Raw genomic sequence first — 144,179 nt, forward strand, 5'->3', positions numbered from 1 at the left:
CAGAAAAGTGTTGAAAAGTAAGGAAAAGAGAGTGAGGCGAGTGAATAGTACAGTAAGTAGTAGAGAATGTGTAGTAGAGAGTGTGTAGTACAGAGTGTGTAGAAGAGCGTGTGTAGAAGAGCGTGTGTAGAAGAGAGTGTGTAGAACAGAGTGTGTAGAAGAGAGTGTGTGTAGTAAAGTAGAGGGTGTGTAGTAGAGAGTGTGTAAGAGAGTAGTGATTGTTGTATACAGTGAGTAGTAGAGAATACTAAAGTAGTGAGTATGTAGTAGAGAGTGTGTAGTAGAGAGTGTGCAGTACAGAGTGTGTAGTAGAGAGTGTACAGTAGAGTGTGTAGTAGAAAGTGAGGAGAGCAAGTAGTAGAGAGTGAGTAGTAGAGAGTGTGTAACAGAGAGTGTGTAGCAGAGAGTGTATAGCAAAGAGTGAGAAGAATAGAGTGAGAAGAATAGAGGGCCTGATTCACAGAACAAACTTAAGACAAAATCCTAAACTTAGTAGTATTTTGGTATTCAAAGAATGCACTTACTACTTCTGGTATTCACAGAATGAACTTACTACTTTTGTGATTCACAGAATAAACTTACTACTTTTGCTATTCACAGAATGGATTTACGACTACTAACTTTACGTCCGCACTCGGGCCGGAAATTCCGGCCCGGAGGCGGAGCTTCCGGCCCGGAGGCGGGGCTTCCGGGCCAGAGGCGGGGCTTCCGGGCCGGAGGCGGAGCTTCCGGCCCAGAGGTGGAGATTTTGGCCATGGTTAAATCTCCGCCACTGGCCGGAATCCCCACCTCCGGGCCGGAAGCTCCGCCTCCGGCCCGGAAGCCCCGCCTCCGGGCCGGAATTTCCGGCCCGAGTGCGGACGTAAAGTTAGTAGTCATAAATCCATTCTGTGAATAGCAAAAGTAGTAAGTTTATTCTGTGAATCGCAAAAGTAGTAAGCTTATTCTGTGAATACCAGAAGTAGTAAGTGCATTCTGTGAATACCAAAATGGTACTAAGTTTAGGATTTTGTCTTAAGTTAATTCTGTGAATCGGGCCCAGAGTGAGTAGCAAAGAGTGAGTAGCAAAGAGTGTGTAGCATAGAGTGTGTAGCATAGAGTGTGTAGCAGAGAGTGTGTAGCAGAGAGTGTGTAGCAGAGAGTGTGTAGCAGAGAGAGTGTAGCAGTGAGTATTAGAGTGTATAGAGTAAGTGTATAGTAGAGAGTGTGTAGTAGAGAGGTGTATAGTAGAGAGTGAGTAGTAGAGAGTGAGTAGTAGAGCGTGTGTAGAAGAGAGTGTGTAGAAGAGAGTGTGTAGAAGAGCGTGTGTAGAAGAGCGTGTTTAGAAGAGAGTATGTAGAAGAGAGTGCGTAGAAGAGAGTGTGTGTAGTAAAGTAGAGGGTGTGTAGTAGAGAGTGTGTAAGAGAGTAGTGATTGTTGTATACAGTGAGTAGTAGAGAATACTAAAATAGTGAGTGTGTAGTAGAGAGTGTGCAGTAGAGAGTGTGTACTAGAGAGTGTGTAGTAGAGACTGTGTAGTAGAGAGTGAGGAGAGTGAGTAGTAGAGAGTGTGTAACAGAGAGTGTATAGCAGAGAGTGTGTAGCAGAGAGTGAGTAGGAAAGAGTGAGTAGCAAAGAGTGAGTGGCAAAGAGTGATTAGCAAAGAGTGAGTAGCAAAGAGTGAGTAGGAGGGAGTATGTTGCAGAGAGTGTGTAGCAGAGAGTGTGTAGCAGTGTGTGTAGCAGAGAGTGTGTAGCAGAGAGTGTGCAGCAGAGAGTGTGTAGCAGAGAGCATGTAGCAGAGAGTGTGTAGCAGTGATTAGTAGAGTGTAACAGAGTGTGTAGTAGAGAGTGTGTAATAGAGAGTGTGTAACAGTGTGTAGCAGTGTGTGTACTAGAGAGTGTGTTGAGAGTGTGCATCATAGAGAGTATATAGCAGAGTATATAGTAGAGAGTAGTAGAGAATGTACAGTAGAGTAATAGAATGTAGTAGTGGTGTGATTCAAGACAAATAAGAAGAAAATAGTGGTGAAAAAGGGTGACAGTGCCTCACGTAAGTAACATCATGGGAGTATGCAGATAGGTTCTCACCTGCACACTCAGGTTCTCATCATCAGCAACTGCCAAAAGTGTTGAAAAGTAAGGAAAAGAGAGTGAGGCAAGTGAATAGTACAGTAAGTAGTAGAGAGTGTGTAGTAGAGAGTGTGTAGTAGAGAGTGTGTAGAAGAGCGTGTGTAGAAGAGCGTGCGTAGAAGAGAGTGTGTAGAAGAGAGTGTGTAGAAGAGAGTGTGTGTAGTAAAGTAGAGGGTGTGTAGTAGAGAGTGTGTAAGAGAGTAGTGATTGTTGTATGCAGTGAGTAGTAGAGATTACTAAAGTAGAGAGTATGTAGTAGAGAGTGTGTAGTAGAGAGTGTGCAGTATAGAGTGTGCAGTAGAGAGTGTACAGTAGAGTGTGTAGTAGAAAGTGAGGAGAGCAAGTAGTAGAGAGTGAGTAGTAGAGAGTGTGTAACAGAGAGTGTGTAGCAGAGAGTGTATAGCAAAGAGTGAGAAAAATAGAGTGTGTAGCAAAGAGTGAGTAGCAAAGAGTGTGTAGCATAGAGTGTGTAGCAGAGAGTGTGTAGCAGAGAGTATGTAGCAGTGAGTATTAGAGTGTATAGAGTAAGTAGTAGAAAGTGTATAGTAGAGAGTGTATAGTAGAGAGTGTGTAGTAGAGAGTCTGTATAGTAGAGAGTGAGTAGTAGAGAGTGTATAGTAGAGAGTGAGTAGTAGAGAGTGAGTAGTAAAGTGTGTAGCAGAGAGTGTGTAGCGGTCAGTATTAGAGTGTATAGAGTAAGTAGTAGAAATGTGTAGTAGAGAGTGTGTAGTAGAGAGTCTGTATAGTAGAGAGTGAGTAGTAGAGTGTGTGTAACAGTGTGTAGCAGTGTGTGTACTAGAGAGTGTGTTGAGAGTGTGCATCATAGAGAGTATATAGCAGAGTATATAGTAGAGAGTAGTAGAGAATGTACAGTAGAGTAATAGAATGTAGTAGTGGTGTGATTCAAGACAAATAAGAAGAAAATAGTGGTGAAAAAGGGTGACAGTGCCTCACGTAAGTAACATCATGGGAGTATGTAGATAGGTTCTCACCTGCACACTCAGGTTCTCATCATCAGCAACTGCCAAAAGTGTTGAAAAGTAAGGAAAAGAGAGTGAGGCAAGTGAATAGTACAGTAAGTAGTAGAGAGTGTGTAGTAGAGAGTGTGTAGTAGAGAGTGTGTAGAAGAGCGTGTGTAGAAGAGCATGCGTAGAAGAGAGTGTGTAGAAGAGAGTGTGTAGAAGAGAGTGTGTGTAGTAAAGTAGAGGGTGTGTAGTAGAGAGTGTGTAAGAGAGTAGTGATTGTTGTATGCAGTGAGTAGTAGAGATTACTAAAGTAGAGAGTATGTAGTAGAGAGTGTGTAGTAGAGAGTGTGCAGTATAGAGTGTGCAGTAGAGAGTGTACAGTATAGTGTGTAGTAGAAAGTGAGGAGAGCAAGTAGTAGAGAGTGAGTAGTAGAGAGTGTGTAACAGAGAGTGTGTAGCAGAGAGTGTATAGCAAAGAGTGAGAAAAATAGAGTGTGTAGCAAAGAGTGAGTAGCAAAGAGTGTGTAGCATAGAGTGTGTAGCAGAGAGTGTGTAGCAGAGAGTATGTAGCAGTGAGTATTAGAGTGTATAGAGTAAGTAGTAGAAAGTGTATAGTAGAGAGTGTATAGTAGAGAGTGTGTAGTAGAGAGTCTGTATAGTAGAGAGTGAGTAGTAGAGAGTGTATAGTAGAGAGTGAGTAGTAAAGTGTGTAGCAGAGAGTGTGTAGCGGTCAGTATTAGAGTGTATAGAGTAAGTAGTAGAAATGTGTAGTAGAGAGTGTGTAGTAGAGAGTCTGTATAGTAGAGAGTGAGTAGTAGAGTGTGTATAGTAGAGAGTGAGTAGTGGAGAGTGTGTAGTAGAGAGTGAAGAGAGTGAGTAGTAGAGAGTGTGTAGCAGAGAGTGTGTAGCAGTGAATAGTATAGTGTAACAGAGTTTGTAGTAGAGAGTGTGTTACAGTGTGTAGCAGTGTGTGTACTAGAGAGTGTGTAGCAGAGAGTGTGCAGCAGAGAGTGTGCAGCAGAGAGTGTGTAGCAGAGAGCGTGTAGCAGAGAGTGTGTAGCAGTGATTAGTAGAGTGTAACAGAGTGTGTAGTAGAGAGTGTGTTACAGTGTGTAGCAGTGTGTGTACTAGAGAGTGTGTTGAGAGTGTGCATCATAGAGAGTATATAGCAGAGTATATAGTAGAGAGTAGTAGAGAATGTACAGTAGAGTAATAGAATGTTGTAGTGGTGGGATTCAAGACAAATAAGAATAAAATAGTGGTGAAAAAGGGTGACAGTGCCTCACGTAAGTAACACTATGGGAGTATGCAGATAGGTTCTCACCTGCACACTCAGGTTCTCATCATCAGCAACTGCCAACTCGTAACAGGAAAGTGTTGAAAAGTAAGGAAAAGAGAGTGAGGCGAGTGAATAGTACAGTAAGTAGTAGAGAGTGTGTAGTAGAGAGTGTGTAGTAGAGAGTGTGTAGTAGAGAGTGTGTAGAAGAGCGTGTGTAGAAGAGCGTATGTAGAAGAGAGTGTGTAGAAGAGAGTGTGTAGAAGAGCGTGTGTAGAAGAGCGTATGTAGAAGAGAGTGTGTAGAAGAGAGTGTGTAGAAGAGAGTGTGTGTAGTAAAGTAGAGGGTGTGTAGTAGAGAGTGTGTAAGAGAGTAGTGATTGTTGTATACAGTGAGTAGAAGAGAATACTAAAGTAGTGAGTATGTAGTAGAGAGTGTGCAGTATAGAGTGTGCAGTATAGAGTGTGCAGTAGAGAGTGTACAGTAGAGTGTGTGGTAGAAAGTGAGGAGAGCAAGTAGTAGAGAGTGAGTAGTAGAGAGTGTGTAACAGAGAGTGTGTAGCAGAGAGTGTATAGGAAAGAGTGAGAAGAATAGAGTGTGTAGCAAAGAGTGAGTAGCAAAGAGTGTGTAGCATAGAGTGTGTAGCAGAGAGTGTGTAGTAGAGTGTGTAGTAGAGAGTGAATAGCAGTGAGTATTAGAGTGTATAGAGTAAGTAGTAGAAAGTGTAGAAGTGAGTAGTATAGTGTAACAGTGTGTAGTAGAGAGTGTGCAGTAGAGAGTGTGTAGTAGAGAGTGTGTAGTAGAGAGTGTGTAGTAGAGAGTGTGTAGAAGAGCGTGTGTAGAAGAGCGTGCGTAGAAGAGAGTGTGTAGAAGAGAGTGTGTAGAAGAGAGTGTGTGTAGTAAAGTAGAGGGTGTGTAGTAGAGAGTGTGTAAGAGAGTAGTGATTGTTGTATGCAGTGAGTAGTAGAGATTACTAAAGTATAGAGTATGTAGTAGAGAGTGTGTAGTAGAGAGTGTGCAGTATAGAGTGTGCAGTAGAGAGTGTACAGTAGAGTGTGTAGTAGAAAGTGAGGAGAGCAAGTAGTAGAGAGTGAGTAGTAGAGAGTGTGTAACAGAGAGTGTGTAGCAGAGAGTGTATAGCAAAGAGTGAGAAAAATAGAGTGTGTAGCAAAGAGTGAGTAGCAAAGAGTGTGTAGCATAGAGTGTGTAGCAGAGAGTGTGTAGCAGAGAGTATGTAGCAGTGAGTATTAGAGTGTATAGAGTAAGTAGTAGAAAGTGTATAGTAGAGAGTGTATAGTAGAGAGTGTGTAGTAGAGAGTCTGTATAGTAGAGAGTGAGTAGTAGAGAGTGTATAGTAGAGAGTGAGTAGTAGAGAGTGAGTAGTAAAGTGTGTAGCAGAGAGTGTGTAGCGGTCAGTATTAGAGTGTATAGAGTAAGTAGTAGAAATGTGTAGTAGAGAGTGTGTAGTAGAGAGTCTGTATAGTAGAGAGTGAGTAGTAGAGTGTGTATAGTAGAGAGTGAGTAGTGGAGAGTGTGTAGTAGAGAGTGAAGAGAGTGAGTAGTAGAGAGTGTGTAGCAGAGAGTGTGTAGCAGTGAATAGTATAGTGTAACAGAGTTTGTAGTAGAGAGTGTGTTACAGTGTGTAGCAGTGTGTGTACTAGAGAGTGTGTAGCAGAGAGTGTGCAGCAGAGAGTGTGCAGCAGAGAGTGTGCAGCAGAGAGTGTGTAGCAGAGAGCGTGTAGCAGAGAGTGTGTAGCAGTGATTAGTAGAGTGTAACAGAGTGTGTAGTAGAGAGTGTGTTACAGTGTGTAGCAGTGTGTGTACTAGAGAGTGTGTTGAGAGTGTGCATCATAGAGAGTATATAGCAGAGTATATAGTAGAGAGTAGTAGAGAATGTACAGTAGAGTAATAGAATGTAGTAGTGGTGGGATTCAAGACAAATAAGAATAAAATAGTGGTGAAAAAGGGTGACAGTGCCTCACGTAAGTAACACTATGGGAGTATGCAGATAGGTTCTCACCTGCACACTCAGGTTCTCATCATCAGCAACTGCCAATATCGTAACAGGAAAGTGTTGAAAAGTAAGGAAAAGAGAGTGAGGCGAGTGAATAGTACAGTAAGTAGTAGAGAGTGTGTAGTAGAGAGTGTGTAGTAGAGAGTGTGTAGTAGAGAGTGTGTAGAAGAGCGTGTGTAGAAGAGCGTATGTAGAAGAGAGTGTGTAGAAGAGCGTGTGTAGAAGAGCGTATGTAGAAGAGAGTGTGTAGAAGAGAGTGTGTAGAAGAGAGTGTGTGTAGTAAAGTAGAGGGTGTGTAGTAGAGAGTGTGTAAGAGAGTAGTGATTGTTGTATACAGTGAGTAGTAGAGAATACTAAAGTAGTGAGTATGTAGTAGAGAGTGTGCAGTATAGAGTGTGCAGTATAGAGTGTGCAGTAGAGAGTGTACAGTAGAGTGTGTGGTAGAAAGTGAGGAGAGCAAGTAGTAGAGAGTGAGTAGTAGAGAGTGTGTAACAGAGAGTGTGTAGCAGAGAGTGTATAGGAAAGAGTGAGAAGAATAGAGTGTGTAGCAAAGAGTGAGTAGCAAAGAGTGTGTAGCATAGAGTGTGTAGCAGAGAGTGTGTAGTAGAGTGTGTAGTAGAGAGTGAATAGCAGTGAGTATTAGAGTGTATAGAGTAAGTAGTAGAAAGTGTAGAAGTGAGTAGTATAGTGTAACAGTGTGTAGTAGAGAGTGTGCAGTAGAGAGTGTGTAGTAGAGAGTGTGTAACAGAGTGTGTAGCAGTGTGTGTACTAGAGAGTGTGTTGAGAGTGTGCATCATAGAGAGTGTATAGCAGAGTATATAGTAGAGAGTAGTAGAGAATGTGCAGTAGAGTAGTAGAGTGTGTTAAGGATAAGCAGGTGTGCAGGGCTGTGTAGTATTAAACATAACGAAAAGAAAAAAGCTTCTCTGTGACCCAAAATGCTGAATGTGGGCGTGTGCTGTTGCAAAGTGCAATGCACAAATTAAACATGGTCTTTAAGTAAAACAGCACCAGCGATGCTAAAACGCTAGATGGGTGTGTACGCCAATGAACTGTAAAGTAAAAATTGTAATTGGTGTTCGAAAAAAAGGTACATTAAAAGTAAAAGGCTAAGGCTGAGTGTGTACGGCAGTAAAGTTGCAATGCAAAAACAAACATTACGTGCAAAATATTATTTTAAAGTTTGTTAAAAGATGTGCTAATATAACATACAACTTTAGTTGAATTGTCATGTGAAAAGTAACTTACCGTGTCCCAGTAGCAGAAGCAGATGAACTTGGAGGATGTATACCGCATGGTCCGTCCGAACAAATAGCCGCAATGCTTGCTTTTCCTGTGTAATTGCATGTGAAGCTAAAAAGAAAAGGTAGTTAGTTCAAGGATTACATAAAAAAAATAAACGTGTACACTTCTTGTTTAGGTTGCACGTAAAAGAAATGCTGTTGTGTAGGTTTATGTTATTTTCTGGGTGTAAGTCTTTGTAAAGGATGCAAAGTATGCGTAGGCAACATGCGCGTGTGTGCACGTGTTCAATTAGCGATGCACAAATAAGTCGATTGGCAAAAATGCAATGGGAAATTAAAAAAAAAACAATGCCTGCACGGCTAAAAGGATAGAAGCAGTTGTGCAGGGATGGTAATTGGGATGAAAAAGGAAATAAAAAAACATGATGGTAAAAGAGAACTTGTGCAGTGGCTAAAAGGATGGAAGCTGGTGTGCAGGGATGTAATTTGAGATGAAAAAGTGAAAAAAAGCATGATGTAAAAGATAAGTTGTGCAGTGAGCCTAATATGCTATAGGCGGTTGCGTAAGTTTCTCGAATGCAATGCACTAATTAACGTGGTGGTAAAAGACGACATACAACGTTTTTGAAACAGAAAAAAGTTAAGGTCCCAAATCCACCCCCTGGTGGTGTGCTCTGGAAAGGTAGAATGAGACAGCTTCTGGGGCACAGACAACCGCAACCAAGTTCTTCACAGGTGTTTACAATACCACTTGCTATTTAGTGAGCTTTGGATGTTTCAACCCCCTTGTAAGAGTGCCTGCAGTTCTAGTTTGCGCTATTTGGATAAGGAATCACCTCCCTCCCGCCGCCTCCCCAAAAAAGCTGCGAAGTGCTCAAAAACAAAAGGCTGGTATGTACGGCTGTAAAGTAGTTTGCCAAACTTAACACAATGGGCAAACAAAAGCTTTGTAATGAGACGTAAAAGTATGTTGCAGAATGTACCGTGCTACAAAGTACATTGGAAAAATAAATGTAGTGTCAAATAAAATAAACAGCGCTGCAAAAGTGCAAGGCTAGAGGCGTGTGTCTATGCTTTGTAAAGCGTACGATGGCAAAATAAACATAGTAAACTAAAATATTCATATAGCGAGTCAGAAAGGCCGGAAGCGGTGTGTCTGTAGGGTAATTTGCTAAATACGGTAAAAGCTGAACAAGTACACAATACAAAAATATTTTTGCAAAAAAGTACTAAAGGGAAAATTAATCGCTAACGGCAAATAAAGGAATTTGGAAGCAGTGTTTCACTGTACTAAAAAACAGAAATGCTAACAGACGTAGGCTAATTGTTCCTTTAACCTGACAACAGATACAAGTTTGCAAATAATAAAGGGTACATTGTTAGTGGTATGGAAATAGTTACAAGTTTGAAAACAAAAGCTGTCAAGAAAATAAACACGCTAAGAGTTATATAGTTTCAGTAAAACAATGTGCAACAGACGCAGTATAATTGTCGGTACTACAGAAACAGTAACAAGTATTGAAAGCAAGACCTACAAAACGATAAACACGTTCATAGTTAGATTGTTTCAATATAAAATGCGCAACAGATACAGGCGAATTGTTGGTGCTATGGAAACAGTAACAAGTATTGAAAGCAAGACCAACAAAACGATAAATACTTTCATAGTTAGATTGTTTCAATATAAAATGCGCAACAGATACAGGCGAATTGTTGGTGCTATGGAAACTGTTACAAGTATTGAAAGCAAGGCATAAAAAAATATAAACGCGTTCAGAGGTATCTTTGTTCAGTGTTAAAGATGGCACAGATGCAGGCTAATAGTCATATATATACAGTCAAAAGTATTGAAAGCAAGGTCGGCAATAGAAGTGAATAACTGGCAAATTGGCATTAGTGTTGTCTATGTATGTTTGTCAAGGCTTGGAAACAGATGCAGTGCAATTGTTTGCTGTAACACAGGAATGGATACACGCTGCAGCTGATAGAGAACATGGTTAGTATAATAATTTGATCGCACATTTTAGCGTGAACACAAGACAAAGTACAATGTTATGATTAACATTGAGTAGAGGCTACTTTTAAAATACGTTAAGATAGGTGCTAAGACAGCAACACGAAAAATTATTACAATTGCAATGTTAGTGGTAGACTTACCGTTTTCTAGTAACAGAAGTGGATCAGCTCACAAGGTATACTGAATGGCGCCCTTACAAGAAATGGTTCAAATGGTTGCAAACTCCAGCTTAAGTACACTGAAATTAAAAAAAGGGCAGTTACTTGACATGAATAACAAAAGAGGCCAACACTTGTTGTTTATAAACTGCATGTAGGTAAGATGTTGTTGTCTAGCCATATGTTAATTCTTAGGTGGGAGCCTCCTTCACAGGATGAAAGGGATGTCTAGGCGGGAGGTGATTGAATTGTTAGTGGGGATGTGCGAGTCGCGTTGAAACTGAATGTGAAAGCGTGCATGTAATCGATGGTGTTGGTGTGAAAGCGATGTGGCTCCAAGTCGTCTGCCTTTGCAATCCGACGTTCCGCCTGTAAAAGAAAGAAAGAAAAAAAACAATAGCAGAAACAAACAAAGCCAACACCGCTTTCCTTACAGATGCGGGCATGGCTGAATACATACCGGCGAGAGGCACCCAGTCCAGGACCTCAGTCCTTCCGACACGACCGTTGTACGCCTGGAAAGTAAAGGGGGAGAAAAAGCATTAGCAAAAACAAACAAAGCCAACAGCGCTTACCTTACAGATGCTGGGAGGGCTGCATACATACCGGCGACAGCAGTCAGTCGTCACCACTCAGACCTTTTGACGGTCCGACTGTAAAAGAAAGAAAAGGACAAAAACATTAGCAAAAACAAACTAAGACAACATCGCTTACCTTACAGATGCTAGCAGGGCTGCATACATACCGGCGACAGCAGTCGGTCGTCGCCGCTTGGTCCTTCTGATGGTCCGCCTGTAAAAGAAAGAAAAAGGATAAAAACATTAGCAAAAACAAACGAAGACAACATCGCTTACCTTAAAGATGCTGGCAGGGCTGCATACATACTGGCGACAGCAGTCAGCCATTGCCGCTCGGTCCTTCCGACGGTCCGCCTGTAAAAGAAAGAAAAGGACAAAAACATTAGCAGAAACAAACAAAGCCAACAGCGCTTAACTTACACATGCTGCCTTGGCTACATACATACCGACGGATGCACCCAGTTGTGGCGGCTCGGTCCTTCCGACATCGGCTGCTGTCCGGCTAGGAAAAAAAAACATTAGCAAAAATAAACAAAGGCAACGTAGCTTACATAAAGGTAACATCGCTTACCTTACATCTGCTGGCATGGCTGCATACCTACCAACGGAAGCACCTAGTCCTGGTCGCTCTGCTTCCGACACGGGCTGCGCTTCGCTTTCCGGGTGCAAAAAAAAAAAAAAAGAAAAACGAATTTCCAAAACCTGCTAATATAACAAAAAAAAAAAGCGCACAAATAACAGCATAAACAAAAAAAATTCAAAGCGTACTCTAAGTGTACCTGTAAGTAAAATAAGAAATAGACTTTAGTGACAAGGGAATATGTGTAACTACAATTTAAAAAAAAAATGTGGCTTTCTTTTCTTTTACATTTTATCGTCCGGCACGTAGGATGTTGATGTCTAGCCGTATATTAATTCTTGGGTGGAGCCTCCTTCAAAGGATGAAAGGGATGTCTAGGCGGCAGTTGATTGAATTGTTAGTCGTGCATGTAAATGATAGTGTTGGTGTGAAAGGGATGTGGCTCCAAGTCATCTGGCATTACTATAAAGTATTGTTGTTTCCCGGAAAGTGAAACGCAAGTATAACATACAGAAAATGAAAGCATGCACCCTAAAAACACAAGCACATATCATAAATTAAATATAATTAAAAAAGATAGAGAGTCCTACCTTCCGGTAGCTTAGCACGACCTACTTACCTTAAAGTAGCTGTGCACCGCCATGACGTATCGTTACTTATGGAACTTTCACAAACAAACCAATGCACAAAGATTCGACAATAAAAGAAGATCAATGTACAATTCAGAAAAGCATATTCTAAACATTGATAGCAAGCGAATTAAAAAAAAAATGTAATTAATAATTCTAAAAGAAAAGTGAGCAGAATAGCAAGAAAAACACACGGTATCAATACTTTAGCTATAGCACATGTATAAGGAAAATATTTAAAAACCTCACACATACATTAGATTAACCTTTAAGTGTATGCGCCCCACCCCTGTATCGTGAATGGTGGAACTTTCCGGAACATACGAATGCACGCAGATCCAACAGTAAAAGAACGCAAATTTACAATTCTGAAAAGCATATTCAAAACATTTACTACAAGCGCATCACGGCGGGAAAATACAATAAGAAATTAGAACAAAACGTAAGCAGAATCGAGAGAAACACACGTATTAATAATTCAACAACATTACATTTATAGGCAATACATAGAAAAACTTACCTTAAAGTCGCTGTGCCTCGCCCTTGTATCGTTAATTCTGGAACTTCCATGAACATACCAGTGACCACAGATTCGAGAATAAAAGAACATAGGTTACCATTTCCGAAAAACATTTTGTAAGCCTTAAAATAAAAACAACCCAATTTCACATTGCTGACCTTACAAAAAACGTAATCACTGACTCAAATAACAAAGCGATTTTTAAGAGATAAATAACTTAGGCCGAATCAAGAAAAACATGGAAATGTAAAACAAACCTCACAGATACATTTACCCCTACCTTTACGTTGCTGTGCCCCGCCGTTGTACCGTTATTTATGGGACTTTCCCGAAAATACCAATTGCTGCAGATTCGACAATAAAAGAACGCACTTTAACAAATCTGAAAAGCATATTCTAAACATTTACAACAACCCAATTACAGACAAAAAATATATAAGAAATTACTACGAAACTTAAGCAGAAGAGAGAGATACATACATTAATAATTTATCAAAAGTACATTTATACGTAAAATATATCAAAACTTCACACATACATTAGACTTACCTTAAAGATGGGATGCGTCCAGCCAGGCCGTGACGTGAATTATGGGAATTTCCAGAAGATAGCAATGCAGCAGATTCGATAAGAAATACGTACATTAACAATAACAACAAGCATATTCGCAACATTTAAAACAACACACGTACAGCGCAAAAAAAATAAAAGAATACATCAAGAAACGTAAGCAGAGTGTAAAAAAAAAAATTCAATAGTAAGTTATAAAAATGTAATTTAAAATCTAAGTATGTACAAACGTGATACATATATTAGACTTACCTTAACATGGCTGTGCCCGCCCTGCTCTACCGCCTAGAAGTAAAAAAGAAAAATAACAAAGCGATTTTTAAGAGATAAATAACTTAGGCCGAATCAAGAAAAACATGGAAATGAAAAAAAAAACCTCACAGATACATTACACACTTACCTTTACGTTGCTGTGCCCCGCCCTTGTACCGTTATTTATGGGACTTTCCCGAAAATACCAATTGCCGCAGATTCGACAATAAAAGAACGCAGTTTAACAAATCTGAAAAGCATATTCTAAACATTTACAACAACCCAATTACACAAATAAAATATAAGAAATTACTACTAAACTTAAGCAGAAGAGAGAGAAACATACTCATTAAATAATTTATCAAAAGTACATTTATAAGTAAAATATATCAAAACTTCACACATACATTAGACTTACCTTAAAGATGGGATGCGTCCAGCCAGGCCGTAACGTGAATTATGGGAATTTCCAGAAGATTGCAATGCAGCATATTCAACAAGAAATACGTACATTAACAACAACAAGCATAGTCGCAACATTTAAAACAACACACGTACGGCGCCAAAAAAATAAAAGAATACATAAAGAAACGTAAGCAGAGTGTAAAAAAATACATTCAATAGTAAGTTATAAAAATGTAATTTAAAATCTAAATATATACAAACATATACATATATTAGACTTACCTTAACATGGCTGTGCCCTGCCCTGCTCTACCGCCTAGAAGTAAAAAAGAAGAAAACATTCCTAATATCATACCTAATATCCCAAAAATCTGAAATGCATATCAAAAGCATTTACAAAAAGCGCATAACAAAGCCCAAAATCAGAAATTCAAATGAAAAAAAATGTGAATACAGAGAAACAGACGTATTAATAATTTACTCAAAGCATATTTGTAAGCAAAAACTAAAAAAAACTCACACAAACATCACACACTTACCTTTACATGGCTGTGCCCTGCCCTTGAACTGTTAATTATGGGACTTTCCAGAAAATACCAATGGGCGCAGATTCGACAATAAACGAATGCATATTAACAAATCTAAAAAGCATATCCTAAACATTAGCACCAACCCAATTACGAACAAACAAAATCAAAGAAAAAACTAGGAAAAGTAAGCAAAAGAGAGAGAAACATAAGCATTAAAAATTTATCAAAATTACATTTACAAATCAAAATATATAAAAACATTACACATACGTTAGACTTACCTTAAAGTGGGTGCATCCCGTCCGGCCGTAACGTAAATGATGGGACTTTCGCGAGGATACCAATGCCAACAGATTCGACAATAAATACATAAATGACAACAAGCATATTCGCAACTTTTAAAACACGACTATTACGACGCAAAAGAGAAAAACAACACACAAATAAACGTTAGCTTAGTAGAAAAAAACATGCACTAATAAGTTATGGAAATGCAATCTATAAACCAAATATATAAAAAAAACAAGCGATACATACATTGCAATTACAAACGCAAAGGGCAGACAACAGAAAAGCACACAAATTAATATCTTAACCCAAAACGCAATCTTTAAACAAACTATATAAAAACATGAAACATCCATTAGGCTTACCTTAAAGTCACTGCGTCAGTCCCGGCCGTCCCGCGATTTATGGAATTTCCAGAGGATATATTAGCTGCGCACCGCCCTGCTGTATCGCCTCGAAGTGAACATTAATAAAGCATTCCAAATACCCCAAAACACGTCATTGTAATGAATAAAAAAAAAACTTGTACCAGTGTGTCCACGTGTTGCAAGTCGATCGCTTCCTGCCGGTCCTTCTGAACAGTCCTAAAAAGAAGAACACACACAAGTTAGGGACCCAAAAACATTGCAATTACAAACGCAAACAGAAGGCAACAGAAAAGTACACATTAATATTTTAACCAAAAACTCAGAGTTAAACAAACTATAGAAAAACATCTAACATCCAGTAGGCTTACCTTAGAGTGGCTGCACCCTCCCCGGCCATCCCGCGAATTATGGAACTTTCCAGAGCATACAAACGCCAGCAGATTCGACATGACATACGTAAATAAGCAACGACAACAAGCATATTCTCAACATTGATAACAAAACCATTATGACGTAAAGACCAATAATAATACAAAAAGAAACGTAAGCAGAGTAGATAAAAATGCACGCATCAATAAATTATGCAAACTAAAAAAAGAAAACAAATATATAAAAACGTGATACATACATTAAACTCACTACATTTGTAAACCAAATCTATAAATACGTGCTACATACATTACACTTACCTTGCATTAGCTGCGCACCTCCCTGCTGTACCGCCTAGAAGTTAACATTAACAAAACATTCAAAATACCCAAAAACACCTCATTGTAATGAATAGAAAAAAAAATTGTCCTGTGTGTCCACGTGTTGCAACTCGGTCGCTTCCTGGCGGTACTTCGGACCAATCCTAAAAAAACCAAACACACACAAGTTAGGGACCCAAAAACATTTCAATTACAAATGCGTAAGAGCAGACAACAGAAAACTACACATTAATATTTTAACCAAAAACTCAAAGTTTAAACAAACTATATAATAAAAAACATCAAACATACCTTAGGCTTACCTTAGAGTGGCTGCGTCCCGCACGGCCGTCCCGCGAATGATGGAACTTACCAGAGAATACCAATGCCAGCAGATGACATACGTAACTAAGTAAAGAAGACAAGCATATTTGCAACATTGATAACAACACAATTACGAAATAAAGACCAATAACAATACAAAAAGAAACGTAAGCATGCATGAATTAATTTATGAAAACTAAAAATATAAATAAAATATATAAAAACGTGATACATACATTAAACTGACTAAATTTTAAAAACAAATATATAACAGCGGCCTACATACATTATACTTACCTTACATTGGCTGCGGCCCGCCCGCCTGTATTGCCTAAAAGTAAAAAAAAAAGAAAACACTTCAAACAACCCAACACACGTCATGGTAAAACATACATTAGACTTACCTTAGAGTGGCTGCGTCCCGCCCGGCCATCCCGCGAATGATGGAACTTACCGGAGGATACCAATTGCAAGCAGATTCGACATGACATACGTAACTAAGTAACGACAACAAGCATATTCGCAACATTGATAACAACACAATTACGAACTAAAGACCAATAACAATACAAAAACAAACGTAAGCATGCATTAATTAATTTCTGAAAACTAAAAATATAAACGAAATATATAAAAACGTGATACATACATTAAACTGCCTACATTTAAAAAACAAATATATAACAACGGTCTACATACATTATACTTACCTTACATTGGCTGCAGCACGCCCGGCTGTACCACTTAGCAGTAAAAAAAAAGAAAATACTCCAAATAACCCAACACACGTCATTGTAATTAAGAAAAAAAAAAGAGAACTTGTACCTGTGTTTCCACGTGTTGCGAATCGGTCGCTTCCTGGCAGCCCTTCGGAACAGTCCTGACAAAAAGAACACACACAAGTTAGGGACCCAAAAACATCGCAATTACAAAAAGCAAAGAGCAGACAACATATAATAAAAACTATATAATAAAAAACATCAAACATACATCAGACTTACCTTACAGTGGCTGCGTCCCGCCCGGCCGTCCAGCGAATGATGGAAATTACCAGAGGATACCAATGCCAGCAGATTCGACATGACATACGTAACTAAGTAACGACAACAAGCATATTCGCAACATTGATAACAACACAATTACGAAGTAAAGACCAATAACAATACAAAAAGAAACGTAAGCAAGCATGAATACATTTTTTAAAACTACAAATATAAACAAAATATATAAAAGCGTGATACATACATTAAACTGAATACATTTAAAATACAAATATATAACAACGGCCTACATACATTATACGTACCTTACATTGGCTGCGGCCCGCCCGGCTGTACCGCCTAGAAGTAAAAAAAATAGAAAACACTCCAAAAAACCCAACATACGTTATTGTAATTAATTAAAAAAAAGAGAACTTGTACCTGTGGTTCCACGTGTTGGGAATCGGTCGCTTTGTGGCAGTCCTTTGGAACAGTCCTGAAAAAAAGAACACACACAAGTTAGGGACCCAAAAACATAGCAATTACAAAAAGCAAAGAGCAGACAACATATACTACGAACTATATAATAAAAAACATCAAACATACATTAGACTTACCATAGAGTGGCTGCGTCCCGCCCGGCCGTCCAGCGAATGATGGAAATTACCAAAGGATACCAATGCCAGCAGATTGGACATGACATACGTAACTAAGTAACGACAACAAGCATATTCGCAACATTGATAACAACACAATTACGAAGTAAAGACCAATAACAATACAAAAAGAAACGTAAGCAAGCATGAATACATTTTTTAAAACTACAAATATAAACAAAATATATAAAAGCGTGATACATACATTAAACTGAATACATTTAAAATACAAATATATAACAACGGCCTACATACATTATACGTACCTTACATTGGCTGCGGCCCGCCCGGCTGTACCGCCTAGAAGTAAAAAAAATAGAAAACACTCCAAAAAACCCAGCATACGTTATTGTAATTAATAAAAAAAAAGAGAACTTGTACCTGTGGTTCCACGTGTTGGGAATCGGTCGCTTTGTGGCAGTCCTTTGGAACAGTCCTGAAAAAAAGAACACACACAAGTTAGGGACCCAAAAACATAGCAATTACAAAAAGCAAAGAGCAGACAACATATACTACGAACTATATAATAAAAAACATCAAACATACATTAGACTTACCATACAGTGGCTGCGTCCCGCCCGGCCGTCCCGCGATAATGGAACTTACCACAAGATACCAATGCCAGCAGATTCGACATGACATACATAACTAAGTAACGACAATAAGCATATTCGCAACATTGATAACAACACAATTATGAACTAAAGACCAATAACAATACAAAAAGAAACATAAGCACGCATTAATTAACCCCTTCAGTGCTCATGACGAGATGGTCTCGTCATGGGCCGCGGTTGCGCTGTGCCCATGACGAGACCATCTCGTCATGAACTCCGCCCGCTAATAGAAAGCCCGGCACAGGGCGGGGAAAGGGCGGGGCACGCAAGAGGTTAATTTATGAAAACTAAAAATATAAACAAAATATATAAAAACGTGATACATACATTAAACTGACTACATTTAGAAAACAAATATATAACAACGGCCTACATACATTATACTTACCTTACATTGGCTGCGGCCCGCCCGGCTGCACCGCCTAGAAGTAAAAAAACAAGAAAACACTCCAAATAACCCAACACACGTCACTGTAATAAAAAAAAAAAATAGAGAACTTGTATCTGTGTTTCCACGTGTTGCGAATCGGTCGCTTCGTGGCAGTCCTTCGGAACAGTCCTGAAAAAAAAAAACACACAAGTTAGGGACCCAAACACATAGCAATTACAAACGCAAGGAGCAGACAACACATAATACAAACTATATAATAAAAAACATCCAACATACATTAGGCTTACCTTAGAGTGTCTGCGTCCCGCCCGGCTGCACCGCCTAGAAGTAAACAAAAAGAAAACACCCCAAATAACCCAAAACATATCATTGTAATTAATATTAAAAAGAACTTGTACCTGTGTGTCCACGTCTTGCAACTCGATCGCTTCCTTGCGGTCCATCGGAACAGTCCTAAAGAAAAAACACACACACAAGTTACTTATACTTATATATAAGAAAGAAAAACATTAACGAAAAGAAACAAAACCAACAACGCTTACCTTACAGATTCTACCTTGTCTGCATACATACCGGCGACAGCAGTCGGTCGTCGCCGCTCGGTCCTTCCGACGGTCCGCCTGTAAAAGAAAGAACAAAGGACAAAAACATTAGCAAAAACAAACTAAGACAACATCGCTTACCTTACAGATGCTGGCAGGGTTGCATACATACCGGCGACAGCAGTCGGTCATCGCTGCTCGGTCCTTCCGACTGCCCACCTGTAAAAGAAAGAAAAAGGACAAAAACATTAGCAAAAACAAACTAAAACAACATCGCTTACCTTACAGATGCTGGCAAGGCTGCATACATACCGGCGACAGCATTTGGTCGGTCGGTCGTCGCCGCTCGGTCCTTCCGACGGTCCGCCAGTAAAAGAAAGAAAAAAAGGACAAGAACATTAGCAAAAACAAACTAAGACAACATCGCTTACCTTACAGATGCTGGCAGGGCTGCATACATACTGGCAACAGCAGTCGGTCGTCGCCGCTCGGTCCTTCCGATGGCCCGCCTGTAAAAGAAAGAACAAAGGACAAAAACATTAGCAAAAACAAACTAAGACAACATTGCTTACCTTACAGATGCTGGCAGGGGTGCATACATACCGGCGACAGCAGTCGGTCGTCGCCGCTCGGTCCTTCCGACGGTCCACCTGTAAAAGAAAGAACAAAGGACAAAAACATTAGCAAAAACAAACTAAGACAACATCGCTTACCTTACAGATGCTGGCAGAGCTGCATACATACTGGCGACAGCAGTCGGTCGTCGCCGCTCGGTCCTTTCGACGGTCCGCCTGTAAAAGAAAGAACAAAGGACAAAAACATTAGCAAAAACAAACTAAGACAACAACGCTCTTACCTTACAGATGCTGGCAGAGCTGCATAAATACCGGCAACAGCAGTCGGTCGTCGCCGCTCGGTCCTTCAGACGGTCCGCCTGTAAAAGAAAGAACAAAGGACAAAAACATTAGCAAAAACAAACTAAGACAACATCGCTTACCTTACAGATGCTGGCAGGGCTGCATACATACCGGCGACAGCAGTCGGTCGGTCGGTCGTTGCCGCTCAGTCCTTCCGACGGTCCGCCTGTACAAGAAAGAACAAAGGACAAAAACATTAGCAAAAACAAACTAAGACAACATCGCTTACCTTAAAGATGATGGCAGGGCTGCATACATACCAACGACAGCAGTCGGTCGTCGCCGCACGGTCCTTCCGACGGTCCGCCTGTAAAAGAAAGAACAAAGGACAAAAACATTAGCAAAAACAAACTAAGACACCAACGCTTACCTTACCGGCGACAGCAGTCGGTCGGTCGGTCGTCGCCGCTCGGTCCTTCCGATGGTCCGCCTGTAAAAGAAAGAAAAAGGACAAGAACATTAGCAAAAACAAACTAAAACAACATCGCTTACCTTACAGATGCTGGCAGGGCTGCATACATACTGGCGACAGCAGTCGGTCGTCGCTGCTCGGTCCTTCCGACGGCCCGCCTGTAAAAGAAAGAAAAAGGACAAGAACATTAGCAAAAACAAACTAAAACAACATCGCTTACCTTACAGATGCTGACAGGGCTGCATACATACCGGCGACAGCAGTCGGTCGGTCGTCGCCGCTCGGTCCTTCCGACTGTCCGCCAGTAAAAGAAAGAAAAAAAGGACAAAAACATTAGCAAAAACAAACTAAGACAACATTGCTTACCTTACAGATGCTGGCAGGGCTGCATACATACCGGCAACAGCAGTCGGTCGTCGCCGCTCGGCCCTTCCGACGGCCCGCCTGTAAAAGAAAGAACAAAGGACAAAAACATTAGCAAAAACAAACTAAGACAACATCGCTTACCTTACAGATGCTGGCAGAGCTGCATACATACCGGCGACAGCAGTCGGTCGTCGCCGCTCGGTCCTTCCGACGGTCCGCCTGTAAAAGAAAGAACAAAGGACAAAAACATTAGCAAAAACAAACTAAGACAACAACGCTTACCTTATAGATGCTGGCCGGGCTGCATACATACCGGCAACAGCAGTCGGTTGTCGCCGCTCGGTCCTTCCGACGGTCCGCCTGTAAAAGAAAGAACAAAGGACAAAAACATTAGCAAAAACAAACTAAGACACCAACGCTTACCTTACCGGCGACAGCAGTCGGTCGGTCGGTCGTCGCCGCTCGGTCCTTCCGATGGTCCGCCTGTAAAAGAAAGAACAAAGGAAAAAACATTAGCAAAAACAAACTAAGACAACAACGCTTACCTTACAGATGCTGGCAGGGCTGCATACATACCGGCAACAGCAGTCGGTCGTCGCCGCTCGGTCCTTCCGACGGTCCGCCTGTAAAGGAAAGAACAAAGGACAAAAACATTAGCAAAAACACACTAAGACAACAACGCTTACCTTACAGATGCTGGCAGGGCTGCATACATACCGGCAACAGCAGTCGGTCGTCGCCGCTCGGTCCTTCCGACGGTCCGCCTGTAAAAGAAAGAACAAAGGACAAAAACATTAGCAAAAACAAACTAAGACAACATCGCTTACCTTACAGATGCTGGCAGGGCTGCATACATTCCGGCGACAGCAGTCGGTCGGTCGGTCGTCGCCGCTCGGTCCTTCCGACGGTCCGCCTGTAAAAGAAAGAACAAAGGACAAAAACATTAGCAAAAACAAACTAAGACAACATCGCTTACCTTACAGATGATGGCAGGGCTACATACATACCAACGACAGCAGTCGGTTGTCGCCGCACGGTCCTTCCGATGGTCCCACTTTAAAAGAAAGAACAAAGGACAAAAACATTAGCAAAAAAAAACGAAGGCAACATCGCTTACCTTACAGATGCTGGCAGGGCTGCATACATACTGGCGACAGCAGTCGGTCGTCGCTGCTCGGTCCTTCCGACGGCCCGCCTGTAAAAGAAACAAAAAGGAAAAGAACATTAGCAAAAACAAACTAAAACAACATCGCTTACCTTACAGATGCTGGCAGGGCTGCATACATACCGGCGACAGCAGTCGGTCAGACGGTCGTCGCCGCTCGGTCCTTCCGACGGTCCGCCTGTAAAAGAAAGAACAAAGGACAAAAACATTAGCAAAAACAAACTAAGACAACAACGCTTACCTTACAGATGCTGGCAGGGCTGCATACATACCGGCAACAGCAGTCGGTCGTCACCGCTCGGTCCTTCCGACGGTCCGCCTGTAAAAGAAAGAACAAAGGACAAAAACATTAGCAAAAACAAACTAAGACAACATCGCTTACCTTACAGATGCTGGCAGGGCTGCATACATACCGGCGATAGCAGTCGGTCGGTCGGTCGGTCGTCGCCGCTCGGTCCTTCCGACGGTCCGCCTGTAAAAGAAAGAACAAAGGACAAAAACATTAGCAAAAACAAACTAAGACAACATCGCTTACCTTACAGATTCTGGCAGGGCTGCATACATACCGGCGACAGCAGTCGGTCGGTCGGTCGTCGCCGCTCGGTCCTTCCGACGGTCCGCCTGTAAAAGAAAGAACAAAGGACAAAAACATTAGCAAAAACAAACTAAGACAACATCGCTTACCTTAAAGATGATGGCAGGGCTGCATACATACCGACGACAGCAGTCGGTCGTCGCCGCACGGTCCTTCCGATGGTCCCACTGTAAAAGAAAGAACAAAGGACAAAAACATTAGCAAAAAAAAACTAAGGCAACATCGCTTACCTTACAGATGCTGGCAGGGCTGCATACATACTGGCGACAGCAGTCGGTCGTCGCTGCTCGGTCCTTCCGACGGCCCGCCTGTAAAAGACAGAAAAAGGACAAGAACATTAGCAAAAACAAACTAAAACAACATCGATTACCTTACAGATGCTGACAGGGCTGCATACATACCGGCGACAGCAGTCGGTCGGTCGGTCGTCGCCGCTCGGTCCTTCCGACGGTCCGCCGGTAAAAGAAAGAAAAAAATGACAAAAACATTAGCAAAAACAAACTAAGACAACATTGCTTACCTTACAGATGCTGGCAGGGCTGCAATCATACCGGCAACAGCAGTCGGTCGTCGCCGCTCGGCCCTTCCGACGGCCCGCCTGTAAAAGAAAGAACAAAGGACAAAAACATTAGCAAAAACAAACTAAGACAACATCGCTTACCTTACAGATGCTGGCAGGGGTGCATACATACCGGCGACAGCAGTCGGTCGTCGCCGCTCGGTCCTTCCGACGGTCCGCCTGTAAAAGAAAGAACAAAGGACAAAAACATTAGCACAAACAAACTAAGACAACATCGCTTACCTTACAGATGCTGGCAGAGTTGCATACATACCGGCGACAGCAGTCGGTCGTCGCCGCTCGGTCCTTCCGACGGTCCGCCTGTAAAAGAAAGAACAAAGGACAAAAACATTAGCAAAAACAAACTAAGACAACAACGCTTACCTTACAGATGCTGGCAGGGCTGCATACATACCGGCAACAGCAGTCGGTTGTCGCCGCTCGGTCCTTCCGACGGTCCGCCTGTAAAAGAAAGAACAAAGGACAAAAACAGTAGCAAAAACAAACTAAGACAACATCGCTTACCTTACCGGCGACAGCAGTCGGTCGGTCGGTCGTCGCCGCTCGGTCCTTCCGATGATCCGCCTGTAAAAGAAAGAACAAAGGACAAAAACATTAGCAAACCAACAAACTAAGACAACAACGCTTACCTTACAGATGCTGGCAGGGCTGCATACATACCGGCAACAGCAGTCGGTCGTCGCCGCTCGGTCCTTCCGACGGTCCGCCTGTAAAAGAAAGAACAAAGGACAAAAACATTAGCAAAAACAAACTAAGACAACAACGCTTACCTTACAGATGCTGGCAGGGCTGCATACATACCGGCAACACCAGTCGGTCGTCGCCGCTCGGTCCTTCCGACGGTCCGCCTGTAAAAGAAAGAACAAAGGACAAAAACATTAGCAAAAACAAACTAAGACAACATCGCTTACCTTACAGATGCTGGCAGGGCTGCATAGATACCGGCGACAGCAGTCGGTCGGTTGGTCGCCGCCGCTCGGTCCTTCCGACGGTCCGCCTGTAAAAGAAAGAACAAAGGACAAAAACATTAGCAAAAACAAACTAAGACAACATCGCTTACCTTACAGATGATGGCAGGGCTACATACATACCAACGACAGCAGTCGGTCGACGCTGCACGGTCCTTCCGATGGTCCCACTGTAAAAGAAAGAACAAAGGACAAAAACATTAGCAAAAAAAAACGAAGGCAACATCGCTTACCTTACAGATGCTGGCAGGGCTGCATACATACTGGCGACAGCAGTCGGTCGTCGCTGCTCGGTCTTTCCGACGGCCCGCCTGTAAAAGAAAGAAAAAGGACAAGAACATTAGCAAAAACAAACTAAGACAACATCGCTTACCTTACAGATGCTGGCAGAGCTGCATACATACCGGCGACAGCAGTTGGTCGTCGCCGCTCGGTCCTTCCGACGGTCCGCCTGTAAAAGAAAGAACAAAGGACAAAAACATTAGCAAAAACAAACTAAGACAACAACGCTTACCTTACAGATGCTGGCAGGGCTTCATACATACCGGCAACAGCAGTCGGTTGTCGCCGCTCGGTCCTTCCGACGGTCCGCCTGTAAAAGAAAGAACAAAGGACTAAAACATTAGCAAAAACAAACTAAGACAACATCGCTTACCTTACCGGCGACAGCAGTCGGTCGGTCGGTCGTCGCCGCTCGGTCCTTCCGATGGTCCGCCTGTAAAAGAAAGAACAAAGGACAAAAACATTAGCAAAAACAAACTAATACAACAACGCTTACCTTACAGATGCTGGCAGGGCTGCATACATACCGGCAACAGCAGTCGGTCGCCGCCGCTCGGTCCTTCCGACGGTCCGCCTGTAAAAGAAAGAACAAAGGACAAAAACATTAGCAAAAACAAACTAAGACAACATCGCTTACCTTACAGATGATGGCAGGGCTACATACATACCAACGACAGCAGTTGGTCGACGCCGCACGGTCCTTCCGATGGTCCCACTGTAAAAGAAAGAACAAAGGACAAAAACATTAGCAAAAAAAAACGAAGGCAACATCGCTTACCTTACAGATGCTGGCAGGGCTGCATACATACTGGCGACAGCAGTCGGTCGTCGCTGCTCGGTCCTTCCGACGGCCCGCCTGTAAAAGAAAGAAAAAGGACAAGAACATTAGCAAAAACAAACTAAAACAACATCGCTTACCTTACAGATGCTGGCAGGGCTGCATACATACCGGCGACAGCAGTCGGTCAGTCGGTCGTCGCCGCTCGGTCCTTCCGACGGTCCGCCTGTAAAAGAAAGAACAAAGGACAAAAACATTAGCAAAAACAAACTAAGACAACATCGCTTACCTTACAGATGCTGGCAGAGCTGCATACATACCGGCGACAGCAGTCGGTCGTCGCCGCTCAGTCCTTCCGACGGTCCCCCTGTAAAAGAAAGAACAAAGGACAAAAACATTAGCAAAAACAAACTAAGACAACAACGCTTACCTTACAAATGCTGGCAGGGCTGCATACATACCTGCAACAGCAGTCGGTCGTCGCCGCTCGGTCCTTCCGACGGTCCGCCTGTAAAAGAAAGAACAAAGGACAAAAACATTAGCAAAAACAAACTAAGACAACATCGCTTACCTTACAGATGCTGGCAGGGCTGCATACATACCGGCGACAGCAGTCGGTCGGTCGGTCGGTCGTCGCCGCGCGGTCCTTCCGACGGTCCGCCTGTAAAAGAAAGAACAAAGGACAAAAACATTAGCAAAAACAAACTAAGACAACATCGCTTACCTTAAGATGATGGCAGGGCTGCATATATACCGACGACAGCAGTCGGTCGTCGCCGCACGTTCCTTCCAATGGTCCCACTGTAAAAGAAAGAACAAAGGACAAAAACATTAGCAAAAAAAAACTAAGGCAACATCGCTTACCTTACAGATGCTGGCAGGGCTGCATACATACTGGCGACAGCAGTCGGTCGTCGCCGCTCGGTCCTTCCGAAGGTCCGCCTGTAAAAGAAAGAACAAAGGACAAAAACATTAACAAAAACAAACTAAGACAACATCGCTTACCTTCAATATCCGAAAAGCACACAGTGGAAAACAGGAATACGTCCGCCTGCAAACAAACAACAAAAGAAAGTGAATAAGAACAACCCCCCCAAAAATTCCTGGGCCCAATAAAAAAAGGTAAACACACCCAGAAAGATAAGAAATAGTTTACCACAAACGTAAAGCAAATGAGCCAGTCCAACTGGGACGGCTCTAAAAGAGAAAAGTGTACGTCACTAGACGCTCTTTTCCAATGGCTGGCCACCGTTTAGCATAAACGGTGACGCCAGCCAATGTAAGCGAGGTGCGGGGCTTACAGCCCACTAGAGAAATCTACCCTAAAACGTTAAATCTCGCCTGCGCATGTCTGCGCAGCCTACGCTAGCCGAGACCTAAAAATGGATTCCTTGCTACATTTGGTGTTCTGTTGTCCCGCATTGTCACAGTGTTGTCAGAAGCTGCTAAAACCAATGTGGCTATCAAAAGGAGCTCGTACATGTAAAGAACCAGTTTCGGTTCTTTTCTCCTGCGCTGCACCAACAGATTTGGCCAAAGTTGTCAGATACATGGCCGAGCTGGGTGTCAGACTTACTGAGAAAGGAAGTCAGGGAGACACTAGAGGAACTTGAATAGCAGTAAGCCATCAAATAGAAAATAGATTCGCTGTTAACTGTTTAAAGCATAGTTTTAAATGACATATGGAACTTTGTCACTATAATTCCAGCCGCTATAGAGTTGGACATAAGATACACTTTCATATGGAATCTGATATAAATTTTCCTTTTTTAAGTAGTAATGCTGCTCATACAACAGTTTTTAACATAAATGGTGTCTTTCTTACAACCGCAATCGGACAGAATTCCACTAATGTGTTTCTTTTTAGGTCTCACTGAGCCAGCGCATGCGCTGCTCCGAGACATTTAGTATCGGGGTTTTCAAAGTGCTGCCTGGTGGCCTAGCGCTTTCATTCATGCGAGCGTGCGCGCGCGCGCGCATCACTCGCGTGTTTTTTTTACATTACTAAAGCTTTCCGCATCGTTCGGCCAATGCTTGTTCTGTCTGCAAAAGGTTTTAACGTGTACATACATCAACTCACGTTGACAAGTTTCTTATCAGCCAGACGCTTAATACTTTTTTCTCAAACAGTATTTCAGGGTCTTGCCTTGCTGCACTTTCACCGTTATATTTTCCTTCCAAACTAGACAGCAAGCAATGGCACTTTATCATTTCAAATACTTTCATGTCAGAGAAACTCTCACTTGCTTCATATTTAGAATTACATTATTTCTGCTCTGCCTAATTATATTCGAGGCAGTCTATGTTCGTGTCAGCAGTCCTAGAATTAATGTTTTACCTTACACATAACAATGTTGCTCCTGCTGACTTAAATCACTTCAGGCAGTCACTGAATAACAGGATTTTTTTTTTTTTTCATAAATCTTTTTATTAACTTTGCTCACAGTCATCAACATAATATAGCCATCATTACAATGCATAGCGACTAATACCTGTGCATGGTATCCATCCAAATCCACATAATAAACCAAGGACTTACTCATCATGTACCCCCTTCAACCCCCCTCCGAGCACCCCAAAACCTCTTCCAGGGAAATAACAGGATTTTTTTAATACATCTTAGATATATTGGCTGTGAATGTGTCCCTGTATGACAAGCTAAATATTTTCTCCTGATCAGACATACTCTGCCCCTCCTCCCTTCTATCTCATCCGTAGGCAGACTAAATATTTATGCTGGTCCAGAAAAGGTTGACCGAAGTATATATACTGCCTAACTTCATGTATGAAGTATGATTAATTGCTGCTGTTTAAGTCTTAACAGCTTACTGCCTATTTACTATGCGTTGTCTCTCACCGCTTTTCATCACTTCATGGGAGCGCGTGGGGAAAGATGCTACTACATTATTTTTTAATGCAGTTTCTACATAACTACCCAAGAAGATGACAAGCATGACAGCCGCATAAAGCACTACAAAGTCCCACATATGCACAACAACCCACATACACCACAAGGTATTTATATATCAGACACCAGGTACATGTTTTAAAGCCTTTGCTCATGTTACAGGACTTTGTGAGCTGTGCTCTCTCTAAAGTAAGTAGAATCTTCAATATTATTCCTTCATTTGCTAACTATTGCCTTCACACAAACCACAGACTGTTGACATCAGCTTCTTCTTCTGCTCCCCCACCCTTTTCTTCTGCCTGATCCCCAGTCCTCTTCCTCCTTATTCTCCATGTGTGATGTGATTCCTCTACTGTTGGTCCACCCCACACTTTTCCCGCTTCATTGCTCACCTTCACTTATCCTCCTATATCATCTGCTGCTCTCCTTGACCACCATTGCTCTCTCGTACTCTTTTTGGCACTCCCCTTCTCTGCCCACAAGTTCACTTATGTGCTCCACTGAGACCCTATGCTGTTGCACATCACCCTCCCCTGAACATTCTCTAACAAGCAGTGGGGGCCGGCAGAGGTAAGCGCCGTGGGGTGGGGCTGGGCAGGGCGCTGCAGGGGGGTAAGCCGACAGACGACAGAATAGGTATTATTTACTTAATAATACCTATTCTGTCGTCTGTCGACAATAACCCCCCACCCCGCCTCGTCTCACCGTGTTTACCTGTGCCGGCCGCTTCTGCTAACAAGCCTCTAGCAGGACGTTTTTCCTGTGTCTTACATTCCCTTACAGTCTACCTTCTACACCGATCCATCCCCCGAATTGCTCTCCTCGCCATTCTTGTTTGCTAGGGCCCCTCTCCTGCACTGTTTATCACCAGTTTCCTTGTGTGTCCACTCTGCCCTCTCCTTCGGTACCTCATGTGTTTCTTCTGTGATTTTCTCTCCTTTCTCTCCCACACAGCCACCTCATTTCTCCCTCACCAGTTCCTTTATTTCATCCTTTATACTCTACGTTTTCCCATATCAGCCTTCTCCTGTGTCATACTCTCATGACCACAAACCTGTGTTAATAAAGTGCATTCGGTGAGCACTTGGTACATGAGCAAATGAGAATTGTTCTAGAATCAACATTGGTACAGCAGGTTACTCTCGCACTATCTTATTTGTACACTCACTCACTCCGTCTCCCCTTCCTTTCTTTCCCCCTCCACAGAAAGGAATGCAGAAGCACGCAACCATTTAGCAAAACCATAATTTAGAAAAACACTGGAAGTTCTGAGTCTGTTTTCATTTTAAATAAAATCCATTTCCATGTAGGGTCTATTATAGTTCCAGTGATAGCAAAGCAAATTGCATCCTTGTTTACATTTCTCATGGCAGATGTGCATTCTCTTTGGTTAGTGTAATGATATTAGAGTGAGTTCGTGTGCTTTTAAAATGTGCTTTTTTTGTTACCAGGCACTCATTTAATTGGCGATTGCACTTTCGAGACTATACATTCCGTACTGCCTTTTCAAGATTCACTCGCATTCTAAAGGAATATCATCTGCACTCATGTGTACTGCGATGTAACATCCAGATTTCATGCACCCCATTAAAAGGATAGCGTTTGCTTAGTTTTTATCATTGGAGTGTCAGTGCGCAGTTACAGTTCATCTTATTTTATAGTAGCTAATCTCATATTTCGATTAAATGCACATAAAAGGGGAACATATTTCACCTTAGAAAGGGTCAGTGTACCACGTTTATATATACAAAAAATAAGATTATTATTAAAGAGTCATGTATAGTCATAGAGCGATTCAGCTGGTAAAGAATTCCAAAATGTACAGTAGGTATTCCTATTAACAACGAAGTACAAAACAGCGACAGAATTTCTCTTCACCATTTCCTTCATTCTTATTAACCAACTGGGATTTAGGGACACATTTTAGCTGACATTTCTGCAGTAGGCAATGGAAAAGATGAAACACTACAAATTACTAAACACAATCCCAGTGGCAGACTACCTTTCGAGAGAATACACGTGGTGAGGACACAATTATTTTTAAGTCTCTATATTCTGTCAGAGGCGTAATATCTGAGGAGCAGGGGTACCACAATGCACACATGTATCAGTGGTGGAGTTTATACATTTAGTTTCACAAAAGGTCCCCATCACTTTGTGTAGGACATGGTGCTCTTAGCTGCCAATAATAGCAGTAAAACAGTTTTTTTTAACTATAAATAATTTACAGGCTCAAACAAAACAGACATTTTTTTTAACACTTCTATTACTTTCCTCATACATAAAGTGTTAGCTTCGGACTAGACACAGAATTAGCTGTCTCTCCGGCCGTAGGTAATTAATTAATCTGCAAAAAAAAAAGCATTGGCATAGCCAATAGGTCTCGCTTTTGGGACCTTATAAGTATTTAGTTATCCAGCACAATATCCTTAGTGCAAGAACATCAACTGTTGCATGGCTAAGCACTTATAAGGTCCCAAAGGGGAGACCTATTGGCTATGCCAATGCTTGTTTTATATAGATGTAAGATGTACTGCAAATGATTTTTAAGCAATCGTGTTTTTTTTTACAAGATGTAAGATATATTGCTAAAGATTTTAAGTAATTGTGCAATAAAAAGATTTCGGCAGGGTATACCGGAAGCAAATGGGAGGCAGAGTTAATGTCGCTCTTAGCCATCAGCGCCCCCTGTCTAACCCTCTCCACTAATGTCAGTGCTACATCCACTGAGGACTATGTAATTTTCACCTGCTCAGTAAGGATAAAGTTGTTCGCGGACTGTCCTTTGGGCCAAGAAAGATGTTGCATGAGCCAGAACTGTCCAGGCTCCTTCTTAGGTACAACTCTAATTGGGGACTCAATAAGGTTTTCCATCGGCCAGTCCTCAAAGGGACCTGCCATCCTACCTTCTTGGATCTCTTTGTTCAGTTTCTCCCTCACTACTGGTGCATGGTCCCCATCTGGTTTCAAATTGGCTGACCCAATGACGCACCCTAGGACTGTCATATCCGAGTCTAACACCGTTTTTGAACCCTTCCCGCAACAACTTTGCGTCTTCTGTCTTGTCATACTAGGCGAACCAAAAAGCCAGTCTGTCCACCTTAATGGGCGTACGCGCCCTTCATTCCAGATCCCTGTCTGCCCATACTGGACCAGAAACCTGTGGCCGTACCCTGCATGGCCCCCTGCTGTCCATCTGCTGCTCCCTGTTGCTGCCCATTCCCTGGTGCATACCCATACCCGCTCGCCCCAAAGCAGGCGACCAATGGCTGTCTGCCGGAGCACTTTGAGCATTCATGTCGGAACTTACAATGTTCCCTCGTACACAGACCTTTGTTAAAGTCCCAACAGGCCTCACCGTGGCTGGTTTGATATTTCGCTGTTCCCTCCACCCCTCCACGGATGCGGCGTCCCTAAAAGGGATTGTAAATGATAGGCAGACCACTAGCCGTGAAAACAGTCTTGCCAAATTTTGCTGGGCCCATTATGTGTTGCAATAGATCGGTGTCCATCTCTCTCCATTGTGCACCCGGGTCCGCTGACATGCATGCCCTGAACTCCTCGTCATACTGGACCCAAGCATAGCCCGTATTTAAGCTGGGCCTTCCTTATCACATTCGTATACTTGAAGAGTGCCACTGACCTCTCAGGTTATTTCTCCCAGTAGACACTCACATATATGAGGAACGCTGCGGTCAAGTTCTCTATTGCCATTGGAACTCTTGGCCGCTTCGAGAGCTATAGCGCCTCCTCTTTAGACCCTTCCTTAGACCTCAATTCTATATTGAGGAGCTTCATCATCTCGGCATACTCCCCCTTCCATAGATTGCCCTTTGTTGCTTGCATAAGGTGTATGCCTCCAGTGGCTTGACTGTTTTAATGTAGGGCAACTTCTTGATTTGAATGTCTTTACTCACCTGTTTGTCATCCAGTTCAGCCTGTGCATTATTCTTAGTCTCCCCCTCAGCCCTGTTCCTAACCCTTTGGCTCCCTCCTTGCCTGCTATAGCTTCCCGATATAAAGCCCCTTGTTTCTTGTCCCCCCAGCTGCTCTGCCATGTTACCCGTGCCCACCGTAAGGTCCTCAGTGCCCACCCCATTGTCCCGCACATACTTCCCGTTCCTCAAGCGGGCCTCCCCCGCTGTCCTGAGGCTCCCTTGCCTCCATCCCAATGCACACCATTTTCATGTGGGCCTCCCTGCCTGTTATGGGCATCCCGCCTCGAGCCCCCGTGTGGGTATCCTATGGCGGGCCTCCCCGCTTATTAGAGACTCCATGGGCTCAACCCCCAGTGGAACCTGTGTGTGGGCCTGCCTGCTTACCTGCGCCTTGTGAGCTGTGGCCCCCATAGAACCTGCACATGGGGTCTTGAACCCATACTTTGGTATCCTACCTAGCGCCAAGGTCGGTGCCCGCTCAGGGGCCCACCGCTCCACCATCGCCTGCTTTCTCCATGTCCGGTCACAACTCCCTGGGTTCTGCATGGCCTTAGTGGCCTGCAACATACTAGGTGCAGATGGGTGAAAAGACCCTTCCACCGCACCTTCCTGCCACCAGTTTCATACTATCTGACCCTCATCCTTCGTCTCTCAGCTACCCCTCCTCTAAACTGCCCTCATCCTAGTCCAGCAGTGTGTTCTCAAGCTGCCGTAGCTCCCCAAGTGCCCCACTGTCCCCCCACCCTGGGATGGGTTCTTTAGCCTGCAGTGACTAGTCCGGTGTCCATCTACTGGGGGGACCGTAACTTGCCCTCCCCTTCTCTCCAATGATGCAGGACGCCTAGTCCGGTGCTCCGACACAAAGGAGGATGACCCCAGTTCTTCCACCCATTGCACCGCAGAGGTCATCCCAGACCTTCTTGTGGCCGTGTGTCAAGAGCAATCTCAAGTTCCCAGAATTCACAGGAGCAGAACGGAGCTAAATACCAATGCCCCTCCCAAATAACTCCTAAACCCCCCCCCCCCCACTGATATATAACAGGGGTCTAAGGATCTCCAGGGGGGAAGGGGGAATTGGATAAAATAAAAAATCAACAAGAAGAGTCTGCCTCGTCCTTTCATCTTGTGTATCACAACCTTCCTTGGAAGAACTATGCTCTTGGAATAATGTGCACTCTGTAAGAAAAGGCAACAACAAACATTATATATTTCTGCCCTGACCTTTAAGAATTAAGGGGCATATCAACAACAACCGGCGATAATTATCACTAAGCGCACTTAGCGCTAGGATAATTATCGCCGGATAGCGTGGATTTTTATCGCTGAGATAGCGTGCTATTAGCAACACTTATCTCAAAAGCGATGAAAATCCTAGCGCTAACTGCCTAACGTGAGATTATCGCTGGAAACCCAGCGATAATCTCACGAAATGTGGCGTTAGCTTGTTGATAGGGACTCACAAACTTAGCCATGATATCCTCCTTCCATAGGATATCATGGTTAAGTCAGTCCTGAAGCAGGCGTAAGGAAAGTAGCGATAACAGGGGTTATCGCTACTTTTCCTGCCGCTATGCTTCATAGCGTGGGGCTTGATGATAGGAGAAATGTCGCTTAGCGACATTTCTCCTGTCATGTCCGGTCAGGAACGCCCACTTTGCATCTCATTAGAGATGCAAAGCTGGGCGTTAAGATTTCGTACTCTAAAGCAAGGTTTCACGCTTTAGCGTGACCTTGCTAATTAGGCAATAACATTATCGCCGCTTTTCGGCCGAAAACGGACGCAAAAGCAGCGATAATTTTCTATCGCCTCGTTGTTGATATGCCCCAATGTTTCTCTCTAAATGTTTTTCCTACTCTTAGAACATACCACTTTTTAGACTGGCATGAGCTTCTCTTCTTTTTGTCTCTTATGTGAGAGATATTATTTTACTTTATTTCCTCAAATGATTATATCTTTAGAATTATGCTTAATATTGTGGATACTGCAACTGCCACTGGAATGTCTCTCACAGAATATTGAGTATTGTAACCCAGTTCACTGTTCTCGAGCGCCTGCTTGTAGCAACAGCAAGACCGCTAAATGACACTCCGAGAATGTGGCCATCTTGAGAATTCTTTGTCTCAATAAAGATTTCCAAGATAACTTCCTGAATCTCTTTTTGCTGTAACGAATCCTGGCACTGTCTTTTATACCCTTCTTGCTCACCACACTGGCAAGTTGTTGAACTTTATTGAAATATCTGCAGCGATTCCTGACACCGTGATCTTGCTGTCCCGATGCATTCCAGCTAGCAAAAAAGCCGCACCTGGCTCTCCCGAGTCTGGCCCTGGCAAACCTGCTAACCTGCAAGACAGAGACATGGTCCGGTGTGCTGGGAACTAGCTCCTCCTGCTCAATCCCCTCCTTCGCCCTCCGCCATACCTCCCCCCTCCCTGCTGGGGGTCCCCCGCCCCCACTAGGGGCCTCCCATATACCTTGCCTTGATGTCTTACTTTCACGATATTGGCTACACTCTCCAGTCTGTACCTATCTGCTCCCTTCCCATCCCCAGTCTGCCCGTCCTCCTCCCTGTCGCTTCACACAAAATCAGCCACCGCTAGCCTGCGGAAAGGAGGGGTAGGAGGACGCAGGCCTGTCTCACCCTCCTGTCCCCGGGGCCCCCAAGGACACCCCCCCGGGCCCTCCCCATGCTGCCCTGATGCCCACCGATCTCTGTTCCAACCAGGTATCATTGCCCCAGTCTATGACATTCCAGGCCCTGCCCTGCAGTGGGCCCGACCCCTCATCCTGCAATGAATGTTCCTTTTCAGCCTCCTCTGCCACCCACTCCTTATACACTTCTCTAAAGTCCACTGGTTCCTGTTCCTGCCTATCTGACACACTATCCGCCATAGCTCTAAAATTTCCTCCAAACTGCCCTCCCCTCCTGTACATGCTGGCCCTCCTGCACGCTGTGTGCAGCAGTCTGCTGGGTCCCTGCTCTCTCCCTCCCTCTATGGGATGCCCCACGGGCATCAGCAGTGGTACCGCCCAACAAGCGCAAGTGCGAGGCCTCGCTAATCCCTGCTGAGGCCTTGTGACTTTTCCTTCTGTATGTGCCCGACCCTGGTCCTTTCACCCACGCAGGGGATCATCTCCCTGCCCCTCCCTCCCTTCTTGCGGGACTGTGCTAACATCTGTAGCAGCTCTGCCTACTGTAACCACTCTCAAGGCTTCTCTGGGGTCCACCGAGGCCTGGCCCAATATTGCTTGGTGACCTCCACTCCCCCGCTCTGCAGCCGCAGCCTTGGAAGAGACAACTTTGCATCCCCTTGCACCACCTACACTTGCTCACCCTGCACTCCTTCCTGGGACAGCTCTCCGAGTATGGGAGCGGCCTCTCCTCCCTACCTGGCTCAACGTCGTTTGGGACTGGCGCTAAGACCCGCAAGTCAGCACCGGGATGCCACCCTGTCGGCCGCCCCTGCATCGGGCGGTCCACCAGCATAGGTCTTCCCCCAGCGAGGAGGTCAAGACGCCCTGCCTCCGTGAGCAGTCGCACCGCCTGGGCCACTTTATCTTCTACATCGGCCATCACTAAGGTAGGCTGAATAATATACAACAAGATTAATGTCGCTAAAAAGGGGTCCTGCCAAGGTACCGGCCACCATGTCACCGAGACAAAATGGTGGGTGGTACCTTAAAATGTGGGCCTCTATATGCGGCCCAAATGAAGCCCAATCCCCTGTGCAGTTGCTGGACTGCACCAACTTCCCCAAAAACCCGCGGGTGTTGGGGGGGCAGACTTCCCTGCAGTCGGCTGCCCTCCAAGTCCTCATTGGATGTCAGTGGTGACTGGTGTCATTTGAAAGTGGTGGGCATAAAAGTTCGGCATGAGTGTCTGGTGGCGAGTGAGTGTAGCAAAACTCTGATCCAGCAGGTACCTTAATCACTAGAGTTATCCTGGCACTTTTATTGTTGCCTGAAAACAGCTGAATATACAAGGAACTCTGTAGTGCTTTTGAAATTGCTGCACTGCTACAAAACCGGCCCCCATCCTTCTAGCCTCCCGGGGGATATGCCTGATGCCATCTCCTCTATCTGTTGCCAGGCCCTGTGTTTTTGTTAGGTCTCGCCTGTCGTTAGCAGCGCACATGCGCTGCTCTCGCCTTGCGAGGGCCTCTTGGAATCAATACAGATTCCGAAGGGGACTTGAAGCCCCGCACCTTCTTCCCATTAGCTTGCGTCATAACTTATGCTAAACGCAGCCTTTCTATTGTGAAGGAGGCTTTTTAATCTCTCCTTGTTGCCGCTCTGTCCGCTTTTAGCCCTGCCCACCGGGACTGGATGCTGTACTCACAGCGTGAGACGGTCTCCTTCATTAGCCGGGACGCACTATATTTTTCACAGTGGCAACAGCTTGTTCCTACTCCAGGCACTACGTGTTTTCCTCGGTTACGAGCAGCGTGCCATCTGTTATTCGCGTGCAGCGGCGGGCACAAGCACGCGCGCACCACTTCCGGGCTTGTTTTTAAAGGGCCCCCATGCCGCAATTTCAGTTTAATGGCGCGGGTGCCGTGATTGCTTTGAGGTGTCATGCGCAGCACTTCTCTGGCATGCGCAATGCTGCAGTTCGCCGTATTTACATTGACAATGTATTTTTTACAGGGCTCCCATGCCCCGCTTTCAGTTTAATGACGTGGGTGTCGCAATTTCATAGAGGTGTTATGCGCAACCCTTCCCTGGCACGGTTCGCCGTATTTACATTAACATTTTATTTTTAAACGCACCATGCCGCACTTTCAGTTTAATGCTTCGGTTGTTGCGATTGCATAGCGGTGTCATGTGCAGCCCTTCATTGGTCTGCGCAATGCCACTGTTTGCTGTATTCACATGAACAATTTTTTGTGCCTCCAACCTAACCTGAGGAATGGCACTTTATTTCACGAGCGTTTATTCTGCGAACCTTCCGGCTGTCAGTTCTTCGAGGTAAGGCTCCCCTGACTTTGGAATTCTTTTACTATTTAACTATAATTGATATCTTGCGTGCAACAGCGTGCACAAGCGCCCACGCACCACTCCTGTGCTTGTTTTTAAAGGGCACCTTTGCCGCATTTTCAGTTTGATGGCGCGGGTGCCGTGATTGCTTTGAGGTGTCATGCGCATCCCTTCTCTGGCTTGCGCAATGCTGTGGTTCACCGTATTTACATTGACTATGTATTTTTTAAAGGGTACCCATGCCGCGCTTTCAGTTTAATGATGCGAGTGCTGCAATTGCATAGAGGTGTCATGCGCAGCCCTTCACTGGCACGGTTCGCCGTATTTACATTAACGTTTTTTTTTTTAAGCTCACCCATGCCACACTTTCAGTTTAATGGATCGGTTGTTGCAATTGCATAGCGGTGTCATGTGCAGCCCTTCATTGGTCTGCGCAATGCCACTGTTCGCTGTATTCACATGAATCATTTTTTGTGACTCCAACTTAACCTGAGGAATGGCACTTTATTTCAGGAGCGTTTATTCTGCGTACCTTCCTGCTGTCAGTTCTTCCAGGTAAGGCTCCCCTGACTTTGGAATTCTTTTACTATTTAACTATAATTGATATCTCGCGTGCAGCGGCGGGCACAAGCGCGCGCGCGCACCACTCCCGGGCTTGTTTTTAAAGGGCACCTATGCCGCACTTTCAGTTTAATGGCGCGGGTGCCGTGATTGCTTTGAGGTGTAATGCGCAGCCCTTCTCTGGCTTGCACAATGCTGTGGTTCACCGTATTTACATCGACTATGTATTTTTTAAAGGGCACCCAAGCTGCGCTTTCAGTTTAATGATATGGGTGCCACAATTGCATAGAGGTGTCATGCGCAGCCCTTCGCTGGCACAGTTCGCCGTATTTACATAAACATTTTTTCTTTTTAAGCACACCCATGCCGCACTCTCAGTTTATTGGATCGGGTGTTGCGATTGCATAGCGGTGTCATGTGCAGCCCTTCATTGGCCTGCACGATGCCACTGTTCGCCGTATTCACATGAACAATTTTTTGTGCCTCCAACCTAACCTGAGGAATGGCACTTTATTTCACAAGCGTTTATTCTGCGAACCTTCCCGCTGTCAGTTCTTTGAGGTGAGGCTTCCCTGACGTTGCAATTCTTTTACTATTTAACTATAATTGATGTTTGAGTGGACTAGTCGTTTTACAACCAGGCTTAAACCAGTGGTCGAAGTAGGGGAAAAAAAGTAGGGGAACTGTGTGCGGTGAATCAGAGGTCGGGAATAACACAAGGATTGGCTCAGTGGGCGGAGCCAGAGGTGTGGCCAGAATGCGCAAATATCCCAATTTTTAGTATTTGTTTGGCATTTCACTGCCCAGTTTAATCAACCAATGGATACAAATGATTATATAAGGTTATAATGAGTTATTGACATTAAAACACATTCACAAAGTGGGATATGCTTCTAATCACAGAATGTCCCAAATACGATAAAATGTGGAAGCACAAGCAATTTTTCGCAGAGCCATGGTGTTTATCATCAACACTTCTCCCTTTTTCCACAAGAGCAGTTCAAACGTGAATGGCAAAATATCCTAGTTTGCAAATGTTTTCTATATAACTCTGGCTCTGCCATATTTGCCTCCTAATGCAAGATCTGCTGCATGATCTGACCATTTAAACTAATAAATTGTTTATAGCTCAAATGTATCAAAAGTTAACAGAAAATGTGACTTGTTTTGCTGCGGAGTGGATGGCTTATTGCAAAGGTTGACTGATCATCTTTCTCACTGTTGCATTTGTATGTTACACTGGTGCTAATAAGGCAAAATCTTTCCAAAGACTGTTAGCATGTGTACACGTCAAAATAATAAAATATCAGAAAATATACTGCATTACGCTGCAGCCTTTTTTAAAATGCATAATTTAGTCAACACTGTGGCATAATTTTGTCCTCCTTTGCTGCATATTTAATTCCAGTGACCCCACAGCAAGCAGCACATGTTAAAAGTGCTTGTGAATGAAGCAGAGAGACTGTGAAGTTTGCGAACTTAGTTTGGTGTGCGTGCCAAATTCTGCATTGCCAATCCCTGGTGAGTTGCAGCTACTACTTCTGAAACAAGGCCAATGGAGCTAACTATGGTTGAGGCAGACTGGCCTCAAGGGCAGGGCCGGCCTTAGCACTGGTGGTGCCCTCTGCATTAATGTTTGTTAGTACCCCCCAATGACCACCTCTGCCATGGATTCCCTCACTACCACCCTTTAACAGTGCCCCTCAAGTCTCCATAACCACACTCTCTCTCTGATGCATTTAATTTGATTTACAGCGCCACTCATACCAGTGTAGGGTGTCAGAGCACTTTACATCACACACATTACTCAGAGACAATCAATATGTGTGTATATCACTGTATAGAAAATGTTACATAAGACTAAGGACAAGAAGGTGTAGGAGTCACATGACAACCATACTACTAGGCCGTATAGTTTAATAGTGATTGGTCTGGAGAAACAAACTCAGAATTTTAAAACATAATACCATGGTTGGGGGTTCTCTTTAATAATCAGAATTGATTTCTGTCCAAACGAACACTTTTTGCAACATTAGGATCATCAAAGACTGGGGGGGAAAAACATAACGCTCTAATCTATACCTTGCTGTTTGTATGCAGCTCTTAGATGAAAGTTAATAGCTCACTGTTCTATGTTAGGATTTTAACTTATAAACTGCAAGTAACAAAAGGATCTCTCTGACAAAAGCAGTAGCTCACTGACCAATTTACATTATGTGCACTTTGTGATCTGTGTAGGAAGGTGGAATCTGACTACATGGTTGCCCCCACTTTTTTTCCTGGTGTTTTGCTGGTTTTCGACTTAGTCTGGCTGGGATCCTGCTATTCAGGACCCCCGCCTATCTGCTTTCTCCCTTAAATTGATTACAAGGACTATAGGTACACTCCAGATTGGATTCTGGGGTACCCTCATAAGTCCCTAGTATATGGTATACTATGTACCAAGGGCATAGATACCCCAGAGGCCTACCAGGGGATGCAGCATGTATTGTGTCACCCCTGGGAAGCCTTCCAAAATGACACCACAGGTCTGCTACTGCAGCCTGGGTAAGGTGGTGCATGCACCCCTTGCTGAGATATAGGTTCACTATATCTCTCCATATTACTGCACATATAAACCTATCAGTCACCCCTATGGCAGGCCTTACCAATCCTGAAGGCAGGGTGCTGGGTTTTATGTGAGAGGGTGCCCATGCATGAGCAGAGCCCCTCAGCAGCCTTCAAAACCTTGATTCTGGGGTTGTTTCTGATGCTTCCAAACCATACAATCTTAAGTGTATTATAACCAAACGGTAAATGCTAACTTTGGAATGGCTGCACGGAAACATGTTGTATTTGGTGTCAAACACTTTGGAATCATACCCCCACACAAGTAACTGGTGTGGGAGTATGATCCCACCCTTCTAGAGGGAGAGACATGACAGCACCGGTATACCCGGTACCAGCTAACAGAACCCTGGCATCACAAAATGGATGCTGCCAGCCACAGACACGAGTCTGTCCTCCTGTTGCTGGACGAAAACTCCGGCAGGGGAGGCCTGGACAATAGGTTTCCTGTCACAGGGAGGTGTCACCACCTCCCAGAAAGGCTTTAGTGTATTGGGGCTGGGTGGGTGCACTCCAAGAGTGCTTTGAAGTTCAGCACTGGGGGCACATTTGGTGTAGCCACCCCTCTTTCCTGACCCTCCCATAGGTGGGTCCCTAGAGTTTGTCCCACCCCTTCCTTGGGTATAAGAAAGGAAACCCTGGCTACAGGACTTTAGATTACACCTGGACGAAACTCTCATACTGAATCCTGGAACTTCGACGATCTACATTGAACTAGATAAGTAAATAATCTCCCTTGGAGTAAAGGAGTTACTCCCCTGCAAGGCAGGCACCAAAGACAGATCTGACCGGTTTGCAGCTCTGAAGCTCCCGCCAGACTCCGCAGAATTTTGCAACACAGGAGGTGGGTTTCCATGGTCTTAGAGGTAGAACAGTGCCCACAGCAAGTCTGAGGCCCGTATCCCTCGTGGCGACCATGCAAACCAAACCCCTGGACACCACGTCACTTTGCAGAAGCATCAGCTTTCCAACAACTCCTGCAGCTAAGCTTTATATTACTTATAGCCCTTACCCTGAGCAGCATTTGCACTGAAGATTGCCCGCCTACACTCCACGAGTGTTCCGTGAGCTGGCCCTTTGTGTTTTCTCTCGAGGTCCCTTCGCGATCCCTAGTCCGTCGACTGGTGGGTCCCTGTGAAGGCAACTTTACCTCTAATTAGGCTTACCTGATTGCTCCAGACGTGTCCTGACTCTCCATTGCTTGGGGAGTCCCCAGGACCTTGCTGGTCCGCACCAAAGCATCTTTTCTCTTTCTGTGTGGGTTGCTGTTGCCAAGGCTTGTTGTGTTCAATACGAGGACCGACACCCCAGCACTCGACATCCTTTGCGGGACAGCTCAAATCCAGCTTCTGGTTGTCGTCGACGCCTCCTGGTCCTCGTGGCTGCAGAGTCAAGCTTCGCCTCTTCGCACTTGAATCACCCAACATCGGTGTATTTTCGTCTACCGTGCCCGTGGTCACTGGCAAGTGACCCAGACTCTGTACCCTCTGCTTTCAGGTTCTTCTGATCTTCGATCCAGGCTTGGATCACACCGGACACTTTTCTCCTTCCCGGCAGCAGCACTTTGCAGTAGATCGCCATTGAAATCAACGACGATCCCCGACACCATTTGACACCTTTGCACCCGGCTTCCCTGGGTGAGGTAACTCAAGTACTCCGGTGCTCCCGTGGGTGCTGGCCCTAGAACCCCCTAAGTCTAAAGGGGTTTTCTCAAAGTCCTCTCCTAAGTGTCCTTAACTTCTAAAATTCCAACCGTTTCTTTCCCATAAAATAATACGGGGCTCGCGCCTGTGTTCTCACACTGCACACGTCCCCTGTGGGTCTCCTGTGTCACTACCTTGGGTGGTTCCTTGGGGTCCCAGAGATTCTACGTGCTTTAGGCACTGTGTCTAGTGAAGTAGTGGTTCTTATACCACTTTCTTAATATATGGTTTGGTCCGCCCCTAGGGCCCATTGTATATTGTTCTATTTACTGTCGTTTTAGAACTGTATTATTGTGCATCTTGGACTCTAATCTCATAAAGAGATTAGTAGTGAGTGTTTAGAAATAAATACATATATTTTATATATACCTTGTGTGGATCTCCTTTCATTTAGTAATTCAAAAGGGTAAACCAAGCTGCTTATCACTCCTTCAAGACATAACATGAAGGCTGCTCTCCATAGCTGCCACTAGGATAGCTTTCAATAAAGGTTGTCTTTAAACCTATCATCAATAAGGGTTGTTTGGACTGGTACAAGGTGCCCACTATAACTAGTGGACAGCATATACCAGGCCAACTTCTCACAATCTGTATGGTACATGTTCTTTGCAGCAGGCACATTAACCCTCTGAGCTACCTTTCCATGAATCAGAACTTCCTCTAGACAAAATGATCTCTCTCTAGGAAGAACATTAAACACCAGAGTCATCATGACATTTTTATTGTTGCCGAAAATTGCTGGAGGCCAGGAAGAAGGCAGCAAGCACTTTTAAAACCTTAATATACTTGCAAACATAATGCCTCCACCCAAAGTCAGCACCCGGTGCGGTCACACCGGTTGCACTGCCCTGGAGCTGGCCCTTCTCAAGTGTCTTGTGACCTCAGCGACAGAGCCACTGTCGCTCTAGGGTGTGCTGCTTCATAGGCCTGTCTGCAAGACTGTAGGTGAACTTCAATATGGATTGTGGTGGACAAACCTTGAAGGTTAACCCACACTTGCCCCTGCTAGGGTCCACCTACTGGTGCTAAGACACCAGGGCTTCTAAGGTCTTGCGCAGTCTTCTAAGGTCTAGCATGGGATTGTGCTCTCTCAAGAGAGTGGTCTGGTGGACTGGTTATTAAGGCTGAACCTGGTTCCCCAGTTACAAATTCAGTAGCTCTGGCCATAGTGCCACATTCTGTCCCCCACTGAACACCATACTGCCCCACTGAGAAAAACTCACACTGCCTTCAACTACAACCCAATTGCTGCCGGCTATAAACACCTGGATGTGGCTCAATTTAAATGACGCAGAGCAATATGCAGCCTACAAAAAAAAGTGACAACATCCTGGAAAAAGCAAACACTCATCGGGAATGCAAAATTTAGCAAACCATGTGAATTGTAAGCAGGAACAACATGGCTACCTTAATGCGTTTACACTCACTATTCAGAAATCAGTGAGTGCTCTTGCCTGAAAAGTTAAGGACATGACTACAGGGCCCTGAATGGACCCATTTCAATGCCCATTGCTTATATCCTTACAAAACGTATCAGTATGGTAAAAAGACCACATCCCTGTACGCAGAGCCGCAGTACACATTTTATTTTCCAATCCACACTTTGCAGTACCTCCAGGATTGGTGAACTAGTTGCAAGCCCAGGGAAAACAAAGACAAGAAAACAAAAATAGCGCTTCACTGGCAAACTCTGTAAAAGTGGCGCTAATGTGTTTGGGTGTGAATAAAATCAATCTGGTCAGATTGCTACCAGCAGGCGCGCAACACCCATTGGACTCAAAGGGCTTTAGCCGCCCCCCGGTCACCCACCCCCCCGTCGTGTGTGGCAGCCCGGGATGAGACAGCTTCCCGGGCACCCAGACAGCCGCACCCGAGCACTTCACAGGTCTTTTAAAGACCATTTGCATGTTAATGAGGCCTTGCTGTTGTTTCACCCCTTCTAAGAGCCCCTGCAGCTCCACTCTGCCTATTGCTTAAAGATTAAGCCCCCCCCCCCGTAATTTTTTCTTTGCCCTCTGGCTACCAGTCTGTCTTACTTTACTTCGTTATTTTTCCTATTTTTAACCTTTTATTCAAGATGCTGCACTTTGGATTTAAAATACGACATTTCCAGCAAAAATTATTTTCATTTTTGGATCCATTTCACAGGGGAGGAAATAAGAGAAAGGAGAGGAAAGAGAGTGAAAACCCCATCTTGAAGTCATGGTTTTCAGTAAGAGAAGAACTGCTAGACAGAAAGAGAGGGAAGAGGGAAAGAGTTGGGGGGAGGGGGGAAGGCAGCTGAAGCTACAGAGCAGAAGCGGACACTGTATTTTTCTTCTCTGGGTAAGAAGAAAAAGACAGGGTCCTGTTACTTCTCTGCCGCCCGCCCTCGAACGCCAGGAACGCCGAGCTTTATAGGCCATGCCGATTTCTTGCGTCCCGGGACGCATTTTCAAAATAAAAAAGTAGGGGAACGGAAGAAGTAGGGGCACGCGTGCCCTGCCGTTCCCCCCCACTTCGACCACTGGCTTAAACGCGTGCTCTCTACTGCCTGCCGGGATGTTGAGACCTGGGCAGCTTCTCTCGAGCAACGTTAGTTTTCACCCTGCAGTATTCATTGTGTCCTTGTCCCATTATTGACGTACAGTGGGAAGCTATTTGTGATGAAGAAGGGGCGATGGACAACTCTGATAACCCAACCGACCTAGAGTCTTGTACAGCATTTAGAGAGAATGGCTAAACAGAAATAAACAAATACAGCCAACGTCATGGATTCAGGGTTTTTTTCAGTTTTAAATACCGCAAACAGGTCTGGGCTGTACATATTTTTAATACATCTCAGTTTACCCCAGATGTCAAGTGATTCTTTTTCCTATCCCTCCTAAGTACCTTTTGGGCACCAGGATGAGTGTCATTTTCACTTTATTTTTACATGCTGGTTAGCCACGAGTTGGGGTGCATGGTGAGTCAACTTTTGCTCCAGGAAAGAACCCTTCGCCACCCTTCCTTTGACCTCTCTCTGTGTAGCTGCCCTCTTGCACAGCATCCAGGCGCGCAACGCCCGTTGGGCTCAAAGGGCTTCAGCCACCCTGTCGTGTGTGTCAGCCCGGGCTGAGACAGCTTCCCGGACACACACACAGCTGCACCTGAGCACTTCCCAGGTCTTTAAAAGACCATTTGCTTGTTAATGAGGCTTTGCTGTTTTTCACCCCTTCTTAGGGCCCCTGCATCTCCACTCTGCCTTTTGCTGGAAGAATCAGCCCCCCCCAACATTTTGAGAAGCCCCCCCCGAAATTTGGCTCTTGTTGCGCCTCGGTGCCCCATTGCACAGCATCCATGCCCCCCTCCTTCGGTGAGTGCCAACTGTGGTGCTCAGAGAATGGGATCCGTGAGAGCTGCAGGGGACGCCGGCGCTCCTCGTGGCACAATCTAGAAGAGAATGCTCTTTGTGAGTGGTGTGTGTGGCTTGCTGCTTGTTGCTTGGCTACAGGATGATGCCCGTTAACGGTGCTGAGTCTTCATTTCCGGCATTGGTGGGTGCACTTGTGTTACATGTGCACCTGTTTTGCAGCGCTACAAACCCCATTTAGGATTGCTTTCTGCTGTAAACCCTTGTTCCCCACGCCTAGAAACCTCTGTACTGCGGGCCCCATCATACATGATGGTATCCTCCATTGACACTGACCAGTATATAGGAGAGAGCTCACCTACCTAATTTCTATTTATAGAGACTCTATCCCACTACCTAAAAACGTAATACAGCACCACCTCGTACAGCCTTAAAATTCATTATTCTTATGAACTCAAGACTCCCACATGACTGGTTGGTTGTGTGAGCGAGATATACTCTGACTTTACAAGCAGGGCGACAAGAGAGGATAAAATTGTGCGGTATAGTTGACTAAATTATGTGGAAAGTAAAGGCAGATTATGTGCCATATCTGGTTACAATATTTTGCTTTTTTACGTGTTAATAGCACTGTCTGGGCACAGGTTCCAGTTCATCAGAAACAGTTTAACACTGAAATGCTGAAACATGCAATTGAAAGGTGACAATTCGAGGTTTGCATACGGCCTTCCAATGACCGGCAAGTGTCACTGTAGATAAATATCAACACTTAGTAGGCGCCGTTCCGTGTGAGGATTTTCATAAGTAGTCCGCAAAAATGTTTAAGTGTATATGTCGCATTGTATCCATCTTTGTTTATAATATATACCCGGACTAATTTCTGCGCACTACCTGCGTATCACAAGATTGCCCTGATGCACGTGTGACTATTAGTTTTGGGAACCATGTTTTCAACCCTTCTCACCCTTCCATCGTTGTTTTATAATACCCCAACCACCCATTGGTACTTTCCCCTCATGCTCCCAACGTTGCTTTCAGTTCTCTTCCACCCTCACTTATTTGCTTTCCATTCAGCCCCTGTTGTTGCTTTTAATTCCCAAATGCCACTGAGGAAAAAGAAGCTCACAACAGAGGCAAGCATGAACCAGTATGTAGTAATTGTATGGCTATTCAATCCCTGGCGGCACAGCACCCAGGAAAGATAATGTGCTGCATGGCTAAACAGATAAAGATTTGGAACGGTTGCACTCCCAGGTAGATCGAGGTAGTTCAAGTAATCTTGTGTAACAAACTCTGGTGCTGGTGAGACCACCTCCTAATCGTTGAGGTGTAACTGAACAATGTCTGAATGCGTCTCAGGGAAAGACGTCCTCACGTTAGCACTCAATTGCGGAAAAAAACGCTGTTTAAAAAATGATACAAAACGATGTGGTATGATTCTTTCTGTGTTTTAATTCATATTCGTTTCATATGACTAATCCAATAGTATGATGTTGCTCATACTAACAAAAGTGGGTTCGGACCACAAAATAGGTTCATTGAATTAAATCCATGGTTTTAACAAGCCATTTTATCCAAATATCCCCGATGCATTTCGGGACTAGCCCTTCGTCAGGGGGAATTCTACAAAAGAAAATAAAGGAGGACATAAGGCTGGAGTCCAGGATGTATGCAGACATCAGTAAGACAGTAAACACTTCGATAGCCGTGGTGTCTATGCTGTATAAAAAAGGTGACATGAATATCATCGTGATGGAAAGGAACTGTGTTTCGGTGGTGAGCTGGTAACCAAAGAGAACTATAGTTGAATCCGTGTCGGTTAAAAGACTGGTGCTGGTTGTGTACAAAGCGTGTGAAAGAAGAGAACTGAAGTGTTAACGCTCGTGGGGTCAATAAAGTTAAAAAAAAAAGTGAAACCAGTGCGTTCCGTGGAACCCAATCGCGGAAACATTTAAAACCCGTGATGTTAAACAGAACGTGGTATTCAAATAGTGAGAAAAGTTTAGAAAAGATGTAGGAAACGACCGGTTTGGATTACCTGAATGGCGCCGTGGATGTGGGTGTGTCGGAACCTCTTCCAAATGGGTGAAAACATGCATCATAGGACCCGGTACTTAATATCGTGAACCCGGAAGTAGAGACCCGAGTGAAACGCGAAAACAAGTCATGTGATTAAACGAAGCTGGAAGAAAGACTAACGTGCGTGTAAGAGTAACCAGAAATGAACGTTGAAATGATAGTACACGAAAAAATAACAAAGAAAGGTAAAAGAGAAAAATAACAGAAAGGAAAGAAAAGAAAAATATTAAAGAAAAGAAAAACAGTTTCAACAATTAGATGTGAGGGGTAAAAAACATATAGTAGATGCAAGGAATGTCATTGGGAAACGTGATTATAAAGATGTAGACATGATTACATGAGGAGATGATTACAGAAAACAACTAAATTCGAAGCGTTCATTAAGACCATGCGGGTAAACAGAGTTCAGTCTATTTATCCAAAAGAGTTCACGTTGTAACAGAAAAGCTCCATTGTCTTTCCCTCTTTGGATTTTGACTTGTTCTAAGATCAAAAATTTCAATTGACTGCAATTATGATTATTTTCCATAAAGTGTCTTGCAACAGTGGATTTCATGTTCTTAGTTCGTATATTACTTTTGTGCTCAATGAGCCTGGTTTTCATTTTTCTTTCCGTTTTGCCCACGTACGGGAGTCCGCATGGGCATTTCAGTAAATACACAATGTTGCTGCTGTCACAAGTAGCTGTAACTCTGAGTTTAATAGGAGTTCCTTTAGAGGGATGCATGAGTGTCGTACCCTTAATGATGTTGTTGCAGCTACCACAATTTAAGCAAGGGATGGTTCCTTTGTGTATTATCTCGGAATCCGGAGGGCTCTTGTTTAAAAGTTGCTGTAAATTGTGTGTTCTTTGGTAAGCGAAAATTGGTAATTCATCAAAAATACCTTTGAAGTCAGGTTCAGATTGTAAAAGTGGCCAAAATTTGCAAATGGTTGTTTTGATTTTATGGCTTTGTTTGGAGAATTTAGACACATAAACTGATCGTGCATCTTTCGTGGCTTTGGGGATTTGGGTTTGTAATAGATCTACATGATTTTTTGTTTCTGCTCTTTTGACAGCTTCTTGTAAAATGGGATCAGGGTAAGCTCTCCTCTTGAATTTGTCAATCAGTAAGCGGCTCTGTTCTTGATAAATCTCTTCCGTAGATGAAATGCGTTTAATCCTCAGGAGTTGGGAATATGGGAGATGTTTTTTCAATGATTTTTGATGGAAGCTCGAGAAGTGTAATAGGTTGTTGCGGTCAGTAGATTTGGTGAATACTGATGTGATTAGCTGGTTGTTGCGTATAGTGATATCAACATCCAGAAAAGTAATGTGGTTACAATCAATTTCATGGGTGAATTGAATGCGTTCATTGATGGTATTGAGTTGTGTTATCTGTGTTAGTAGTTCCGTCTGGGTACCTTTCCAAATTAGGAAGATGTCATCAATGTATCTGTGAAACATCAATAAATTTTTAGACCAAGATTCTTGGGTTAAGATATAATCCAGCTCAAAGCGATGCATAAACAGATTAGCATATGCTGGAGCAGCACAATTACCCATTGATGTTCCGGAGAGTTGTATGTAGTAGTTGTTGTTCCACGTAAAGTAACTGTGGTATAAGGTAAAATGTATGAGTTCAAGTAGAAAAACGTTCAAGTCTTCCTCCATGTCGGTATCAATCAAAAAAGATTCAATTGCCTGTATCCCTAAATTGTGCGGGATGGAAGTGTACAAAGACTTGACATCTATGGTACATAGGAGAAGCTGATCGTAATCTTGAACCCTTAGGTGATTGAGTTTGGTGAGAAAGTCAGTGGTATCCTTCAAATATGTAGACATTGATTGAACGAGAGGTTGCAAATGTTTGTCAATGTATTTACCAATCGGTTCGTGGATAGAATTTCTAGTGCTGACGATGGGTCTGAATGGCGGTTTTTCCAGGTTTTTATGAATCTTCGGTATCATGTATAGGTACGGAACATTGGGGTTTTCTGTAATGAGAAAAACGTTTGTCTCTGTCATTGATGGTGCCTAGGTGTAGTGCTTTATTAATGATGGTCAAAAGAATGAGGGAAAATTCCGTTGTGGGGTCTGACGTCAATCTTAGATAGGTATTTTGGTCGCTTACGTGGGTTTCCACGTTTTCTGTGTAGAAAGAAGTGTCCAATATAACAAGAGCGCCGCCTTTGTCCGCCTTGCAAAATGTGATGTCATTGTCCATTGATAGTTGTTTGATGATATTTCGTTCACTTAAGGACAAGTTACTGGATTTTGATTGTTTTTCCACAAATAAGTTGGTTAACTCTTTTCCTACTATTAATTCGAAATTATCCAGAACTTTGTGACTTTTTGGAGCCATAAATTTACTTTTGGGGCGTAAATCCATAAGTGTTCCTTTATCTTGGGTCGTTGTTGGTTCAATAACGTTAGTGAAGAAATGCTTTAGTCGAAGGTTACGCATGAATTTGAACAAACATACTTGAGTTTCCAAATTATTCGTGTTGTACGTTGGTACAAAAGAAGTCCCTTTTTGTAATGTTTGGATTTGTTGAGATGTTAGAGTCTTGTTTGAAATGTTGATGACTAAGTTCTCTGGCTCCTTGTTGATTTCGCTATGGGTGTATCCTTGGTTCTTGCGTTGAGACCTCCTGGTTCGTCTCGTATGGATGAGCCTCTTCCTAAAAAAGGAATCGGTTCATTTGAAATGTCTGTAGAGGTAGATGGTTGATTGTCACTTGGGCCACTAGTTTGTTTAGGTGTGGGTCTTCTGGGTTGTGTTTGTGAGTCATCAGATGAAGTTGTTTCACCATCTGTAGATCGGTTGTACGGTCGTTGTTGTCTGCGTGTAGCGTACACTTCGGCCCATGTGTATACCTCTCCCAGTTTATAATCAACGGTGTCTCTCTTAAACTTGCGTAATTTTCTTTCGTTGATATCTTTTTGATATTTATCTAGTTGACTATTAATATCCTCGAGAGTTTTGGTCATTTCGTCTGGGGTCATTTTTTCACTCAAGTCTTTTTTGAGTTGCGTCATTTCTTTGTCCAATTCATCAAGAAGGATAGACAGTTCTTCAACTATCAAAAGAATGAGGTCTAAGGAACATTTGTTTAGAATAGCATACCAACGTTCAGTGAATCTCGTATTGTTTTTGCAAAGGGTTGACTTGAGTGGAATACGTAATCCTCTAGGTATGCGTTGGACTTTGTGGTAGCGGATAAGGGTGCTGGCATGCAGTCTCTGGTTGATCTCGCGTTTCGCTGTGAAAAGGAGTTGTCTGATGATCGACTGAGTTGAAGCAGTGTTCGTAGTGAGGCATTCCGGATCCTGGATTAAAGCATATATCCTGCTTGTCTCTTCTGCTGTAAAGCCAAAAGTATCTGCTTTATTTGCTGTAAGGTTAGCGATATCGTCATAGGACATGTTTAGAGGTTATTTGGGTGCCAACCGTGTCGATTAGGGAAACTGAATAGATAAAGATTTGGAACGGTTGCACTCCCAGGTAGATCGAGGTAGTTCAAGTAATCTTGTGTAACAAACTCTGGTGCTGGTGAGACCACCTCCTAATCGTTGAGGTGTAACTGAACAATGTCTGAATGCGTCTCAGGGAAAGACGTCCTCACGTTAGCACTCAATTGCGGAAAAAACCGCTGTTTAAAAAATGATACAAAACGATGTGGTATGATTCTTTCTGTGTTTTAATTCATATTCGTTTCATATGACTAATCCAATAGTATGATGTTGCTCATACTAACAAAAGTGGGTTCGGACCACAAAATAGGTTCATTGAATTAAATCCATGGTTTTAACAAGCCATTTTATCCAAATATCCCCGAGCATGGCTAAACACTCATAAGGTCCCAAAGGCGAGACCTATTGGCTATGCCAATGCTTGTTTATGTCCTGACGAATGGCTTGAATTTTATGGCTTGCATTTGGAAGACCCTGCTGTCATCAATCCAGTTAATGTATCTGCACGCCATTTGCAAAGCCATAAACAAACACAGCAAAGAGTGTGGGCTGTAAAGTATGCTGGACTGAGGACGAAATCCTTGCCTTGATGCGCAGGGAGGACACAGTAACAGCGGAGTCCATTGCAATTTTTTTTGTTTTTTTTTGTTGCATATTTATATAGAGCGAACTTGACCCGAAGGTATTGGAGCGCTTTACATGAGCACCGTATTTACATTACACATTCAGGCACGGGGAGATTAAGTGATTTGCCCAGAATCACAGGATGTGGATCAATACTCACAAGGTGTCAGTTCAGGGAGGCTCTTTGAAAACAACAACATGCCAGAAAACGGTTTGAAGTGCATTGTGCAGCGGCCTGGATTTGAATGAATGCCCAGGTGAGGCATGGAGCCGTCAGCAGCCGGCCAGCGGATAGCAGAACCCACCTACGGTCACGGTAAATCTTTAAACCATTTGAAGAAGACATGAGAAAATAAAAAAACTCGCATTCTCTCAGTCTGCCTGCCTGGAAAAATAAATGAACTCGTGCTTAACAGATTGAGAGATGTGATTGAGCTCAGAGTCAAGAAATGTGACTGCTTGAGCATGAGACAGACTGAGATCAGCAAGGAATGTGATCACCCTGTTGTGAGACTCAGCTCAGAGCCAGCCAAGGTACGTGACCAGTGACCACTCAAGAGTGCAAGTCTGAGCTCGGCGACAAACAGCCCTGTGAGACAACTCCCGGTTGAGACTGGGCTCAGCTGCACCAGCAAATATTGACTTCTCTAATGTGAGACTGATTCAGCAGTAAGAGCAGTTACTCCTCAGCCTGCAAAAAGGCTGCATTTATTTTGTTTTCAATGATGTCATTGCCGACACAAAACATGAAACATGTGATGGAGCGGGTAAAATAAAATATTTTTGGTATACCCAATCCATTTATATAAGTTTTTTATTAAAACGACTAAAGAACTAATTCTAATGAATAATAATGTGTGGTAATTGAATTAATCAACCTAATTAACCAAGAGAATACACGTGGGAATGCATTTGCATGGCTAAAATAATAAGTGAACTAAGTTTGTACGCATATTAAATTTATATGTTTAGCTTAAGCAATGTTAATGTGTTTTGCGCTTAAATAAATCAGCATTAACGGCTTTAAATGTCGCATATGGCTAGATAAATGCATACACATAAGGGTATTAGTGAGGGAATAACATTGTTTAGTCATTTCTATGTATTAATTACGTTTTGTGTTTCTTTTACCTAAAGTTGACTATTTCGGCCTACTAAAAGATGGCTGCCGACTGAATCCTCACTAAAGTACATGACTTCATGCAATTAGCAATGGAGGAAGGCGTCTGCACTGACTACGTAGTGTCCTCTCCTTGAACCTCTGAACCAGGTCCATGAAGACTACTCTGGGCGAGATGCCAATGTCCCTGAACACGGAAGAAATGTTGCAATCTGGGAACCAAAAGCCACCTATTCACAATAGACTGATACTTTCCTGACCTGGGAACGACTTTCCCATGCGCCTAGTTTATACATCATCCGTATGAGAACTTTTGAAATTGTTTCTTAAATTTTGGGACGGGGCTGAATTCAACCAATAGGCAGCCTGGAAATAGAGAAAATGCAACATGTATATGTAAATTTTGGTATAAATATTAGTGGTCTAGAGAGGGAAATTAGGTTACCACCCAATGAGCTCGAGACGCACCCTGATCGATGCTACTCTATGCTGCACTCCACGCTGACAGCAGAGGACGGGACGGTAGAATCTGTGATGAATTTCTGAGGACCATTTCTGACTTAGAGAACGACAATTAGCCAGAATAGGTAATTATGACAAAAGATAATATTATATTTGTTAGGATTTTTTACCTGCACTTTAATTAGATAAAGAAAAATTATTGTTTGAAGAACTGTGTCGGTTGGTTATTTCTTGTAATGTTTATTTATTTATTTATTTTTTTAAAAAACCTTTATTTTAAATCAGTGACACAGCTATTCAGCCGACAACCTGGAGGTACGGCAGCTTTAGAGACTCAACACATGCTTGCGTCCACATTTTACTGACACGAGAGTCAAAGGTTCTGTTTTGAATAAACATAAATCCAACCCTAAACACAAACAAGGCGATAAGTACTGTAAGCACCAAAAGAGGTTCCCACCAGGGGGGACGAGCCCCATTTCGTCCAACAGACACAGGTCTATAGTAAGGGAAAGGAGGGAAAGGCAGAGACTCAAGAAAACAAACACATATCAGCAAGAAATTCAAAGCCGGAAAGAAAGCTAAGGGGAAAGCTGCTCCCCAGGCGGGTCCGGGTCTGGGGGCAGGCATATGTCCCCTCTGTACTGGTTCCATGGCCCCCATACAGAGTGCCATTTCCGAGGGCGCCCTCGAGCACAATACGCTGTCTTCTCCCTAAACATGCTCCAGTCCATGTTTTCCATCCACGCTGTCAATGTAGGAGGCCTATTGGAGCCCCACAGGCGAGCAATATCGCGCTTGGCTACCATGTTCCCTAGGGTCACCCACTGAGTCTATGCCGCGTTGTGGTCAGTAGGACTCCAGACATTCAGGAGACAACATCGCGCCTCAGGCTGCATGAGAATTCCCGTCACCTCCCCCATCACCTCGTGGACTCGCCTCCAAAACTCCATAATCGCACCGCATTCCCAAATAATATGTAGGAAGGTACCCACCATACCACAGCCTCTCTTACATAAGCCCTCCTCCGAGAAACCCATGTGGACCAACCTGGGCCCCGTCACATAGACCCTATGGAGTATTTTAAGCTGCACCAGCCGCAGGCGCGCGGGGATAGCGACCTCTTTGGGAGAAGAAACTGCATACTGCCAATCCTCATCATCTAGTTCAAGGCCATCCCTGGTCCATTGATCGCGCCACCCTAGAAGAAGATCCGCCCGAACATTAATAAGTTTCTTATAAATGAGCGAAATCGTGCTCTCTGGCATATGGCCATCCAGGATCCGGTCCTCCAATGGAGAGGACTCGGGCACCTTCTCCCCTTCTACAAGGACTGACCGCAAGGCATGGCGCACTTGAGCATATCGGAAGAACTCCGTGCTCCCCAGCTCGTATTCCTTCTGCAACTCCTCGAATGACTTTATCCTACCCTTAACCAAAAGGTCTCCAACCCTGGATATGCCGATCAGGTCCCATTTCTCAAACCCTTTAGTATGCCAAAGCTTCCCCAGAATATCGGAGTCAAACAGAGGGGTGGTAAGGGTAAGCTTACCCTTCCAGCCCAGTGAGTCCGTCGCCACCTTCCATACATGAACGGCCACTCTGGTGGGCCCTGTAAGGGTGAAGTCCGACGACTTTGAGTACAACGCTCTGTGGTAATTACCCCCACGGAGCAACCATCGGTCCATGGCGAAGCCGGGGCTCAGCGCCGGACCATATACACCATGGTTAATCGCGCTCAACTGGGTGGCCCAGTAATAACGTCGAATGTCTGGAAGCGCGATACCACCGTCGTACCACGGAAGCGTCAACTTAGCGATCGCTATACGCGGACGCCCGTCCCACAAGGGCGCACGCTGGTGGCTTTCGACCTCACGGACATAGCTGGCCGGGACCAAGTCAAGGGTATTCTGCAGAGCATAGAGGAAACGGGGAAGGGACATCATTTTGAACAGTGCGGCACGGCCAAGGAGGGAAAGCGGCAATCGCCGCCAGCCCGCCACATCCCGCCGCAGACGCGCCAAGGGAGGGAGCAAGTTCTTCTCGTAGCGCAAAATGGGGTCGGTGGAAATATAGATCCCCAAATACAAAAAGCCCTGCTGGGCTATCTGGATCGAGCAGTTGCGCGGGACAGGCGGGATATCCCCACACAGGACATACAAGTATGACTTCCCCCAATTAATGACTAGGCCCGAGTTTCTACCGAAAGATGTCAAGACGACACAAACCACTATCAGAGATTTCTTGGGCGAGGCAGGGTATAGCAGAATATCGTCGGCGTAGAGTGAAATACGGTCTTCGTGGTCAGGCGACCAACGAATCCCACGTATATCCGGGTGCCACCGTATCCACGCCGCCAACGGCTCAAGAGCAAGGGCGAACAGCAACGGCGACAGGGGACAACCCTGCCGGGTGCCTCTCCCGAGCTCGAACGGTGCCGACGCCCGCCCGTTCACCACGACGCTTGCAAGAGGCCCCTCATAGAGCAGCCTCACTCATCCCACAAATCCAGGCCTGAAGCCGAACTTGGCTAGCACAGCCCACAGGTATGCCCACTCCACCGTGTCAAAGGCCATCGTGGCATCGAGGGACGCCACAATGGCCGGCTCTCGCATCGTGCCCGTCCTAGCAATCACTCCATGGAGGCGTCTAAGATTTAGTGCAGTGTTACGGTGCGGGATAAAGCCAGACTGATCCGGATGGATCAAGTCGCCAAGCACCCGGACCAGGCGGTTAGCGAGAATCTTGGCAAGGATTTTCGGCTCGGCGTTAAGAAGTGAGATCAGCCGATAGGAGCCACACTTATCCCAGGGCTTTCCGTCTTTATGTATTACCACAATCGTCGCCAGCCGTTGATCGAGCGGAAGAAACCCATTCCCCCGCGCCTCCACGAACATGGCGCGCAGGTGAGGAGCCAACTTATCCGGACAAAGCTTGTACAGCTCTATCGGCAGACCATTTGGGCCCGAAGCCTTACCGGAGCGCAACGCACGGATAGCACCCGCCACTTCGTCTACAGTGATATCACCATCGAGGTCCTCCCTATCAATGGCAGAAAGGCAGGGCAGAGCGATGTCACGCAGAAGATCACACGAGTCCTCAGTCGGCCTATCCGAGACCGAGGTGTATACCGTACGAAAATAGTCCGAGAAACACCGAACTATACCGTCGGGATCAGTGACAACCTCTCCCCCATCCGTCAACAACTCCGGCACCACACGATTAACACGCTCCTTTTTATCCAGCCATGCCAGCAATTTCCCGGCATTATCACCAACGTCATACAGTCGACCCTGCTGCTCCCTGTTGAGGGTCTTGGCGGCGTTTGTTACCAGATCCCTATATTCCAATTGCTTCAGGCTCAGATTATGCAGTGTGGACGTCGCAACATCCCCCTCCAAGGCCACCTCTAAAGCCGCTATCTCGTCCTCTACTTGTATCACCTCGGCGTCTCTCCGCCGCTTGGCGGCCACTACCAAGGACAAGGCCTCCCCTCTCAGAACAGTCTTAGAAGCTTCCCACAAGGACACCGCGGATTCAACTGAGCCCTGATTATCTCGAAAATAGTGGTCAACTGTCTTCAGCAATGCGCTGCGCAGCCTGGGGTCACGAAAGTACCAGGGGTTAATGGGAGCCACCCTGCCCCCCACCACCCGGCCAATGTCCAGACGGGCCCACACCGGTGAATGATCAGATATGCCCCGTGCCATGTGCCTAGCCTCAGATACCAAAGAGGCGTGTGCCGCCAGAGTGAGCAAATAATCAATCCGAGAGAGACTCCCGTGGGCCCCGGAATGAAAAGTATATTGTCTCTGAGTGGGGTGCCGCAGCCTCCAACAATCTACCAGACCAAAAGTATCAATAAAGTCGGGAAGCCACTTCTGAGCACCCCCGGTGTCTCTGGGCGGGTACCTGTCGAGCATTCCAGAACCAACCGCATTGAAGTCTCCTCCCACCACTAGCATCCCTTCGGGGAGTTCCAACAAGGACTTGCCCAGATCAGCAAACGTGGAGGCCTGCAGGGCAGGAGGGACATAAACAGAAACCAATACCAACGTTCTGCCCTCCCACCTCCCCGCCACGGCCACAAAGCGCCCCCTATCATCAGCAATGGTGGAGTCAACCTCAAATGGTAGGGAAGCTCTGACAAGTATGCCCGCACCCCTGGATCCCGAGGAAAACCCCGAGTGAGCAATGAATTTATAGCCCTTTCTGTTAAGTGCATAACACATATTCCCTATAAGGTGGGTCTCCTGCAGGAGGACCACATCTGGCGAGGTCCGTTTCAAAAATTGCAGGACTATCCCCCGTTTAATACGATCCCCTAAGCCATTAACATTCCAGCTAATTATGTTTAAGCCCCTATCCCCCATCCCTGAACACAAAGAGACCCCCCCCCCCCCCCGGAGAACCACAATCGGACAATTCTGACAGTCATTGCTACGCCTTGCATGAAAAAAAACAACAACCCCAAACAACAACCCCAACATCCTGAATCCCCCCCACCCTGCACCCCTGCGTCAGCTTACAAAGCCCCCCCAACTTGCAGTGTGCCTGTCGCCCTATCAAAATCAGATCTACAAAAAGTACCCCAAGGGAGGAAAGAGCCCCTATCTTCCCCCCGCCGCCCTCCCATTACTGCAACAAGGTGCGAGTCACTGTCCGGGGCTGAATCAAAACAGGCCGACACCGGAGGTATCACTTCTGTCCATCCCGGTCGCCTTCCGCCCCATCCACGCTGTCCCGGCCGGGCTGTCGCCGAGGGAGTGCATCCAACCAGTCCCCTGCCATGTCCGGTGATTCGAAGAAGAAAGTCCGATCCTCATATACCACACGCAGCCTGGCGGGGAAAAGCATGGCATACTTCAGGTCCATATCCCTAAGCCGCCGCTTCACCCCCAGGAAACTTTGCCTCTGTTTCTGCACCATCTGGGTGAAGTCAGGGTAAAAGCTCACAGAGGCATTCTGAAAAGGCACCGGGCCCGTCACCCTCGACGCTTGCAGGATAGCGTCCCGATCTCGAAAATGGAAGATCCGGGCGACAATCGGCCGCGGGGGGGCTCCCACCTTAGGCCGTCCGCCAGGCACTCGGTGAGCCCGCTCCACCTCAAAAAACCTGCCGAGGCCCTTAGGCGCAAGATGATTCACCACCAAGTCCTCGACGAGTAAATCCACGGAGAGCTCCTCTGAAGTTTCCGGGACCCCAATAATGCGCACATTGTTGCGCCGGGCCCGACCTTCAAAGTCTTCGAGCCGGCCGGCGGAGAGGTCATTCGCGGTCCGTAACTTGCGAACCTCGGCCTGAAGCTCCGAGACGTCGTCAGCGAGGCCAGTGGTCTGGAGGTCCAGGGACTTGACCCGCTCGTTGGTTTTGCCCAGGTCCGCGCGAATCAAGTTGACATCAACCAAGATCATATCCACCTTGTGCGCCAGGGTCTCGAACTGCCGGCCAATCGAAGATTGCATCCCATCTATCGCCCCCTTGATATCCTGCAATGATAACTCCGAGGCCGGGGATGAATCGGCCTTCTGTGCTTCCAGCGACTGTCCCGATCCACCAGGAGACCCCTTCTGCTGGGCATAACGATCCATATTATTGGATTGGGTATAGCCGCCTCGCCTGGTAGTCTTAGACTTCGACCTGTCCGCCTCTGATTTGGTCGACATCTCGAGTAGCAGGACGGTCAGTCGCAAAAGGACGTCCCTCACTCCGCTAGAGGAAACAGGGTCAACTAGGACTTCAGCAGCTAGTCAGGACCGTGTGGTGGTCTTCCAGACAATAGAGGGCCTGCACGGAGCACTCCCCACCCTGAGCAAACAAAGGGCGAGAAAGCGAAAGTGAAAGTGCAGCGGCGTCCGTCCGTCAGTTCACTCCTCCCAAGGCCGTTGTTGTTCAATTAGTGGCCGGGCATCCTGCCACCGCAAGCCCCTGGCATCCTTCGGGGGTAGGCCGCAATCTTCCGCCACGCACAACTTCGGTCCCCGGTGGGCGATCTTAGCCCGGATAACGTCAGTCGCCCCTGCTGTGACTCATCTGCAGGATGCCGTGCATGAAAATCAGGATTTAGGACAGGATGATTGCAGGAGGGCGCGAGGGTAGCGGGAGCTCAAGGCTCACGCGGCCATCTTGGTCAAGCGCTAGGCTCCTCCCCCTTGTAATGTTTATTTGATTAATATAAGAATTGAAGGGTTTGACTATCAAATACCAACTCAACTAAATGATCCGATTGACCTCCGGATGGAGGAATTCTTAGGGTAAAATTTAATAGATGTGGTTTCCTCCATCCAAGGGAAATAGAACTGTAGTTCCGGAGATTTGAGGATCTCTCTGTAGGCACGGATAGATTGATGAGAATTAATGTTGGTGTTATGGGCCCCACCAGCGTGTGATGTGTGTATGCGCGTGTGACTGTGGAATCATTCCGTCCGTGGAAGCAGGAGGAGATTTTGTGTTCTGAACTGCACCAGTATTCTTGGTAGCTAGAGATGGTTTTTATTGTTTTGGTTTGATGATTTGGCATGTATATATAGCTTATTGATTATTGATTAGTATTGATGTATGTATTAACACTATGGGCCTTATGTAGGTGGGCTGGCATTTACCACTTCATAAATACCGAATCATACCGATTCGGTATTTATGAAGTGGTAAATGCAATGTAGGTAATGAGTCGGTAAATATTACCGAATCGGAAAAATTCGGTAATTACCGAATCGGTATTTACCGATTCGGTAATGAGGCATACCTTCCCATCATGCCTCATTACCGAATCGGTAAATACCGATTCGGTAATGGGGGAGCACATGCAAGGGTGGCAGGGTGTCACATTGACACCCTGTTGCACCCCTGATTCGGCCATGTGTGCACATGTGGCGCGCATACATGCCCTAAGGGCATGTATGTCTGCCACATTGCACACTTAAACGTGCACAAAAATGCTTTTTTTCACCTATTCGTCATTTACCACCAACCTTTAGTTGGTGGTAAATAACGAATCCCCACACCCACCACACACTCCCCCTACATCTCATTTCATGATTCGGTATTTACCGAATCGGTAAATTTACCGAATCGGTAATATTACCGATTCGGTAATTTTACCGATTCGGTAAATACCGAATCATGAAATTCTCCCCCTACATCTCAAAAGCCAAAATACCGGTCGGTAACGGTATAATTACCGAAAATCGGCCGTTACCGACCGGTATTTGGCTTCCTACATGAGGCCCTATATGTTGAAGTCGTATTGAGTTCTATGTAGTCTGTACGGCTTCTGGGATGTAAGAAGTCGGTGACAGTTCCGTAGTAGGACAGAGGTAAGCGCTGTTCTCGGGAAAAACGGGATTGTCGTTGCCCGTAGGTGCACGGGGAAACGCGGAAAATTGAAGTTGCGCGTCGCATTGTCTGGGTTCGATTTGGTGACTTCGTTGTGTGTTGCCATTAGAGACAATTTCTGTGTGAAAGAAGTGCATATGATAGCAAAGAGTTATTTGTGAAATTTTGGTCTAAAGTACCAGGAAACCAATAGGTATGCCGATAACGCTTTTTACTGAAAAGGTAGCAGGTGTTCTCTGAGCTTGTTAGAAGGACAAAGTAGAGGTAAGCGCTGCTTTGTTAACGTATGTCATAATTCCGTAGTAGGACAGACTGTTTGCTGTTCTCGGGAAAGCAGGATTCTGTGTGAATGAACGGTACTTCTTTGTGTGAAAGTGTGTGAATGAAATAGCATTTGAATTAATTGCGGAACTCTGGTTTTATTTCTCAGGAGCATTGCGTTTCCACTTATGTGTTTTAATACCGGAGAAGACAGTTAATTGATGTTTGAAAGACGGGTAAAGTAGATGGATGTGCTACTTTGCCAACGAATGTAAAGATTCTGTAGTAGGGCAGAGGTAAGCGCTGCTCTCGGGAAGCAGAATTCTCGTGGGAAAGATCTTTTACTATTCTGTGGTTAGCGGAGCAGACAATGGAGATGTTTGTATGTTGTAACTAACAAGTATTGTAAAATCGAAACAAAGTCTACCGAGTAGTTTTGTAATGGAGGGGTAGACTGAGGACAGGAGTCAGGAGCAGAAGCTGCTGCAGCGACTGTTGACGTCAGGAGGACCGTGCTGTGATTGGACAGCTAGTCAGTGACGTAGACGCTTCAGGATTGGTGTGTTAGTGTGAGTCGCGCAAGGATTGGAGATTGTGACAGTGACGTAGACGCGCCAGGATTGGTGCGTGAGAAAGAGTCGTGCTACTATTGGACTAGGGATCGGACAGTGGTAGAAAGGACTAAAGGGTTCAGAAAAGACAGAAAGATGTATTATCATTCACCAGAGAAAAAGAAAAAATCTGTGTTCAGTAAATTAAGAAATTTGTTCGTGAAAGACAAGGAGATTGTGACTAGGGAGGGACAGTTACTCCCTCCGGCAAAGACCCCCGCATCCTTCATGGTTGCGAAATATGGGTACCATACTTGTATCTGGTTAGACAATTGGGCAAAGTATACAAAGGAGGACGGTGACCTAGCATTTCCAGAGGATGGGTCTTTTAATTTGGCAATATTAAGGAACTTACGGGAGAGGATGATGAGCTTAGATCCGCGACCTTGGCCTACACAGTTTGAGGCATTAACGGAATGGGAAGATGAGATGCATGAGCGAGAAAAACAGAGAAATGGCAGTAGGTATAGGTACATGTTTAGACGGCCAAATGATCGGGAAACTCATAGTGATCGAATGAGAAGGTGGCGAGATGCTAGTATGACAAAAGGATTATTTCCTGTTAGAACAGAAGGAGAAAGTGGAGGAAGGAAATGCCTAGAAAAGAGAAATCATGTAGAAAGCCGGAGGTATGGGGCTAATGAAACTGATGATGATGTCCTAGATGATATGTTTTACAAGAGCCCGCCTCCGTACAGACAGGAACCAGAAACGCCAACCACAGGCACGCCAGTAAGGGAGACTCTGAGAATCATTAAAACAGAAGTTATGACCCCAGAAGTGAAAAGAAGAAATTCACTTAAAGAAAAAGGAAACAGGGTCGAGAACGAAAATTCTAGAGAACTAGCAGAAACCAAATTAGAATTGACGGAGAAAATAAGGGAATTGACAAAAAATTTGGAAGCAGTTACAGTCCCTGTGACCATAGGTCCTGTTATGCCTATTTTTTGAGAAGCAGAAAAACAGTGAGCATGGACTAACAGTTCCGTATGTGAAACAGGGACAGGCAGAACAGCCCCTGATGAAAATGAAAGAAAGTTCCTGGGGACATGCTATGGTTAAAGGTGAACTACATGTGTCAAAGAATCCATTTTATTGTTCCGATACTGCTGAGAGAAGCAGAAGGGTAGAAGGATCGATGTTAGAACCACAGAGACTGACAGAACCAGGGAATGCAGAGAAGTCAGTGAGCATAACTACTGAAGAATTGAATGACTGGCTAAAAGGTTTGCAGGATAAAGAAAAATAATCACATACCATTGATGTGGCTAAATTGAGGATGGTGTTAGAAGAATTGATAGTAGGGACAATCCCCACAGAAAAACTGAAAAATTACCAGGATGAGGAGTTATTATTCCTGTGTAAAAACATCACTTGGAGAGCCAACAATTTACATGAGAGATTAGCAGAGATAGCGAGTGAAATGGGAATTGACATGGACAAAGTAAAGGCTTTACAAAAGCCCTACCGAGTGGATTTTACAGAAAAAGACATAGAGAATCTGAACGCTGCAGGGCGGATAGAGCAGATTAGGGACATAATCACAGTATTGAGGAAATGGGGAGATGTGGACAAATAGAAGAGCAGGTGGTATAGGAAGCGGGATGACACCTCAGACAGAACATTTTCAGCATTTCCTGTGAGAGAAAAGGAGAAGGTGGTGAAGGAGTTCTCTATGAGAGAGATCCCAGAAGGGGGATATGTGCATGTCCCATGGACCAGACAGGACATTTTGTCATTTACGAATGACTTCCCTAGATTACGGGAAAAGCCGGTCGAATGGTAGACAGATTTGTGAAATTGTCAAAAGTGCTGTGGATTGATTTGAATAGTCTGTTTGATATAATAGTGCCAGCAGATTTATGGGCAGAATGTAAGATAGTCATAGACTGGCCCACTAAAGAATACCCAAGAGATCCCAAAACAGGAGCCCCAGATCCGGAGGTCATGAAGAAATATGAACAGGTTATGGCCTTCCTGAAGAACAAAGTGCCTCCAAAAGAAACAGATTGGGTTAAAATAGATCGAACACATCAGGAAGCAAAAGAGTCAGTTCACGCATACTATGAGAGGCTAATTCTGGCTTTCAAAAGTTTAGTGGAGATGACAGTCTGGGAGAAAAGGACCTGAGTCATTTTGTGTACAGATTTGTGTGTGTATGGTCTCCGTCACGAGATTGGGGACATGATCAAGCAGCACACCGTGGACTGGCAGAGCAAGAAAATAGATGAGATCCTGAGGCATGCTAAATACTTTAGTGATGAAATCGAGGCAAAGCAGCGGAAACTAAAAGAAAAGGCAATGTGGGCTCAAGTGAAGGTTGCAGAGAGACAGGAAGCTCAGCTAATAGAACAAGCAAATAATCCAGGTATAAAATCAAAATTTGGTCCAGGAAAGGGAAAGGGTAACATAGAAGAAGCCAAGAAAAAGTTTCCCTGTCACAACTGTGGCAGATTAGGGCATTGGAAATCCGAGTGTAAAAATCCACCTCTTGCTAATGATGAAAATCCGTCATTAAATCCACAGGTGCAGTGTGAGGGGAGTGGCCCATCGCAGCAACAGCAGAAGGCTGTTAATCTACAGAATCAGGTGCCAAAACCACCCTTACCACAGAGCCGGAGTACACAGAGATATAGCAAGGAAACGGGATTCTACAATGAAGAACAGGTAAACAAACCGCAACGCGCGAGCGCTATGTCACAATATTGGATGCAAAATGACGAGAGTGAGCCAGAAGAAATTTATTGATGGTGCCGAAAAGAGGAAGCAGAGTGCGTACTTGGCGCATCTCTAGAAATAGATCAGACAGGACCATTTGTAGATGGGAAAGTTAATGATGAAAACATTACTTTTCTAGTAGACACTGGAGCTACACGATCTACTGTCAGATCAGCAGATGTGAAAAATCTTCCTCTTTCGGATGAAACAATCCAAGTAGTTGGTGTGTCCAACACCCAGATTAAAACGTATCTTACTGATCCTGTAAAGGTCAGAATAGGGAAATTTTCAGACATGCATAGATTCGTGGTGTGTGACACCAGTCCTGTGAATCTATTAGGGAGGGATTTGTTGTGCAAGATGAATTGCACCATATTCTGTACACCAGACGGAATAGCCTTTGAAACACCAGATGAGGATGTTCTGTACAAAATGACCATAGCTAACCGAGAGTGTGAGGTCGCTGGAACCTATGCAGTATTCAATCCAGATGAATTACCCCCAGAATTGAAACAGAGAGTGAAAGCAGCGGTCTGGGACTTCACTGGGGAAGATGTAGGCTTGATAAGAAATGTAGACCCAGTGAGAATTGCTGTAAAGGAGGGAGCTGTTTACCCCAACATTCCACAATACAGACTGACCCCAGAAATAATAGCAGGGGTAACCCCTTTGATTGAGAAGATGATCCAGCAAGGAGTGTTGAGGGAGATAATGAGCAGTCCATGTAATTTGCCTATCATGGGACTGAAAAAGCCAAGTGGGAAATTCAGGATTGTGCAAGATTTGAGAAAGATTAACAAGATCGTTGTTTCCTGTTCTCCAATTGTTCCAAATCCATCAGTGATTTTATAACAGATCCCACACGATGCAGAATGGTACACTGTAATTGATTTATGTCATGCTTTCTTTTCCATTCCGTTGCATCATGACAGCCAGCCACTTTTTGCATTTCGGTTTGGAAACCGTATTTTGGCATGGTGCCGAATCCCACAGGGGTACACAGAGAGCCCCTCCATTTTCAATCAGTTGTTAAAGAAATCTCTGGAAAGTCTTACTATGCCTGAGAGTTCAGTTTTAGTCCAGTATATTGACGACCTACTGGTGGCGTCAAAGAGACGTGAGGTTTGTGAAACAGACACCATAGCTTTGCTAAATCATTTGGCAGATGCAGGGCTTAAGGTATCTCCAACAAAATTGCAATACTGTAAGAAGGAAGTGACATACTTGGGTCATAATATTGAGAAAGGTCTGAGAAAAGTAACCATAGACAGAATCCGAATCATTAGAGGAATGAGAGCTCCAATGACCCAAAGAGAAGTGAGAATGTTCCTAGGAATGGTTGGTTATTGTCGTCAGTGGATAAGTAATTTTTCCCTGATTGCCAAACCATTAGTGAAATTGACAAAAAGTGAGGTAAAAGACCCCCTTGAACTGAACAAAGAAGAATTGGCAGCCTTTAAACAATTGAAGAACAGTCTTTGTGAAGCCCCTGCACTGGATATGTCAGACTATGAAAAGGAGTTTGAGTTATACTGTAGTGAGCGAAATGGGTGTGCACTTTCAGTGTTGATCCAGAAACATGGAAGACAAAGGAGACCAATAGCCTATTTCTCGTCAATGCTAGATCCAGTGGTGATAGGTCTGCCAGGATGTCTGAAAGCCGTAGCGGCTACATGCCGAAGTCTAGAGCAGAGTGAAGGAATTGTGATGGGGTATCCAGTAAAAGTGTTTGTACCCCATAGTGTGGCGATCCTTTTAACCAGGAGTCAAACACAGTTCATGTCACATAGTCGGCTGACTAAGTATGAAAAAGTCATTCTAGGTGCAAACAATGTGAGTCTGGAAAGATGTGTGAATGTGAATCCAGCTACACTTTTGCCTGATGCAGAGAGAGTGGAGATAAGAGAAGAAGTTGATCATGATTGTCTGGATGTGCTTGATTACTGCACGAAACCTCATCCTGATATAAGATATCTACCACTGCCAGAAAGTGATCATGTGTTTTTTGTGGATGGATCCTGTTTGAGAACGTATGAAGGAGTGTTGAGCGCAGCCTATGCAGTATACACCGTTTCAGCAGTTATATAGGCATCACCCTTGAAAGGAGTTAGATCCGCTCAAGTAGCAGAAATAGTGGCATTAGCCAAGGCATGTAAGATTGGGAGCAATGAGAGAGTAACTGTGATGACTGATAGCCAGTATGGCTTCGGAGTTGTCCACGATTTCGGCCAACTATGGCTGCAAAGAGGTTTCCTGACCTCAAGTGGAACTCCTATAAGGAATGCAGAAGTGGTTGGAAAATTGCTTGAGGCAATACAAATGCCCAAAGAGTTGGCTGTGGTAAAATGTGCTGCTCATGGACAAGGTAGTGATTACATCACTACCGGAAACCGGTTTGCCAATGACATGGCTCAGTATTGTGCCCGAAACAAATATTCTATTAATCGGTCAAAGGAAAAGGAAATGTCTTTTTGCTCCATAATGTTTACTAACGTTGTGGGAACATGGGATGAATTGAGGCAATTGCAGGATGAGGCAGTAGATGAAGAAATGAGGCAGTGGGTAAAAGCAGGATGTGCACCCAGGGAAAAGGATCATGTGTGGGTCTATCAGGATGGAAGACCAGTAATGCCTGATAGCATGATGTCAACCATGGCATGGATGTATCATGGCCAAGGACATCTGGGAAGGGATGCCATGATAAGGGCCTTTAAACAGACCTGGTATAATCCAAAATTCAGGCTGATTGCAGAGAGTCTCTGTCAGAGATGTTTGACATGTCAGCAGTACAATCCTGGAAGAAAAACAGTGGTGAGTCTGGGTACCATAGGGAGGGAGGACCTTTCACCAGAATGCAAGTAGATTTCATTGAAATGCCCCCTTATTACAAACTGAGGTATGTTTTGGTGGTAGTTTGTCTGTTCTCTAGGTGGGTGGAGGCATACCCGACCAGAAGAAATGATGGAATGACAGTGGCTAAGCTATTGTTGAGGGAATTCATCCCAAGGTACGGGTTCCCAATAACCATAGAATCAGACAGAGGTGGACATTTCTACAACGAGATCATGAAATTGATTTGTGAAGCATTGGGTGTACAACAAAAACTGCATTGTGCCTACCGACCAGAGGTTTCTGGTGTGGTCGAGCAAATGAATGGTACCATCAAAAATAGAATTGGAAAAATGTGTTTGGCCACAGCTTTGAAATGGCCTGATGTCTTGCCTCTGGTTTTGATGACCATTAGGTCTACTCCAGATAGAACCACAGGTTTGAGTCCACACGAGATCATCATGGGACGTGCCATGAGACACGTGTTTGTGCCAGTCAACAAGCTGATGACTATAACTGATGACATGATTTTGGATTACTGTAAAGGCCTGGCTGACGCAGTTCATTCTGTGTTTCACCAGGTTGGAGCGAATGCCACCACCCTTGAAAAGAAACCAGCCCATGATTTAAGCCCAGGGGACTGGGTAAGGATAAAAGTACACAGAAGAAGAAATTGTCTGGTTCCAAGGTGGGGAAGGCCAAGACAGGTCATCTTGACCACAACAACTGCTGTAAAGTGTGCAGGACTGAAAAACTGGATACATGCTAGTCACACACTGAGAGTTCCAAATCCAGCAGACGGCATTGGGAAAGAATACTTTGACGAATCAGAATCAAGTGATGAGTCAAGCAATGAGAATATAAAAACAAAAGAAAATCCTGAAAGGGGGGAGAATGAGCCAAGACTAGTTCAGACTCCCAGAGAAGAAATTCTGAGAAAAAGATTGCAGATTTCAGATACTTCAGATTCTGGAGATGAGCAAAACGCTAGCGGTGAACACAGAAAGAAGAAAAGAAAAGAAAAGAACATCCAGTCAGAAGTAACTTTTACACCAGATGAAAGAGTAGAAGAAATTCCACCTGAGAAAATACTGGAAGAAGAAGAAGGGACAGTTGCAGAAAGAGAGGGACAGATTGCGGAAAATCCCAGAGGAGGTGTAGGGAACTGCAACACCCAGATAGGTGAAGGGACAATTAGTCAGCAAGAAGATTGCGTGCCGGAGACCCGAGAAGGGACAGAACTAGGGCCAACCCAAGAGGTGGAAAAAGAGACTTCTGAAAAAGAAAAATCAAATGAAAAAGAATCTGAAGACAGTGAAACAGAGATACCAGAAGGTCGAGTTCTGAGAAAGAGAACTTGGATCGAGGAAAGAAACGGCAAAGACGGCAAAACAAGAAGGAACGCCAAAGGAGATATTTGGCCAAATAAAATTAAGAAACTAAGATACAGATTGACACGAGCTAAACCCTCAGAGGCTGAACAAGTGAATGAAGTAACCAGTCAGCATCCAGAGAAAGAGGGAGAAACAGAAGTGTCAGAAGCAAACAAACGAGCAAGAAAGCCAAATCAGAAATATAAGTCACCTGAATGGACGTACGTGGCACTGCCTGAACAAGGAGAAGAGGCAGATAGTCAAGGAAATCCAGAGGAGACTTGGCTGAAATTGATAAAAGAAGAAGAAACTGGGGAAATCCTGAGAGTTATCTTATCCGACATTGGAGAAGAAGCGGAAGATCAGGAAATCCTGCATGTGGATGACGAGAAAGAAGTGAAAAACGACAAAAGGCCAAGCTGAGTAATTTCAGGCGATCCTTGTAGGAATACACAGGATTGAATAAGAAAATTGAAATATTTTGGACAACCTGATAAGTTTTAGCTTTTAAAGCTATAAGAGGCGGAGTAGAAGAGGCTAAGTCAAAAGACACGATTAGAACTAACAAGATGGCTAACATAGATGATAATAAGAGTAGATGTACCTTCATAAGAAGATGGTGCAAGACATGTTGCTGTTGTACAGGACTATTAATGCTTCTTTGGAGCATACTCGCTCTCTTGATCTCTTTCAAAGTAACTTTAGATACATTAGCAGGACATACCGAGAATATGACTAATATAGTGAAAAACTCACAAAAGGTAATACCGGTTAGAACAAGCACAGAGCATGTGCATCAAGATAGGTCAATAAATGATTTCTCTAGTAATGTGTTTTCCAAATTTTTGTATGAATATGTTAAAACAATGGAAGTAAGGGATTGCTACGTCTGCATGCAATTACCTGCATCTGTTTCAGAAGGGGTGACTTATCCTCACCTCCCAGCAATTTATGGAATAACATGTAGCGTCTTAACTAGTATATTTTATCAAGTAGGAAAATTAGAGTATAATTTGTCTAACATAGATAATATTCTTGAACGATTGCCCATGAATAAAGAATTAAATCCAGCTACAGAAGCTAACACATTAGGAGAAATTTTTATAGAAACTAAAGGACTAACTCTAGAGTATATTTTTAAGAACAATTTAACTTGTAGTTTGAAACCAGACGAGAAAACATTCTTGGATATGGTTGAGGAGAGAAGATTGAAAATACACAAGAATGCAGAAGGACATAAAGAAGGGGAAAACATTTGGTCAATAGATGGGAACAAGGAAACGCAAAGTGATGTTAGACCAACAATAGCTATAGATTCACCACAGAAAGGAAAATTATGCATCATGAGAGAAAGATCCCAATATGATTATATATACATAGGGACAAGTGAGTGTCATGATACATACTTCATTGCATCCGGATGGGGATTTAGAGGTGGAGAAGACCCAGTTTTTCCTGGATTGTATTATATTTGTGGGAACAAGGCTTATTACAGGCTGCCTGACCATTGGTATGGCACATGTTATGTAGGCCTGGTCTTTCCAAAGATCTTTCACATGGATAGAGTAGAAAATAGTGGACCAAATAACCTACTAATGCGTAGCAGAAGAGAAACCTGGTTAGAAATTGTAGGTGATATTTTTGGAGCCTTGATACCAGCAGTGGGAATATCTTTGAATGCAAATAATATTCAGAAGCTGTCCACCATAGTGGATCGTTTGTCAACAAGCACAGCTGGAGGATTTCTATTGCTAAACACTGAATTAGTTGCCATGCGTGCTATGATTATGCAAAATCGACTTGCCCTTGATATTTTTTTGGCAAAAGAGGGTGGAGTCTGTGGAATGTTGAAAGTTCAACATTGTTGCACTTACATTCCTGACGAAAGCAGAGATTTAAAAGTCTATATCAAAAATATTACAGAATTGCATGATGAAATAAAACCACTGGAGGTTGAAAGTATCTGGACTAGAATTAGTAATAAGATGGCTGCTATAAAAGCTTTCTTAGGTAAATTAGGTAGTACCATAATAGGGAAAATGTTATTTCCATAAACCTGTGTGATTTTTGTATTATTACTACTTAGATTAGGATGTATATGTTGTAGATATAGAAGAAATAAAAAGAAGGTTAAAAGAGAAATTTACAAAAAGAGGGAAAAGAAACCAGAAAAAGATCTCAAAGAAATAGAAATGGAAGAGTGGAAGGAGAGTATGTATGATAAAACCCAGAGAGAAGATGAAAGAGAAACAGAATTTTAATTAAGCAAAAAGACATTTCAAATTTCTGCAAAAGGGGAAATAATTTGAAATTTTGTGGGTTGTTTTGGTGGTGATAATATCACCAAAGGGGGGATTGATGGAGCGGGTAAAATAAAATATTTTTGGTATACCCAATCCATTTATATAAGTTTTTTATTAAAACGACTAAAGAACTAATTCTAATGAATAATAATGTGTGGTAATTGAATTTATCAACCTAATTAACCAAGAGAATACACGTGGGAATGCATTTGCATGGCTAAAATAATAAGTGAACTAAGTTTGTACGCATATTAAATTTATATGTTTAGCTTAAGCAATGTTAATGTGTTTTGCGCTTAAATAAATCAGCATTAACGGCTTTAAATGTCGCATATGGCTAGATAAATGCATACACATAAGGGTATTAGTGAGGAAATAACATTGTTTAGTCATTTCTATGTATTAATTACGTTTTGTGTTTCTTTTACCTAAAGTATTTCGGCCTACTAAAAGATGGCTGCCGACTGAATCCTCACTAAAGTACATGACTTCATGCAATTAGCAATGGAGGAAGGCGTCTGCACTGACTACGTAGTGTCCTCTCCTTGAACCTCTGAACCAGGTCCATGAAGACTACTCTGGGCGAGATGCCAATGTCCCTGAACACGGAAGAAATGTTGCAATCTGGGAACCAAAAGCCACCTATTCACAATAGACTGATACTTTCCTGACCTGGGAACGACTTTCCCATGCGCCTAGTTTATACATCATCCGTATGAGAACTTTTGAAATTGTTTCTTAAATTTTGGGACGGGGCTGAATTCAACCAATAAGCAGCCTGGAAATAGAGAAAATGCAACATGTATATGTAAATTTTGGTATAAATATTAGTGGTCTAGAGAGGAAAATTAGGTTACCACCCAATGAGCTCGAGACGCACCCTGATCGATGCTACTCTATGCGGCACTCCACGCTGACAGCAGAGGACGGGACGGTAGAATCTGTGATGAATTTCTGAGGACCAGTTCTGACTTAGAGAACGACAATTAGCCAGAATAGGTAATTATGACAAAAGATAATATTATATTTGTTAGGATTTTTTACCTGCACTTTAATAAGATAAAGAAAAATTATTGTTTGAAGAACTGTGTCGGTTGGTTATTTCTTGTAATGTTTATTTGATTAATATAAGAATTGAAGGGTTTGACTATCAAATACCAACTCAACTAAATGATCCGATTGACCTCCGGATGGAGGAATTCTTAGGGTAAAATTTAATAGATGTGGTTTCCTCCATCCAAGGGAAATAGAACTGTAGTTCCGGAGATTTGAGGATCTCTCTGTAGGCACGGATAGATTGATGAGAATGAATGTTGGTGTTATGGGCCCCACCAGCGTGTGATGTGTGTATGCGCGTGTGACTGTGGAATCATTCCGTCCGTGGAAGCAGGAGGAGATTTTGTGTTCTGAACTGCACCACATGCACAAAGAGGTAGGTGAGCCATGCGGTTTCCTACACCATATCTTGGCCCCTCACATCGAGGATACATAATAGTGGGTACCGTAAACAAAACAGCCAAAGAGTAGTGCCCCACTTATAGGTGTTCTGACCCGGTCTCAGCCCTCACTAAGACTGGGATGCCAAGTTCAGACTAGTGGACACATCGTCTTACACTTCCCACACGCAGGCAAGGATTCACTCGGGGAGCGTACTACTAGTGAAATAGTATTAACCCGTGCGGAATGTGTTGTCATCTAAAACATTTTGTCATTTTTAGGTCTCACCTGGCGTAGGCTGCGCACATGCGCAGTCTCGCTGGCGAGATTTAACGATTTGGGGTGAAACCTGCATCATGCACCATCCATAACTGATCATTTCACCGGATGCGACTCATTTGAGCACTTCCGGGTCACACTACCATGAATTTCACAGCCAAATGTACTCTTGATGTCATCTTTGACTGGGCGGTACATCTACCGTGACCTTGGATTGGGGCATTGTGGCCCGCCAGCCAATCTCGGTGCGCACATAGAATTCTGAAGTGTTGATTTGCTGTGAGCGCTCATGTGCTATAATCGAATGGGAGGGGAGGAGCTGGGCCAGTAGTTCAGAACAGAGACAGTCTGCGTGACGAGAGGTGGCGGCAAAAGTGTTACAACTGTCCGTAGCGTGACTGGAATTCGGCAGGCCAACTAACCGCTCCTTAGGAGACCGGGGGACCGTGGGCTTTGATCCCCTGGTCTACAATAACTATGTAGGTGAGACTACTGGAGAGTGCGTTTGTCAGACTGGCCAGGTAAAGGCGCCCGCCCAACCCGACATGCGCACTTTGTTGTTGACTGGTTGTGCTCTGCTGCTTTCCTATCAATTATATTCTGAAGCCCCACCCCTGGCCTGCTGCACACACTGAGGCTGGAATTGATTAAGAAACTGTCCCGCAGCTAACAGCTTACTGCCATGGGCTAATTTATTTTGTATTCACATGTATAACCTGGTCCAAAAATATCGGGGGGCGACGCCCTTGCGCCCTAAGGAAGGAACCGCCATTGTTGGATGTAACATAGCATCCAAAAAATGTATTATCAAAAAGAAAGTGCAAACTCTCACTGAAAAATACACTTAAAGTGATATTATTGGTATGAACTGGCCAGGTACAGTTAGGTAAGTGAGCTAAAACTCACCTATCAATACACTGTTCGTGACTTCACAGATGATGTCACAGATGACATCGCAGTATGAAAGGTAGCCTTTGGGAGAGAAGCAAAACTTGAGGTGGCTTGAGTAGTTGCAAGAAGTCTGCAACAGAGGTGAGAGGATCACTAAAAATAGGGTGAAGTGTGTGAAAGACTTCAGGAAGGAGATTAGACATGAAAAGTCCAAAAGTCCAGAGAAGAACTCCTGTTTCACTTGTTTGGAGATGAGGGAAGATGTGTATCATATAGCTGTTTAACATCCAGATTCACTAAAGGTTTAAGCTTGCACTCGTGTGACACTTAGGCCATGATTATGATGTAGATCGGAGTTGCCTCCAACCAACATCATTGCGGATACTGGACTGATTGACCTCCGGTCGGCAGTCCACACCGCAGAATTACAATGCGCCTGCACATGGTGCGGACACATACTCTCATTTCTCTATGAGAGCTTGTGCTGCAGTCGTAAACTGACTGTAGCACAAGCTCCCATAGAGATATGGGAGATTCGGTTAATTCCTACACCGTGTAGCAGGCACCTCAAAGTGCCTGCCATGCGGTGCAGGGATCAGTCCCCAACCGGAGGCCCTGGAGGAATGGGGGCCTTGCTAGGGGCCCCCAAAGTTTCAGACAGGCTTTCCATGTCAGAAAGCCAGACATGGAAAGCCTGTCAGAAACCAACATTGTAATCCAGACGGCGGAGACGCCGTCTTCAGGGATTACGGTGGGGCTTCCGACTGGCTGACGGGGTCCTTGAGCCCATCGGAATCCAGCCGGAATGACTGTCCGGATTCAGTTTCAACTGCCGGCATTTTAATGCAGCGGTCGGAAGTTAAACCTGTGATGTGAGTCAGAAAGCCTCCGACCTGCGGGTTGGGGCTTTCCGACTCACATCGTAATTTGTCGCTGAGTGTCAGGCCCAACAAGCAACAGTGACAGATCAACTTTCATATCCAAAAGCTATTTAGGGCTGAAAATTGACCTGCCTCAAGCCCCTTTGCACCAGCCCCCTAATAATTGACTTAAGAGGAGTGTGTCTGGCTTGTATTGGCTTTTAAAGCATATTAAATGACGACCTTACAGTTCACTAGGACACAACAATCTTTATTGGGGCTCTTAATGATTTCCTCACTGACACCCTCCAACAGTGCCCCTCACCTCTCCATAGCCCCTCTCTCACATGTGTTTCATTTGTTTTATAGCGCCTCTCATACCAGTGTAGGGTGTTTAGATCACACACACATACCGAGACAAGGAATCACACGTTTAAATCAGTGTATAGAAAATGTTACATAAGACAAAAGGGAATATAAGGTGTAGGATTTACATGTTATCCATACTGGTAGGCATTTTTAAAGAGTGATTGGTCAGGAGAAGCACAAACTCAGAATTTGAATGTACTTTTATCTAAACAACCCCATTTTAGCAACATTAGGATAAAAAAAAGACTTAGGAGAAACATAACTTTTGAACCGTTTGCATGTAGCTGTTGATGACAGTTCATAGCTCACTGTGCAAGATTAGGACTGTAAGTTTTGAACTACAAGTAACATAAGGCTCTCTGTGACAAAAACAATAACCCACTGAGCTATGCACATAAAATACAGTTCTGTGATCTGCATACTGCAGTAGGCATATTGACTCTCTGCACTACTTCAGATGAGTCAAAACTACCAATAGATAAAACTCTGATCTCTCTCCAGCAGGAACATTAATCACCAGAGATATCAATCTTGACACTTTATTGTTGCCTGAAAGCTGCTGGATATAATAGGAACTCTGTAGTGAGTGTGAGAAGTGAGTGATTTTGCTGGCCAGGTCTGCTGATCTTCTACTGGGGGCCGACATTACAACACCGCTGCAACACTGGCCCCAGAACCAACAACCATTTGCAATGCAATAGGTCTCGCATTTACGCGAGTTTAAGCTATCGGCATTGTAAATGACAATACCTTTTATTTATGTATTAAAAACGAAAACAAAAATAAAAGGCATTGTTATTTGCAATGTCAATAGCTGAAACTCGCGTAAATGCGAGAACTATTGCACTGCAAATAGTTGTTTGTAGTTTTGATACAGCGCAAACTGTGCCTCAAGGGCATTGAAGCGCTTTATACTTGAAACAGGTTTCTTTTTTTGGTGTGTTTTTTTAAGGGTACGGGAGATTAAGTAATTTGCCCAGAGTCACAGAATGTTGAGCTGAAGCCGGGAGTTAAACCTGATTCCTCAGTTCCAAAGTCGGCACCTCTGGCAGTTTAGCCACATCTCGTCTGTGTCTGCTAATTAATCCTGTCTCAGAGCGCTCTTTGTATAGTCTGTGATATTTTGCATTCAGCTGGAGCGGTCTCTGCTATTTCACTGTCACTCTAGCCCACAGAGATTTTTGCAGTGCATGATTCTGCAGTAGTAGCTCTAACTTAGTTGGAGTCCAGGAAGTGCACACTGAAGGTCGCTGATCTCTGAGTGGTTTTCATTGCTGCCCTGTAATAATTAAAAGTGCCAATGTTGTTTTTAATTGAATGAACATAGTCAGGCAGAAGCTATTTTAATGGAAAAACTTGCAGGCTGAGATTTTACTGAACTAGACTTAAACCAGTTTAATATTCTATGCAACACATCTTCAATTGCTCGTTACTATGCTAGAGCATTAAGAGGGTGGAGCATATTTGTGTTTTCTACAGGAGACTAGTGACTGCTCATTTACCTTTGTAAACAAAATGAACTGTCTTATTCTGAAAAACGATTTCTCAAGCCCCTGCAAGAGCACTGCTCACCTCTTTCCCGGAGCTCACTGGAGCCGGGGACTTTTGATTGCAGCCTGTTGAGAGGGTGTTGGGTTGCCCCTCGACAGGACTCCAGACGCAGCAGGGTGCTACCGGAACTCAACATGCTGCTTGGCTCCCACAGTACAGTGAGCACTGCGAGGGGTCGTGGACGGAGGCACCACACTTGTCCGCTGTTGAGAAAGGCAGGTAGCGTTAAAACAAAGGCGCTGCCCGCCCTTCCAGCGTCTGCCTGGGTCAAGCTGTTACCTGGGGTGGTAGTGGTACCTGTGCCTGAAGACAACACGCAAGGCGCAGCCCAGATCCACATACTGCAGAGACACGCCAGGCTAAAGTCAGCCCAGACTAAAGACTTCACATATAAGTAAACATCATATCAAACTGGTGTTGCCTTGCTAGAAGCCCTGTGAGCAAACGCTGGACATCCATTACCAAGGACATAGCACACGGTGCACAGATTTACCCAGCGTTGCATATGAAGTGTTCACTGGAACCCACTATCCACCTGACATGACTCTTTGTGATCCTCCAAGATGCACAAGAGGGACACTCGTCAGGACCGCCAACAGGAGAAGGGTGGTTGGCCGATCATGGTCGAAGTGGCACCTGGATGTTGGAGAGGCCGGATCTTCAGACAGTGAGGCAGCAGTCAGACCTATTAGAGCTTGGGATTCGCCACGCCACCCCCAGGAAGAAGATGATCCCATTCAAGACTGAATGCTGATCGCATGATTTTCTTTGCAGTTAAGCACCATATCTACTGTTCAGCATTGGCAGGATGAACATAACCTAGTTTGTGATCATGATATTGGACATGATAATATGTCACTTATAATTGTTTACAAAGTATATTTAGACCAAAGCAAATTCTTCATGACACTGTTGATGTTCTTTGCATGACAAAGAATCGTGGAAGATAGTTCATCTTTCCTCTACCTCCAACACTCAAGAATAATATTTGAAATTCTCATGGATCCTCCTGTTAGGAGAAATCTATTACCTGCTGAGCCTTGAAGAGAGCAGTGGGAATTCATTTTAGGATGTCCAAGGTTTTATTTTTCCGCATATTATCACTCTGATTAAGCTCCTTCCACTCTAACCACTCTTTCCCTTCACTGAATTAGTACGAATTAAAAAAAGCATAATGAGTAGTTCAGATGAATTCATGCAGAGTTGCCGCAAAAGATTCATTATCATAACATAGTTGCAAAATATTTTATTGACCAACAGGTTTCTGGAATCTAAGTAATTGTGCTGCACTGTTAATATACATACTTTGTTCATGTCTAATAAAATATGTTTAAATGATACAACATTCACATCTCCAAGTGCAGTTTTTGGTATGCTTTATTATAGCTATAATTCGATGTACACACCACTTTTCTTTAGAAACATTTCTCTTGGTACTTGAAACATTTCTCAACAGTGCCAAGTGAAATGGATGTATTAAAAACGACTGTTCCGCACTTATTTTAATAATCGCAGTTTGATTGTGTACATATCAGGATCTAATTTTGCTGCTGAAAAAAATCAAGGCCTTTCCTTGTATGCACCGGCTGCTATGCTGACAGGTTTTACGGTTCGTCACTGCACACCTGTTTCATTTCATGGACTATAAATTGCCTTGGCCCTCAGATGGGCTGTGACTGGGAAGGCTCTCCTGGCAATTGTTGCAGCTTTGTGTCACAAAAGTAAGGCACGGGAAGGGATCCCTGCTGTCTAATTCAAATGCTAGAGATCCCATGAGTGATACTGAAAAAGCAAGGACAGCAACATTGACGAGCACAGTTACTTAGCCTTTGATACAAAAACATGGAAGCCCTCATCTGGCAACCCACAGTAACTGTATTTGAATCAGAGCCTCACAACCACATTAAGAGAATGGCACACTCAGGAAGGGGATTACAATGTATTCTTACATGACTTGAGCGCCAGACCCTACATATATATATATATATATATATATATATATATATATATATATATATATATATATATAATTTTTTTATTGTTTAATATGGATAATCAATGTGTAATTTGACATTAAATAATGTTACATCAGTAGATGGTGAGCAATGCGTTATGAATGACAAAGCAATAAGGTTCCCCTAGATAACCCTCCCTAACCCACGCCCCCTGTTTCGCTGCTTTTCCATTGTGTGTGTGTGTGCGCATGTGTGTGTGTGTGTGTGTGTGTGTGTGTGTGTGTGTGTGTGTGTGTGTGTATATATATATATATATATATATATATATATATATATATTATCTACTGGCAGCTGTCAGTAGATAGTTCTAGTTAGGACATATTTTCCATAGGAAATCCGCAACATTCTATTGGGAATATCTTTGGCGGCGATTGACGAATCTTCGCGAAATTCTCCAAACTTTTGGCCAGCTCCGCTCCTACCCTGAAAGTTTTGCGGTGATCCGTGAAGTGGGGGCCGAGAAAAAAGGGGGGTCCCAAAATGCGTTTTCCCCATGCAATTTCCCATAGGATCTGTTGTCGCAGCTACAGCCCGAACCGCTAAACGGAATGACACCAAATTTGGCAAAGAGGTAGTCCTCAGTTCGGACTCGTGCCTTTTGCATATTTGGTGTGAATCTGTTCAGTAGTTCCTGAGAAAATTAGGGTAAAAAAGTTAGTGATATCTATGGCCGCGGAGGATCCGCGGACCGTACCCGCACCGTAAGCGTACCCTCCCCGAACGGAGCGTGCACCCTCCCGATCGCGCGCTGAATGCTAATTGGCTGTCGAGCGTCTCTCTACATTCGAAACCAGTAACTGTTGGCGGCCATTTTCTGCCTCGGTAGAAGCGAGGCTGAGGTTGGAAGGGGAATAAGTGTGTAAAAGATATAAAGGGGGCAGAGTGGAAATACTCTGACCCTCTAGATCTGCTTAGGGGGTCCCAGAAGGACCCCTGTGGCCCCCCTTTTTAAAAAAAAAAGAAAACTGCGAAATGAGCGGCACGGTGCGTGCATCCTATCGCGTTGGATGCACGGATTCTCTCGCGGTGGGTGCGCGGAGCCACGGCAACGCTTTTTGAAAAACGACAAGAAATCATTGGTTGTATAACAACTTTCTACACTGAAAGGTAGGGTCTATATTTTTGTTTTTTAAAGGTATGATTGTTATTGGTTAACAAAAACAGATTGTAAGCAACATTATATATGATAAGCTGATATGTTGAAAAGTCAAGCACACTTCCTGTCTTGTGTAGGAACATTGTGTGCTGAACTTGTGACCTGTGAGCTCAGTGCAGTGTTCCATGACCTGTTTCTATGGTAACAGGCAGAAGGCAGATTGGGGGAAGGGTTGAAATGTATTTCAGTTGGAAAGGGTTGAAATGTTTAACCAATAGAAATGTGTGTTTGCTTTTGAGTTTATGTGCGAAGGAATGTGATTTGATGTTTACATGTATATGTGTGGAAAATGAAAGGGAAACTTTTTCATTCTTTGCTTTTGCTGAGAGGTGCACAGTGCAGAGATTCTGTAAAAGAAAATATGGTGAGTGATTGATATACTCCTTAATCTACAAAAGAACTTGAAAGATGAGTTATTTAATTGTGAGGGGATGTATGTAGACTATTTTGATTTTAATCAGACTAATGTATTTTTCCTGCTAAAGTGTAGGGAGTACTTTTTTTAATCTACAATGTGTGTGCATGTAGAAACCAATCTGTGATTGGCATTTGTGTTTTTCATGTGTTTGTAGACAGATAACTGTGCAGTTTTTATATTTTGGTAGAATTAGAAACCAGTCATTGTTTATGAATTTGTGAAATGAGTTATGTTATGTTTCTATACTAAAATGTAGTACTACTTCTAGATGAAGAAATGTGTTTTGATATAGTGCAAGGGATAGTGTTGTTTGTCTAGAATCACACAGTGAGTCTGTGTGCATTTGGGAACCACTGTGAGCGAAGCATTTGGTAACATCGTGTATTTGCTGACAGATAACTGTTTTAAAACCAGTCAGGTTGTCAAGTTTTAGTAGCATTAGAAGACAGTTATGGCTTATGCTTTCATTAAATGAGTCAGGCATTGACAGTAAATTGCAGTCGTGAAATATGTAGATTGTGTGCAGTTCCCTTACCACTTGCACCGTAGTGAATGAGTTTTGGTAAACTCATAGGGATAGTGGTGCTTGTCTAGAATCACATTGTGAGTTAGTGTGTATTTGGGATCAGTGTGAGAGAATCATTTGGTAACATCATGTATTTGCTGACAGATAACTGTTTTAAAATCTGTCATGTTGTGAAGTTTTAGTAGCATTAGAATCCAGTCTTTGCTTATATGTTGATTAAATGAGTCATGCTTTGACACTGATGTGCTGTACTTAAATATGTAGATTGTGTGCAGTCCCCTTACCCCTTCCACAGAAGTGAATGAGTTTTGGTAAAGTCCTAGGATAGTGTTGATTGTCCAAAATCACACTGTGAGTCTGTGTGCATTTGGGTAAGGATTGTGAGAGAAGCATTTGGTAACATCGTGTATTTACTGACAGATAACTGTTTTAAAACCTGTCATGTTGTCAAGTTTTAGTAGCATTGGAAGCCAGTCTTTGCTTATGCGTTGATTAAATTAGTCAGGCATTGACATTAAAGTGTAGTTGTGAAATATGTAGATTGTGTGCAGTTCCTTTACCACTTCCACTGTAGTGAATGAGTTTTGGTAAACTCCTAGGGATAGTGTTGTTTGTCTAGAATCACACTGTGAGTCTGTGTGCATTTGGGAACCACTGTGAGAGAAGTGTTTGGTAACATCGTATATTTGCTGACAGATAAGTGTTGTAAAACATGTCATGTTGTCAAGTTTTAGTAGCATTAGAAGACAGTTATGGCTTATGCTCTCATTATATGAGTCAGGCATTGACAGTAAATTGCAGTTGTGAAATATGTAGATTGTGTGCAGTTCCCTTACCACTTGCACTGTAGTGAATGAGTTTTGGTAAACTCATAGGGATAGTGGTGCTTGTCTAGAATCACACTGTGAGTTAGTGTGTATTTGGGATCACTGTGAGAGAAGCATTTGGTAACATCATATATTTGCTGACAGATAACTGTTTTAAAACCTGTCATGTTGTGAAGTTTTAGTAGGATTAGAATCCAGTCTTTGCTTATGCGTTGATTAAATGAGTCATGCTTTGACACTGATGTGGTGTACTTAAATATGTAGATTGTGTGCAGTACCATTAACTCTTCCAGAGTAGTGAATGAGTTTTGGTAAACTCCTAGGATAGTGTTGCTTGTCTAAAATCACACTGTGAGTCTGTGTGCATTTGGGTAAGGATTGTGAGAGAAGCATTTGGTAACATCGTGTATTTGCTGACATATACCTGTTTTAAAACCGGTCATGTTGTGAAGTTTTAGTAGCATTAGAAGCCAGTCTTTGCTTATGCTTTGATTAAATGAGTCAGATTTTGACACAAAAGTGCAGTCCTGAAATATGAAGATTGTGTGCAGTTCGCTTACCACTTCCACAGTAGTGAATGATTTTTGGTAAACTCCTAGGTATAGTGGTTGTTGTCTAGAATTACACTGTGAGTCTGTGTGCATTTGAGAACCACTGTGAGAGAAGCATTTGGTAACATCGTGTATTTGCTGACAGATAACTAATTTAAAACCTCTCATGTTGTCAAGTTTTAGTAGCATTAGAATCTAGTCTTTGCTTATGCATTGATAAAATGAGTCAGGGTTTGACACTAAGGTGCAGTACCATGTACTATTCTGTTCACTGTGGCAGAACTGAAAATTTAAAAGTTTTACCTAAGCACTGTCCTAGAAGTAGTCTGATTATTTAGTCAGTTTCTAAGTACCAAATAGACTGCTTCAAATGTCTATGCAGTATGCATGTAGTGTTCTAACATACTATAGACTTGTCTTTTACACCTTCAATTCCCTAGTCAGTATCCATACACTTCCAGGAAACATCCTGTCACTTCCTTTGCAGTCCTCTAGAGACCCATTCAACAGTATGTACTAATCCATTCACTGTGCCAAAACCCAAACACTTATAAATTCACCAAGACACTCTCTTTCCAGTACTCTTATGATTCAGTCACTGCCTAAGTATTCATGCACTGAGCCAGGTCTTAGCACATGGACTTCTTCAAACCCCTATCCACTATGCATGCAGTCCTCTAAGCACCTACACACTTGTCTTTCACACCTTCAATTCCCCAGTCAGTATCCGTTCACTTCCAGCAAACACCCTGTCACTCCATTTGCACTCCTCTAGTGACCCATTCAGCATCATGTACTAATCCATTCACTGCGCCAAACCCTAATAAATTCACCCAGGCACTCTCCTTGCAGTACTCTAATATCATTCAGTCAGTACCCAAGTACTCATCCAGTGACCCAGGCCTTAGTATATGGACTTCTTCAAACCCCTATCCACTATGCATGCAGTCCTCTAACCACCTACACAATTGTTTTTCTCACCTTCATTTCCCTAGTCAGTATCCATACACTTCCAGGAAATACCCTGTCACTCCCTTTGCAGTCCTCTAGTGACCCATTCAGCATCATGTACTAATCCATTCACTGTGCTAAAACCCAAACACTTATAAATTCACCAAGATACTGTCTTTGCAGTACTCTAATCATTCAGTCAGTGCCTAAGTATTCATACACTGAGCCAGGCCTTAGCAAATGGACTGCTTCAAACCCCTATGCACTATGCATGCAGTCTTCTAACCACCTAGACACTTGTCTTTCACACTTTCAATTTCCTAGTCAGTATCCATACAGTCCAGCACTTGTGACTGCCTTTGCACTCCACTAGTGACCCATTCAGTACCAAGTACTAATCCATTCTCTGTGCGAAAAGCCTAGCACTTATAAATTCACCTAGGCACTCTCCTTGCTGTACTCTAATCATTCAGTCAGTACCCAAGTAGTCATGCAGTGAGCCAGGCCTTGGCACATGGACTGCTTTAAATGCCTATGCAGTATAGATGCAGTCCTCTAATCACCTACACAGTTGTGTTTCACACCTTCAATTCCCTAGTTAGTATTCATACTCTTCTAGCAAACACCCTGTCACTCACCCAGTGTGTCTCCTCATGGTACTGTAATCATTTAGTCAGTTAGCATGTAGTCTTTTAGGGCCTCATGTAGGTAAATAAATTTTACCGGTTCTAAAATACCGAGCCGTACCGAATCGGTAAATAAGAATCGGTAAGTTACATGTAGGTAAAAATTCGGTAACAGTTACCGAATCGGTAACATTCGGTAATTAAGAATCGGAAATGACCGAATCGGTAAATACCGAGGTGGTATATACCGACTCGGAAAATACCGAGGTGGTATATACCGACTCGGAAAATACCGAGGTGGTATATACCGAATCGGAAAATACCGAATCGGCATGTACGGATTCGGTAAAGAAAATCACATGACTTGACGAAACAGCTAATCAAGTGCAACGACAGCCCACCCAACAAGGAACAGGCCACACCCAGGCAGGTGTACAAAATTAGCCGAAGTGGCCACACCCAGGCAGGTGTACATAATCAGCCGACCCTGGAGAGGCTTGGAGTGCAGAGGAGAGGCAAGGAGCCGTTGCATGTGCGAGCGGGTAAACGAACAGCATGTCCAGCCAGAGAACACAGAAAGACGGAGGGGAAAGGAGGAGGAAGCTGAAATTTAGCCCCAAGGAACTCCAGGTGCTGGTGGAGGAGGTGGTGAAGCAGCACCACAAGCTGTTCGGAAGGCAATCCCTGCAAGTGCCTGAGGTGGAAAAGCGCAACATATGGCTGGCCATCCAGGCGCAGGTCAATGCTGTGGGAGTGACCCACAGGGACATTGAGGTACTCAAAAAGCGCTGGTATGACCTCCGGATTGTAACCAAGAGGAAGATGGGCGACATCCAGAAGGAGGCCAGCCAGACCGGAGGTGGAACCAACAGGGCACCTGCCCTCACCGAACTGGAGGAGCTGGTGGCGGCCACAATCGAGCAAGAGAGCGTCGTGGGACTTGGGGACGCCGACAGCTCTGCCAGAGCCGCAACACACCAAGGTAAGACGAAAGCACAGCAATGTAGCCCCCCCAACCCCTATCCCACATCCCCCAATTGTGAATCGAGAATCACACTGCAGTCCACACGTGTCAGTGCAGACAGGCAATGCATTCCGGGAGATGTAGTCAGGGCAACACTAACCATGACGTAAATGTTACAGGGCAACAAGGCATGTCACGCACTCGAGGCACAAGGAGACAGGGGACATATTGGAATGTGAAATGATTTATTGTGACGCATGCAATGCAGCCCTTCGGGGACACTGAGCCAATGTTGTATTTCTGTCCACAGATGTGACACCATGCAGGACAGGGCATGCTGCAGGAGAGACGGCACACCGGCCACATATATCGCCGCAAGCCAGCACATGTTCAGACCAGGGAGCAGGCCCACTGGCAGCCGCACCACCTACACAGCCAGCCTCGCCGCACACAGAGCCAGCATCACCTCACCCAGAGCCAGCATCACCACCACTAGAGCCAGCATCGCCACTCATGTTCGAATCACCAGCCACATCCCCGCTTGCAGGCGTGAGAATGAGGAGGCGTCCAGCAGCCAGGCTACGAGCCTTAGACACCTCGTCAGACGACAGCATGGGACCAGAAGACCGCACCGGGCCCCAGGAAGGGAGCCATGCCACTGTGCCCCACACCTCACAGGCAGCACAGACGGAAGCAAGAGGGCGCCGCAGGTCGCGTGTCCAGAGTCCACCAGCACCCACTGACGGCCATGGTGTCTTCTTGGGGCTCGAGGGCCAAATGTTAAAGCAACAGCGCCTGCAATCAAAGGCAGTCATGTCAGTCCAGAGGCACATGCGGGTGATGACGACAACATTAGTCAACATGGACACTAACATTAGCGGCATGGCTGCGGGCATTCGGGACATGTCCCAGTCTATCCAGCAGTTGTGCAGCAAACTAGATGCTGACATCGAAGCACGGCGCCGGGAACGCCAGAGAAGGGACACCACCAGCAGGGCACTCAACCGTCTGGCAACTGCGACTACTCTACTGTGCCGGCGCTCTGTGACGATGCAGGAGGGCCTCACACAGTGCTGCAGCGACCTGTCTCGGGGGATGGTGCAGGTGACAAGTGCACTAGGGGTGCTATTGCCTAGTCAGGCGTCGACAACTGCTGCAGGGGATGCTGCGGAGAGCATCGACACCAGCAGCAGCATCACACCCCCCGTCCCAGAAGCACGCAGGAGCAGCAGGCGGCTTGGGGTTGGCTCTAGTGAGGATGCACAGGCCGTGCAACCCACCACTGCAGCGCGTATGCGCAAACATTGATGTTGCCCTGCTTTGCCACTTCCCATTGGGTGACGTAACCCTGGACATACTACTTGTATAGATGGTATATTGCCAGATTGGCCTGTTCATGTGTTCATGGCGTGGTGCCACATTAAAACTACGTCATGACTTCTCACAACTCGCTGTGTCCCCTTACTTACTCAGAAATAGTTGGCTGTGATCTCTGCCCGTCTCTCTCTCCCATCGATTGCAGTTGGCACTCTAGCTGCGTTGCCCTCTGGCTGGCCTGACTCATCCTCGTTGTCCTCATGATATGTTAGTTCCACATCTGTCCCTTTTTTCGTGGCAAGGTTGTGCAGCATTGCACAAGTGGCAATAATCTTGCAGCAGGTGATGGGTTTGTACTGGCGTGCGCCTCCGCTCTTGTGCAGGCAGCGGAACCTGCTCTTCAGTAGTCCAAACGTGCGCTCCACCACATTGCGTGTTGTTTTGTGTGCCACGTTGTATCGTCTCTCACTCTGGGTTGCTGGGTGTAGGTAGGGAGTGAGGATGAATGACCGGCATGCATATGCACTGTCGCCTGGATGAGTGAAAGGGAACCATCAGTAACATGCCTCATGACACTATGATTTGCAGGTTTCAAGGGGCGTCACTGTTACTTACCTAGCAGGTATCCCTCTCCAAATTCTCCGGCACTCAGTCGTGTGTATATCCCACTATTCTGGAAGATGTAAGAGTCGTGGGTGCTCCCAGGAAACTTTGCAACAATATCTGTGATGATGTTCCCTGCATCACAGATCACCTGCACATTGATGGAGTGGGTGGACTTCCTGTTCCTGTAGATGTGCTCTGTATCAGCTGGTGGACAGATTGGGATGTGTGTACCATCAATACAGCCGATGACATGGGGGAACTGTGGATGTGATAAAAGTCTGTTTTTGTTTTCTGCAGTGCAGCCTGTGTGTTGGGGAAGCTGATGTAGTGGTGCATTCTCTGCATCATGGCATCCAGAAACTTCCTGAAGAAACGTGACAGGCAACTCTGGGATACCCCACCCACCGCAGCTATCACCACCTGATAACTGCCGGATGCCAGCAGATGTAGGCTGCAGAGCACCTGCACATGTGGGGGTATGGCGTGCGCCCTTCTTATTGGCTGGTCCAGGCGTGGGTGTAGGTCCCTGATTAAGTCCATGATGGTTTCGGGGTCTAGCCTGTACCTCTCATGTATCTCTGCATCAGTCAGCTGGAATAGTGTGATGCGCTGTCTGTAGATTTGTTCCTCCCGTCGCCACACCCTCAGTCCTGCTGCCTGTAGACGTAGGCGCCTTGCAATGACGTACATAGCGGCCATGTTGTCCACGCTGTAGCATTTTGGGTTTGCATTTATCCATTGTTGATGGTTACCACCTGCTTTTCATCCGTGTTAATTACCGACTCTTATTTAACGAATTTACAGGATTTCTTAATTACCGAGTGCTCCTACATGTCATTTTAAAATTTTACCACTTCATATTTACCACTTCATGTTTACCGATTCGTTAATTTTGTATTCGGTAAATTTGAATCGGTATTTTAGAATTCGGAATATATGAATCGGTATTTACCGCCTCATATTTACCGAAAAGTGGTTTTTGGACTCCTACATCGCACTTGTCTGAATACCGGTCGGTAACGGCATATTTACCGAAAATCGGCCGTTACCGACCGGTATTTGGCTACCTACATGAGGCCCTTAGTGAGGTAGGCTTTAGGGCATGAACTGCTTCAAAGTAGTATGCACTATGCATGAAGTGTTTTAACGATCGTCACACTTGTGGTTCAGTGCTATAGTTTCTTAGTAAATGTGTTTGTACAGTAATGGAATAGTATACATTTGAAAGTTATTAATATACATTTATTTGTGATTCTTTTTTACAGATACAGAACAGGAGTGTTCCTCATCTGTTTGCACTCTTCTCGTGCAAGATTGTTTGGATGAAGGGTTCTTAGGTGTTTCATCATACTTGCTGTGCCGCCCGAGTATTTTTTGTTAGGATCCCCTCGTAACAGAACTCTTTGGCAAATCTTGCAAATGAAGAAGGTGGCATTGGTCTTTGTTTGCCCCTTGGAAAAAGTTAAACACTTCTTCACCACTGAAGAAAAACGTTGTGAGCGTGGTGCCTTCTGCAAAACATTTTCCTCAGATTCGGTAAATATTTTAAAGCTGCAACATTTACAGTTTTTGAACTTATAAAATTTTGTTAGCTGTCTACATTTTATACATCTGTTATTTTTTTTCTTGTGGTATTTTGTTGAGAATACCATGTTGTTTTTTTTTTAACAATCTTTCTGATTTTCCAGGTCTGTCGTCGACATCCGTGGTTCCCACAGGAGTGTTCCGCCTTGTTGTTTTGTATTATTAATGTTACATTTTGTTTATTAGTTTATTGTTTATATTTATGTTAATAAAAAAATAAAGTTTGAAAATAGTTTATCTTTTATATATTTATTTTTGTAAAAAATAAAGTTTGAAAAAAAAAATAATAATGTTTTTGGTTGTTCTCTTAACTGCTGTATGACTCTTTCTTGTTCTTATTACTGTTATTTGATGGAGTCCAACATGGTGTTAAATTTTGGGGCACTTATCGCTGGAATACTGGTGATATCTGCAGTTTGCACCAACTTCTGAATAGTGTGTTAGATTTATCTCAACTTTACTTCCGTTAAAGTGCTGATAATGAAATGGAGAGTAGCCGTTCCCGTGCAAAAAGACACGAGGTGCACCTTTGCGATTTATTCTAAATACTAAAATCCTGTATTGTATTGCACTGCGGTATTGGCTGCACTTACAGTGTACACACAAAATCTATTAAGAAATCTCATTGTATTTATATTGATTGGGAATAGTGCGTCAGGTGCTGGATCTTGACGAGATACACTGCTCAGTTCGTATATTGTTGTGCACACGAAAAAAATCACATCACAACTTTCACACCAATTGCAATGCGAAACAAATTCCGGCGATAAGACACGTTAGCACCAGGGATTTTACACCTGCTTTCTGCTGGTGTTAAGCAGGACAACTACCTGCACCATGAAAGGGAACACAGCCAAGAGCCACACCAGAACACCCACAGGTGCCATAGAGTCAATGAGCATGATACAGGGATACCCATGAGGGCCAGAAGACTCATCTCAACAACTGCAGGACCGCCAATGCCCCCCAAACCCACATCTTAGTAAGTGTGTCCCTGTGGTCATTGTCTTAGCATGATAGGCACAAGCCCTGCAACATCACAGTGTGCTGTCACCTCAGCGTTGGCAGTGAGCCTGGATGTGTAGCTACGTACGCATCCTCCTGCATGCACAACTGGCGTGTGCTGGTCTGTCGTTCACAGGTCAGTGCAGGGGTGTGCCTATCCGGCAAGGGGAACGGGGTGTCTCGGACATGTCCATGTACAGGAAGTGCGGTAAGTCTGTCTCTGTGTTCTGGTGTGGCCTGTTACAAGAGCCGCAGCAGTCGATGTTGTAAAGTGGCATGCACCACCTCCAAACGGCACTGTGATGTTGTAGTTGGAATGTAGCAGGAGATACGCAAATAGGCATTGCAATGGCGTGCCGTACGAGTGCACGAGATACAACAGCTCACCGTACAAAAGTGTGGGGGCTTGTGGGAGGGAGGAGCAGTCGTTTGTCAACATAACACACAGTGAACTCAACCATGTGCCACATGCTGGGCATCTCATCCATGATGACCACGGTCGCAGACATCCCAAAACACCAACGACTGGCCTTTGTACACATCCTCTATGAATGCAGCGTGGTTTTCACTTCTATGCTCGTGCAGTGGTGTGATGTTGGCAGGTTGTGTGACTTGTGCTCCTTGTTGGTGTGTTTCATTTTGGCCATTGTTAGTCTATATGTGTGTTGTACTTAATTGTGCATGTGTGCCATTCTGCCCATCTCCCCCCCACTCCCTGCTTCTTCCTTTTCCTAGTGCTGTTGTGTCTATAATTTTGTTGCTGCACACATAAATACATGTAAAGAATAAATTAGAATAGTTCCTTGATTCTTTTAGGTTTCAAAACTTCTCTATTGGTTTCTTTTTAATTTTCATATGAACCGGTTTTTTTAATATTCAACAACACATAGAAGTCAGAAGTGCAACGTATTCTATCAACACACTTTCTAGAACATTCTACAATATGTGCAGGTTAAAAGTTCATCAATTTTTTAAAACTTTACGATATTTTTTTGTAACATTTTCTTGAACATTTAACGACATGTGCAGGTTAAAAGTTGACGATTGTTTTAAGTTCGAACAGTGCCTTCCAAATGCAAGTAGCAGGTGTGGTTGAGCTGAGCAAATTTTATCCTATGATATGTATTCCACGTTGAAACTGCTTTTTCTTAACCAATCACAAAGATGCTTTTCCACAAAACTAATGTGCAACCTACTTTTAAAAAAGAATGCTTTTCATGATATCTTCAGAGATAAGTTATAGATAGGTATTAGCATTTAAAAAACCTTTGAAATTCACTGAAAAAACCATAGGTTTTATGCACGTTATAGTTAGGAATTGGCATTTAAAAAACCTTTGAAATTCACTGAAAAAACCAAAGGTTTCAGGGGCGTTATAGTTAGGAATTGGCATTTAAAAAACCTTAGAAATTCACTGAAAAAACCATAGGTTTCAGGGGCATTATAGTTAGCTGGACATTTCCCTCATACAAAATCCTAGAAATTCCCCTGTTATAGTTAGTTCAGCTAACTATAACTCGCGCCCCCGCAATACACTGCTGATGACGTCACATATTACATCACTCATGACATGGTCAGTGACATCACTGATGACATCACTGATGACATCTCAAATGACATCACTGATGACATCACTGATGACGTCATCCATTGAGTATGTGTTTCTGAACAGTTTTAATATGTTTAATATATATAGGGAAAGGCCTGTTGAAGATTAAGTGGTTGTAAAAGTGTGTGAATGGGTGATTTTCTAGGTGCGTAACTGACTCTATAAGTGAGTCATTAAATGTATCTTACTGCAGACTAGTGACTAAACTGTGTGAATGTCTGTATCTGTCTATCTGTTGGTGTATAAACGGCTGCATGGTTTTGTGAATAGCAATATGAGTGTCTCTATGGGTTATTGATTGGTTGTCTGAGTATCTGTATGGGTGCCTGAGTGTATGTGTGGGTGGGGTGTGTGTGACTCTGTGCATAGATGTGTGAGTGGGTGATTCTATGGGTGCATGGTTTTAAGAGTGCAACTGTGATGGACTGTATGGTTGGGTGAGTGTATGTAAGGGTGTGTTAGTGATTGAATGTATATCTCAGTTGTACATGTGACAGTAACTACATATGTGAAACACAGTGTATATGTGTATAAGAGTAAATAACTATCTATATGTGAGAGTGTGTGATTGCGGGACTGGCTGTATGGATGAGTGTGTGCTTGTACTAGTAATTGAATAAGAGTGTCAACATTTTTTAGTATTTTTATGAGTAAGTGAACTTGAGTGTGTTTAACTGTATAGGTGAGTCAATTGGACTGTGTTTAATTATTTGCACAACTGACTAGGTGTGTCAGTACCTCAATGGATGATTGGCAGTGTGTGAGTGTCTATATATCTGTATAAATGCATATGATAGTCTTGTACGGAGTGACTGTAAGTATGAGTGACTGTACAGGTGAGTGAGTGGAGGTGCATGTAGACCTAAGAGTCAATGAGTGGGTATGTAGTTATTGGTATTGGAGTATCTATGGTTGTCAAAATGGCCGTCTGAAATTTTGAGTCGGTGTATCAAAGGTTATATTAGGGTGTGAGAAGATGCACTAATTTATCACATGGATGACGTCATCAGTGATGTCATCAGTGATGTCATTTGAGATGTCATCAGTGATGTCACTGACCATGTCATGAGTGATGTAATATGTGACGTCATCAGCAGTGCATTGCGGGGGCGCGAGTTATATTTAGCTGAACTAACTATAACAGGGGAATTTCTAGGGTTTTGTACGAGGGAAATGTCCTGCTAACTATAATGCCCCTGAAACCTATGGTTTTTTCAGTGAATTTCTAAGTTTTTTAAATGCCAATTCCTAACTATAACGCCCCTGAAACTTTGGTTTTTTCAGTGAATATATATATATACACATATCTTTATCTATATATATATATGTACTACCGGCTCAGATGACGGTATCCGACATTAAATGCTAACTATATAAGAGATTCCACTATGTCTATCTGGAATCCAATATCTCTGGTTCTATGATTATTCTTTTTTTCTATATCATTCATAAATCAGTAAAGTATTGAATATCTTTGTCAGGGATGATTCAAGGCAGTAGGGTGTCCTCTTTGGTAGCCCCTTTAAACTCTTTCACTAGCATATCCCACGCCAGGGCAATAAAATACTTCCTCAGCCCAGCTCGTGCCTCCCTATGCAGCAAGGGGCTTTCAGAGAGAAACCAATAGAGCAAGGACCTGGCCCAGGAGGGATTGGTTGGGGAAGTGGGTCTTTTCCAATGCAGCATGATATTGCGCTTTGCTATAAGCAGGCCCAGATCGAAGAATTTAGTGATTGGTCTTTCAAATTTGTGGCGAGGGAATAAGCCCATCAGTACTAACCCGGGGTAATTACTCAGCGTTCCGCCTGTTGTAATAGCTAGTGTTTCGAGTGCGTCCAGCCAGTAGGAGTGGAGTGACGGGCAAGCCCAGAGCATATAGAGAAGATCCATATTTAGAGGTGAGCAACGGGGGTAGGTATCCGCAGCACCTGGTAAAAGTGTATTAATCCGAGCTGGTGTGAGATAGTTCTGGTTCAGGGTAGATATTAAACTGAATATATTTGAAGAGGGATCCACAAGACACTTCGTGAGGATACTCTAATTCCTAAGCCCAGTCTGAGTCATGGAGTGGTTTAGCTTATACAGTCCTAAGAGAAGCCCTGGATCAACCTTCCTATTTTATTTAAAATCTTATAGAACCATTTGATTAGTTTGCTGCTTGTTCCTGCTGCATAGAGCTCCTGGTATACTTTGTGTGAGAGTGGTGTCAAATGAGTGTGGAGGAGGGTGTTGAAAGATGGCCTAGTATGTTCATAGGTAAGAAATTGGGCAGGGGGAAAGTTGTAATCTGGCATAAATGTCTGGAAGTCCAGTAGTTCGCCGTTGAGAAATTGATCACCTATTGTAAGTAGGCCAGCAGACGTCCATATGTGCACTGCTCCGGCACAGCTGTCCTGTGTTAATAGGGAGGCCCACCTGGAAAATAGTATGGGCACATAGTGCGTTGCCGCCTTAGTCAGTTTGCGGGTTCTGGCCAGGCAAGAAAAGGCTGTTTGAAGCAACCCTGTAGAAAGCTGTGTGGCTAGTGGGGAATAATGAAAAATACAGCAATCACTTCTTAATGTCACTATTAGTAAACCCCATTTCATGTAGGGAGTGCCCAGAGAGCCAGCAAGACAGCCATTGAAGCTGTGAAGCCATGAAGCCAAGCAATAGTGTTCAAAGTCAGGTTGAGTTAGTCCATGAGGGCCGCGGGGATATTCAGTGTGGTAAGGGCTACCCAGCCTCTTTCCACCCCCCCCAAATGAAAGCGATACGGAACGTGTCCAATAGTCAGAAAAGGAGTGAGGAATCAGCAATGACAAATTAATAAAGTAATACAATAAGTGAGGCGGTGCCACCATCTTTATCAATGCTACTCAGCCCATCACCGGTAGTGGGAAGGAAGGTCAGAATGTAATTTGGTCTCTGAGAGCTCGGACCACTCTGCCCAAATTTCCATGATGCAGATCAGCAGAGGAGTGATAAATATTCAGGCCCAGATATCTAAACGTAACTGTTTCTTGTTTTAACTTGGGATCTAAGTGCACTTGGAGGGGAAGCTCAATACCCGGGTGTAGAGGAAATATACAGCATTCGTCCCAATTAAACTAAAGGCCTGCGACGGCTGCAAAATTAGCAAGTGAGTAATAGAGGATAAATCGGCACTTGCATCCTTTATATATAACACGATATCAATGGCATAGAGATATACGGCATGGGAAGTGCCGCAAATCAGTATACCCCAAAGAACTCCAAGGAGATGCATGCAGGCCTCTAAGGGTTTTATCACATAGCAAATAATAAAGGTGAAAGGGGGCAGGCCTGCCGAGTACCTCTTCCCGCCAGCCACAAGACTGAGATACATGTCCGTGTTTTTACCAGGTGGAGAGGTTTGAGTAAAGAATTTGTATCCATCTTTGTCAATAGAGGCCCACTCCAACAAGTAGAAGTACCATATGCATAATTCTCAGTGTAAGGAATCAAAGGCTTTCATTAAATCGAGAGCAATGCATGCTGCTGCTGGGAATATATCTGCTGTTTCTGTTTGATTTGCCTTAGCCTGCGGAGGTTGAGGGAAGTGTTACAATCCAGGACAAACTCCAATTGGTCTTCCTGAATTATGATCAGAAGTTCTGGCCTTAACCTGCACATTGGAAGATTTTATAGTCAGTGTTAAAAATGGATAATGAGTGATTAGAAGCCATATAAGAACAACTTTGTGCAGTTTCTGCTGTGTAGTGATTGGAACCTCATGAAGGGAGGGGTAAGAGAGCTGGAGGTGAAGATCGCCTCATATAGTATTGCCAGCCTGGGCGCTACCAGTTGAGCAAACTGGGTATAGAATTTCGCCGGTGAGCCATATGATCCTTGGGTTTTCCCTTAGGGTAGGCCGCTCAGTATTGTTGTAATTTCTTGTTGCGATTTTGGGATAGTTAGGGAAAGCTGGGTCTCAGGGGATACACAAGCTAGACTTATTGGGGTGACAAATATTTCTATAGCAGGGGTCAGTTTTAGAGCTCTATAAAGAGCACTATAATAATCGTGGAAGGTGCTGTTAATGGCCGACTGAGTGTGGGCTGTTACCCCCGATGTCAAACTGAGAGTGGGGTAGAGCCTGCATGAAACTTGGTGTCCAGTTGCGCCTACAGGCAACTAGGCTTGTTGCCTTCATGTTGGTTCTCACTTGATAGACAGAGTAGTCATGGCATCGAGGTGATTCTATTTTATCAAAGTAAGTGGCTCTGGCCCAATGTGATTCATCAACCTTATTGGGTGATGATGACACAGCTCGTTCCAGATCGAGGAGAGAGAATTCTGCCTTTTCCAAATCCCCTAGAAGGGCCCACTGAACACCCACCTTAGTTTTAATAGATAGTCCCCTTGTCACCGCTTTACATATTTCCTATTCTATCTTGGGGGAGGAGGGGGAACCATTATTCGCTTGAAAGAATGCATCTATGTGGTTGAGTATCTCTTGTCAAAATACTACATCATGCAACATAGAGACTGCAAGCCTCCAGTTGGGGATCGGGGAGGAGATCCAACCCCAATCTACAACCAAAGGCAAGAGGCTATGGTCAGATATTGCCCTGGGTTTGTAGGATATAGAAGTAACTGTTTATGGAGGTTTGAAGAACATATGAAACTTTTCAACTGTGGGTAAATTTTGTGCGCTGCGCAATAAAAGGAAAACTTGCGAAGAGTCTGGTATTTCAGGAACCATGTCTCATCCAGGTCGCATTGCGCCAACCATTGCTGGAGTTGGGATGCATTGAGAAACGTGAGTGATTGTGAGAGTGGCAGTGTTGATCTATCCATCGAGGAGACGGAAAAGACAGTGCAATAGATCTGACCCCACCATTTGGTCATTATTTTGGAGACCTCCATCACCGCCAAATAGGTCTCTTGTAAAAAGACTATCTGGGCCTGCCTACGAGTCAATGTTGCATGGACTTTGTCATGTTTTGTAGTGAATTCAAGCCCCTGATATTTCATGTAATCAAACTATGATGACAAGATGCAGTGAACTAAATACATTTTGTACCTGGTCAGGACAGCTAAGGAGCATGGTAAGAATTAGAAGTGGTGACTGTGGATACCATTAGGTGGGGATTGAAAAGTAGTGTGGTAGGCAGAGATATCCTGTAATATTTAACTGTATGGAAGCATCTAGCATTCCAAATCAGATCACAACATGTCATCCAAAAGACCAAAAAGAAGAAAATACACCCCCACCTGGGAAAGAGAAATAGGTGAACAAAACAATAACAATTTAGAAACCCCAAGCATAAATGCTAACGATCCAGCGGAAGCTATGCAAAACTAGTTTCATACACTTACATCCTTTCATACATACTCTGACTGTTTCCTCTCTGGGCCCATATCAAATACTTAACATCCATAGATCCTCCAATGCATCTTTTATGTGAGCTAACAGGGACTTGGTTATTAAGAGAACATGTGGCAAATCCTTATGAGGACCTGGAATAAGAAGATGCCAAATTTGTGCTGACAATAAACAACATTTCAATAGACGTTAATTGATAAAACGTACGACAAGAAGTTTGCACACCAAGAATGACACAAATATGATAAAATTACTCATGTAAATAGTTTATCTAAGCCTCAGTTTGAATGGTCAAGAAACATAAATCACATTTAAGCTTTTGTTTATAGAAAATCATTTTGTACAATTAGTCACACAATGTCATACAGATTCAGGAATTAGACATATGCTGATCACCTAGGGGATAAGAAAGAGAGGGAGAGAGACATATAGAAAAGTCAAGTTCCGCATTTAGTTTATACAAACCAAATATGCAGAGTTGAAGCATAAAGAGTCACAGGAATGAGTCCATAAACTCTCCAGCCAAAGAGTTATACCTGCCCACTTTACCAGCCGGCAAAGTACAGGTTGAGTCAGTTCAGAAAATTCAGTTCAAATGGGTTTGGCATAGGAACAAGAATTAGAGTTAAGTCCGACAGCATGCCAGGAAAGGAAATGGAAAATGATAACCAGCCCCGACTTCTCCTCCAAAGGGGGCAATTATACGTCCAAAAGTTCTCAGTTTAAGCCCACAAAGTATCAGTTCCATTGTACGTTATGGTTTCCGGTTGTGATCAATACCTCACTAAGAATTCTAGAAGCGTTAAGTAATCTTTTTGCTAAATCATCAATTTTAACAACTTTATAATTTCCATCCTTTCCCTGGAAGTAAGAAAATTAATTTGTTCACTGTCTGTCTGTTCCCAGACACTCTCTCTGGGTTTGCAATTCTATTGATACATTTCTGTCAAAAGTGTTACTGAATCAGCAAAGGGCCTATTGTTCAAAAGCATGAAAAGAAACTCTCTGAAAAGTTCTCATAGCATCTGAAATGACTACTACAGCTAGATTCTGCTTTTCGAAACGAGGAAAAGAAAGCATTTGAGGCCTACATGAATCTTGTTAAATCATTATCACGTTATGATTAATACAAAACACACATTGATATGAATAATTCAGTTTTCTTAATTAATTCACTCATTATTCTTTTCTCAAAAAGTTTCATCTCAATATTAGGTACTAAAAAGAACATGTCACACATTTTTATTTTTCAAACAGATTACCATGTGTCACTTTTGTTATTCATGTTTATTTTCACGTATTACTGGAATAAAACAGCTAATCTTGAACTGTCAAGCATCTTTAAACAAAATATTTCAATCGTTTTCAAGTGTATTCAAGTGTTTCATTATGGAAGCATTCTTTTCATTAATCAGCATCACATTTTCTGAGTTAACCATATTTGATTACATTGCATAAGCAAATAACTGTTTTTCTCTCTATTTATTTACGTCTTTCACATAATCAGGTTTTCAGAACACTTTTGCATGCTTTAACAATGCAGTAAAAGATCGAGGGCCAGATTTACGTCCATTGGATTATGTGACTCGCAAATTGACACAAATTGCGATTCGCACCAATGTACAATAGAGTCTCAGACAGTGTATGCGATTCCCAATGGGGTCGCAAATTGCATGCCTCATGAATATTAATGAGGCTGTTGCAATCTGCGACCCCATTGGGAATGGCTGGCCCTCCCAGGGATGGTGGCCTGCTGGGGTCAGCAGACCACCATGTCTGGGACTGCTTTGTCAATAAAGCAGTTTTATTTTTTTAAATGCATCCGGTTTTCCTTAAAGGAAAACGGGATGCATTTAAAAAATAAAAATTAAACATTTCAGTTTCATTTTTTGAGGCCAGGCAGTGGTCCCAGGGACCACTGCCTGCTCTTAAATAATATTTTCACATTCATTGCCAAAGGGGAAGTGGTCCTCTGGGGACCCCTTTCCGTTTGCAAGTACTTTACCATCCTTCTGAGAAAAGTGTTTTGCAATGGCAATTGTGGTTGCAAGACATTCATACATATGTTATGGACTCGCTATTAGGAAGGGATGCCCTTGGCACGCCCCTTTCTAATAGCGAGTCGCTAACCTTATTTTGCGAGTCGCTAATTGATTAGTGACTCGCAAACTAGGGTTAGTACATTGGGCTGACCTATTTTGCGGTTGCAAAGGGGCCAAAATCCCCTTTGTGACTGCAAAACATTGTCGTAAATCTGGCCGCTATTTTTTTTCATCATCTATTTTGACATTTTATAAAAAATTAGTTTTGTAAATGTCATTTGATAGTGTGAATTGATAGAAGAAATCGTCTTTAAACTTTTACGCTCCATCACTAAGTAGCAAATGGAGGCAAGAGGTTATAGAAAGGAAAGAGCCCTAACCCCGCTGAGGAACCAGGGTAACACAGGAAGCTGGGCTCATCAGATGTACATATTTATACTTGTGACCCTGCAGACTGGTGTCCATACTGTTCAGGAGTGTCTGGATGAGGTGTCTGCGTGTATAAAGCAGAAGTATTATGGAGGGGTTAAGCACCCCAAAGAGGCCAATGTAACTAGCTACAAGCCACTCATAATGGAAAAGCCTAAAGCAAGCACAGTTTCACACAAGATCTTTGATGGATTGTGTTGTAAATTCCAGTGGTGCTAATGAATGGGAGCCAAGTTCCTTGCCCATCTGGTCATCAACAGATATATTGAAATCAGAGGAAAGCAGATGTGGTGTTGCTGAGAGTTCCTGCAAGGAGGCTGCTGCTGCAACTTCCTCCTGTTATTTCCTCTGACTCTGATCTTGCATGGGGCCATGGTGTTTTGGTTCTCGGCGGCGTAGCGCCTGGACCTTAGCTGAGACTTGGTCGCTCCGAATGGTGGAAGTAGAAGGTGAGCTATTGACAATGTCCCGTTCAAAGGTTTCAATCCAATCCTAAGCTGCCTCCAGCTGAGTAAAGAAATGTGAGATTTTACCACCTGAAATCCATGGCTTTGCAGGAAACAGGAGGATATATTTAAGACCCATAACACGTATCTTCTTTTTAATTTAAATAAAAGACTCTCAGTCGCTTGACCAGCAAGGTATAGTCTAGGAAAAACATAACTTTTACCTTATTGTAGCTAATAGATCTCTCTCCCTGGGCTGCTATCAGGACTGCATCCTGGTCTCAGTAGTTCAGGACCCTCACTACCATAGGTCTGTGTGGCGCTTTTGAAGGTGGCCATTTTGCTGGCACTCTGTGTGTTCGTTCAGTCACAAAATAGGGAGAGACAGTTTCAAGGGCGATATCCGGTTTCCATCATATTTCCAGAAAAAGCAGGTGGATCCTCTCCTTCTTCCCAGGCAGGCTCACAATATGGACATTGTTGCATCTGTAGTGCCCCTCTGCATTGTCCAGTTTAGTCTCAGGCATGCACAACCCCTGCCGGATCCATTGTGTCTGTTTGGTGAAGTCACGTGTGCACGGACGAAATGATCAATAGCCTGGTCATTTGTAGTTGGTTTTTCTAGAGGATTGCCAAATCATTCATTAACGAGTCAAATTTAGATTTAAAGGCCGCATGTAAGTCCGCAATCGCTGGCAGAATCTTTTTGAGTTAACCAGGAGGGCTTTGAGAGGGCTGATGCAGATTCCATGTTTTCCTTTCTTGTAGGAATGTTCGGTATCTGTGCCCTTGGGGGTCGAATTAGAGTCACGATTGCTCGTCCCTCGAAGGTCTACATGTGTTCTTCAGCTTACCCATGCAGCGATGTAGAGCGGTACTGAAAGTGTTAGACCTTCCGTCAGGAGGGTGCCAGTCCAGTGACAGTATGATGAGTTCACTTGAGAGGCCTGCCACGCCCATTCACAACTATGTATATTATAGTCAGCCTGTGGTCAAGATGAGGAGAAGTAAAACGACCCTAGAGGTGTGCCTGAGCTTGTATTATTAGTGGTACCCAGTGTTTGCCTCCAGCTGCTAAGTGTTTGTTGGGAGCCAGGTAGTAGTTCCAGTTTCTTTATTTCAGGAAAGGCAGAATCAGTTTCCCTCCTGTTTCCCTCGCTCAATTCCAGATGTGGTCCTGAAGTTCATTCAGCTTCAGAGGGAGAGCCGGGAAGAAATCCCAGGCAGATCATCTCAGGCTTCGAGAGACATGGGGGAGCTCCAGGGGGCCTGTGGCTCCTCTGCATGAATCTATCCTGGGTGCAGCAGGAGACGGCTACACTCGAGCCTGGTAAGAGCAGGTTTTTGTCTCTGCCTCCATCAGGCGGGACCAACCTCCAATTCAGTGCCTGCAAGAGAGCAGACAGGGAAAAATGTGTGCATTTATGAACTCTCAACAGATGGGGTTCCACATTTTATTTCCCCTGCACACACTCTTGCAGGCAGGAAATCTATGTCCCAGGGATGGGAACCCTGGAGCTTTTCAACACTTGGGAAAGGGGGCTGCGTGCCCCCTCCCTTGTAAAAAAACTTTTGTCCTTGGGTCCCCAGGGCCTTTGGAGGTTCAGGGAGGGTGGCTGCACTCCCCCTCTCCTTTAATATACATTAGGCCCCAGGGATGGGGTCCTCAAGGTCGCAGAGAGGCCCAGGAAAGGGGGCCGCACCCCCTCCCCATAATTTAACATCGGGCCCAAGGTGATGGGGTCCTTGGGCCTCCGCGAGGAGGAGGGCCACAAGCCTGTCTCCCCAAAATATTTAAACGCTCCACCCCTGGGTCCTGAACCACTCTAGGGGTTTTTTTTTTTCATTGTGATTTATTTTTTTTAATTACTACGGATTTGCAGATCAACCTCAAATTTGCTGTAAAATTTAAAAGCATATCTTTGTTCTTGCCACTAGGCCGAGGAGAGCAGGGTATCCATACCCTGTTCTCTTACATCTTTTTTACCTTTTTGAGAACTCTGGAATGAGCCCTAGGATGGCTGTCACAACATTGTTGTTGATGAAGTAGCAGCCAATCAGATCTCATCTTGAGAACTGTCAGCTCTGCGGATCCTCCGTGGGTGTAATATATTTTTTGAGGTTTTGCATTGCTTTCGCCCTTGCTTTTGAAAAGTTTAGCAGCTCTGGGATATTGTGTACCCAGGGCTGAAAGCGTCTCAGGGAGGAGGGGTCCCGTGCCCTCCTTCCCTTGAAAAGTCTATGGGGCCCACGGGCATGCAGTCCCAAGGGCTGAAAACGGCCTGGGGAGGGGGCCATGGGCGCTACTCTCAGGAAAATAATAACCATCATCCTCCTGGGCCATGGCCACTCCCAGAGGATTTGCAGATCCTCTGCAAATTTGCAGCAAATATATTTATTTTAAAAAAATATGTTTTCGGCCCCATCCCCACCACCAGGCCTATGAGGTCAGGGTATCTGTATCCTGCTCCCTTATGTCTTTTTTTTAAACATTGTTTTAGTACTCTGCACTGAGTCCAGAGTTATAAGATGTCTGCCACCACTTCCTGGTTAACTTTGAGATCTGTAGGCTCAGCAGATAGTCTGTGGAGTTAAATATACAATGTTTTTTGCCTTAATGTCTGCAAACCTACTGAACGGATTTACACCAAAACTTTGAAAGCACTCTTTCTGGATCAAGATCTAGCTTTCTTTCAAATTTGGTGTAAATCTGTTCAGTGGTTTAGGATGCAGCGGTGTCTAAAGTTCCTAGTGAGAAAGCCATGTTCTCAGCCCCCACTTGACTGTTCACCTTGAAACTTCCCATGTGCAAACTAGTCAAAAAGTAGCACCTTTTGGCACAGTTTCGTGGAGATTCGTCAAACAGGGCCTAAGCTATGGGCAATATAAAAGGTTTGTTTGTTATAGAAGCACAATCCTAACTATAACTACCCAGTGGTGACTGCCCCATCTAATATTCCTATATATATTCCTTATTTTAGTGCCTTTATTGCACAAATGCAGTGGTCAATGTCATTGGCACCAAGTCCATTGCTTAGACACCTGGGTTGGATCCATTCAAGAACTTTGGTATTGAATTCTTCCAGATTGTTGGCAGCTGCATGTGCTTTCTCCATTGAAAACACTATAATTGTTGCATGCCTATGAATTCCTCAAAAACCATCAGTACTAGTGGCGCCAGCACAAATCCTTTCCTTAAATAACTTAAAAAATACTGAGTGTGCAGAGATGCAAATATTGTCTGTAGTCTACAACAGGTCCACATATTTGTTGTGATATGGATGGACCACACATCACTTTCCTTAATTCATCAGCAACCAGTTCCAGCACTTGATGGTGCAGCTGTGACAGAGCAACAACTGAAAAATAGATCTAGCTTAGAAGCTTCCATTGTGAGCAAAAGGCTTTAACTAATTTCAGAAGCCCCTCTTCTTTTGCCAAAGAAAAAGGGAGGAGGTCCACTGCCAACATTTAGTCCAGTTTCCCATTGTATAAAGAGAACAGCTGGTTGTTTTTAGTGTTATGGTATATCCATTTTTATGCAGCCAAAGGCCATGCGCAGCGGAGGTTGGATTTCCGTATGGTAATTAAAGATTATTTTATGTTAAAAAAAAACAAACTAGAAATTCACTTAAAAAACACAAAGGTTAAAGTAATGTTACATTAGATGAAATGTTGAGTAAAATGTAACTTTTTAAAATCTAAAAACCACTGAAATTCACCAGTTATAGTTATAGTTGTCTCAAGTAACTATAACTCGTGCTCATAAGGTAACTATAACTTACACCTGAGCCAGGCACAATTTTCTCATTAATAATTTCACTACAAATGTTGAGTGCTATCAATGATGTTATAGAAGATGTCATGGGATGTCATGGGTGATGTAATATGTGGCATAGTAAGCAGTGCATGGCAAGGGCACAATTATAGTTACCTTAGGGCACAAGTTATAGGCCAGGCCTTGTGGCCAACGCCCCTAAAGGCAGCCAACCCCCCCCACTGCGCAGGGCCTTCGGTCGTGCACAGAGTAGGGTTGGCTGGCGAACCCTCTCAAAGGCAGCCTACCCCATGCTGCACATGGCCTTTGGCCATGCACGGCAGGGGGTTGGCCACAGGGCCTGACCCTGGGGACCCCAGGGCCTTTATTGTTTTATTAGGAGAGGCAGGGCCATTAGACCCTCCCCTTCCTGGGCCTAATATGGCCCTTGAGACGTCATCCCACAGGACCATATATATTTTTAAGGTGTGCCCCCCTTCCCCAAGCCTCATTAGGCCCTGGGTACCCCATCCCCAATGGTCTTCTTTATTTTAAAGGGGAGAGAGGTAACGTGGTCCCTCCTCCCGAGCCTTATTAGGCACTAGGGACTTCATCTCCCTGGGTTTTTTTCTATTAAAGGGTAGGGGGGCCTCATGGCCGAGCGTTATTGGGCCCTGGGGACCGCACGACCAGGGCCATTTATTTTAATTAAAAGGGACGGGGCCCATTCCCCAGGGCCACTAGTTGAAATAAAGTGGAGGGCCCCCCGTGCTGTTATCAGGTTCAGGGGGCCCCATCCCTCGGGCCCGCTTTACTTAAAGGTGGGTGCCCTGGTGCCCACCCAGGGCAACAACCATATGTTTGTTGGCAGCTGCAGGGTGAGATCCAAGGCCCCTGCAAGCCAAGCCGGCTCCCCACATGCACTGGTAACTGACATTGGTCTCTTCCTTATTGAGCAGCTAGTAATGCTGTTCCCTCCGGGCAGTAGCAATATTTTGATCTGTTTCAACTGATCGAAATTCTGTTCCCAGCCGGCAGGAGCATTTTTAAACCTCCTCCCAGCTGGGAGCAGACTTTGGGCCTGATTTAGATCGTGGCGGAACTCCCGGCGTCCCTCCGTTGTGATGGTTTCAAGTACTTCATTGAGTTGATGGAGTCCCACTTTCCGTATGTAGATGTGTGCTGGCTGAACCGCCGCCCTCATCTACAGATGGCACACTGTCAGGTAAGCGGCACACCTCTGTCGGCACGGCAGACACCATTTCTGGCAAACAGTTCTCAGTCAAGCCGGCAGGTTTGCGCTGAGCCGATTTAGATTTCCACGTTGTACTGGCGTTGTCGTAGCTGCAGTTTTCTGATGGAGTGAGTCCCTGGTCGAGTGGAGACTGGCAAGTACCACTTTTATAATGTGTCACCACACATATAGGTTGTGTGTAGTTTAAAAATATATGTAGGTAATGTGTCATAACCCTTTTTGTACAGATTGCATAGCACACATACAACAGACATACTATTGAATGTCCACCCACATGCACCACAAGTGCAACACCCTCAACCATCAAAACAACAAAACAATTAACAGTTTCAACACAAGTGTGTTCATTTTACAATGATAAGTTGAAAAATGAACACTAATGCATTGCACATAAGATTAAACTTGTAAGGGCAATGTAAAAATACACGAGGCCAAAGGAAATGTTAACTCCTGATTCATAGTAAGACACGTGTAAAAAAATATTCCCTTTGATCCCGGTGACAACGGAGTTGATTAGCGTTGTGGTGAAATTGTAGCAGCAAACAACTTGCCTGGACAATGAGGTTCAAGATGGAAATGGAAGTGTGAAAGAGAAAAAAATTAAATTTTACCTAATTTCCATCTATTCCACCAACTCACCTATGGTATCCCCACCACAGTTGTCTCGACAGAAAGAGACATCGTGATTAGGCCGGCAGTAATCCTGGCTGGACTCCCTCCAACGCAGTTTTTGCCTTTGGCACCATCAACGCAGGAGGGAAATCCTGGCAGTGTCAGCAGCACTCGGACAGTTTTTCATCCACAGACCTGGACCACCAAGTAGGTGGGCAGTGAAACATTCAAAGAAGTGATGGTGGGACCAGATCCACCAAAATCTAAATCAGGCCCTTTGTGTTTGCTGCGCTTGTCAGGAGATAAAAAAAATGCTCCCACTAAGCAAAAGACAGGTTTCCCTGCTATGTCCCAGGGGTGATCTCCCCGGGGCATAGCTAGTGAGCTGGCTCCGAGAGATGGGGTCCCCAGGGCCACAGAAGGCTCAGGTACAAATTGTGACATGCAAACTATGTCACAAGTGATTCTTATGTGGAACTAAGAAGCAGTACAGCTATGGGACCACTGGCTTGTGGCGCCATATGCGTTCTATGCATCACACCCACTTACCTAGAGCTGAAGTGAAAAGAGCACAGGCTGCAACAATTGCTGGAATAACACCTCAGCCAGCCTCAGGTGCAGTCACAGTAGTCAGACTGCAATGCAGCTTATTTAAATAAATTGCTGTACTGCCTCATTTACAAAAAAATCATTTTTAGAGCTCAGCGGAGCAGTTGGTGATAAGCTTGTGGAAGAGCATGTGTGCTCCTCAGCCCACAATGATTGTTTTCTTCCAAGTTATAACTTCCTAGTTTTTATGATTTTCCACCTTCTTCGTTTCCATGTCTAATAGCAAAAATACAAAAACATTTAAAAAGGCTGTTTTCAGAGAAACCCAATGCTGTCATTATCTACTGTACTTGTATTATATCTTCCTCTTTCTTAAAAAAAGTCCTATAAGAGTCCTGCAGGAGCTCAAGGACCTTATCAACCTGACAGACAACAAAAATGTAAATGTTTGTCTTTCTTTGTAATAAATAGGTGGCTCTTAAAAGAGCCCTTTTTTTTTTTCTTCTGATTTTTTTTGTGTGGATTGCTTGTAACAATTTTATGTTTCCCTGGCCGAGAAGGAAGGCCCAGTGGTCGATCTGTCTGGAGGTGTCAGCACAGCCCGGGGCTGCCTTGGATCGGCAAGTGGTTTCCTTAACCTCTCGCTGCCACTGCTCTGAAAGAACCACTGCCTCTACTCAATACATTGTTTCCCTAGAGAAGATTGGACAACTTGCCGCCACATTGCGTCAGAGAATCCGTTCCTCAGACTCTTTACTGCAGCCCCAGTTTGTCAAAGGGGATTATCTGGACTTAACGCTGCGTACCTTGGCTTTCAGCTATACTACGGTAGTGGCTCCCGACCCATTCTTTCCAGGATATCAGCAAAATCTCCAGCCATTCACTCCCTTAGTCCTTGAAGAATGGGGAGGAAGAGACTCCCGGTCGGGAAAGGGGCTGTCAGCAAACTGGAAACTTCAGGGGAACCAGCTATCTCTCATGTATGAGCTGGCCTGCATATTTCGAAGTCCATCTGTGAGTTCAGCAAGTTGAAACTTCATGACAAACCTCAGGGGCAGAAGCCCAACTTACCTGAAATCTTGGGCTCAGCACTGCTCCTTTTGGAGGTAAATGCTGGTATTACATCAACATCCACTCAGAGGACTATTGGTCATTATATTTTACCTTTTTAAACCATTATAGGGGTTACCGCAAGCAAGGTTGTGTCTCCATCTAGTATTTCTAGTGATGTTTTCTCTAAGAACTCCTCTGCAGCGTTGGAAGCTACAGTAACAGAAGAGACAGCCTTCGCCATTAGTTCCATACCATCAACCCACAGGCTCACATCAGATGAGCCTCCTTGAAGGGGGCCAATATGCTTCAACTGGCACGGGCAGATGCATATGGAGCCAGGGTGACCTCAATTGATGGAGCCCCCTCTGCAGTCTCTGCCTGTAAAGCTGCCAGACCTGGGGCCCTCCATGACTTTTTAGGTCAGGTATCTCAGCGACAACAAGGGAAAAGTACCTCTATGGATGATCCGACCTTATCTTGTTTATTCTGCAGGAACTCCCCTGAGGCCTTATATTCACTCTCAGATTCTGGTAATCTGTCTGACACGATGATCAAGTGCCTCACCCTGAGGCTTCATGTTATGTAATGAGGAGGTTGGTCTTAAGGCCCTGTAGTCTTCTAGAGAGGAGGCAGTGTCTGGTAGCGACTCACTTAACATCAGTAGGTCACTGGCCGTGAATGGTTTTAGAACAACTACTCAACTTGAAGATTAGGTCACGTCAGTCTGCACTCAGGTGAGTCTCGACCCCATAATCTCTAAGGCAGAGGAAGAACTACTTTGGGATCCTGATTGCATTGAATTTACACCTACAAATCCTCTTCCTCTCATACCAGAAACAGCCACTTCCCTACCAACTTTTTCCATAACACAGAGAGGTGGCTTGAGGACTCTACCTGCTGCCTTAACAGATTGCATTAGCATATGTAAAGGAAAATGCTAAAATGTATACAATAAAAGCATAATAAAATTGCCTTAAAAAATAAATCAGGCACTCATGCTATTTGGAGGCCCCTCTCAATGGCAGACAAGTGAGAAGGGGCAAAAACAGTCTAGCATCTCGGTTAGAGTTGGAGTGACAGGGCTTCATGGTAGTTGTAGTCACCTCAATCTCACTTTATCAACACTTGACAAACGGTTACTGTACCATATCTGTTGGCAACATGCATTTGGGATGGACCATACTTTTAAATATTCACACATATCATAGGTCCTAGATTGATATTTGTATGATAATGGACTCACAGACGCCATTGTGACATGTGGCATTTCATGGAGTTGGATACATGTGCTCTTATATGCAGCAATACACATTGACACAGACTAACCAACATCTCAGATACTTTGAGTATTGCATGTTAGGAAAGTAGATGGATAACACAATACCAAAAGCAGAGTTGAGAGCAAACAGGACATTGTGATAATGTGCCAGTTATTGAAGTGTAACTTACCAGAGTCCACTCCCCCAGGTATTCCTATCAAGCCCTCAGAATGCAGGATGGCCAAGACCTTCTACCAGGAAAAGAAAAATAATGGGGCGCTGGAATGGCCACTGCCAGTCCTCTGAGTGTCCAGGTGGTCGTTGTACCTGGTATGCACCCTCAACCTAAGGTCAGTCCACCCCCTCCTAATGTCATTCTGTGTGCACAGGGCCGTGCGAACAGCATTCACTCTGTTGACTATCCTGTCCAACATTTCCGTTTTCCTATGGAGAGGAGTATGCTGGACTTGGAAAACAAAAAGTTGAGGCACTACTCTAATTATTTCATCCCAATGACTGGCATGATGAGAAAAACAAATGTGAGTGAGTATATGAAAGGAAAAACAAACAATTGATACAGGGAAAAAGGTACAAAACAAAAATTATAGGTGGTGGCGAATGCTAAATGGGAAGTTGAAATTGGGGAGCTGAGAAAAGGGCTGCCTGTATTGTGGGCTGCTAATGGGAAGCAAAGAATGCTAGTCAGGAATGTGGTGTGTTTTATAGTGTGATTTGCAAGAGTGTCCACTTGCCAAAGCACAACAGCTGTGTGATTTTTAAATGCATCCAAAGGTGACTGTTGTGGTGCTTATTTTTCATGCGCACCGCGGCGGTCTCCTGCCGTTGTGTAACAGCCGTTTGTTAATGGCTGAAGGAAGACCGCGAGTACAACCGAGTAATATGCTCAGTGAGTGGACTGCAGACCTTACAGCGTCGGTGGATGCAACACCAACATTGCAGACCGCTGTCGTCCCGCCGGGAAGAGCGCCGTGGCCACTGTGTCACAACTCGCTCCCTGCATTCTCGTGTCCACCACCAGGGGGCTGAATTGTGGGGCTCTCCAGTGTTCCAATAGGCTTTCAGACCCACCCCCTCAGGCATATACTGACTTTCAGTCATTTGGATGCTACTTGCAAATTACCAACCATTCCCAATAGATGCAGGGTTTTGTGGAAGCCAGCCTGCTCATGCCTGAAACTCCATTACCTAGAATTCCCTGCTCACTGCTTCGTCTCCACCCCTGCCGGCCAAGGATGGGTGGAGGAATTCAGCTTACCTGTGGCTGGCTGCTGCTAGACTGCTCACACCTGATGCATGTGACTACTGTGAGCTCTTTTAAGCCCCTGTTCCCTTCAGGCCAAGGTTGGCCATTGTAGCTCTGCACTGGTGAGACCAACCCTTGTGTCCAGTGTTTCTTGAGGTTTTGATATCCTTGTTTCCATTGTTTCCGAACTAAAGCTATTCTTGTTCCTGAATTAGCACTAGCTACCTTGACTCCTGAGCTTTAGTAATTCCACTGTTCCTGAACCAGCACTGCCTGCAGTGCTGCCTTGACTCCTGAAGCTTTAGTAATTTTCTGTTCCTGAAGCAGCACTGCCTGTAGTGCTACCTTGACTCGTGAGCTTTAGTAATTCCCTGTTCCTGAACCAGTACTGCCTGCAGTGCTACCTTGACTCCTGAGCCTTAGCTCAATTTTTGTTCCTGCCCAGCACTGCCTTAAATGCTACTTTGTTTTCTTCATTCCTGAACCTGCACTATTCTAGTATACCCTTGTAGCATCCCCTTCTGTATATCCTTTTCCAGTCCCTGCCTTTCGTCCCATTTCCTTGGTTCCAGTTCCTAGTTTGCTGTCTTTCTATTCCTGCTATCTTGCTTCTAATTACCTTGTATGTTTGTTACTTGCTTTCTGCCAAGTGTGCCCTGTGATTTCTTTTTTATTAAGCACTCTTCCTTGCTAGCTCCATGTCTATCATGCTTGTGTTTAGTTGTACTCTCTTGCTGTTACTGCCTTGCGTGCTCCAGTTTGATCGCAAGGATCCGTGGGCACAGCCGACAACCTAGATGGTGTTACTTGTTCACTGTGAGTATTGTCTTTGAGTTACATTATTAACTTCACCATAGGTATCAGCTCCACAGACCCTGCCTTTGTATGCATATCCTATATGTGGGTATTTGCAGTCAGTATCTGTAACAGCAATTGTGGGTTGGTGAGGAACTTACTGAGCTTCAGTCTTACTGTGTGGAGCTCTCGAGTGCTTTACCCCGCATACCCTTTATTGTTAATGTTGTTTTATATATATGTCTTGCATATCTGTCTTGTGTGTAGTTTTTCTAAATGCTAAATCACCTCTGAGGGCCTGTCCTTTCTGAGCCTTAACTCTCTTATTCTCTTGTACAGAGCTACCTCTTAGAATTCCCTTTCTCCTTTGACTCGTTGTATGATCTTGGGCAGCTCTGTACCCAGTATTCTGCACCAGTCGTTGCCGGAGTCCCGGACACATGCCAGTGTCCCAGACAGAGTCCTGACACACGGTTGGCTTTTCAGACAGCACAACTCGTAATACAACAGGCAGTATATCGCTGGCACAGCGGTGTCATAGAGGACGCTGATGCGATGTTTATGCTGTTGACCGCCAAACTCGTAATCAGGCCCTAAATCACTCTATTCTGTTTTTTTACAAATATCAATATTTTTAGTTTGTGGTCTGTAGTTGAATTTGCCTATAACAAACACACACTTTGTCAGGAATTTCTGCAGTTTTTGCAAATGTACCCATTTCCTTTTTTAAATTCTCTAAAATGGTGCTAGCATTAGAAATTTCAGTTTTGGTCTCCACAACCATCTCATTCTCTTCAGTTGGCCTTTCAGGCCCAAATTATGTTATCTGAGTATCATCTTCAACAGAACTGACTTCAAAATGACTACCTCTTATTAACATATCATTTAGTTTTTGAAGCTGGAAAGCTGGAGTTTTCACAGAATACATTCTTCTTACTAAATTACGCAGTTTAGTGTGGTGCACAGACAGCATCCGTATGTGATGGAAAGTAGTGTCACAAGTCTGTTGTGATAAGCAAGTCAATGAGTGTTCTTGAAGGTTTGTCAGACTTCTAATTCGACAAGAATCAAGGCATTGCAGCAGTTTAATATTTTGTTTCACAGTTCCTCTGCTGAATTTGTTTAAGAAGACTCTATGGGGCTTATTACAATGTTGGGCTGACTTACGTCCACCCAACACCATTGCCAAAAAGGAACCGCCCAATCTTAAGTCGGCAGTTACGAGCGCACTATTATGATGTGACCGCCCATAGGGCTGTCGCAAGCCTCCATTTGTCAATGAAAGCCTGTGCGGCAGGCGGAAAAGGACAGCAGCTGAAGCCTCCATTGACAAATGGAGGCTTTGAAACATCCCTGCACCTTGTGGCAGGCACCATCTGGCCCCCAGGCCCTAGAGTAGAGGCAGGGGAGGGATTGGGGCCATGCAAGGGCCCCCAAAGACACTTTTCAACAGCAGCTCCATGTCAGAAAGGCCAACATGAAACTGCTGTCGGAAAGTGCCATTGCACGGCTCGCAATTGTGGATTATGGATGGTTTCCAATGCAACAATGGGCTCCTTGAGCCCGTCGGAAGTGCCTAGGACGGTCCCTCTGCCGCATCATAATGAGACGGGTGGACTACTGTGTGAGATGTGGGTGGGTCTGACACCAACGTGGCATCGGTGTCGGACCCACCGACATCATAATTAGCCCCTAAATTTTTCTATAGACTGTTGTCTTATGTTGGACAGTTTTCTACACTTCCACTCAAAAACTGGTTGTTGAGGATGTTGATCTAATACTGCATTGGTTATTTCTTCTGCTACATTTCTAGGCACTAACCTTTCTTATTCAATTGGTGTACCTTCATTGATTCCATATGCACAAGCATCTTTGTCACTTGCAAACACCAACTCATTTCCCTTTAAATAACTGTCCTCATTAAAAAATGCTTCACTACAGGAAGTGTGTTTCCACTCTCTCTGCAAACGTTTGTTTTACTAACCAGAAGCTTTGGATGACATTTTGTTTTCATGGAATTAGCAAGTTTATCTAAACACCTCACTCCATGCAAAATTAGAATAAATAGCTTTCTCTTCAATATAAAAACCTTATTTACTAGACACTCAAAAAACACTTTCTGCTTTTGCAATGCTCTTCAGCTTTTAACTGTCTTCATGCTTCTTATAATATTTGATACTACTCTTCTACGGAAGAACCTCTGATGAAGTTCTTTGAATTTCTTCTTTTTCAATCATCTGTCTGCTTGGTCCGTTCGTTTTCTGGGAATATGTTTTGTTAAAAAAACAATATGATGTTTTCTTAGATGACAACAGATCTTCATTTCTAACACCTGTTTACATGATGTTAATTTTTTTATAAAAGACTAGATGCTCTAATTTGATTTCAGTCTTTTTTTACTATCTTTTCCTTTTTTTGGCTCTGTTCCCATGGTGTCAAGCTGCTGATGGAAGGTAGCAATGTCCATGCAAATCAATTGCAGATTGTGTGCCATTTTGTGACAGCGGTACCAATGGAGCTTATTGAGACTTTAATATGGGAAAGCTCAAAGACGGCATCGCCTGCGCCATGACGTCTGCCTCCAATGAGTCAAGTGGCCTCACCCTAGAGACAGCCTCCGAGAACAGCAATTGGCATGTGGGCTTTGACTTGGACATGGACAACAGACAGGCCCCAGCCAGAGGCAATGGGTGGTGTCCCTGGAGCACCAAAGACGTTGAGCAGAGTTCAGCATGCGGCACCCCCAGGAGGGAGGCAAAGGGAATACTGCAGGTGTAGTGCACCATGGCAGAGCCACTGCACGCTGATCAAAGATGAGAAGATGAGAGTCATCACACCCCCGTGGAGTAGCAGCAAGGAAAGTCCAAGTGGAAGTACTGTGCCCCTGGCATTCGGGCAACAATGTCACTAGCCTTTGTGGCCCCACCAAAGCTAGAGCAGCCGCCACATAAAATTGTCCTAAGTCGGACAATCCGCAGTGGCGGGTAAAGAATCACAGGTGCAGGAGTGGATGCAGCCACTTAACCTACTCTATTAAGAGGGAAAAAACCCTCTCTTTTCTTTGGACACACCACCCGGATGTGGCTCTACTCCAGCAAATGCACCTGTCCCCCACTGAGCACGATAAACTTAGGTGGGAGTGGGTGGGTATGATGATACATTCCAGCAGGAGGCAGGTCCCTTCTACACACAACTCTTCCCATGGTCCCCAGGAAGAGTGGGTTGGCTATCTTGTTTCATAAGTCCCTGCTGTTTGCACATTCGGATGTACCCTTTGGGTAGATATGTTTTCTCTAGGGTCCGGCTCCATGACATATCTTAAAAGGTGGACTTCTTTGCATCATTCTCCTGCTCTCTTTTGAGATGCACAGGGTGCTTATTAGGGGGGGCTGGAACATCCCGTGGACCCGTACCTTGACAAATCTAGGAATCATACGACCAGACAGCCCGAGACAGCCCGAGGCCGGTTTATCCTCTCTGACGCTATCGCTGACCATGCCATTATGGATCCCTGCTGCTTGACACATCCGAGGGACAGGGACTACACTTTCACCTCCTGTGTCCACGGTACTTATTCCCCTATCAATTTACTGTCTGTCAGACTATTGGGCAATTTAGCGGCTGCCTCGATCCTACTGAACAGTACTTCTGACCATGATCTGGTGTTGCATGACCTCGACCTCTGTCTACTGCGGCCCTTCCAGGCTCATCGGCGCATGAATCCTCTGAAGACAAACATCGGTTGTTTCCAATACCTGAGCCGATATCTGGATTTGAATGCTAGTTCTGTCTCCTCCGTGCAGGTGCTCTGGGCAGCTGAAAAGTCCATTGGCCCACACGTGCTATGCTCCTTACTGAGCCACATGACATACTGCTGGAGTTTGCTACTTTTTATGGGACCCTCTAGTCCTATTCATCTCCAAACAAAAATACCGGTGTGCAGGCGTTCTTGATGTGCGTCGTCTTCCCGACCCTATAACAACACCAGACTTAGTTACTCGGTGCTGACATTAGTGATGATGAAATTGCACAGGCCATTGCTGGTATGGCAACTTTGAAGGCACCAGGAGACACCTGTCTCCCTACTGAATTCTAGAAAACACCAAACCTCTGATTCTGCTTCTGCTGGGCAAACTGTTCAGGAAACTCACTACTGCCACGGCTCCCCTTCTGGAATTCAACAGGGTGGGTATCTCCTTGATCCTCAAGCCTGACTTCGATACACTTCAAGGCGCCAACTATTGCCCAATATGCCTCATCAACACAGATATGAACATTCTGGCAAAGGTCCTGGCCAACAGAAACCAAATATATATTCCCCTCCTGATCAACCCCTCAGAAGTGGGATTTGTGCCTGGCCGAACTTCAGCAAATCATCTGTGGACGATTACCCATCTGCTGTGGCAAGTGCATCAGGACGACGATGAGAAGGTGCTTTTCTCGCTTGATGCGGAGAAGGTGTCTGACCGGGGGGAGTGGCCATACCTGTTCTGAGTGATGGAGACCAGGGGTCTAGGGGAGACTTACTTTACCAAAGTATGGTACCTTTACAGTGCGCCTACAGCATCAGTAAGGTGGGGGCTATGCCTCTCTTTTTTTTGCTGTCCGCTGCATCACGAGACAGGAGTATCCACTATCCCCACTGCTATTTTTGCAGGCATTGGAGCTCTTGGCAGCTAGGAAACACAGTGTGCCTGGTATTCATGAAAGTGCCCCACCGAAGGGAGGAAGAAAAGGAATTTGTTACGCGTATGATATCCTGGAAGTCCACGTTAACCCTTGTGAACTGATCCCAGCCCTTATGCACGTGATCGAGTCCACCTTATTGGGCTACTGTATACACTGGTCGAAGTGTGAGGCCCAACCTGTGACATTGGCGACTACGATAGCTTCCTTGGGGGGACGTTCACCTGGTGGACTGAACGCCTCAAGTACTTTGTTGGTGTGCTTGAGTAGCAATCTCTCCAGGGTGGTGCATGATAATATCGCACCCATCGTAGACGAAATTCACCACATGGCTAGCGTTTTGATTGTCTCTGTGGGGTTGAGTTCGAATTATAAAGATGAGCGTGATGCCGAGGTTTAATTACATATTCATAATGATTCCCTTGAAGATCCCCGCAACCTACTTTTGGAAATTGACTAAATGATACAGTCTTTTGTGTGGGAGGGATGCAGGATTTGCCTCAAAGCCGCTAAGCTGCATGCTAAAACTGCTGCAGGGTGCAGCGACAACCGCATGTAGAGTCTTACTGGTTGGCCTCGCAGCTGTCCAATGTGATGCAGATGTGGAAGCCGGCTAATGAGACGCCCACATGGGCCTTTATGGAGCACCACCTGCTCCAATTGAAAAGAAAACTTATGGCCATCTACACGGGTCATAGTCAGACTGGCTGCCTGGGTAACCCAATTTAATATACCATGCACTATATTTGGCATCATGCTCACCATTTGCGTCACACCCCATTTACGCTCGATCTTAAGGCCCTGTTCTGGCAGAACAGGGACATTAAGATTGGGGGAGAGGAGATTGACTGGTCACAGTGAAAGACAAGGGGGATAGGCTATGTGACTGACATGGTGGGGGACGGTGAATTGGTCCCTTTCGCCACTCTTATGCGCGACTATGGTCACAACACTGGCAGTATTGACAACTCACACATAGTCTGCTACACGCAGTATGGACTCCACCTTACGACCCGGCGCCTGATTTGCTGTTACAATATATCCTGACATGGAAAGGTTACAGGGACACTATGGCAGGACTGTATATTACCCTTACAAATGCCCTCTTCTCATGCCCTACTAGCCATAACTTGGGCTGCTAGTGGGAACAGAGGCTTGACCTCTCTATTACTGAGCAGGACTAGCACGACCTGTTGGAAGAGCATGACAGTTTTCTTCGGGAGGCCAGATTAAAATTCAGCTATTTTAAGGTCTTACACCTCTGGCATTGGATGCTGGAATGACTGTGTGGGGCGCAGATGGCAGAGGACACCAAATGCTGGCGGTGTGATGCATCAGGTTGTGATATTGTTCATGTTCTGTAGGACTGTCTGGTACTTTCACCCTATTGGGATTCTGTTTAGGACATCTTGGCGGCGCACCTGGAGGTGGCCCAGCAATTGACGGCAGGCCTAGTCCTGCTTCACGACATGTCCATATTCCCAGACTTAACACGTCATGCTAAGTGTTGGCTGCCTACGACCATGGCTGTGGCAAAGATGGAAATTCTGCACAATTGGAAATTAGCTACGCAACCATCCCATAGTACATGGCCAGCTGACATGAGTCACATGGCTGTTTACGAGGCCAACAACCCCACTCTGCTAATTAGGTGCAAAGATCCACTTTATGACAGAGACATTCACTCCCTCCTCCTTTCATATAATCCCACATCCTCTGACAACACAGATATTCTGGAACAAATCCAACCAATTCCTGTGAACCAACACAGAGAGCCTAGGCCCAACTCCTGAGTTGTAAACAACTCCAACCTCATGCGAGTTACCATCACTACCTCAAAGGACACCATTTCCCACCTGAAATACATGCTACTCAATTGCTGATCAGCAGTAAGGCATGAAGCGGACATCACTGACCTCATCCTTACACATGAACTGGACCTCTTAATTCTGATTGAAACATGGCTAAATGATTCCTCTGCACCTATCCTTGATTTACTTGTTCCTCCCAATCCCGACATCATAAGATTAGATAGAGCCCAAGGCCAGGGGGTGGTATCGCCTGTATATATCATACCAGTCTCTCAGTGAAACAGTCACAAACCATTGCTCTGGTCCCATGCGAATATCTATGCATTGATATTGCAAGTAACTACAGGCTATTATGCAAACTGCATGCTATTTACCATCCATCATGAGATAACATCATATTCTTATAACAAATTATGTAAATCGTCTGAACCAATGCAGGACTACACCAAACTCAGATGTTCCTTGGAGATTTTTACCTCCACTATAATGACCAGAATGACTCTGCAGTGAACAGCCTAAAAACCTTTCTAGATGATCTCAACCTGATCCAAATTTGTGACAGTCCTACCCACAACAAGGATGCAACCTTAGATCTAATCATAGCTATGGCCAGTTCCATTCTACTAGAATCTATAGTCTCCTGTGATTAGACTGACCACCACAACACCACCATCATCACAGAATTGGTGATAACTAACAAGGCTCAACTAAAGAAACCTAAGCACTGGAAAAGGAGCTTAAGAAATATTAACCCGAATGATCTGACAGTCATCAGCAACAACTTTTTGACCCCTCTGGTTGAAATGTCAGATGTTCATGAGCTCACTGGTCATTACAACAATACCATGACAAACATCCTAAACTCAATTGCACCCCTACAGTTAAAAATACTGTCCACCAAAGGCTCTAAACCACAGTACAATGGGAGCTTTATTGCAGAAGGACGCAATCTGAGAATGGCTGAACATAAGTGGAGATTTGCACTGTCCCTTGATCACCTGATGCATCTGAGAACACGTAAGTACACCTATAAAAAAAACATCAGAAGCTTGAAAGCAAACTTCTTCAGAAATCAGCTAGATAAAGCTAGAAACCAACCTAAAAAACTAGACAAGCTGGTCAAACTACAATCGAATAGACAATCCAACCCTCCCCCTACCGGATGAATTCTACAACCAAACTACGAGGATTTTTCCTCCTTCTTTTTGGAAAAGACAAAAAGACAAATAAAATTGAAGCTGAACTGATGACAGCAATGGAGCACCTTCCAGACTCACTGCATCTCAACCTCACCACACCTTGTGTCGCTGAGCCCTCACCTCTTTCAGGGCTTAACCCCAAAATTAACACCTTGTGGAACTCATTCAAATTCAATGAGGAAAATGACATTCTCAAAATTCTCACAGCTCTGAAACCCTCAAACCCCTTCAACGACACCCTGCCACCTAATTTCTTCAATGATTTCAAATTGACCAAGATAGTAAATGCCTCATTATGTCAAGGCACCATCCCAGATTGCTTAAAGTCTGGACAGGTAACTCCTACTTTAAAGAAACCCATGGCAGATCATGGGGACCTAAACAACTTAGCCCAATCAGTAACATTCTCATCTTGGCGATGCTCCTGAAGAAATGTGTTCACATCCAACTAGGCAACCACATAGAACAATTTCGACTTTTAGACCAATTCCTATCTGGTTTCCAACCAGGAAAATATCACTGAATTGGCTCTATCACACATAGTAGAAGATGCACTAAAATGTTGGATCAAAATGAATCCTGCCTGCTAATTCTCCTTGACCTAACGTCAGCTTTTGACATGGTTTGACATGACAGCCTCCTAGAATTCCTGGAGCGTAAGGTGGGTCTATCTGGGTCTGTCCTTAATTGGTTCACCTCTTTTCTCAACAACAGATAACAACAAATCAAGGTTAATTAGTCCCTTTGCAATTTTTCACCTATCATACTAGGATTTCCACAGGGATCAACACTCTGATCCTTTCTAGCATCCATTATCACATGTTTGCCGAAGATACACAACTGTAATTGAAAATCTCTTCCACTGAAGATATCTGGTCTCTTAACACAGCTCTTCAAAAAACTCAAACCTGGCTGACACACACAACCACTTCAAACTAAACGTTCAAGAAACTGAATTCCTCTTAATTGCCCCTCCCAAACAGTCCTCTGATATCGGAGAATGAATGAAGCAACTAACAGCTCCTAATTTTCTTCCACACATCATAAATTCCACTAGATCATTAGGAATAACCCTTGACAAGAACTTGAACATGCAGGAGCACATGAGTACTGCCACTAAAGGAACCAACTACAAAATGAGCATTCTAAGGAAATTAAAACCCTTCCTCCCTTCCTCCACCTCGATGACTTAATACCAGTTGTTCAAGCCCTAATGATTTCCAGATTGGGCTATTAAAGCTCCAGCCTCTGCAGCCTACCTAGATCAACGTTGGCTCCTCTAAGTGCTTCTCTTAACTCTGCTGCAAGGCTCATCATCGGATCTAAAAGATACAACCACATCACTCCTGATCTACAGGCTCTGAATTGGCTCCCATATGAGTCAAAATTGCCTCCATGGCCCATTAAAGCCCAACACCCTGAGGTACCGTGCACAAAAACTGGAGTTATCAGGTGGCTGTAGATCTTCTAGAAGTCCTATCACCTTACTTACTACTGAGACCACAGAAACTCTATAAAAAGAAACCACATAAGCAAGCCTTTTGAGGTATTGCCCCGAAACTCCCTTACCCCTGAAATCAGACTGATCCTCTCAACTGTATCATTTAAGAAGTAAGTCAAAGTGCATATATATATGTATATATATTTATATTTATATTTATATTTATATATTATCTACTGGCGGTCGCCAGTAGATAGTTATAGTTAGGACCGTGTTTCCGTAGAAAATATGAAAATTCTATTTTGAATAACTTTGGCGCCGGTTGACGAATCCTCGCGAAATTTTCAAAACTAATAGGGCGCTCTGCTCAGCTCCTACCCTGAAAATCTTGGGGTGATTCGTCAAGCGGGGGCCAAGAAAAAAGGGAGGTCCCAAAACGCGTTTTCCCCATGCATTTTCCCATAGGACCTTTAGTCGAAGGTACAGCCCGAACGGCTGAACAGAATTACTTGAAATTTGGCAGAGAGGTAGTCCTCAGGTCAGGCATGTGCCTTTTGCAGGTATGGAGTAAACCTGTTCAGTATTTCCTGAGAAAATTGCAGTTAAAGCACATAAATATCTATAGCCGCGCACCGTGCACGCACTGTGCGCGCACGGTGCGCGCACCCTAACGTGCGCAAGCGTAATTCTGATTGGTGGTTACATGTCAGTCAACGTTCGAATCGGTCGAAATCAGGAAGTGTCGGCCGCCATTTTGTTTGTTGTGGGTGCGAGAGTAAAAAATAGAGGTGGCGAACGTGAAAAGGGGGCAGGGTAGAGAGTTCCTGACCCCCTAGCCTTTGTCAGGGGGTCCCTAAAGGACACGGAAGGGTGAAAAAACATTTTATTTTTCTTTGAAAAAAATCGCGGGGTGCGCGCACCGTGCGCGCATGGTGAAATACCTTAAAAAAACACAGAAAAAAAACATACATAACTTAGCATTTAAAAAACCGTACAAATTCACTTAAAAAACCATAGGTTTCACACACGTTATAGTTAGGAATTAGCATTTAAAAAACCTTGCAAATTCACTTAAAAAACCATAGGTTTCACACATGTTATAGTTAGGTGGACATTTCACTCGTAAAAAAACAATGAAATTCCCCCGTTATAGTTAGGTCAGATAACTATAACTCACGCGACCGCCCCTCTATCACAAGGATGATGTCATCAGTGATGTCATGAGTGATGCCACTGACCATGTCATGAGTGATGTAATATGTGACGTCATGAGCACTGGATTGCGGGCGCGCGAGTTATAGTTATCTGACCTAACTATAACGGGGGAATTTCATTGGTTTTTTACGAGTGAAATGTCCACCTAACTATAACATGTGTGAAACCTATGGTTTTTTAAGTGAATATATATATATATATTCCCAAAGAATTGCTTCAGCAATTAAGGCCGCACTCCGTTGAAGGTAAGATAACATCTTTCTTTATTCATAACAGACAGCTTCCCCTCCCGTATCTATGTCCTGCTGGCCTTACGCGTTTCAATGAATTCCTTTCATCTTCTTCAGAGGCCACCGTGAGCCCTTGCCAGATATAGTGCATAACCAGCAGCCCCTGCATGCTCATTAATTCTGTTCAATTGGCCTCCGGTGTGCCCATAATTTCATTTAACATTTCCAGTGCATGCTGGGCTACGTAGTTTTTTGTGTACCAATTTAGCCCTCCAGTGGGTTCAAATGTTCACGTTACATCAAGGACAAATTATTCAGCCCCCATTGGGCTGAATAATTTGTCCTTGATGTAACGTCCCCTCCGTTCTCCTTTCTCTAACTATATACCTGTGACTCCCTGCCTGAATCCTCCCGTTTTCTACTTAACATTGCTCTTGTTTTCACCCCTCATTCTTTCTTTTATCACTCCCTCATCTTTGCGTCTCTTTCTCTTTCTTTAGTACCTTCTGTTCACTCTTTCCCCAACCTTTATCCTTATTCCCATTCCTCCTTTTCACCCTATCTCCTGATTGTCTCTCTTCTCATTTCTATCTCCATTTCCTATCAAATGGTCTAGATGTGCACATGCAAAGCTCAGGATTAGACAACTCAGCCAAACCGCCAGTCAATGATTGTTACAGACTGACGTTCATACAGATCATATTCCATAAAGAGCTATCTGTCAGAGAATCATTGGCAAACAGATTTAGCCTTGTCACAGTGGTCGAACACCTGCTGCATGCATTTCAGGGCACTGGTTTGCAACCCTATATTCAGGGCCACTGGAATTATGTGATTCTGTGGCATTTTACATATAATAATGGAAGTGCCGCATTTGCCACATGAACTATCATCTGCTGCATAATCTGCAGATTTTCCCAACAATAATTGTTTCCAGTTTGAACGGATCAAAAGTTAGTAAAACATGGGGAAAAATGTTCCTGTGCAAAGAAAGGTCCTTCTCAAAGGTTGGCTGGTCATTTCTGTGCTTCCTATTGCTGTATCGGGGTATACAACTGATAATTATAAGGTGATATATTTTCCAAGACAGTGTTTCTATATGTAAAAATAACAAAATAATGAAGTAATGCTTTCATAAAGTGTGCTGCTTTAAGCCTCATAATTTGCCTTTTCTTGGTGCATAATTTGTTAACCATGCCGCAATATTTGTTCCTCCCCTGCCGCATAATTCCAGTGGCCCTGCCTATATTTCACAAAATCCTTTAACAAAACACTAGTGCTGCCACGACCAAACAAATTACACAGAATGAAATGCATCATGCTGCAGCAGAAACAATTTAAAGCATGAGCGTGGCTTACTTTGGGCGCAAGTGTATCATATGTATAAAGTCTGAAATTGCTGAAAATAAAACAAGCATTTGCAATGCAATAGGTCTCGCATTTACATGAGTTTAAGCTATTGGCATTGTAAATGACAATGCCTTTTATTTTATGCTTTAAAAACCAAAACATAAATAAAAGGCATTGTCATTTACAACGCCAACAGCTCAAACTCGCGTAAATGCAAGACCTATTGCATTGCAAATGCTTGTTTAGCTTGTTAACAAAAAAATATATTTTGAGAAAGAGTTTACAAAAAATGGCTTCTATATGTACAGATATATGTAATAGAAGTAATTGTATGCATTGTCAGATTAATGCGGTAGCACAGTGGGTAAATGTAATAATTATAGCCACAGCATGTATGCTTTTTTGAGCAGCGGTATCAAAGCCATATAATATGTGTGTATAGAAATGGTTTATTTTCTTCGGTATGGTATGATAGAGAATAGAAGACTAAATATGTGTAAGGAGGGTGCAACTGTTATGTAAAGACATGTGGTATATTAACGTGTTTGAAAATACAGTATGTAATGGTGAAGGTTATTTTTTTAGATGTGGTAGGGGTTTAAAAGCATGCTGGGAAAAGTTTTTTAAGTATAATTGCAAATCTATTGGAGTGTATTACGAAGAGGTAATCTGATGTCTTTTTGTCGTAATGTTTGTAAACAGGCTGGTATAATAGAGCTGTTATGTAAATCTGTAGTGGCAAAATATTGGCTAACGGAAAAAGTAAAAATGAAAGAAACATAAAATGTGTAAGTAGCACAGTAGTACAATATAAGGATAGGTGGCAGTAGAGTGCAAAGCAAAGAGACAGATCGAGCAAGTGGAGAAACATGAGGAGAGGTGGCAGCAGAAAGTGTGTAGTAAGAAATAGACACGATGATTGAAGAATATGTGGTAAGTTAGAGTGTAGGGCAAAAGGGAGAGAATATTGTACTGGTGCGTGTTTAGGCAGCAAAAGCGAAAAAATGCAATGTAAGTACTATGTGGCCGAAAATAAAACATGAGGGACCTAATAAAGACAAAAAAAGGGAGCAAGCAACGAGGTGTAAGGAAAGGTAGACTGTATGCATATGTTTAAGTGGGAGGAGAGAGTGCGGGACAGAGGGATGAGTATAAAGTTTTTTGAATATTTGTGAGACAACGTTATACTTTCTGGGAGTTGTTGTGTTTTCTTTCTATTGAACCAGCTGGACTAGCATGCCGGATATGGTAATTGAACTGACATACTGGATAACAAGTCCCGTACCAGAAACCTGATGTCCTAACAACATGGAGTAACGCGCAAGCAAGGTAGCAACCCTAGATTATTTTTATAGGAGAGTAGTCCTTGCTCTGCATTCGGTTTACAACTGTAGTTACTCACGAGCACTTATATGAAAATAACTGTTAGGACAGAGTACGGGGCAGGTGAAAGGCAAAAGTGAAAAACATAAGGATAACTGTTAGGACAGAGTGCAGGATAGACAAGTAGGTACAATGATTAAAGAACATAGGGGTAAGTTGCAGAACAGAGTGTGGAGCCGAGGGACTGGGCACAAGAGAATAACATGAGGATAAGTGGCAAAGAGAGTGCAAGGCAGAGGGACAGGCACGGGGAGTGAAAAACATAGGGAGGGTGAAGTGAGCATGGAAGCAATGGCCGAACTGTATTTGGTAGCAGAAGAAAGTGCGAGGACTTGTGATGTTTTTTCTATTGAACCAGCTGGACTAGCATGTCAGATAAAGTAATAGAACAGACACACCGGCTAACAAGCCTGTAGTAGAAAAATGATGTCCCAACAGCATAGAGTAAGGCGCAAGCAAGGTGGCAACTCTAGATTATATTTATAGGCGAGTTGTTATTGGGATGCGTCCTGTTTACATCTTTAGTTACTCAAGAGCACTTTAATAACCCCCTCTCTTCAGTCCACCTAACTATAACATGTGTGAAACCTATGGTTTTTTAAGTGAATATATATATATATATTCCCAAAGAATTGCTTCAGCAATTAAGGCCGCACTCCGTTGAAGGTAAGATAACATCTTTCTTTATTCATAACAGACAGCTTCCCCTCCCGTATCTATGTCCTGCTGGCCTTACGCGTTTCAATGAATTCCTTTCATCTTCTTCAGAGGCCACCGTGAGCCCTTGCCAGATATAGTGCATAACCAGCAGCCCCTGCATGCTCATTAATTCTGTTCAATTGGCCTCCGGTGTGCCCATAATTTCATTTAACATTTCCAGTGCATGCTGGGCTACGTAGTTTTTTGTGTACCAATTTAGCCCTCCAGTGGGTTCAAATGTTCACGTTACATCAAGGACAAATTATTCAGCCCCCATTGGGCTGAATAATTTGTCCTTGATGTAACGTCCCCTCCGTTCTCCTTTCTCTAACTATATACCTGTGGCTCCCTGCCTGAATCCTCCCGTTTTCTACTTAACATTGCTCTTGTTTTCACCCCTCATTCTTTCTTTTATCACTCCCTCATCTTTGCGTCTCTTTCTCTTTCTTTAGTACCTTCTGTTCACTCTTTCCCCAACCTTTATCCTTATTCCCATTCCTCCTTTTCACCCTATCTCCTGATTGTCTCTCTTCTCATTTCTATCTCCATTTCCTATCAAATGGTCTAGATGTGCACATGCAAAGCTCAGGATTAGACAACTCAGCCAAACCGCCAGTCAATGATTGTTACAGACTGACGTTCATACAGATCATATTCCATAAAGAGCTATCTGTCAGAGAATCATTGGCAAACAGATTTAGCCTTGTCACAGTGGTCGAACACCTGCTGCATGCATTTCAGGGCACTGGTTTGCAACCCTATATTCAGGGCCACTGGAATTATGTGATTCTGTGGCATTTTACATATAATAATGGAAGTGCCGCATTTGCCACATGAACTATCATCTGCTGCATAATCTGCAGATTTTCCCAACAATAATTGTTTCCAGTTTGAACGGATCAAAAGTTAGTAAAACATGGGGAAAAATGTTCCTGTGCAAAGAAAGGTCCTTCTCAAAGGTTGGCTGGTCATTTCTGTGCTTCCTATTGCTGTATCGGGGTATACAACTGATAATTATAAGGTGATATATTTTCCAAGACAGTGTTTCTATATGTAAAAATAACAAAATAATGAAGTAATGCTTTCATAAAGTGTGCTGCTTTAAGCCTCATAATTTGCCTTTTCTTGGTGCATAATTTGTTAACCATGCCGCATTATTTGTTCCTCCCCTGCCGCATAATTCCAGTGGCCCTGCCTATATTTCACAAAATCCTTTAACAAAACACTAGTGCTGCCACGACCAAACAAATTACACAGAATGAAATGCATCATGCTGCAGCAGAAACAATTTAAAGCATGAGCGTGGCTTACTTTGGGCTCAAGTGTATCATATGTATAAAGTCTGAAATTGCTGAAAATAAAACAAGCATTTGCAATGCAATAGGTCTCGCATTTACATGAGTTTAAGCTATTGGCATTGTAAATGACAATGCCTTTTATTTTATGCTTTAAAAACCAAAACATAAATAAAAGGCATTGTCATTTACAACGCCAACAGCTCAAACTCGCGTAAATGCAAGACCTATTGCATTGCAAATGCTTGTTTAGCTTGTTAACAAAAAAATATATTTTGAGAAAGAGTTTACAAAAAATGGCTTCTATATGTACAGATATATGTAATAGAAGTAATTGTATGCATTGTCAGATTAATGCGGTAGCACAGTGGGTAAATGTAATAATTATAGCCACAGCATGTATGCTTTTTTGAGCAGCGGTATCAAAGCCATATAATATGTGTGTATAGAAATGGTTTATTTTCTTCGGTATGGTATGATAGAGAATAGAAGACTAAATGTGTGTAAGGAGGGTGCAACTGTTATGTAAAGACATGTGGTATATTAACGTGTTTGAAAATACAGTATGTAATGGTGAAGGTTATTTTTTTAGATGTGGTAGGGGTTTAAAAGCATGCTGGGAAAAGTTTTTTAAGTATAATTGCAAATCTATTGGAGTGTATTACGAAGAGGTAATCTGATGTCTTTTTGTCGTAATGTTTGTAAACAGGCTGGTATAATAGAGCTGTTATGTAAATCTGTAGTGGCAAAATATTGGCTAACGGAAAAAGTAAAAATGAAAGAAACATAAAATGTGTAAGTAGCACAGTAGTACAATATAAGGATAGGTGGCAGTAGAGTGCAAAGCAAAGAGACAGATCGAGCAAGTGGAGAAACATGAGGAGAGGTGGCAGCACAAAGTGTGTAGTAAGAAATAGACACGATGATTGAAGAATATGTGGTAAGTTAGAGTGTAGGGCAAAAGGGAGAGAATATTGTACTGGTGCGTGTTTAGGCAGCAAAAGCGAAAAAATGCAATGTAAGTACTATGTGGCCGAAAATAAAACATGAGGGACCTAATAAAGACAAAAAAAGGGAGCAAGCAACGAGGTGTAAGGAAAGGTAGACTGTATGCATATGTTTAAGTGGGAGGAGAGAGTGCGGGACAGAGGGATGAGTATAAAGTTTTTTGAATATTTGTGAGACAACGTTATACTTTCTGGGAGTTGTTGTGTTTTCTTTCTATTGAACCAGCTGGACTAGCATGCCGGATATGGTAATTGAACTGACATACTGGATAACAAGTCCCGTACCAGAAACCTGATGTCCTAACAACATGGAGTAACGCGCAAGCAAGGTAGCAACCCTAGATTATTTTTATAGGAGAGTAGTCCTTGCTCTGCATTCGGTTTACAACTGTAGTTACTCACGAGCACTTATATGAAAATAACTGTTAGGACAGAGTACGGGGCAGGTGAAAGGCAAAAGTGAAAAACATAAGGATAACTGTTAGGACAGAGTGCAGGATAGACAAGTAGGTACAATGATTAAAGAACATAGGGGTAAGTTGCAGAACAGAGTGTGGAGCCGAGGGACTGGGCACAAGAGAATAACATGAGGATAAGTGGCAAAGAGAGTGCAAGGCAGAGGGACAGGCACGGGGAGTGAAAAACATAGGGAGGGTGAAGTGAGCATGGAAGCAATGGCCGAACTGTATTTGGTAGCAGAAGAAAGTGCGAGGACTTGTGATGTTTTTTCTATTGAACCAGCTGGACTAGCATGTCAGATAAAGTAATAGAACAGACACACCGGCTAACAAGCCTGTAGTAGAAAAATGATGTCCCAACAGCATAGAGTAAGGCGCAAGCAAGGTGGCAACTCTAGATTATATTTATAGGCGAGTTGTTTTTGGGATGCGTCCTGTTTACATCTTTAGTTACTCAAGAGCACTTTAATAACCCCCTCTCTTCAGTCACATTGTAGACATTGAAGGAAAGGACTGAAGGCCACCATTACACCCATCGTTGTTTTTGCGATACATAAAATTTACAAAAAGGGCACCTTTGCGGTAGCTATCTTGGTAATGTTTTAAGTGAGCTCATGAAGTATTAGCGTCCCAGTGCTCCCCCTAAGCGTGAGGCCTAAGGCTGAGTATGATTTCACGGTGACTCAGTTGTAAGTTGCGCACAAGTGCGGCATGCGCAGAGCTGTTTTGTAGGTCTCCAGCCTCTTTAAGAAGGTGGCAGGACAGAGTGCAAGGCAGAGGGACAAGCATAGCGAGTGTAGAAAATAAGTGTAACTGTGAGCTGCCGCCTCTGATGCAGGAAACCAGAGTTCGAGCCTCGGAGTCGCGTCCACATACTGTGATTCTGGGCAAATCACTTCATCTCCCCGTGCCTGAATGTGTAATGTAAATACGGTGCTATGTAAAGCGCTCCAATACCTTCGGGTTGAGTTTGCGCTATATAAATATGCAACAACAAAGCAGAGTAACAGCCATGGGGAGTGAAAAGCATGAGGAAAAATGGTAGGAAAGAGTGCAGGACACAGTGACTGGGACGCTAATTGAAACAAGCGGCCATGCGATCAAACATCAAAGCGGCCGTGCGGCTGCGAAAGTGAAAGTAATCGTGGTAAAGCGCGGCACGCACGCCCGCGCACATGCACTGTAGCTCTAGGCTGGCCTGGTAGCACTTTTTGGAGCCCTCTCAAAAAGTCTCGCCAGACCAGCGCATACGCTGGGTCAGGCGAGACCAAAAATGGGGTGCTGATATTTCATAGAGAGTCATTGTTTGATTGAATCACACCTATTATGTATTTACAAATTCCATCACTGTGGTATTTGTCCCTTTCGGTTATATCTGTCTTTTGCTCGCTCCCCCTCTTCACTCTTCCCAATTTCTATCCCTTTCTCCTCTCTCACTTGTTTCTCCATCTTTTAAAGGACAGTTGGAGCTTAATTATTTGCCCTTTCAAATGTTTTTTTCACATTACCTCTTGCCTTCCAAACTCCACTGTAGCATGAAACCACTCATACCTTCTAAAAATAAAATAATAATAAATTTACACAACTTGGATTTAATTTCCTGTTCCCCATGGGACAGGCAGCCGGCCCTGCATTCCACACCTACAAAAGGACTAATGGGTAGGGTCAATGGACCCCACACTGTGAATCACCATATGATGCCAGCTTTGCACACCCCCAGGCAGCCCTGATACAGCTAATGAGCTGCTGAAGATGCATCAGCAGCTCAGCTTAGAGCAACACTGATGCACGGCTTGAGAGTTGCATGCTCACACACTTATGTCACTGATCCTGCTGTGCTGTTCCTCTGAGTACCAGTACTCTCCATAGTGAAGGAGAAGTTCCAGTACTCAAAGGGTGAAAATTGAAAAGTGCAGGTACTTAGTACCAGTGAGTACCTGTCCATTTAGAGCACTGTGTATGATTGAATGGTGACTCAAGAAACATATTTTCTTTTTCAATAATGAGATCTTTGAGCAGCAGCGTGGGACAGCGATAGGTACCTACTTTGCCCGAGCTATGCTAATTTGCATATGGGCTGATGGGAGGAGCAGGTGCGCAACGGACAACGATGGGCTCCTGCTTTTCCCCCAGCTATGCTAATTTAAATATGGGATGGTGAGAGGAGCAGGTGCTGAATGGCCCTTCTTTGGAAAAATAGATGGAAAATATAATCTTATGGGTCAGCTTCATAGGAGATGTGTTTGTAATCTGGAGAGGGGATTATGCATCAGCACAAGAATTTGTTTCTAAAATCAATTGAAATGATTTATTTTGGTGTTCACTGGTAACATTGATGTAATGGAGGTGGAATTTTTAGATGTCAAATTAATTGTAAAGCAAGAGAAGCTGACCTCATTATTCAGAAAACCAAGTGCAGGCCACATCACTCTACATGCAGGCAGTTTTCATCCTCTTACTCTCAAGAGGTGCATCCCTTATAGAGAATATTTAAGACCTAGAAGGATATGTAGTACAGATGAAGAATATAGTAAGGCAGAAAAAGAGATCAGTAAAAGATTTGAATGCAGGGCCTATGATAGGTGTACCTTGGAGGTATCCAAAAGTAAGGTTGATAAGTTCAAGAGAGAAGATGTCCTTTTCAAAAACCAAAATAAAAAGAATCTTCTGGTGATAGTTGTAGGCTTGTTACAACCTTTAATACCAGCCATGACAAAGTTAGATCCATTTTGAGAAGACATTGGCATCTTCTCAAGTGTGACCCTATATTGGTGAGTAATATATCTGTGAGACCACAAATCACGTTCAGAAGATCCAGGCCCGTGAGAGATGTTCTAGTGAGAAGTGATGTGAGATCAGGCAAAGATAACAAGTCTTAGTTAAAACTGATAAATGGTTTTGTTAAATGTAAAGTACAAAGCATGTAAAAATGGAAAGAAAATGTCAGAAATAGAGATCTAAGGAGAGAGTACCAAGAAAATCAAAGGAGTATCCACCTTCAAAAGTGAATATGTTTTGTATATATATATATATATATATATATATATATATATATATATATATATTGAGTTGCAGTTGAGTAAGCAGTGCATTGTATAGGCGTTAGTTATAGTTAGCTCAGGCAACTATAACTGCTGAATTTCTATGGTTTTGTGCGAGTGAAATCTAAGCCTAACTATAACATCCCTGTAAACTTTGTTTTTTTAAGTGAATTTCTAAGGTTTTTAAAATTCTATTTCCTATCTTTAACGTCCTGTGTGGGTGGGTGTCGGAGTCTTTGAGTGGGTCTTTGACTGGATACATCAGCCTCTAAGTAAGTCTGTGAGTAAGTTCCTGAATCTCTGAGTGGGTCTGTGTGTGGGTATGTCAATGTCTGAGTGGGTCTGTGAGTGGGTGTCTGAGTCTCTCAATTTATCTGTGAGTGGGTGTTTGAGTCTTTGAATATCTCTCTTGAATATGGATGCATCAATGCATCAATGTCTGAGTGGGTTTGTGAGTGGATACATGAGTCTCTGAGTGGGAGCATCAGAGTGGATGTGAGTTGGTGTTTGAGTGTTTGGGTCTCTGAGTGGTGGCATCAGTCTGTGAGTGGGTCCATGAGTGGGTGTCTGAGTCTCTCAGTGAGAATGTGAGTGAGTGCATCAGAGTCTGAGTGGGCCTGTGAGTGGGTATCTGAGTCTTTGAATGACTCTCTGAGTGGGTGCGTCAGTGTATGAGTGGGTCTCTGAGTGGTCTCTGAGTGGGTGTTTGAGTCTCTTTGTGGGTCACTAAGTGGGTGCATGAGTGAATGCATAAGTGCTTGAGTAACACACTAAAACATTTTGGATTCGCCGATATTTGCGAAGTCATCGTGACATCACATGGGAGGGGGCCGCGCTGACATTAACGATGACTTAGCGGATATCACGTGTTGTAAAAAAAAAAGATTTTCGATCCATAGCTTTCATGATTAACTCCTTTATATTTGCAATATGGTGCCAGGGTACCTCTACCCTCACCCCCTATACCTTTTTCAGGTTTGATTTTCAGCCCCTGAAGACCATCTCCCGATCCATAAAATGGCAGCTGTAACTGTCTGTTCAAGTCACGGCCAGCCAATCAGAACATTTCTCTCAGCATGCGCCTTTGCAATTAATCGGAAAGTGGGCACAAAATAACCGCGGCGAGAGATATCACTAACTTTTGCTCTTAAATTTCTCGACAACTACTGAATGGATTTACACCAAATACCTTAAAGCGTGAGATGCAATTCCGTCCAGTGGTTCAGGTTGCAGGTTCAACTACACATTCTATAGGAACTAACATGGAGAAAAGCACTTTTTTGATCTCCCTGTTTTTCAGTTCCCCGAAACTTGCTATGCACAACAAGGCTTACTATGACACTTGTTTTGGAAAATTTCATGAAGATTCGCCAACCAGGCCAAAGATATAGGCAAGTCAAAAATCACTTTTCCTACTGAAACATGGTCCTAACTATAACTACCAACTGGTGACCGCCAGTAGGTGATATATATATGTACACTCTCACCACCAGCGATTTATATATATCAAAACAAATACCCTTTCAGGCATAGAGTGATGCTTAAATTATGCAAAAAAGAAGCAGATAACTCGGGGTAGTTCTCAAGTTTAGCCTGGAGTGGTAAAAGGCTTTTGTCATTTTACAGCTCGGCACGGACAGCATTGTGCTAGTCCTATGCTTAAAGACTGCTATGGAAATGGCAAAATGTTTTGGCCTTTTCTATCTCGGCATGGATGGCACTGTGCTAATCCTATGCTTAAAGAGTTTGATGGAAAAGTAGACATTTGAGGTGAGCAGATCTAGAGCTGCTTTCCACCTAAACTTGAGAACTACCAAGAGTTCTCAGCTTCTTTTTTGCATAAATTACGCGCCACTCTATGCCTGAAAGGATACTGTTTTGAGAGAGATTTATATATTTATATATATGTGTATATCAGCACGCTTGCCTTTTGATCTCCTTTTCCACTTGAAGAAGGCAAGAGCAGACCCAAATTCTTTCCAAGTGATTTATTATGCTATCACCTTGTCTCCATGATGCGTTTTGGCCGGTAGAATGGCCTTGATCACATGACAGCGCATGGGGGCAATACCTCCTTTTAAAGTGCAAAGTGCAACAGCATAGAAATAGAAAACATACTGCACATTTTGTAACATTCACATCAATTACAGCATATATATATATATACCTGCTTCCTCCGTGTCGGTGGATGTGGTGAGCCAGGACTGTATCTGTTATTTATATTTTTTTAATATAGGAAGGGGTGAACTCTGGGTTGTTCTCAAGTTTAGGTAGAGAGCAACTCCTGCATAGAGCACCCTACAACACCAGTAATACTCTGAATTCAGAGTGTCGATGGTGTTGTAGGGTGCTTTATACAGGAGCTGCTCTCCACCAAAGCTTGGGAACTACCCAGAGTTCTCTGCCTCCTTTTTTTCATAAATTATGTGGTGCTCTAAGCCTGAAAGGGTAACGTACATATCATACATACATACATATATATATATATTCACAGAAAAAACCATAGGTTTCAGGGACGTTATAGTTAGCTAGACTTTTCACTCGTACAAAACCATTGAAATTCCACCGTTATAGTTAGTTCAGCTAACTATAACTCGCGCGCCCGCAATGCACTGCTGATGACGTCACATATTACATCACTCATGACATGGTCAGTGACATCACTCATTCTCATCACTGATGACATCTCAAATGACATGAGTGATGTAATATGTGACGTCATCAGCAGTGCATTGCGGGCGCGCAAGTTATAGTTAGCTGAACTAACTATAACGGGGGAATTTCAATGATTTTGTACGAGTGAAAAGTCCAGCTAACTATAACGCCCCTGAAACCTATGGTTTTTTCAGTGAATTTCTAAGGTTTTTTAAATGCTAATTCCTAACTATAACGTGCCTGAAACCTATGGTTTTTTCAGTGAATTTGAAAGGTTTTTTAAATGCTAATTTCTAACTATGCCTACAGAGATAGGACATGTGAAGAAAGAAGAAAAAACGCACAGAAAGAAAAAAAAGGAAATGCAGAAAGAAGCAACAGAAGTCCTCAAAGACGAAGAAAAGTGCAGGAAGAAGGATAACGTGCAGAAAGAACAAACAGAAGAGCAGAAAGAAGCCTTGTTGCAAAATCATCCTGTACCTTCAACTTTTTCAGACGGATACTGGTGGTAACTGAGTCTGTCTAACCAGTCCTAGAGCCAGTGCTATGTTAAAAGACACACAGAATACAGTGAAAACACCTACATACACTAGGGAACACTATGCGTTGGGGTCCCCCTGTGATCAGCATGACCTCCTCTGTAAGCCCCTAGTAAATAATAGGGCAGGGGATTAAAACTACCTCTTAAAACGCGCCACAGGGCGTGTTTGCACAGGTCACCTCAGGCCCGTCCCCTCACTTCCCCACTGTGTAAACACGCCCTGTGGCCGTTTTAAGTTGGGAGAGTAAGTCCCCTTGAATCCTGAGGGTCCCTAGGGTCCAACTAGACCACTAGGTACCTCCAGTAAGCGCCACAGAGCTGCGTTGCAGAGAGATGTAAAAAGGGGCACGGCCTAGACCACCTCTCTGCAACGCAGCGCAGTGGCGCTTACTGGAAGCACCTGGTGGGCTAGTTGGGCCACAGGGTCCCTCAGGATTGAAGGGGAATTATTTCCCCAAATTAAAACGCGCCACAGGGCTTGTTTGCACACGTTAACTCAGGCCCCGTCCCCTCCCTTCACCACTGTGTAAACACGCCCTGTGGCCGTTTTTAGTTGGGAGATTAAGTTCATTTGAATCCTGAGGGTGCCTAGGGTCCAACTAGCCCACTAGGTACCTCCAGTAAGCGCCACAGAACTGCGTTGCAGAGAGGTGTAAAAAGTGGCACGGCCTGGACCACCTCTCTGCAACGCAGCTCAGTGGCGCTTACTGGAAGCACCTGGTGGGCTAGTTAGCCCCCAGGGGCCCTCAGGATTGAAGGGGAATTATTTCCCCAACTTAAAATGCGCCATAGGGCATGTTTGCACACGTCACCTCAGGCCCCGTCCCCTCCCTTCCCCACTGTGTAAACACGCCCTGTGGCCGTTTTTTAAGTTGGGAGATTAAGTCCCCTTGAATCCTGAGGATCCCTAGGGGCAAAATAGCCCACTAGGTACGTCCAGTAAGCGCCATTGCAGAGAGGTGCAAAAAGGGGCACGGCCTGCACCACCTCTCTGCAACGCAGAGCAGTGGCGCTTACTGGAAGCACCTGGTGGGCTAGTTGGCCCCCAGGGTCCCTCAGGATTGAAAGGGAATTATTTCCCCAACTTAAAACACGCCACAGGGCATGTTTGCACACGTCACCTCAGGCCCCGTCCCCTCCCTTCACCACTGTGTAAACGCGCCCTGTGGCCGTTCTAAGTTGAGAGATTAAGTACCCTTGAATCCTAAGGGTCCCTAGGGTCAAACGAGCCCACTAGGTACCTCCAGTAAGCGCCACAGAGCTACGTTGCATAGAAGTGTGAAAAGGGGCGTGGCCTCAGAACACCTGTCTGCAACGCAGCTCCCTGGCGCATACTGGAGCTACCTGTTGGGCTAGTTGGCCCTCAGGGACCCTCAGTATTGAAGGGGAAGTAATTCCCCAACTTACAACTGGCCAGGGGGCGCGTTTGCAGAGTGCTGCAAAGAGGGGCGTGGCCTCCGGCGCGATGCCAGTCTTTTATTTATTTTATTTTTTTAAGAAGGAGGGCTGTGTGGCCCCCCTTCTCTTTCTCATTTACTGGCCCTGGGGACCCCATCCCCCGGGCGTGCACCCTAATTTCTTTTGTTGAAATTTTTTTATTTGGCCCTCCCAAGGCCTAATCGGCCCCGGGGACCCCAACCCCCGGGTCATGGCCTTTTTTTTTTATTACTCTTTAGGAGGGGGCTGCGTTGCCCCCCTCCTCAGGCCACTTATGGCCCCGGGGACCCCATCCCCCGGGGCCGGCCTTTGTTTTTTATTATTTTTTTAAAATATATATTTATAGAAACACCTAGGACATGCTGGACAAACCGTACGTACCTATCACCATGACGATTTGCGTGATATTCATTAAAAGACGACTATGCATAGAATGAATCCACATGGAATGTATTTACACTGCTAGTGAAGCTTTGACGTGTCTGACGCCCTACCGTGCCTAATCCCGGCGACCCCCGCCGGTGGGTACTCTCCAAGTAGACACCCTTGTCGTTTATTTATACAAACATGGGTAGCCATTCAAAGGGGATTCGACAAAAATTCGACCAAACTATGCAAGAAACCCCCCTCACGGTTAATAAAATACACATCCACCGCCGGATGTGTAATACTTTTTATTTTACTCTCTGGAAAGGAGACGAACCTTACTTGAGAGTCACAGCGTGCTCCTGGCTGAGCCCAATGCTGTGTTACACCCACCAGTGCCGGCCGAGTGCCTCACACCTCTGTGTTGTATTCCACCAGCTAGTGCGTATGCTATGACACTCTCTAGCCCATGTGCACTGTAACGCTACCCCGTGAATATGTCATGCCACACTTGCCTTCACACGGGTTTTATTGCCCCATCTAACGTGCCTTCCTCGATGCACAGCGCTAAGCCATACATATTACAATCTGGGATCCATATCTTTGTCACAGTGCATATGCAACGTTACACTCCCCAGCACATATTTTATATTACAACTTTAGAGACTAGTTAGGTTACACAACACTGCCCTGCGCATATTACACTCCAAGGCGCATATTGCATAGCACGCGCTAGTGCCTGTGCTATCTCACGCTCTCCAATGAATCTGTCATTGCGCACAATGTATTGCATATTATATTTCACGCCCCGGTTCATCTTATATCACACTTTTTGATGCATAGTTTATACCATATACTATATCTAGTTTTCATTTCCAATCGTGCTCTAAGGACTATGTTCTATATACCACTGCGTCCACCTACCCTTTTCACGGGCATTACATTTTGCGATGGGGGTGGAGGGTCAGGGGGTGTTTCTGCCAAGTGAGCCCGAAGTCACAGTCACAAACGTCCTCTTCTTCCTGAATAAAAGTGAGATTATGTTGCATACTTGTTCATATTTTAAGTAGTTCGCACAGTCACACATTTTAAAAACAATAAAGTTCCTAATACCCACCTTCTCTGAACAGCTAGCTTGCTGCCCCATCCACCTCCTCCCTATCCTCTGTTGTCTGAATCCATGGACTAGCCTCCTCCCTCCTCCCATGCATGGTCTGATGTGCTGCCACTGCCCTCCATTTAGCATGATGTACCAGTCGACTCCTCCTGCCCTCCATTGCCCAATTCTATGACCCATCATTGACCTTCTGCTTAGCCTCTGTGCTTAGCTTGCTGCCCCTATTCTCCTTCCCCCTGCCCTCCGATGTCTTTGTGCATGCCACTGCTCCATCCTTTTTGCCCACCATGTTCCATGGACCTGCCACTCCTATCTACTCTGAGTGTTCTGTTGAGCTGCCACTCCCCTCCCACCTGCCTAGCATTGTCAGATGACTGTAACCTGTCCCTGCCACCTCCACCCTGCCTGTCCACATGCCATGCCCCTATCCCCTTCCTCCTGTCCTCCATGGTCCATTTTACTGCCACACCCTTCTGCCCTCCCTGGTCTGTTGTGCTGCAACTGCTCCTCCTGCCTGTCCCGCGCGGTCTGTTGTGAGGCCCCTTCTCCTGAACACTCTTGTCTATGCCCAGGTCCTGACCCTCCCTTCTATCGCCATGGTCTTTTGTGCATGCCCCTGCACCCTCCTTCTTGCCCATCATAGCTATTGTGCTGCCACTAACCCTCCTGCTTGCCATGCATGGTCTTCCCCACCTTCCCTGTGTGGTCAGCTAGCTGCCCCTGACCCCCTCCCACCTTCCCTCCATGGTCTGTGTGTATGCCATCATAGTCTCATTGTTGCTCTCCATGGTGTGTCTTGTTTCTAGTGACCATCCTGCCTGACCTCCATGGTCATCTTGCTGCTCCTGCCCTGCCCCCTTGCTCCCCGCCCTCTGTTTCCATGTGCAGACCCCTATTCCCTCCCTCCTGGCTTGTCTGCTCCATTGTAATGCCCCTGATCCGTCCATCCTGCCCTTTATGGTCTGTTATGCTGCAGCTTTCTCTCCTGTCTGTCCATTATGGTCAGCTAGCTACCATTGCCTCTTTCCCCTCTGTTCTCTGTTGTCCATGTGCATGGTCCTGTCCCCTCCCTATTGCTTTCTATGGATTGTTGTGCTGCACTCCCGTCACGCATGCGCTGTGTGGTGTATTGTGCTGTTGCAAACCCTGATGCCTGCCCTGTAGGGTCAGTTTGGTGCACCTCTCCATGTCCCTCCTGTCCTCTGTTATCCGAGTCCATGTCCCTACCCCAATTCCTCCTGCCTACCATGATCCAATGTACCATACTTGGGAACATTTTGAACTTGGTAAGAGGGAAATTTTGAAAAAAACTGGGGTATTGATTTTCCCCTTTGAGTTACATTGAAAAAGAAGAGATTGTAGACAGGAGACAGATCAAATAAAGCCCATCTGAGCTTAAAAACATTGGACGTTTCCTGCCTGAAACGGGTCTGTTGGCATGTATGGTTGTACTACCACTGCCTCTTCCTTCTGCCAACAATGGTCTATGATATTGCCACAGCCTCTCTTGCCAGTCCTGTATTGTTGGTTTGTTGCCCCTGCCCCCCTTTCCACTGCCCTCCATAGTCTGTTGTGCTGCCACTGCCCTTCCTGCCTGCCCAGTGTTGTCAAATTGTTGCCTCTGCACTCTCCTACCTGCCTTCAATTTTCAGAGTTTGTGCCCCTGGCCTCTGCCTCTCAACAGTATCCCAATGAACAACTAGATTGCTAACATTCTATATTTATTACAAAAGTGTGGACCGCCTGACGTCATCTTGATGTAATCAAAACTGTAATACCTAGAGTATTTCCTTTAGAAATTACATATATGAGAGGGTCTTATTTGCATCAAAATTATGGTTAGTGCTCTAAAACACTAAAATGAGGACATATTTTCTGAATTTTCAAATAGCGACAAAGAACTTTTAAATGATTTGTAATCTTTATGTTTTTTTTATCCAGTTGTCCACTTGATTAAATGTTGCACCTAGGGGAGAGGATGTGGTGTTACTTCCAGAGCTGCAGACTTTGCAACTGGGGAACTAGGTTGGAGTTTCTGCTTCAGCTCAACATTCTGTGATTCTGGTCAAATCACTTAATCTCCCCATGTCTACAACCAAAATGAATTTGATCTTGTGTGATGTAACCAATGCTCATGTAAAGCACTCCAATACCTGACACGTCTGCACTATATAAAACTGCAAATACAAATGCACACTTCTGTCATTAGGCTACACGAGGGCTACATCTGGGTGATATTTGTGCTGCATTTGGGCTCTTTTGTCTCTGGTGGCCATCTTGGGAGATTTATTTGTTATGAAGTTTCCTAATTTCCTCATTTACTGCAGTCTCCTCAGTAAGAAATGCTTTCAGTTTTTTACTTTGATTCCATCAAGAAGGTATTCAGATATGTCACACATTTGCCATAAATTCTGAATGTTAGCACTCTAGTTGCTCATTAGATCACTGTAGTAAAGCTACTGCTCACCACGGAAGTCTGCTGCTGGTATTAAAAGTGCATGTTTCAGTCTGCATATCAGAATTGTTTAATGAAATAGAAGAGGATTTGAGAAGTCACTCAAAATGTGCCCTAATTTTTCTTTCTTCAGCACTAATCATAATTTCTATGGCAAAATGAACTCCCTCATTGTGTTCCTTTTTAAATTAAATGTTTTAAGTGTTACCAGTTTATTCCAATCAAGAAGGCTTCAGGTATGCCATACTTTTGTCATCAGTAAGACAGTAAGGGCTATAGTTGTTCTTAAGAACACTCTGGGACATTCTGTCATTGGGCTATACTTGGGCTACATCTGGGTGATATTTGGGCTACATTTGGGCTCTTTTGTCTCTGGTGGCCATCTTGGGAGATTTATTTGTTATGGATTTTCCTAATTTCCTCATTTACTGCAGTCTCCTCAGTGGGAATACTTTCAGTTTTTTATTTTGGTTCCATCAAGAAGGCATTCAGATGTGTCACACATTTGCCATCAATTCTGAATGTTAGCACTCTAGTTGCTCATTAGATCACTGTAGTAACACTACTGCTCACCAGGGAAGTCTGCTGCTGGTATTCAAAGTGCATGTTTCAGTCTGCATGTCAGAATTGGTTTATGAAATAGAAGAGGATTTGAGAAGTCAAAATGTGCCCTCATTTTTCTTTCTGCAGAACTAATCATAATTTCTATGGCAAAATTAACCCGCTCATTGTGTTCCTTTGTAAATTAAATGTTTTAAGTGTTACCACTTTATTCCAATCAAGATGGCTTCAGGTGTGCCATACTTTTGTCATAAGTAAGACTGTTAGCGCTCTAGTTGTTCGTTAGAACACTCTGGGGCATTCTGTCATTGGGCTATACTTGGGCTACATCTGGGTGATATTTGGGCTACATTTGGGCTCTTTTGTCTCTGGTGGCCATTTTGGGAGACTTATTTGTTATGATGTTTCCTAATTTCCTCATTTACTACAGTCTCCTCAGTAGGAAATACTTTCAGTTTTTTACTTTGATTCCATCAAGAAGGCATTCAGATGTGTCACACATTTACCATAAATTCAGAATGTTAGCACTCTTGTTGCTTATTAGATCACTGTGGTAAAGCTACTGCTCACCAGGGAAGTCTGCTGCTGGTATTCAAAGTGCATGTTTCAGTCTGCATGTCAGAATTTTTTAATGAAATAGAAGAGGATTTCAGAAGTAACTCAAAATGTGCCCTAATTTTTCTTTCTGCAGCACTAATCATGCTTTATATGGCAAAATGAACCTTCTTCCTTTTTAAATGAAATGTTTTAAAGCGCCGCTGCAGGCAACGAGAGAGAGCCTGGCGTTTAGACTTCCTTCCAGACAAAAAGGTCGCATATAAAGAGGCGATTAAAGCCTACAGAGAAGGGATCAGAGCGGCCCAGGCAACCCACTATGCTGAGAAAATTTTAGGAGCAAAATCAAAACCCAAAGAAATTTTTCAAATTATAAAGCAATGTACTAGTACCAACACGGCATCCCCTCCTAAAAAAACCCAGGACCAATGCAACGAGCTTGCAGATTTCTTCTACAATAAAGTCTTAAAAATGTATTCTTCTTTTTCAATTACAGCAACAACTACGGACGTGATTAATCCTCCCCCTCCTAGTTCACCCTGCCACCCTGATCAGCCTTGTCTCGATCACTTCCCTCCGCTTGACCTCGACACTTTAAGTAAAGTGGCTCGACAGGTCAAGTCAGGCTCTCCCTGTGATCCCGCCCCCCCAGAAGTACTGATGCAGGCTAGTAAAGCCACCCTGCCTGTGGTGCTGGATCTTCTGAATTCGTCAATTTCTGCCTGCTCTGTCCCTACAGCTTGGAAGCAAGCCATGGTACGGGCGCTACTGAAGAAACCTAGCCTAGACCCAGATGATCATTCCAGTTACCGCCCCATCTCACTGCTTCCCTGGGCCAGTAAGGTACTAGAGAAATATATAAATGCACAGCTGGTTCAGTTCCTGGAAGAGCACTCTCTACTACACACATCCCAGACAGGCTTCAGACCAAAACATGGTACGGAAACTGCCTTGTTAGCGGTCACCGAAGAAGCTAGAAGGATACTGGATCAGGGAGGATCAGTGGCAGTGATCCTCCTTGATCTAAGTGCCGCCTTCGATACGGTCAGCTATACCACCCTGCTGGACCGTCTCCATAACATCGGAGTTTCAGGTGATGCTTTAAGGTGGTTTGATTCCTTCCTGTCTGGGAGGTCGTTTCAGATCTTCGACGGTGAGACAACGTCCTCTATCAAACCCCTGAGCTGTGGAGTACCACAGGGCTCCTCCCTAAGCCCGGTCTTGTTCAACGTGTACATGGGGCCGCTGGCGGACGTTGTCGAACCGTATGGCATTAAAATGGTGTCATACGCCGACGACACCCAGCTCGTGGTCTCGCTGACAACCGGGAATGATAGGCACTCCCCAACCAATCTGTTAAAATGCTTAGAGGATGTTAAGGGATGGATGACCACCTCCTCCCTCAAACTAAATGGAGAAAAGACGGAGCTCATGCTCCTTGGTCTAACCTCTCCGGTACCCTTCACCTCCCTGTGGCCCAGTACTCTGGGACCCCCCCCCCTCCCCTAAGGAAAGTGTTAAAAGCCTGGGAGTATGGCTGGACAATAAACTTTCCTTTTCCACCCAAGCCAAAAAACTGTCCGCCTCATGCTTTGGTCTACTTAGAGTCTTGAGGAAGGTTCTCCCGCTACTTCCCTTAGAGGCAAAAAAGGTGGCTGTACAAGGTCTCATACAGTCTCGCCTGGACTCGAACAATGCCCTATATGTGGGGGCTCCTGAGATGACCTTCCGAAAACTGCAGGTTGTGCAAAATTGTGCAGCACGTTCTCTGTTGAAAGTCCCGCGTACCCAGTCGGCTAGACCTGCTTTAAAAAGTCTCCACTGGTTGCCAGTGAGGCAGCGAGTGGCCTTTAAGGCACTGTGCCTGTCACACCGCGCTTTTTGGAAAACTGGCCCAGCTATTAATAACGACCTTGTCACCCCCTACCACCCTAACAGGAATCTTCGGTCTACAGAGGCGTTCCTTGCCGTCATTCCCACGGGGGGTAGGCTGTTCTCTTTGAATGCCGCCAGGCTGTGGAATGCTCTCCCCCTCTCACTTCGCTCCAATCCAGATCTTTTCTCATTTCGTAAAAACCTGAAGACACTGCTGTTCGCTAAATCCTGCGTATCTTAGCTCCTTCATCTTTCACCTCTCTGATCAACTTAGCGCTTGGACGCCTGCGGGCAGCAAACGCGCTTAATAAATACTTTTTACAATTACAATTACAATTAAGAGTTACCACTTTATTCCAACCAAGATGGCTTCAGGTGTGCCATACGTTTGTCATAAGTAGGACTGTTAGCGCTCTATTTGTTCTTTAGAACACTCTGGGAAGCTGCAGTAGAACACAAAGGAATCAACTGACAGCCTCTGCCCTTGTTGGATGTACATGTTTTACTGAGAATGTCAGACTTCATTCTCACATGACTGAGAAAGATAATGTGAATTTACAGAAAATATGCTCTCAGTTTAGCTTATAGATCACCTTCCAAACCTCTGTGGGAAAAGCATGAGAAAATAGTTTTCTCTCAAACATGATTCATAATATCACAGCAGAAGGCTTTTTCACATGGTAAAATCCCCTTAGAACACACCACAATTCCTAAAATGAGTATGGTACCATCAACAAATGATTTATAATGTAACTAAAGTCTTAAATCCTTCTCTATTAACTGCAATGCTTTTTAATGAGGTGCTATCATGTATATTGGTCCCAAGATGGCTGCCAACACTTCTTGGATGAAGTGCTGACAGCCAATCAGATCTCACGATGAGATGTGTGGTTAGGCTCCGCCCAGATATATATGTGATTTTACTTTTGATTTTCTCAGGAACTACTGAACGGATTTACACCATTTAAGCAAAAGGCACGAGTCTGAACTGAATTTGGCCAAATTTGGTGTAATTCCGTTCAGCACTTCGGGCTGTAGCTGCGTCAACAGATCCTATGGGAAAATGCATGGGGAAAACGCGTTTTGGGACCCCCTTTTTCCTCAGCCCCCGCTTGACGAATCACCGTGAAATTTTCAGGATAGGAGCGGACTGGAGCAGGCCAAAAGTTTGGAAACTTTCACGAAGATTCATCAATCGACGCCAACGTTATTCCAAATAGAACGTTACGGATTTCCTATGGAAAATAGGTCCTAACTATAACTGTTATATATATATATATATATAAATTTTGAGATTTCCTATGGAAACACGGTCCTAACTATAACTACCTACTGGCGACCGCCAGTAGGTAATATATATATATATATATATATATATATATATATATATATATATAAAATGCACTTTGAAAGGGGCATGGCCTGCAGGAGCAACATGGCGGACACACTCTGAACTTGCTCTGCCACTGATCCCCTTTATCCGTTGAATTTATCCAGTACAGACGTAACATCCACAGTGCAGAGCTGTGGAGAATCGATGTGCGAGTCCCAAGGCACTGGTCCATGGGAAGATACTGTTAGGACAGCAATGGCCTGAACGTCTGGAGCCAGACATCAGATCTCGGCTGAAAATGCCTGGCCTGGGTGGAGACGGCTGACTCACCTATGAGGCGATTGCGGCCACTGTATGTACATCACACCACTCAGAGTGACGACGTGAACCGGCAGACGGCACCTCAAGTAGATCACCGTGGCTGGACGGGGTGAGCGGTGCTGCGTCCTGATGTCTGGAGAGTGCCTGCCACGATACCTGACCTGCTGCAAAGACCAAGTGGTGTGGATAGGGGCCGTTTGCCTCAGTGGAGAGGATAGGGACAGTGCAGCCCGAGTGAGAGTTGTGACGGGGGTGCTGCTGCTTGGATCTGACCGCAGCTTTGGAAGATGACCCGATCTGGGCCTGCTCGGGCTGTTGAGGTGGCATGCAGTAGGTAGCACTCATAGCGATTGCCGATGGGCCCTATATCGAACCTCTGATTGAGGGGAGAAGAGTGCAGTTGCCAACAACGCTATCTGGTGGGATCGGAGACGGGCGGCGGTGCAGTTTGGCTGCAGCCGTAGGAGAGGTGTGGGGCCTGCTTACAATACTTGGAGCAGTGGTGCGAGCAAGATATCGGCCACAACACTGCCATCTGGGAGAAGTGGCGGGCGGTGCAGCCAGCTCGGGCTGGGCTGAGACCTGACTGTATGGATGACATAGTCGCTCTGCTCCTTTCTGCAGGAATCACTAATTAAGGAAAGAGGAGGGACAGTGGCGGTTGTCTGTGGACCCTCCCTTGTAGGTCACTGCCATAGTGGGTGCCCGAACCTGATTGAAAGTCACTGCAACAGGGACCGCTCGGAAAAGAAAAGGGAAGACTCTCCAACTTTCCTGCCTTGCTTTGCTGGAATATCACGCCTCTGTTGTATACTAGAGAAAGTGGCTGGACCAATGGGCCGCACTAAAGGCACCGGATCGAGGACCTCCTCACAAGTCACTGGTTCTGCAGATATGGAACGAACCAGGGAGTCTATGGAATCCAAAATAGACAAGGTTGCTCTGGACCTTACGTTAATGCATGCAGATCATTGGGAATTAGGGGACCGAGTCACTGCAGTGGAGCAGGATGTTACAGAGCTAAAGCCGGCAGCTGCTTTCCTGGAGAAGCAGCAGAAAGCGCATGAAGCCCGAATCAGACAACTAGAATATAGAGTGGAAGATGTGGAGGGTCGCTCTAGAAGAAACAATATATGCCTGATTGGTATGCTGGAGGGGGCGGAGGGTCAGGACGCAGTGGCCTTCTTGGAATGGTGGCTCAAGGATACTCTTCCCTCCTCCTCTTTTTCCCCCTTTTTTACCATTCCTGGCAGAGAGCCGGCTACAGGTTCTGGGGCGCATCCACTTATCTTTAAATTGCTGCACTTTAAGGACAGAGATATGATCTTGCGTGAAACCAGGAATCTAGCGGAAGTTAAGTTCGACAATACTAAGGTCCTCTTCTTCCCGGACTACACGCTTAGGATCCAGCGCCAACGGTGGTCTTTCCTCCAAGTTAAACAGAAGCCTCACCAACTGAATGTTGTATATTCATTGCTTTATCCAGAAAAGCTTTGAGTGGTCTATGATGGAAAAACACGATTCTTAGACACCCCGCAAGATACCTGGGACTGGCTAGAAACCATAGGCCAGTTTTCAGGCCCCAGACCAACAAACACGATGTCCACCTGGAGAAACGAGGTGAGCGGAATGAGGACTCGTCGACGAAGATCCAAGAGGTGGAACTTCGGACACTCAGCAGCGCCTGCTCAGGATCAAATCAGGCAGGAGAGGCAGGCAGTGGTTCGTGAAGCGGAGCGGTTGGCGGAGACTGCAGAGATGGTTAGTAAGGAGGGAACTCCACCTCACTCTTTGGAGGATGAGGGCTCATCAGTAGCTGGTCTATCATATGCCTGATGTCACGCCACAGACTTCTGATGGTATTGTTTAATGACTGGGGTCCAGGTGCTTGCACCACGAACTATTGGCAGAACTGCATCATAGTGACACTTTGTATTGATACTTTTGTATTCCTGGATGGGCATGGGGTTTACGCAACTGACAATGCATACAGGTTAATACATGGCTATTACAGGTTATCTCAGCTGGCTGTACCTCCCTACGTACAGATGTGTGATGTATGAGAATCATACATTGGCATGCCCTGTTCGGCCTTCCAACCCCTTACGTTTTCCCTTATACAGGGAATCAGTTGGCTCCACAGATAGTTTTTCATTCCGTCAGTGTTTGGGCAACACCTCTTGTTTATGGGGACCACCCTGGTAAGGTTCCTCTATCGCCATGTTGGCGCATTCTTTTTCCCTTTTAGTCACAAAGGTTCCCTTGGGGGGAGTGGATGAAGTCACAGCTCTTTGCCGATCCACACAATTGACTGCATGCGAAGGTCGTGTTACACCTTATTTTCATATGATGCAGTGTCATGACTGATTACACAATACTTACATTGAACGTGAGGGGTCTCCGTACACCTTCTTACAGATATGAGGTCTATTCATATCTTAAAAGACATAATGTGTGCATTGCCCTTTTGCCAGAGACACATTTGAACAGTGTTGAAGCAGCCAGGTTACAGGGAAATGGAGGAGTAAGGTGTATACTACTGATTATTCACTATACGCATGTGGGGCCTAAATTTAAGTTCGGCCAGGCAAACCATTCACAGTGGAGGAGGTACTGCTCGATAGAGATGGTAAATTTGTGTTTTTTAAGGGCAGGCTAGACGGGCGTAATATACTGTTCGGTAATGTATACAACCCCAATACAGACCAAGGTACATTTTTTAGATTACTCACCCAAATTAGATTGATGGTGCGACATACCATGGCTGATTGGAGATGATTTCAATAGCGTCATGGATACTGGATTGGATGGATCCTTTTCCCCCCTTAAAAACACTACGGCCACCGCCAA

This window comes from Triturus cristatus, chromosome 5_1 (assembly GCF_964204655.1).
Source record: "Triturus cristatus chromosome 5_1, aTriCri1.1, whole genome shotgun sequence".
Lineage (NCBI taxonomy): Eukaryota > Metazoa > Chordata > Amphibia > Caudata > Salamandridae > Triturus > Triturus cristatus.